Below are 144,179 nucleotides of genomic sequence, written 5' to 3'. Positions count from 1 at the left end.
TATTGCAAATGTAGATACATGACAAATCTAGCATAAAAGGGGACAGGAACTAGGGAAATGGACATATATGGTTGTAAGATTCTTATGTTTATGTGAAGTGATATAATATTTAGTCTTAAAATATTGAAAACAACTAAATATGTATTATTTTAATCACTAGAATGTCCACTAAAATATGCAAAGAGATATAGCTAAAGAGTTAAAAGAAGATGGAATTCTGAAAAAATAATGCAATCAAAGAAGGCATGGAAGAAGGAATAGAAGAACAAAAAACAGAAGAGAAACAAGGGAGGGGAGTTCACACTTAAAAATAAATGATAAAAATGGTTGACTTAAATCTACCATTTCAAAAATTATACTAAATGTAAATTGGAATAAATAATCCATCTGTTAAAGCTTAAAACATATACCCGCTATATGCTGTCTAAAATGACAAAACTTTACATTTAAAGATATAGGTTGGGAAAAAAAGATGAAAAGATATACCATGCAAACAGTAAGCATATGAAGACTAGAGTGGCTTTATTAATTTCAGATAAAGTAAACTTCAAGACTATGTTACCAGAGATAGAGACATTTTATAAGAGGGTCAAATTATAAGGAATACATTAATAATTATGAATGTTTGTGAATAATAACAGTTTCAAATTATGTTAAGTGAAACTGATAGAAATAAAAGGAGGTATAGGCAAATCCATAATCATAGTTGATGATTTTAAATCCAACCCTTTTGGTAATTTATAGAACAAGACAAAGTATCAACATAGAAGAATGCAAAAATACTATCAAACCTCTCCTAATGGACATTTATAAAACACTATACCCAATGACTTTAGAACAAATGCACTTGTCCAAATTTTCCATGGTATGTTCACCAAGATAAACCACATATTAAGCCAAAAACCAAGTCTCAAAAACTTCAAAACCATTCAATTGATAGAGAATATGTTCAATAACCATAATGAAAATTAGAAATCCATAAAATATCTTTAAAGAAAAAGAAATGGTGAAGGACATATATATTTGTATAGCTAATGAAACTCTATGATTTTTCACTGTTTTAAAGTTTCATCCTCACATGAAAGTGTAAGTCTGCAAAGAACTAAAATGCCAATTCCTGAATAATGGTTCTACAACTCAGGAAAAGATTTGGCAGAAATAAATATTTACTGTCATTAAAGGAAGGCATCTACCTAAAGCTAAGAAAACTCCAGTTATTAAAATATCATTGAAGAAAATACTTCAAGTTTGGGGGGGAAAAAAAAACAATGTTAGAACAAAGGCAATAATTTTGACTGAGAGTCACAATTCAAAACTATTGAGAATAAGATGGTGACTCAGGAGGCTCTTGAGTTTATCTCCTCTCTCAGAGAGACTGAATGTATAGCTACAGATTGAACAATTTCCTCTGAAAGAGATAAGAAACTAGCTGAGCTTCTAATTGGCAATCATCTAGGAGCTGGCTGCAATCTTCTACAGAAACCAAGGACATAGGTGGATACTTCTCACACCTTTTCTTTTACCCTACTCCAATAATAAAACCAAGTTTACCATTATTTCCCACATCTGGTGCCCCAGTTTTTGCAACACTTACCTGAGTGACATGCCCTAAGATCACCTGGCTTTAAGAGCCCAGAGGGCTTGCATTTACAAATTCCACAGGACTGTAGAAAACAAAGTAGTTCTTAAAGGGTTCAGGAGCATACTTCCATGGCTATACACCTAAGCCACAGGAGAAGCAGGCAAAAAAATCTAAATAATTTGTGGAACATAAGGAATAGCATGGGGGACATTAGGAGAAGGAAGGAAAAAAGGAAGGGGGGAAATCGGAGGGAGAGATGAACCATGAAAGACTATGGAGTCCGAGAAACAAACTGAGGGTTTTAGAGGAGAGGGGTGAGGGATGGGTTAGCTCAGTGATGGGTATTAAGGAGGACACATATCCCATGGAGCACTGGTTGTTATACAAAAACAATGAATCATGGATCACGACATCAAAAACTAATGATATATTGTATGGTGACTAACATAATAAAATAAAATTTTAAAAAATCCAAATCATGAAAAGATTTGGGGGGGGGGCGCCTGGGTGGCTCAGTCATTAGGCGTCTGCCTTCGGCTCAGGCCATGATCCCAGGGTCCTGGGATTGAGCCCCACATCGGGCTCTCTGCTCGGCGGAAAGCCTGCTTCTCCCTCTCCCACTCCCCGTTTGTGTTCCCTCTCGCTGTGTCTCCCTCTGTCAAATAAATAAATAAAATCTTTAAAAAAAGAAAAGATTTGGCTGCAATAAATATTTTTACTTATTTATGAACACACACACACACAGGTTCCCCCTGGAAGGGGTTTAACTATAAAGTTTCACACATGCTGCCTAAGGGGCAAGCTTCTAATCAGCCTGCATCTAGGTGCTGACTGATCCTCCCCTTTGGGAAACTTATAGGTCTTGGCACACTCTCAATTAATGAGATCCACAATGTACAAAGAAGGCATGGACAATCATGTTGATTGTCCTAGTTGAAAGACAACTAGGAACTCAGGATGAGTTGATCAGCGTGGTTCATCTCTTATAAGAGACCATTCTGTCTAATTAGTAAATCTAATTAGTCTTAAAAAATCTTAATAAAATGGAGATAAGTGATTTACCTGATCAAAATAATGCTCACAGATACGTTCACCAAGGTCAGGAAAGCAATGCATGAACAAAGTAAGAATTTCAACAGAGATGGAACATTTTTAAAAAGGTTTTATTTTTAAGTAATCTCTACACCCAACATGAGGCTCAAACCTACAACCCTGAGATCAAGAGTCACATATTCTCCTGACTGAGCCAGTGAGGTGTTCCTATAGCTTTTTTTTTTTCTAAATACCAAGCAAATGAATGGATAAAGGAGATGTGGCATACATATATACAAAAAATGTTACTCAGTTGTAAAAAAAAAAAAGAATGAAATCTTGTCATTTGCAGCAACACAGATATACCTAGAGGGTATTACAGTAAATATGTGAAAGGAGGAAAAATACCATATGATCTTACTTATATGCATGATCTAAAAACCAAAAGAACACACACACACAGAAAGAATCTCATAAATACAGAGAATAAACTGATGATTGCCAGAGGGAAGGGTACAGGGAGGAACAAAGTAGGTGAAGGAGATTAAGAAGTACAAACTTCCAGTTATAAAATAAGTCACTAATTAAAGTAGAGCATAGGGAATGTATACTCAATAACACTGCAGTAATTTTGTATAGTGACAGATGGTAACTACACTTACTGTGGTGAGCACTGCATAATGTACGGAATTGTCAAGTCACTCTGTTGTACACCTAAAATGAATGTAACACTGTATGTTAACTAAAGTCCAATAAAAAAGTGTAAAAAAAAGTAGCAAATATGAATCACAAAGGTAAAGAATACAATAAGTGAACCAAAAAATTCTATAGAGGGATCCAATAGTAGACTAAAACAAGTGACTCTGGATTAGCAGAATTGAGGAAAGGGTAATTTATTCAGGCAGATTAGCTAAAAGAAAAATAAATGAAAAAGTGAAGACAGTTTAAAGGACTTAGGAAACACCATCAATTTGACCAATATATACTATATTATAGAGGTCCCAGAAGAAGAAAACAGAGAAAAAGGGATTGGGAGACTTATTTGAAAAAATAATGGTGGAAAACTTCCTTAAATGGGGAAAGAAATAGATAACCAGATCCATAAATTCCAGACAATACCATAAAAGAAACCCAAAAAGCTTCACATGAAGACATATAATTACATTGTCAAAGACGAGGAAGAAAGTTTTAAAAGCAGCAAAAGAAAGCAACTTGTTACATACAAGGCAATCCCCATAAAACTATCAATAAATCTTTCAGCAGAAACCTTGCTGGCCAGAAGGGAGTATGAGTATATATTCAAACTGCTAAAAGAAAAAAAAAACAAAACAGGGGCGCCTGGGTGGCTCAGTCATTAAGCGTCTGCCTTTGGCTTAGGTCATGGTCCCAGGGTCCTGGGATTGAGCCCTGCGTCAGGCTCCCTGCTTGGAGGGAAGCCTGCTTCTCCCTCTCCCACTCCCACCCACTGCTTGTGTTCCCTCTCTTGCTGTCTCTCTCTCTGTCCAAAAAATAAGTAAAAATCTTAATAAAAAAATTTAAAAAAAAGAAAAAAACAAAAAACAATAAAAACTACCAACCAAGAATATTCTACCCAGCAAAGTGGTTCCTCAGAATTAAAAGAGATACAGAGTTTTCCAGGCAAACAAAAGATCAAAAAGTTCATCACTACTAGACAAGCCCTACAATAAATGTTAAAGGGTGTTCTTCAAGCAGAACTGAAGGGATGTTAATTAATAATAAGAAACCGTATTAAAGTATAAAAATTAATAGTAAAGTTAAATGTAGAGATAAATTCGGAATAATCTACCGTTGTAATAATAATGAGTAAATCATTTATAACTAGAATAAAGAGGGATGCCTGGGTGGCTCAGTTGGTTAAGTGTCTGTCTTTGGCTCAGGTCATGATCCCAGGGTCCTGGAATCGAGCCCCGCATCAGGCTCCCTGCTTCTTCCTCTGCCTGCTCTGCCTGCCACTCCCCCTGCTTGTGCTCTCTCTCTCTCTGACAAGTAAATAAATAAAATCTTTAAAAAAAGATTAAAAGAAAAAAATTAAATAACTATAGTAACAATTTATTGTGGATACGCAATGTAAACAAGATGTAAACAGTGACCTCAAAAATATAATAAGTTGTGTTAGGGCATATTTGTATACATTTGACGGTATTATCAGCTTAAAATAGACTGTTATAGGGCGCCTGGGTGGCTCAGTTGGTTAAGCAACTGCCTTCAGCTCAGGTCATGATCCCGGAGTCCTGGGATCAAGTCACACATCGGGCTCCTGGCTCAGCGGGGAGCCTGCTTCTCCCTCTGACCCTCTCCCCTCTCATGCTGTTTCTCTCTCTCTCTCTCTCTCTCAAATAAATAAATAAAATTTTAAAAAAATAGACTGTTATACATAAAAGATGTTTTATTTAATCCTCATGGTAACCACAAAGTATAAGCCTATACTAGATACACAAAAGATAAAAACAAAGGCATCAAAGCATACTAATATAAAAAATTATCAAATCACAAAGGAAGAGATTAAGAAAGGGAAAACAAAATAAAGGCATTACAAAACAATTTAGAAAACAAAATAGCAACAGTAAGTCCAAACCTTAATTAACAGTAAGTTAAATAACAGTAAGTCCAAATCAATAATTACTTTAAACGTAAATGGACCAAGGTCTCCAATCAATAGACAAAGTGGCTAGATAGATTATTTTTAACTGATAATTAAATAAACAAACAATACCCAACTATATATTGCCTATAAGACCCAACTATATATTACCTACAAGAGACTCAAGTAAACATTAAGGACATACATAGAAATAAAGTGAATGGATGGAAAGAGATATTCCATGCAAATAGAAACCAAAATAATGCAGGGGTAGCAATACTTATATCAGAAAAAAATAGACTTTAAGCCAAAGACTGTAAGAAGAGACATAAAAGTCATTATACAATGATAATGGGATCAATTAAGAGGATATGACAACTGTGAATATTTATACACCCAACATTAACACCTAAATACATAAAGCAAATACTGACAGATTGAGAAGGAGGAATATATGACAATACAATATTAACAGGGAACTTCAATAATCTATTTTCAACAACAGATAGATCATCCAGTTGGAAAATCAATAAGAAAACACTGAATTTAAAATACTTATTAGACCATATGTACTTAAGACATATACAGAACATTCTAACTAAAAGCAGCAAAATGCAAATTGTTCTCAAGTGAACATGGAACATTTTCTAGGACAGATATCAGACTACAAAATAAGTCTGAATATATTTAAGAAGACTGTTTATAGCAGCAATGTCAACAATAGCCAAAATATAGAAAGAGCCCAGATGTCCATCAACAGATGAATAAAGAAGTGGTATGTATATACAATGGAATAATATTCAGCCAACAAAAAGAATGAAATCTTGCCATTTGCAAAGATGTGGATGGAACTAGAAAGTATTATGCTAAGTGAAATAAGTCAGTCAAAGAAAAAAATCATATGATTTCACACATGTGGAATTTAAGAAACAAAACAGATGAACATAGGAAAAATAAAATAAGATATGAAGGAAAAAATAAAATAAGATGAAAACAGAGAGGAGGTCAAACCATGAGAATACTAACTATAGGAAACAAACTGAGGGTTGCTTGAGGGGAGGTGGGGGATGGGGTAATTGGGTGATGGGCACTAACAAGAGCACTTAAAGTAATAAGCACAGGGTGTTATATGCAACTGATGATTCACTAAATTTTACCTCTGAAATAATACAGTATATGTTAACTAAATTGAATTCAAATTGAAAAAAAATTAAAGTAAAAAGAAGATTGAAACCATATTAAACAGCTTTTCTCACCACAGTGGTATGAAATGAGAATCAATTACAAGAAAACTGAAAAATACACAAATATATAGAGATTAAACAATATGTTCCAGAAAAAATCAGTATCTCAAAGAAAAAATAAAAAACATGTAAAAACTTAAATATGCAGCAAAATCAGTTTTAAGAGGGCAGTTTATTGTGATAAACACCTACATTAAGAAAAAAAAGATCTCAAATAAGTGAACTTCACACCTCAAGCAACAAGAAAAAGAACCAACTAAGCCAAAAGTTAACAAAAGGAAAGAAATAACAAAGATTAGAGCGGAAATCAATAGAGACTACAAAAACAATAGAAAATCTCAATGAAACTAAGATCTAGTTTTTGCGAAAAGATAACCAAATAACCAAAATAGAAAAAACAAACAAACAAAAAACCTTTGGCTAGATTTACCAAGAAAAAAGAGAAAAGACTCAAAATTATAAATGAAAGAGGAGACGTAATTGCTGATACACAGAAATAAAAAGAATCACAAGAGACTACTTTAACAATGTATACCAACAAACTGGATAATGCATTAGAAATGGACAAATTCCTAAAAACATAATACCTATGAAAACTGAATAATGAAGAAATAGAAAATCTGAACAGATTAACTACCAGTAAGGAGGCTGAATCAGTAATCAAAAATATCCCAACAAAGAAAAGCCCAGGACCAGATGGTTTCATTAGTAAAATTCTAACAAACATTTAAGTAAGAACTAATCAATGCTTAAAATATTCCAAAAAAATAGAAGATAAGGGAACACTCCCAAACTCATTTTATGAAGCCAGCATCACCCTAAAACCAAAACCAGACAAAGACACACATGAAAAGAAAATTACAGGTTGATATCCCTGATCAACACAGATGTAAAAATTCTCAACAAAATATTAGCAAACCAATTCAACAATACATTAAAATGATTTTTAAACCATAGATCATAGACCATCAAATGGATTTATTCCAGAGATGCAACGTCGTTCAGCATCTGCAAATCAATAAATATGAAATACACCACATAAACAAAAGAATAAAAATCATAGAATCATTATTTAAATCATTTTAAAAATCAACATCTGTTCATGATAAAAACTCTCAACAAGGTGATTTTAGAGGAAATATATCTCAACATAATAAAAGCCATGTATGACACACCCACAGCTAACATCATACTCAAAAGTAAAAAAAAGCAGAAAGCTTTTCCTCTAAGATCAGAAACAAAATAAGGATGCCCACTCTTGCCACTTTTATTCAACACTACTGGAAGTCCCAAACAATGCAATTAGGCAAGAAAAAGAAATAAAAGGAATCCAGATCAGAAAGGAAAAAAATAAAACTGCCACTATTTGCAGAAGACATGTTATATATAGAAAACTCCAAAGACTCCCAACAAAGAACGATTAGAATTAATAAACAATTTCAGTAAAGTTACAGTACACAAAAATCAATACATAAAAATCACTTTTGTTTCTGTACACTGACAATAAACTTTTGAAAAGAGAAGTTAAGAAAATAATAGAATTTATAATAGCATCAAAAATAATAAAATACTTAGGAATAAATTTAAGCAAGGAGGTGAAGGATCTGTTCACCGAAACCTATAAGACATTAGTGAAAGAAATTAATGAAAGAAATATTCTGTCTTTATGGATTGGAAGAATTAATAGTTAAAATGGTCATACTACAAGCAATCCACAGATAAAATTCAATCTCTCTAAAAATTCCAATGGAATTTTTTACAAAAGTAGGAAAAATTTCTGAAATTTTTATGAGACCAGAAGAGACCCTGGTCAGTCAAAGCCATCTTGAGAAAGAAGAACAAAGCCAGAGGTACCACACTTCCTGATTTCAAACTATATTACAAAGATATACTAATCAAAAGAGTATAGTATAAAAACAGATACATAGATCAATAGAACAACATAGAGAGACCAGACATAAATCCATTCAGCTTTGGTCAATTAATTTTCAACAAAGAAGCCAAGAATACACAAGAAGGAAAGAATAGTATCTTCAGTAAATTGTATTGAAACCCTGGACAGCCACATGTAAGAAAATAAAATGAAATAAAACTAGACCCCTATTGTACACAATACACACAAAATATTAACTCAAGATGGATTAACAACTTGAATATAAGACCTGAAATCATAAAACTCCATAGGGACAGGTCCTTGACATTGGTCTTGGCAATAATTTTTTGGATTTCACCTGAGGTTACATCAAACTAAATAGCTCCTGCTCAGCAAAGGAAGTCATCAACAAAATGAAAAGGCAACCTATATAATGGGAGGAAATATTTGCAAACCACATATCTGATAAGGGGTTAATAGCCAAAATACACAAGGAATTCATAGAACTCAATAACAAAACAAATAACCCAATTTAATAATGGGCAAGGACCTATGTCTTCCAAAGACATACAAATGTTCAACAGGCACATATAAAGGTGTTCAATATCACTAATCATGAGGGAAATGCAAATCAAAACCACAATGTGATATTACCTGGCACCTGTTAGGAATTCTATTGTTAATAAGACACCAGTGGCACTTGGGTGACTCAGTTGATTAAGCTTCTGACTCTTGATTTCGGCTCAAGTCATGATCTCATGTGTTATGAGGTAGAGCCCCAAGTCAGGCTCTATGCTCAGCAAGGAGTCTGCTTGAAGATTATCCCCCTCTATCCCTCTCCCCACTGTCACAGGTATGTATGCTTCCTCTCTATCTTTCTAAAGTAAATAAATTTTTAAATTAAATAAGACATGAGGTAAATGCTGGTGACAATGTAGAGAACAGGGAACTCTTGTACACTACTAGTGGGAATATAAATTGATACACCCACTTGGAAGACAGTATGCAAATTTCTCAAGAAATTAAAGTGGAACTACTACATCAACCAGCAATCCCACTTTTGGGTTTACATACAAAGGACATAAAAGTATCTTGAAGAGGTAGCTGTACTCCCATTTTCACAGAAGCATTATTCATAGTAGCCAATGTATGGAAACAACCTATGTGTCCATTAACAAATGAGTCAATAAGGAAAAATGGTATGTATATATAAGATAGATAAATATAGATAACATGGATTAAATTATAATTATATATAATTTATAATATGTAATTGTGATTATGTAATATTTTATTATAATATAATGGACTGTCATTAACCCTTAAAAACAAAGAAATCTTCTCTTCTGTGACAACACGGATGAACCTGGAGGTCATTATGCTAAGTGAAATAAGCCAGCTAGAAAGACAAATCAAATACTGCATGGAATCAATTACATGAGAAATCTTTTTACAAAAAAAAAAGTCAACCTCATAAGCAAAGTAGAAAAGCAGTTTCCCCGGGCTTGGGGATGTGGTAAATAGGGAGAAGTTGGGAAAGGGTACAGAGTTTCAATTATAAGATGAAGGACATCTGAGGATCTAATATAAAATATGGTGACTATAATTTATAACATTGCATTTGTTAAGAGAGTAGAATTTAAATATTCTCACCAAAAAAAAAAGCAAATATGTGAGGTGATAGATGTTTTAATGAACTTGATAGGGAAAATTCTTTCACATTGTGTGTATGTGTATATACTATATATATATACACATTAATTAAAACATCCATATACACATATACACATATGTGTATGTTTGTTATATATCATACACATACATGTGTATATATATGTGTGTATTATATATATCAAATCATCTCTAATTATCACTTTATAGATCTTACAATTTCATATACTTTAAAGATCTTACAATTATATACGTCAGTTATAGCTCAATAAAACTGAAAAATTTAGGAAGATTTTTTAAGCAGTAGCAACTGACACAACTAAGCCCTTATATTTCCATAGGCAACAAAGACAGCATTTCCCTTGCATCACAACAAACCTGAAGACAGACCCAAAGTGGTATCAGTGGTGGCCCTCTCCCTTCCCTGCATAAATTCAAGAGTTAGCCAAGTGCCAATGCTAAAATAGAATTATACAACATGCACACCGAACATACTTAGAAGGGAGGCCCAAAGAATAATCCTGTTCTCATGTAGTAAATTCAGACATGTTTAATGGGTTTTACCCACTATTTTTAAATACAGACATCCCTGACTTATGATGGTTTGATGTACGAGTTTTTGACTTTATATTGCTTAAAAGTGGTACATACTCAGTAGAACTGAATTTAAAATATTGAATTGTAATCTTTTCCACGGCTAGTGACATACAGTATGATACTCTCTTGTGATTGTAGGCAGAGGGAGCAAGTAGCAGCTCATAGTCATCCAGAGGATCATTAGGGTAAACAACTGATGAACTTATAACCACTCTATACCTATACAACATCCTGTTTTTCACTTTCAGTAACCAACAAATTACATCAGTCAACATTTTATTATAAATTAGGCTTTGTGTTAGATGATTTTGACCAATTGAGGCTAATGTAAATGCTCTGAGCATGTTTAAGATAGGGTAGGCTAAGCTATGATGGTTAGTATGTTGGGTGTATTAAACGCATTTTCAACTTATAACATTTTCAAATTATGATGGGTTTATCAGTACATAACCCCACTGCATATTGAGAAAGATCTGTAAGCCATTTTATTCTCAGAGTTAATATCTACATGTCTACGTCTCAGAAAAAAAATAATCATTAAATTTTATGTTCTTCTCTTTCAACATTGTCAAACATGAGGTTCTCAAATTACTCAAATAATATCACTTGTCTCTCTGAATCACACTCTCATTCCTTTGTTATATTCTCTGTCATTATTTATGACCTCTCACTCATTCTTTCACAAATTTATTTCCCGAACTTTAATGAAATTCTTACTTTCAGATATTGCAGCATAAGACAATAGGAAAAAATCCCTGTCAAGTAGGAGCTCATTTTATATATGTATGTGCATATATATATATAATATTAAATGTATATAATATACATAAATATATATATGGGGGAGACAGAACACCAGGCATAAAATTAATCAAAATTGGTGTGTGCATTGATAAGGATATAAACACAACACTTAACTGTTGGAAGTAGGGAGCCAAAGCAAATAGGATTCAATGAATGCAGCTATTTACATTAAGGCATATTGACCAATACTGAGACACTTCAGATCTGGGTGCCATTCAACAATGGTCTCATCTCAAATTTACCATTTTATTAATGGATCCATTCAGATGCACTCTCCAAACCAGCACTTTTTCCACTAATGGAAGGGAGGTATGGGTGTGGGTGTCCAAGTTGGACAAAATATTTCTAGACTTGGGGCTCCTGCTGGCTCAGTCATTATAGCATATGACTCTTGATCTCAGAGTCATGAGTTCAAGCCACATGTTGAGCATAAGAGATTACTTAGAAAAAGTATTTCTAAACCATTAGTTAGGGAATGACAAAGCACAATAGTATTATGAATGATGATAACCATGAATCAATGACACAATTTAACAAGGCATTGGTTGGATCTATCACTCCTCCAAATTGAACACATAGCAGTACTTTTCTAAAGGTACTGAAGGTAAGAAATCTAAAGGTAATGTAGTCAGAAGATATCTTAAACTTACTTGGAACAGCTGATTAAAAGCCAGAAGGAAAGCAAGGAATACAGATCCTATTTACCTATTGCTTCATTGTCTTTCTAGAAATCAACAATTTCTGACAACTTGGTTAGCCCTTACTAAAAAGGCAGTTTTCACCTCTTCACTGTCTCCACAAAGGTGATTGTTCTTACTCTTCTGGACTTTCCAACCTAAGAGTAACGAGAAAGGTTCATATATAATTCCTTCTTTTCCTTATTGTTTCTTCTGGACTACCATTTAAAACACATATATATCATCCCCATTCATCATTAGTCGGTAGACTTCTCTTCAGCACTCCTTGAATCTTAATACTAAACAAATGAACTGAATCAGATAAATTGTTATAACTAACATACTGTTTTGGGAAATACCCATCATACTTAGCATGGTAGAATGGCATATAGATACACAAAAGAATAATTTTTAAAAAGTTAGAAAATTCAAAGACAGCAATATTAATACAATATTATAGGGACACTGAATGGTCTCACTGAAATCAGTCATATAGACTGTACTACATTGTTCCTTTCCATGATTGCGTGCCATCAGTGACTATATTGTACAACTTAATGTGTTATCATTAAATTGACCCGTCCACAGTCTTTCCCCAAGAACAATTCTTCGCTTTCAAGGTAATTTTATTTTTTCCGAGGTAATTTTAAAAGTAGAGAAGTGTATAATACATAGAAAATAAATGTATTCTAGGGACAGATTACACATAAAAAGATAAATACTACAAAACATGTTCATTCTATCCAGAGGAAAAAGTCTATCATCCATAAGCCTTCCTATCTGGATTATTTTTGTATGAGGGAACACCATAGAAAAGAAGGACACCAATGGCACATGCCATATAAGCAGGAAAGAAAACAAGGGCCACATTCTACTCCTCCACAATTATCAATGGGAATTTATAACTCAACCCATAACGTTCAACACAAAAAGTCTAATCCAGCAGATACTCAATTTCCCTATACTATAATCTACATTTGCAATTTCCAACACAGCAGAGTCTAAAGAATCTATGATTTCCTCAGTCATGGCCAAAACATTCCCCAAAAATATCCTCAAGGAGCTGCCTCATATTGGGTCTCTATAAATTTTCATTTCTTAGCCTTTTAAGTGAAAAATTCATCAAAATCTTACTCATCCACACACTAAACAAGATGTTAATGAACACAATTATAAAATTACATTATCTGCTACATACTAGGCTCTGTAAGGTAATGGAAAGTTAAATATGAATAGGAAAACATCCCTGTCAAAAGGAGCTCATTATTTCTAGTCTGTTAAGACACATAAATAAAACAAAATTTGGTAACTGAAATGTTAGAGGCATAAGAATTATATAAATTAAATGGTGATAATTCAGACTGGTTGGATAAAAAATTTCTAGACTCATTGTTAAAACATTAAGGAATGAAAATGTATAATAAATTTATGGAACTATTCCAGATTCAATTTAAAAAGATCACCTTCCACATTCTTATCTTCTCCTTGACCTTAGAGATGTTATTTACATTTATTGTCATATAGAACTAGTATTTAAAAGGTACCTTCAGCACACTTTGACCTTGTTCTTATAGTTCTTTCCTTCGAAATTCTGCCTTCTGTACATTTTGTCTTGCTTCTCTCACTTGATTTGTAGCACCATCCTTTCTTCATGCCTTTTTCACTTGTTCATGATTAGGCTGTTAATTTTTTTTTCACTTGGCTCCTCACCTGTTCCTTTCTTCAACAGTCTTTGCTCAACATCTCACAAAAACAAGATCTCTGGAACTAGCAAGCAATTTTACCTTAATGAAATATTCTACTGTGTTCAATAGATGTAGGAGCCGATCAACACAATGCAAGTGGGAATTCAATGGATAAAGTCACACAAAGATTATTTTTGGAAGACTGAGTAGTTGTAATGAAGACCACCAGTTCTATCCCATTCGCATATAATGTGCAATACTGAAAAGGATCTCAAATTGTACAACTGAGATGTATCTTCATTTTATTATGATTCATGCAAGCAACTCACAAGACATCAGCATCTATCTGTGCCAGGTTGACACTGCTAACAATACTACAGAGCAAATTGTGGACTCAGAGGGCTCCTTTGATTAAAAGCACTACCTACCCTCCCCACCACACAGCAATTTTACTTAAAATCAGTGACATTCTCTTTATTTCGAAAATTAACTGTGCCTTTCACTGTCATGTAAAAGCCAACTGCTAACCCATTATTTTTTTTTAATTCATTCACTTCCCTTCAGGAACAATGAAATCCTTTAATTTTCATTCAGTGACTCTAGCCACACTTGACAATCTCTTTTAATGAATTTTCCTCATTTACTCAATATATAAATTCTAGAGGTGTCACAGTCTTAAGGTGAATATATTCTTACTCCCATGTATACACCATCTCAAGATGTCAATCTTTCACATGGCCGTAAGTAACAGCCTGTACTGACTCATCCAAAGTAATATCCCAGGCCCTAATCTACATCCTGTGCTTCTGTCTGAGTCCTATTTCTACATTAAAATTCAACATCTTAACCCATAGGTTTAATATGAATATGAAACTGGCAAAACAGATGAATTTCTTACCATGCATTTTGAGGAAATCAGCATTGCCTAGCATAGTAAATGGTATTACCATTTACTCAGTTGCTGAGGTCCTGATTATACTATCCTATTTGAATCTTGTTTCACCCAGTACCATTCAATACTTTATCAAGTAGGACTGACAATACTTTCAAAATACATGTTAAATCCCATTACTTCTCAATACTTCCATAGCATCAACCCAGTACAATACCTTTCACATGACTTTTGAAATAACTATGTACCTTGCCTTCTTACTTCAAGTCTTGCTATCTCATTAGTATTTTATTCACAGTGATCTTTATCTTATGTAACTTGTTTATATAAAAATATAGAAAACATAAGAGTGATAAAAGTCAAAATTTGGAAATTTTAAAAAAATGAAGGAAGTTGGCATGTTAATTATAAATAAAATACAGCCATTGAACAGGACAATAATTCTTGTCCCAAGCACTAAATGAGAACACTCTACCTTAGAAAATGTTGAATGAGAAATTATGGGAGGGACTCTTAGGCCTAAAATTTTTGAAGAAAAATGACATTATCAATTTTAGAATTTATTTTGTGGTAAAATGAAAATAAAGATTACATGATTGTTACATAATCTCATAGGATGAACTATATAGAACAATATAGCAGAGAATTATTTCAGACTGTCATAACTGTAGTATTTTTAACCAATCGCATAGTTTTTCCTTGGAACTAACTTAATGTCCTATCCTATTAAACCAATTACCAGAAAAGCCACAGGCCTGCATTTTTGTGCAAATGATCTATCAAAGTAACAAAACTCAAGAGACAAGGAGAGAAAAGAAGCTACAATCTTCTCCTTAAATTTTTTTTCTTAGTCACTTCACACTGCTTCCTCTGGGAGAAAAAGGATTCACTGTGATTGGAGAAACTTTACAGTAATTACCAGACCTCTCTTTAAGGGGTCTTCAGTGTTGTGAGGTCAGCCTTGTGTTTATTCTCATTTGCATTCTTATTTCAAATTCAAGAGCTGCTACCTTGAAAGTGCCTTGCTTGATGAAAAGACCCAGCTATACTGCCCCCTTGCCTTCTCCAGAGTAAGGCCATTAAGTAAGGCCATACTGATTCCATTCAGATTTGAAATTTGAGAGGCTATTTTCTTCGGGACTACTCTACTACTACTCTACTCTTCCTGTATCAAAAAATTTTTGGCAGCACAGTTTCTATTATCATCTCAGAGAATAATTAAATAGTAACATGGTCTCCAGTTGTGATCTATTTATTTTTTTAAAACTCCCTTTACATCATCGAAAACTATAAGGGTTTGAGGCTCAATTTATGAATCTGGTAGTAAAACTGGTCTTAATCACATCAACACCAAAACAATAATCTCATACATTCGGCCTCATAAAAGAGAGGAGGATGTGTTGTAGCCAGGCAGATTTCAAATTTTCCAAGATACCCTTATTATGTTATATATGAAAGTAACAATATTTATATTAATACAATAACAGACTTCTCTTGGACTCTGGCTGCCTTCTTAAACTGTTTTGCCTTCTTTACATGACAGCTTTCATCACTGGTTATTTATTTACCTATTTGCATATTCATTTAGTTGATACTTCATTTGTTTACAATCAGTAATTTTTGCCTTACTTCTGTTTTCTCCTCTATGCATTTAATGATAACGTTTGCTGAGCCTCTGCTAACAAGCTTGTCACTAAAGACAGTACAAAGTTAGATATGGGAAGCAGGGAGTATTCAGATTACCATTTTGATCCAAAGCCTTGGACCATATCCATGCCTCTGTAAATATACTGCCTTAGTTTACAATTTATAAATTAGTATGACATTTCTATTCACATCAGGTGGCCTGCACTTCAGCAACACTGAGCTAGACTTTGAAAATCATATTCAGATGACTAAAAACATTTCATCGATTCAACCAAGTCATTTTTGGACGCTTAAAACCTCTTCATTCTGGAAACCTTCCTTAAATAGCATGAAATTTGTGATTGTGAGTAGATTTCTTAAAATTCCCTGGTTACAGAGAACATAGAACAGAATTTATGGGTATATAGGTTTTTGCCAACATAACCACTGCCACAATCTGTATCATCGGCACAGACAGCACCACAGAGAGCTGGAGAAACAGTGAAAGTTAAAACATGAATAAAAGCTCAGAAAGCAGGGCACCTGGGTGGCTCAGATCGTTAAGTGTCTGCCTTCAGCTCAGGTCATGAGCCCAGGGTCCTGAGATCGAGTCCTGTATCGGACTCCCGGAACCTTGGGGAGCCTGCTTCTCCCTCTTCCTCTCTCTCTCTCTCTGTGTCTTTCATGAATAAATAAAAATTTTAAAAAAATACTCAGAAAGCTGAGTGTTCATCTTTAGATAGCACCTCAAATAAAGTTCCTTCACCATCAGTCTCAAACTCTGTATAGGGTTATGGAAACTTAAAGCAATGAAGAAGAAAAAGAGGAACATTGTTGATTTACCATCTACATAGAATATTAGGTGCATCTGAACCTGGACACCACTGCCATGCCTCACAGTTCAAAAAAAATTTAAAAACCACTGTTGAACACCTTGCCAATAATGATGGCACCATCATATTCCCTTGCTGGAACTTATTGCTAAAAACATGCTCTTCTCAAGTGCCTGGGTGGTTAAGCGACTGCCTTCGGCTCAGGCCATGATTCTGGGGTCCTGGGATCAAGTCCCACATCAGGGTCCCCCTGCTCTGAAGAGAGTCTGCTTCTCCTTCTCCCTCTGCCTGCCACTCTCCCTGCTCATGCACTCTCTCTCTCTGTGTGTGTCAAATAAATAAATAAAATCTTTAAAAAACAACAACAACAAAAACAACATGCTCTTCTGCCATGTGAATGCCTTTAATCAACCAGCTCTAAAAAAGTTCTACCCGCCACCTCCATTTCACTCCATAGTTAGACATAAACTTCATTAAACCCTTTAACTCTTCCCTGCTTTGTCCACCATCTCATTTTTTCGCTATTTTCAGTAAACACTTTGTTGAACATTTCCCACAAGCCATTATGCACAAATTCCTCCTACGAGAATACCAACTAATATGTAGCAACTAACACCAGTAACAGATTTTGAAAAATCACCAATGATTCTCCCTAAGAATCATCTGTAATTGCTAAAACTACTAGCATAAAAGTTTGATGAGAAATAGGAAATTTACATAGTTTCAAATGATTTCCCTACAGAATATTTACTAATTAAAAAAGAATGTTAACTTTAAAGTGGATAAATCTAGTGGATATCAACTGAACCAAGTGATCAAAATTAATGCCATTAATAATAGGATAAAATGATATTTTCCACCTGTTGTGAATCACTGAGGTAGACAGACATAAGTTATGAAATATTCTTGCCAAATTTGCATATCCTAAACCTATTCAGGAGGAAGCTGAAAAAAATTCAAATTTGAGAGATCCTTCAAAAACTATTAGCCAATACTTTTTCAAGAATTACTGATGTCATCAGAAGACAAAAATGAATGAGAAACTGCTCCAGATTAAATGAGACTAGAGAAACATGACACTTGAATACAATACAGAATCTTTTTCCAGGTCCTGAAGGATGAAAGAAATGGCCATAAAGAACAGTATTAGAACTGGTGAAATCTAATAATAGACTGTATATTAATATAATATGTTAGTACTGTTAATAAATTTCCTGATTTAAAAAACTGTACCAGAGTTAAGATAAGAGGATTTGCAGGCTCTCAGGAAGTGAATGCTAAGGTATTTTGGGTTACAGTGACATAATATCTCTACCTTATTCACAAATATTTAATAAAGTAAGAACAACATAAGGTGGGGGAGAGAGAGAGAGAAGAGATAGAAAAAGAGAGGGAAGGAGGGATGAAGGAGGAAGAGCAGGAAAATAAGAAAAAAAGAAAAAACAATGTAGAGAAAAAGTCTGGGTAAGAGTGTCTGAGGGGGTCTCTATATGTTTCTTGCCACTCTAAATTTAAAATTGTTTCAAACATAAAAATAAAACAAAAACAAAAACAAAAAACACACTGTTATAAGGTATGCTTAAGAACTTTATGTACAGGGGCACCTGGATGGCTCAGTTGGTTAAGCATCTGCCTTCTGCTCAGGTCATGAGTCTGAGTCTTAAACTTGAGCACTTAGGAAAACATCAACTCTGGTCAGGATCCTGGGATTGATCCAGCCCAGCATAGGGCTCCCTGCTCAATGGGGAGCCTGCTTCTCCCTCTCCTTCTGCTTGCTGCTCCCCCTGCTTGTGTTCTCTCCCTCTCTCTGACAAATATATAAAATCTTAAAAAAAAAAGAAGTGTATGTACCTCCAAGAAGCACTGCACAGAGAAAAGGTCAATGGTTTCTACCTCTAAACAAACAGGATGACCCTTGTGATTGGAGGGAATGTGTACTATTGTTTTATTTTTCTTTCTTAAATTAATAATATACCCATTTTGGTCTTTTTTTTTTAATCCATGGCCATTTACTGTTTAAATTATACTTAAGTTAAAAATATGGTTTTCACCTATTAGATTGGTTAAAAATTTAAAGGATTGATAATATATACCCTGTACAGGTTTTTATGAATATTATGCACTGCCATTACACCACAGCTGTGTGCTGGCAATTTCACAGTATCTACTGAAATCAAAAGTATGCAGAACTGATGATCCAACAATGCCACAACTAAAAATCTATCTTACAGAAATAGAATCCCAAGTGCTTTAATATAATATTATATATATTATAATGTATATATATAAAACAATTATATACATTAAAACACTTTATGCAGCAACAAAAATAAACATTTAATCTGCATTTCCCAAGATAGAGAAATGGATAAACCCATTATGATATCTACTTTACATCCAATGAAAAGTTTGTAGGTAAGCTACATTTACTGGTTTAGCAATATGTCCACAATATAATAAAGAAAAAATACAGTTGTAAAACCATAATGATGTCATATATATAAAATAAATTCCAGATAACTTATATAAGCTTAGAAATGTTATAGACCACTAGCACAACTGATTAACTCTTGACACACTTAGGAAGTAGGAATGAAAGATGGGAGAATGAATGACCACATTTTGCTCTAAATTGTTTAATAACCCATTCATTCCTTATGGCCCTGATTCAATGTACTAGGGGTCAAACTTGTCTACTGAGACAGGTTGGACAATGCACTTCATAGTTCTCTGATGCGAGTGCAGTTTATGTTCCAGAATGGTCAATTAAAACTTCCAATAAACACAGCCGTCTATACTAAGCCCATTTAGGTTAAACAGAAAATGAATGAAAATCAAGATAATGTGAATGAAAGTGAAATACCTTTGTTGCTTGTGTTTTTTGGTCCAATTCCAGTAACAGCAATAAAATGATAAAACCGTGTGTTCTACAGGATGGCATCACCATGCCTGAAAATGTCAGTGCAAGAGTCTGGCTCTTCCTTACATAACCAGAATTGTGGTAGCATCTGAGTCTTAAATTTGAACACTAAGGAAATCGTCAACTATGGTCAGGCTCAGATCCTGTTCTAGAGGAAGACCTACTAGGTTCCATAAAAAGGAAAACTACAAATGGTCTATTTTCAGGTAACACAAATGTTTGAAGAGGATCTTGTTTGGGACCTCTCTGAAAACTGTGGGCTCATGATTCAAATGAGGAACAAAGTATTTTACAAATGGTATCCAACTGGCATGTGGGAGGTACTCGGCTTGTGAGAAAGCCTGGTTATAATGCTTTAGTGTGACCAAGGTGTCCATGGGATTGCATTAACTACATTTAACACATACAAATCTTACTCCCACTTCTAAAGTAAAACATAGAGGAAAAAAAATCAATGAGGTAAATAACAATAGAGGAAAGCATAAGATATACTCAGAGAACAAAGAAGTACTTAACACGCTGGGCAATTACTTGCCAAAAAGCAGACCACTTCTATTCCTGGTGATACATATATAAAACTTGTGCCTTTTGAGATATAAAGATGCAATGAGCTTCAAAAAGGGGAAATAAATGACAGCAATTGAGTCATTATTCTGTGCATGGTACCACCGCAGAAGGTATTGATGATCCTCTTGTACACATGTTCACCACCTGGAATAGCACAAAGGGATAGATGCAAATGGAAATAAACAAGTTATCACAAAGCCATGCATTGGGACAAGCGGATATCATCTTCAAGTCAAGTATTCTACTGGTATCCATGAAAAACAATTCTCATGATCCAGACACCAAGTATCTCCAATCTACAAAAACCAGGTATATTTACAGTAGGAAAACAAAACCATAATTTTACTTCCTCAGACCATTTACTGTGATTTGAGTACCAATCTTATATTCCAAATTATTTTCATGTCATTTAACCATCCATACATGCGTTCTTTGAACAACCATTTCTTGTGTAACTTCTTAGTGTTAATTTATATACCAGTCTAAGGTTAAAAAATAAATGCCAATGATACAAGGAAATACTAATAATGTGCTCTGTAAATTTCATAGTGTTTCATAGAAGTCTTTCCAAAAACCAAAACCCATTATCACAGTACCCACATATCTATTCTCCCTGCTTTCCCAGAAGCTTCTTGTGCAGCTTTTGACAGCCCTAACTAGAAGAAAACTTCTATACCATTAAGTGTTGCTTACAAACAAGTGACAACACTAAAACTCTAGATTAAACTATAACCTCAAAATAATCATGTAGGCCTTATAAGAGGTTTGATGAAAAAGAAATTTAGTGTCAAATAACTCAAATAAAAGTCTAAACCATCAATATAGACAAAAAAAGATCTCTTAAAAATCAGAATATACGCCTTAATGTCCTTACCTGTAGACAAAGTCTCTTTGGTCCTTGCTTATGAAACATGCTTGTAAAAGAAAAAGAAAGAAAGAGGGAGGGGGAGGAAGGGAGAGGGTAGGAGGGAGGAAGGAACAAAGGAAGGAAGGAAAGAAAGAGAGAGAGAGGAAGGGAGGAAAGAGGGAAAGAAGGGAGAGAGAAGCTTGAAAATATCTGAAAAAAAAATCTTCATTCATCAAATGAAAGGGTGTTAAGGATCTACTTCATTACATTAATACTGGAATATTCCACAACTCCTGTATATCCAACTTACCCACCCACTGATAATATTAGCAATACCCTAAATCAGGCATCTGGAAAAAAATTCAACGTTCTGCTATCATTAAGACCCATATTATTTGCAGCAAATTATACTTCCTAGTGGCTTTTCTTTCTAGTGCCCTTTTATCCTCCTTTCACTTTTTTCCCCACCTGCCTGACTTTGTCTCCCTTTATCCATCCATCACTAATGCATGTGCTTCACGGTATTTAACATTTAGGGGCCCCTGGGTGGCTCAGTTGGTAAGGCGACTGCCTTCGGCTCAGGTCATGATCCTGGAGTCCCAGGATCGAGTCCCGCATCAGGTTCCCCGCTCAGTCGGGAGTCTGCTTCTTCCTCTGACCCTACCCCCTCTCATGCACTCTCTCTCTCTCTCTCAAATAAATAAAATCTTTTTTATTTTATTTTTTTATTTTTTTTTAAAGATTTTATTTATTTATTTGACAGAGAGAGAGAGAGAGAGAGAGAGAGAGAGAGAGCACGAGAGCAGGAACACAAGTAGGGGGAGTGGAAGAGGGAGAAGCAGGCTTCCTGCCGAGCAGGGAGCCCGATATGGGACTCGATCCCAGGACCCTGGGATCATGACCTGAGCTGAAGGCAGACGCTTAACGACTGAGCCACCCAGGCACCCAAATAAAATCTTTTTTAAAAAAGCATTCAATATTTAAATAAATTTAACATTTCTGGAGTGTGCTGACAGAGATTACAGTCTGCACAACATCACATTTTATGGTAAGAGTATATAAAAGTAGTAAATGAAAATCTACACAATCTATCAACACTGCATCAAAATTTAATAGCTTTTTAAAATCTATTCTATTCCATCTAATTGGCAATCACTCCACAATTTGATAATACTGTTGTTTTTTAATTCATATATGTCTTGGAATCTTAAAATATTACAAATTGATTCCACATCAAACTGGTCAAAAAATAAACAAATAGTACACCGGTGTTACTGATTCTTACCAGTACTTTTGAAGAACGAAGTCCACAGAAATGAGAAACAAGCACAAGAATTTGGATTGATATAGAAATGTCAGGTATTGAAGCATTTAATATGTCTCACTTCTTAAGCTGGTAACACCTCAGTTAAAACTGTGGAAAATATGGGAAAATTGTCATATATACCATTACCAACATAAAATACTGAAGGTAAAGTTGACTCTTTGATCAACCTCTTAAGAGTCTCCGAATTATTAAAATATAAAACAGTATCAGACGAGATCGGGCGCGTTCAGGGTGGTATGGCCGTAGACAAAATATAAAACAGTATCATAGAAAACTACTCTCATAATCTCACTATATTTGGTTTTTGGTTTCTTTTTGTTGTTGTTGTTCTGTTTTGTCCCACGCCCTTTTTTTAAATTTACTATCAGAACACTTTGAGACAGCAATCATTAATTTTTTTTCTAATTTTATAAATAACAAATTGTCCTATATCCTTCAACAGTCCCTTTTTTTCATTCAACTTTACATATGTGATTTTATTTTATTAGTCTATTCTTCCAATAATAAAATTCCTGTACCATCCCTTCTTGAATTAAACCATCTATGCATCAGTATATCTATTAAGCCACCTTGAAACCATCAATGATGCTATCACACTCACACAAACCATTTATGCATGCATTGATCCCTACATTCACCACTACTCTAGCCAGCCATATTTGCATCTATTAATCTAAAAACCCATTTATCTGTTGATGACGCATGCATCCAACAATCCATTCTGGAATCCACTCAAATTCTAACATCTAGGTATCTAATGAACTATACCTTCACTGAACATTACACCAATCCATACATACCTCCAATGTTTTTTTCAAAACATTAATTCTTGATCCTTGCATCTAGCAATACACTTAATATTCTAGTTTTCATCCATTCTTTCACTCACCCAATTCTGCATTAATTCATCCACTGTTGTACCCTCAATTACATGAAGCAGTAGTTCCTTATATCCACCTTTACAGCTGACTTTTAAAATACCCCATCTGCATTCTTTCATCCACTAATTTTTAAACCCATGTAAGCTCATATTATGCAGAAATTTCATCTACCATCCTTAAATTCTTTCTTATATCTATCCACCGCTATAAACAAGTTTTAAACCATCAATCCAACCCTCCATTCTGTGCATCCGTCCACCAATCCTTGAATTCTTACATGTAATTTTTCCATTTATATTAGTGAGTTTGAAATCACAGCAGCTTCAAAATATCACTGGCTTAACAAAACAAACATTTATTTCTCACTCATGAAAAGACTTCTGTGGATCTGATTCAACGGATACCCAAAATAGCATTGCTACATATGACACTTTGTTATTCCAGGCTATTCTCTTTCTGGAACCTCTGACTCAAAACATTGTTCTATGATCACCACTGGTAAGAGATTAAGGAGAATCACATATGGGCTACTCAGGTCTTCTGCTCATGGCATAATTTGACTGAGTTTTACTGCCCAAGGAACTAAAAAATGTGTGATTATTTAAGACTTAAAATGAACTTTAGGCCCCCACTCTCTATGAATAGAAAAGTTCTGTAGCTCCCTTGGAGGATATATCCTACACTGCATATTGTAAAATTAATTAAGCAGGATAATAGGAATGGAACAATACATCAGAAGGCTGAGTTAGGGTTAGGAAGAACACAGGACAAGTAAGCATCTCCCAAGTCCTAGTAAAACATTCTCCACCCCAAAGGTATCACAATAGATAATATATTCCCAGTGTATATGTATTTCTCATTGTACACTTTATGTTTTGTAGCTTTTATTATGGTTTCCTTGTCCTTGCTCCATAATTACACACTGGGAAGTGAGTTACAAATAACTTCTTTTGTAAAGTTCCTATGTCTCCTTTCTGATGAATACCACCATTTGCATCGACATGGATGGAACTGGAGGGGATTATGCTCAGTGAAATCAGAGAAAGACAATTATCATATGGTTTCACTCATATGTGGAACATAAGGAATAGCGTGGAGGACCATAAGGGAAGGGAGGGAAAGCTGAATAGGAAGAAATCAGAGAGGGAGACAAAGCATGAGAGACTCTGGACTCTGGGAAACAAACAGGGTTACAGAAGGGAGGGACTACCTGAGTGATGGGTATTAGGGAGAGTACATGATGTGATGAGCACTGGAAGTTATATGCAACTAATAAATCGCTGAACACTGCATCAAAAATGAATGATGTACTGTATGTTGGCTAATTTAACATAATAATAAAAAATAATAAATAAATTTCCTATGTCTTGGGATGCTTGGGTGACTCAGTCAGTTATGCATCTGCCTTTGGCTCAGGTCATGATCCTGGGGTCCTGGGATCGAGTCCTGCATCAGGCTCCTTGATCAGCAGGGCCCTGCTTCTCCCTCTGCCTCTGCTGCTCCCCCTATTTGTGCTGTCTCTCACTCTTTCTGACAAATAAATAAAATCTTTAAAAAAATAAAAATAAATACTTAAGAAAATGAAGTTCCTATGTCTCTGTATCAAGAGTAGGCAAAGTGAGACCTGACACACAAATCAGTGCAAATCACGTACTGATAACAGTGCACAACTGAGAAATACTGGATTTCTAGCTAGGTGAGTCTTTTTTGTTTGTTTTCACTGAGAAGGGCACACAATTTAATGTGTAAGTAGAAAGCAAACTCAGTATTTGAAGGCAGAGAGGTATCCTATGGTAAACATTACTATTGCTTAGTATGTTCTTTCTACTCTCCCTTTGAGGGTATGGAAGAAATACACTTTGTAAACCCTCTAAGTTTACAGATATTTATATGATTGATTTGTTTTGCCCAAGACAAAACTTCTAAAAAATTATTTCTCAAGTTATTGTGCAATTTTCCATGTTCTCTCCCCATGAATAAACTGTAAAATCTTCTGTTGTGATGGTAGTGACGTGATAATCATGGTCTTTCTAATATTTGGCCTATTAGTGACCGCCATGAACCCAGGACCCCTAACAAATTCCTGTTGAATAGTTTCTGTAAGAAATACATCTTTGTAATTTCAAGTAACTTAGATTTAGGAATTAACCCTTCCTGGATCCACCTACCTACATATTCTTTGAGGCCTATATTCATCAAATCATTCATCCTTATGTCTATCTATTAATCTTTTCATTTTGCATTATCAATGTATGTCCACACATCTGTTTCTTATCCACACTCACTTCCACTTCCACATCAACAGAGACATGAGTACTAAATAGGTCTTAAATTATTGGCTTAAGTGAACTTATGTTTCACTAATGGGCATCAAATCACCCTGACCTACAGGATTAACCTCAAATAACCTCTCTACTTTAAAATCTTTGTATAGTCGTGATGAGCACTGGGTGTTGTATTTAAGTGTTCAATCATTATATTGTATACCTGAAACTAATATTACACTGTATGTAAACTGAAATTTAAGTAAAAATCAAAATAAATAATAAAATGAAATCTTCCCATAGAATCTCAGGTATCTCTGTTATGAGTTTGCAATATTGACCAAATCCTTCAAGAGCTACCTTAAATCAGTCTGAGAGAAAATGAAAGGAGAGAAGAGCTCAGGATTTTGGAAATGTTCATTATTTCTACTACAAAAAAAAAATACTGCCTTTACACTTACACAACTTCTTTAAAGGAGTACCTATCCTTTTCTCTAGGATACTAAGAAAACCACGAATCCCTTGAATTCCTACCTAAATCAAAATTTATCCCTTCCTTTTATTTCTAACTTATTCCATAAAAACACCATTTATTACTTAGGACATTGAATGTGAGAATTAGCTATTTATCAAAATTCTGTTGAACGCCCTGTACTATTTTTAGACACCACCCAGGCAACAGAAACAAAGACCATTTACATATTTGTGATGATAAAAACATCATTTTGGGGCACCCGGGTGGCTCAGTCAGTTAAATATCTGCCTTTAGCTCAGGTCATGATCCTGGAGCCCCAGGATGGAGGAGGCTCCTGGCTCAACCCTGGAGTCTGGCAAAGTCCCTCTGCCCCTCCCCTTGCTCATGTGTGCACATGCACGCACTCTCTCTCAATCAATAAAACGTAAAAAAAAAAAAAACATCATTTTAGGGGCACCTGGTGGCTCAGTCGTTAAGCGTCTGCCTTCTGCTCAGGTCATGATCCCAGGGTCCTGGAATTGAGACCCACATCGAGCTCCCTGCTCAGCAGGCCTGCTTCTCCCTCTCCCACTCCCCCTGCTTGTGTTCCCTCTCTCACTGTCTCTGTCAAATAATTAAATCTTTAAAAAAAATTTTTTTTGCTATCATCACTTCCTATAACTTGACACTATCTTATTTATACTTATATCTCAAAAATTATTCCATAATAAATTTCATGTATTCACCAATCATTATAAGGTTACATATTACTATATGTATTATGAATTTGCCACAGATTAATTCACTAAACACTTAATTCCTATCCATAGAAATTTTACATTTTACACTACCACCATCATATGATGTTGCCAGATTCCTCTCCCCTCAGCTGCTGAAAGTGAATGTTGTCAAATGTCAGGACTTACTGCAAATCTAATAGTTGAGACGTTTATTATATCCTGTTTGTATTGTTAATTGTAATTATACTTAGTATAAACAAATCCAAGGATACTTCCATATGATTAATAGCAATTTCCATTTCTTCTGTGATATCTATTTAAATGAGTTTTCCTTAGATTTTATTGGTAGTTTTCTTCCCGATTATTAGGATCTGTCTATATTAGGGGATTTCAGCATTCTTATATTACAAGTATCTTTCCTGAATTATGATTTGGTGTTTGCTTTGCCCATTAAGTTATTTTAACATTATCAAATTTATCACTTTCTTTCTTAACAATTCTAGAATTTAAATAATCAGGAATAAAATTTTCCTCACTCAGGATAAAGAGAAAATCACCATGTTCTATAATTCTGTAATTTCTTCAGTTTTAATTTAAACCTCTGATTCACGTAAAATCCTTCCTGTTCTATACCCGAAGAAATGGGTTAGGGTGCCTGGATGGCTCAGTTGTTAAGCGCCTGCCTTCAGCTCAGGTCATTGTCCCAGGGTCCTGGGATCAAGCCCCACATCAGGCTCCCTGCTTTGGCAGGAAGCCTGCTTCTCCCTCTTTTACTCCCCTTGCTTGTGTTCCCTCTCTCGCTGTCTCTCTCTGTCAAATAAATAAATAAAATCTTAAAAAAAAAGAAATGGGTCAAACTTCATTTTTCTGCATTTGGCTAACAACTTCCTCCAATGATTGCAGATAATTCTCTTGCATTTTCTATTTGCTAATGCACCTATAAAGTTCTTGATTTTCTGTACTATTGCATTGCTGTGCATTCATGTGTAATAAATTACTTCTTTTTGATTTTCAATCTTAAGATAAACTTTGTGTTAATTATCATTGCCAATTTTAAAACCTCAACTCTGAAAAGTATTAGGTACATCCTACCTTTGCAGTGATAGATATGAGGAATAGATCTATTGAGAACAAGATTTTTGTGTGACCTATTTACTACAAATATAAATATCTGAGTCACCCTAGAGGAACCAGATAGCCTGTATTTACACACGTTCTCATAATAATAATGCTGTCTTTATCCTGGAAAAGAGCCTTTTATTTGACATACTGGGCTATACTGAACTTCATTAATACTTCTGTCTTCTCTGTCTTAATATCAAAAAATATTGCTTTGGTGATTATCAGACAAGTGATATAACTAGAGCAGAAGGTGAAGAAGAAGAGAATAGGAAACAATAATCAAAGAAATGGTATTGTTATTTTTTTTAAAAGCTAACCTAATGTCATTATTATTTCACTCATGTGGAATTTAAGAAACAAAACAAAGGAAGAGACAAAGAGAAAAAAAAAGTCTTTATATGAGAACTGATGGTTACCAGAGGGAAGGTGGGTAGGGGGATGCTGAAACAGCTGAAAGGGATTAAGATTGCACTTAGTGGAATGAGCACTGAGTAATGTATAGAATTGTTGAATCACTATATTGTGCACCTGAAACTGATACAATAACATTGTTAACTATACTTGAATAAAAAAATTACATTTAAAAGCTAACCAAAGGAAACTTATGGCTATACCTCCAGATTCTTTGCTGTCCACTGTTCATCACTTACCTACGTTAGAAATTGTTTCTCTATCATTTTCCATGAAGAAGTGACTAAGTCTTCTTCCACTTTTTCCTAATCAAAATCTTTCATGCATTTTCTACCCATGAAGACAAAGAAAGGGGTCAGATATGTGAGATGAAATGCAAACAGACTAAAGATGGCAGGGGAAGGCACTACACATTCAGTGTAGAATATTATGTGACTTCTACTCTGAAACAAACCTGAGAAAGTACTATCATCCATAACTAAAAGAAATTAAACACTCCTTTCTGGGTGCCACTTGCTAAAACTTATAGACCATAGAAAAAGAAAAAATTACAAAATAAGATCCTCCACTGTTCTTATGAACTAGTTTAGGGGTGCCTGGGTGGCTCAGTCATTAAGCGTCTGCCTTCGGCTCAGGTTATGATCCCAGGATCAATCCCTGCATGGGGCTCCCTGCTCTGTGGGAAGCCTGCTTCTCCCTCTCCCACTACCCCTGCTGTGTTCCCTCTCTTGCTGTCTCTCTCTGTCAAAAAATAAATAAAAATCTTTTTAAAAAAAGAAAAAGAACTAGTTTTCAAAGAATAATTCAACAAATTGCCACTGCAAAATGGCACAGAATCACTAACAGCAAACTCATTTACTCAATTCTGATACATTTTATATTAATTTTTATTTGCTAATCTAATGCACTCCCTCTTCTTAAATATATGAAAATTAATATTCATGCAACCTACAGTCTTCAAGTAACATATGATGTATTACCCTTTATACTGAGTTTGTTTTATGATGGAAGTTGCATACAAATTTTAAAAACATACAACTAATTGATAATGAGCCTTTCTATCTTTTATAAAGCAGACAATAAGTACATTGGGATAGAATTTCAGCTGACCTTTGGGGGATACATTCTTCTACTTTTAGAATACAACCATATAGAGGCGCCTGGGTGGCTCAGTTGGTTGAGTATCTGACTCTTGGAGTATCTGACTCTTGATTTTAGATTAGGTCAGGATCTCAGGGTCCTGGGATCAAGTCCATGCTGGGCTCTGCTCTCAGTGGAGAGTTGGCTTGAGTTTCTCTCTCTCCCATTCCCTCTGACCCTTTTCCTGCATGCACTCTCTCTCTCTAAAATTGTATATATATATATACATACACACACACACACACACACACACACACACACACACACACACACACACCAGGTAGAGTTTTGGACCTAGTAACTGACCTCTAAAATAATGAATCTTTGGTCATAAAATAAGAAGCTAACACTTTACTTGCTACATATGGAACTACTTCTTAACTGGGCTTTTGTTACCAAAAAATCTGACTGTATAATAAATTAATTTATAAAGTAACTTAATGAAAATGAATATACTAAATATATATTCAGTGGCAGCAACCAAGTATTATTCATGAGTATATGGGATTACAGCATTAAAGTTATGGACCAAGGACTTAAAATGAGATAAACCAGATCCTACCTGAATAACCTACACCACAAGTATTAATACAGCCAGGAAAAAGAGCACTGGGATAGCCAAGACCTCTTCTTAGCTATTTGTGTATAATAATCAATTACATATTCATGAATTTTTTGAGATAAACACATTATTTGTCCATACTTTAATGGTGAATAAACTAAGACATATCTATGGATGGAATAAAAGTAAAGTACCTATCTCATAAGAGACTTGCAAAGCTATAAAACAAAGTAGGTAAAAATAATAGAGTGACAGTTAAATTTGGTTGCTGAGGGGAGGTGGATGGGAGGATGGGGTAACTGGGTGATGGGCATTAAGGATGGCCCTTGATGTAATGAGCATGGGGTATTATATGCAACTAATGAATCACAAAATTCTACCTCTGAAACTAATGATGCTAATTAAATTGAATTTAAATAAAAAATTAAAAAAACAATGTTCATGGTTACAGTCCTATTCTTTGGGTACTAATATTTAGAATGAAATATGGGAACGTTATTATTTTCAACCTTCAAAAAATGTCAAAAATGACGTATTTGCAAATTTTTCAAAAGCTCACTCATGCTCTTTCTCTCTATGTACACGTGGAAAAAAACTGAATTTTATAAAGCTTGAGAAAAAACATAACTACAAGCTGTAAAATAAATTACAAAAATTGAATACATATTTGAATAAATTGGAAAAAATTAAAATGTGTATTATTTTTCTATATGTGTGTTTATTGATTTCAATAACTATACATTTAATACGGTCATTACCTTTGCAATATAACTTAAATATTCAAATTGCTTTGTAGTTCTATCTTTACACTACAGCACATATACAAATCATCTAGTGACTGATGGGACATCAAATTAATCACTCTAATTTCTAAGTAAAGGAAAAGGATCTAATATACATCCTACATTTTCTTTTAAATTAAGAATTTAAAATAGTTGATTTAGAAAACTCTTATTTAAAAGAAATTCCATATTAAGAGTAATTTTACTTAATTAGAGCAAAAGTTCACCTACTGATAAAATAATGGCTCGAGGCCATGATTTTTAGATTTAGATGGAGAAATTAAACACTGAATGATTTTCAACACTATAGAAAGACAAAACATTATAATGTGATACAATAAGGAGTGTTCTTGTAAGAGTGATATGGTGTTATAGGAGGACTGTAACCTTACCCCATGCCACATTTACACCAAGGTATCACATCACTCACATCCAACTTAATAAACTGGAGAACGATCCGAAGATTACAGAACAAACTCCACAACTAAATGCTGAGAAATTGCATCAGAGAGGTTGACACCACAGAGAGTAGGCATAATCCACAACAGGCAGAAAATTCTGTGCAGACATTTGGACTAAAAGTGAAAGCTACTCAGTACAACAGCACAATGCAAGCAAAACCGATAAGAGACTCCCCTAAATGCAAGGTTCTGGTGAACCAGGGACATGGCACTACAAGAACTCTTCTTCATAAAGTCATTGCATTCAAGAGCTGAGGATGTAACTGACTTTCCTAACACACAGAAACAGACACAGACAAAAGTAGGAGACAGAGGAATTTGTCAAAATGAGAGACCACTATAAAATCACAGGAGAACAACAAGAAATATAAATAAGTATGTGCCTGATAGAGAATTTAAAGTAATAATAATAGAGATACACACCGGACTTGAGAAAAGAATAGAGGACATCAGTGAGACCCTTAACAAAGAGAACTCAATAAATGAAATTAAAAACACAGTACATGGAATAAACAGTATGTTACAGGAAGCAGAGGAACATATCAGTGACCTGGAGGATAGAGTAATGGAAAGGAATCAAGCTGAATAGATTAAGTAAAAAACAAAACAAAACACTGCATAATGAGACTAGATTTATGAGAACTCATTGACTATCAAGCATAGTCACATTCGCATTATAGGGATCTGAGGAGAGAAAAACTGGGGTAGAAAATATATTTGAAGAAAGAGTTAAAAATGCCCTTTATCCAGGGAGGGAAACAGAAATCCAAATTTGGGAAGCACAGAGATTTCCCATGAAATTCTTCAATCAGGTCCACACCAAAAGACATAGTACTTAAAATGGCAAAAAAAAAAAAAGTTATAAAGGGATCTTAAAGTTTGAAAGAAAAATGAAGACATTTACATACAAAGAAAACCCCAAAAAGCTATCAGCTCACCTTTCAGCAGAACCTTGGCAGGCTAGAAGACAGTGGCATGATACATTCAAAGTGCTGAAAGGTAAAAATCTGCAGCCCAAAATATTCTATTCAACAAGACTATCATTCAGAATAGAAGACTACATAAAGAGTTTCGCAGAAAAACAAAAACTAAAGTTCATGACTACTAAGCCAGCTCTACTAGAAATACTAAAGGTGACTGAGTGAAAAGGAAAGACCAGGGGACCCTGGGTGGCTCAGCAGGTTGAGTGACCAACTCTTGGTTTCAGCTCAGGTCATGATCTCAGGGGTCAAGAGATCCAACGCCATGTTGAATAAATTTTTTATTTAAACAAAAAGGAAAGGCCATATGTAAGAGCATAAAAAGTAAAAAACATAAGAGCAGTAAAAATAACTATTTCTGGCAATGCCTAGGTGGCTCAGTTGGTTAAGCGTCTGCCTTAGGCACAGGTCATGATCCTGGGGTCCTAGCTCAGCAAGGAATCTGCTTCTCGCTCTCCCTCTGCTATTCTGTCTTTCTCTCTGTGTCAAATAAATAAATAAAATATTTAAAAAATAACTATTTCTATAAAAATCAGTCATGGTATTCATAAAATGAAAGGATGTAAAATATGATACCAAGTATCTCAAAACTGTAGGGGACAGGAGTAAACAATGAGTTCAACAATAAGCGACCATGAGCTTAATGTAGACTGCTATATGCAAAAGATGGAGTATATAAACCAAATGGTAATCAATTAAAAATATATTAATAGATACGAAACACATAAAGAGTAAAGAACCCAAGTATATAGTAAAGAAAACAAAAACCTGGGGGTACATGGGTGGCTCAGTAGGTTAAACATCTGCCTTTGGCTCAGGTCATGATCCCAGGGTCCTGTGATCGAGCCCCACATTGGGCTCCCTGCTCAGTGGGCAGTCAGCTTCTCCCTCTCTCTGCCTGCCACTCCCCCTGCTTGTGCTGTCAAATGAATAAATAAAATCTTAAAAAATAAATTGAAAGAGAAAGATCAGAAAAAAACCTACAGAAACTATTAAAACCCTAGAGGAGAATACAAGCAGTAACCTTTGTGACATTGGCCATAGTAATTTCTTACTAGATAGATAGGTCACCTGAAGTAAGGGAAACAAAAGCAAAAATAAATTATTGGTACTGCGTCACAGAGAAGGAAAAAAAAATCAAGAAAACTGAAGGACAACCAACAGAATGGGAGAACATATTTGCAAACGACATATCTGATAAAAGGCTAATATCCAAAATACATAAAGAACTTATAAAACTCAACAACCAAAAACTGAATAATCTAATTAAAATACATTTTTCCCAGGAAGATAGGCAGATGGCTAACAGACACATGAAAAGATGCTCAACATCACTCGAAATCAAGGAAACACAAATCAAAACTACAATGAGATACCACCTCACACCAATCAGAATGGCTAATAATACAAAACAAGCAACTTGGCAAGGATGGCAAGTATAAGGGGAACCCTCTTATACTGTTGGTTGGAATACAAACTGGTATAGCCATTCTGGAAGACAGTATGGAGGTTCCTCAGAAAGTTAAAAAAAAAAAATAGAACTTCGTTACAATCTAGCAATTGCACTACTGGGTACTGACCTGAGAATACAAAAATACTAATTCAAAGGGATAAACACACCCCAATTTTTATATCAGCATTATCTAAAATAGCCAAAATATGGAAACAGCACAAGTGTCCATTGATGGATGGATAAAGGAGAAGTGGTATATATATACAACAGAATACTACTCAACCCTGAAAAAGAAAATCTTGGCATTTGCAACATGGATAGAGCTAGAGAGTATTATACTAAGTGAAATAAGTCAGAGACATACCGTATGATTTCACATATATGTGGAATTTAAGAAAAAAAACGAGCATATGGAAAAAAAAGAGAGAAGCAAACAAAGAAACAGACTCCTAACTACAGATAACAAATTGATGGTTACCAGAGGGGAGGTGGATGGGATGATGGGTAAATAGGTGATGGAGATTAAGGAGAGTACTTGAGATGAGTACTAGGTGTTGTATGCAAGTGTTAAATTAGTAAATTGTACACCTGAAACTAATATTAAGACAGTATGTTAACTAACAGGAATTTATTTGAAACCTCAAAAAAAAAACAATCACAAAATAAGTAACAAAATGCAATAAATACATATCACTAAGTACTTTGAATGGAAATGGACAATATGCTCCAAAAGACATAGCGTATAAGATTAGATGAAAAATCAAGACCCAGCATTCCCTGACTGGCTCAGAGGGTAGAGCATATGACTCTTCATCTTGGGGTCACGAGTTCAAGTCCCATGCTGGGCATAGACTTTACTTAAAAATATATAAAATATTAAAAAAAAAACAACAACAAGGACCCATCTATATGGTACCTACAAGAGATTCATTTCAGACTGAAGTCATCCACAGAGTGAAAGTGAGATGGTGGAGAAACATTTATCATGCAAACTGGCTTAGCCAGAATAGCAATACTCGTAATGGACAAAACGGACTTTAAAACAAAGTCTGTAAAAGGAGACAAACATTTGGTCCCAGATGGCTGAGGAGTATGAAACCTTAGATTTTTCTGCTCCCAGGAATTCAGCTAGATAGCTATCAAATCATTCTGAACACCTGCAAATTCAACCTGAGATCTAAGAACAGAATAGCTTCAACTCTACAATAAAAAAGTAATCACTTTCTTCAAGGTGGAAGGTGTGGAGAAGTGAATCCCACTAGATATATGGGAAGTTAAATCATGGGGGGAGGGAGCCTCCATAAGCTGGCTGCAAGAAAGTGACAGAGCAGCAGAGCACAAAATTAGAACTTTTAGAAGTCTACTCCTATGAGGGAAGTCACTGCCTGAAAGGCACTCAGCTGGCAAAACCAAGTGAAATCCTAGGCGGGGCAGTGTGGACTCAGGACGCAGGGGTCACAAGAAGACAGGGAGTGCCTAAGTGAGACAGTTTCCAGGCATCTGAAGAGGGGAGCCAGCTACAATCAGGGACCCCAGGACTGGGCTTTCAGCTCAGGGTTGCCATATACATTGAACCACAGCACAGTTTGGGGACTGCTCCCTGAGCAGGGGCCCAGCAAGGGCAAAATTAGCAAGACCCCCTTCTTCCCCAGGAAGAAGCAGTGCATATATATAAAGTTTTTCTTTCTTTACAATTTTAGGATGCAGTTTCTTCTAACAGACCAAAATACTCCCAGAATCTAGTTTATGGCTCTGTTCTCTTCACCTGTCTGATCATATTTTATTTTTCTTCTTTTGTTTTGTTAAAGCCTTTATTAATTTTCATTTTTAGTTACATTCTGTCCTTTCAATTTATTTTATTTTTGTATATATTTTTTTTCTTTATAATTTGAGATGTAGTTTTTTCTAACAAATTGACCAAAATACACTGAGGATATAATATATTGCTCTGTTCTGTTCACCTGTCTATACTCCTTTTCTCTTTGAATTTTCATTTTTACAGTAAATTCTATCCTTTCATTGTATTTTATTTTTGTAATACACTAATCAGAAGAGAACCAAAACCAAAAAACTAATCAATAAAAAATTTTTAAAAAAGAGAATATAATCAGACAGGTGAACACAGTAGAGCAATACACCAGATCCTGTGTATATTTTGGTTTGTTTGTTAGAAAACTAGATCCCAAAATTGTAAAGAAAGAAGAATGGAATAATATAGTCTTGGTTTCAGGTCTCTTCTGATTTATTTAGTGTATATTTTCCTGGGGTTATTGTTACCATTTTACATTTTGTTCTCTCGTTCATCTACTCTTCTCTGGACAGAATGACAAGATGTAAAAACTCTCCTCGAAAAACAGAACAAGAGGTAGTACTGACTCCAATGGACCCAATCACTTTGGATAAGTAAGATATCGAAACTAGAGTTAAGAATAATGATTATGAAGATAGTAGCTGGGCTTGAGAAAAGCACATAAGACACTAGAGAATCCTTTTCTGGAGAAATAAAAGAACTAAAATCTAATCAGGTCAAAATCAAAAAGGCTATTAATGAGATGGAATAAAAAATGGAGGCTCTAAAGCCTAGCATAAATGGGGCAGAAGAGAGAATTAGTAATATAGAAGACAAAATGATGGAGAATAAAGAAGCTGAGAAAAAGAGAAACAACTACTAGATCACAAGGGGAGAATTTGAGAGATAAGTGATGCCATAAAGAGAAACAATGTTAGAATAAATGGGATCCCAGAAGAAGAAGAAGGGTGAGGGGCAGAAGGTATAATGGAGCAAATTAGAGAACTTCTCTAACCTGGGGAAGGAAAAAAAAAATTCACGTCCAGAATCACAGAGAAACCCCTCAAAATCAATAAAAATAGGTTAACACCTTGACATGTAATAGTGACACTTGCAAATCTCAGAGACAAAGAGAAAATCCTGAAAGCAGCTTGGGACATGAGGTCTGTAACACAGAAGGATAGAAACCTTAGACTGGCAACAGGCTTATCCAGAGACTGGCAGGCCAGAAAGGACTGGTATGATATAATCAAGGTGCTAAATGAGAAAAATTATGTGGCCAAGAATACATTATCAACCTGGAATATCATTCAAAATAGAAGGAGAGATAAAAAGCTTCCAGGACAAACAGAAACTAAAAGAATATGTGATCACTAAACAAGCCCTACAAGAAATATTAAAAGGGATCCTTTAAGCGAAGAGCCCAAAGTTAACATAGACTAGAAAGGAACAGAGAAAATATACAGAAATGGTGACTGTATAAGTAATATAATGGCAGAAATTCGTATCTTTCAGTAGTTACTCAATGTAAATGGGCTAACTGCCCAAACCAAAACACACAAGGTATCAGATTGGATAAAAAAGCAAGACCCCAATGATATGCTCTCTACAACAGACTCATTTTAGACCCAAAGACATGTCCAGTTGAAAGTCAGGGGGTGGAAAACATTTATCATGCTAACTGACATCAAAAGGAAGCTGGGGTAGAAATCCTTGTATCAGACAAATTAAATTTTAAACCAAACAATGTAATAAGAGATGAGGAAGGACACAATACCATAATAAAGGAATCTATAAAACAAGAAGATCTAGGGGCGCCTGGGTGGCTCAGTGGGGCGCCTGGGTGGCTCAGTTGGTTAAGCGACTGCCTTCGGCTCAGGTCATGATCCCGGAGTCCCGGGATCGAGTCCCACATCCGGCTCCCTGCTCAGTAAGGGAGCCTGCTTCTCCCTCTGACCCTCCCCCCTCTCATGTACTCTCTCTCTCTCTCTCATTCTCTCTCTCTCAAATAAATAAATAAATCTTAAAAAAAAAAAAGAAGATCTAATAATTGTAAATATTTATGCCCTAACATGGGAGCAACCAAATACAGAAACCAACTAATAACAAAATTAAAGAAACGCATGGATAATGCAATAAAATGACGGATCATCCACGCAGAAGATCAACAAGGAAACAAAGGCTTTGAATGACACGTTGGACCAGAGGACCTTCACAGATATATTCAGAGCATTCCATCCTAAAGCAGCAGAACATATTCTTCTCAAGTGCACATGGAACATTCTCCAGAATAGATCACATACTGGGTCACATATCAGGTCTCAACAGGTACCAAAAGATTGGGATCATCCCTTGCATATTTTCAGACCACAATGCTTTGAACCTAGAACTCAATCACAAGAGAAAATTTGGAAAGAACTCAAATACATGGAGGTTAAAGAGCATCCTACCAGGAAATGGATGGGTCAACCAGGAAATTAAAGAAGAATTTAAAAAAATCATGGAAACAAATGAAAATGAAAACACAACTGTTCAAAACCTTAGGATGCAGCAAAGGCAGTCCTAAGCGGGAAGAATATAACAAAGAAGGATTTCTCAAGAAACAAGAAAGGAGACGTCTCAAATACACAACCTAACCTTACACCTAAAGGAGCTGTAGAAAGTACAGCAAATAAAGCCTAAACCTAGCAGGAGAAGAGAATTTAAAAAGATTAGAGCAGAAATCAATGAAATAGAAACCAAAAGAACAGTAGAACAGATCAAAAAACTAGGAACTGGTTCTTTGAAAGAATTAGTAAGATCAATAATCCCCTGGCCAGACTCATCAAAAGAAAAAGAGAAACGACCCAGATAAAAAAAATAATGAAAGAGGAGAGATCACAACCAACACCACAGAAATACAAACAATAGGAACATATTATGAGCAACTATATGCCAACAAATTAAGCAATGTGGAAGAAATGGATGCATTCCTAGAAATGTATAAACTACCAAAACTGAAACAGGAAGAAATAGAAAACCTGAACAGACCTATACCCAGCAAAACAACTGAAGTAATCAAAAATCTCCCAACAAACAAGAGTCCAAGGCCAGATGACTTCCCAGGGGAATTTTACCAGACATTTAAAAAAGAAATAATACCTATTCTTCTGTAGCTGTTTCAAAAAATTGAAATGGAGGGAAATCTTCCAAACCCATCCTATGAGGCCAGCATTACCTTGAATCCAAAATCAAACAAAGACCCCAACAAAAAGGAGAATTATAGACCAATACCCCTGATAACATGGATGCAAAAATTCTCACCAAAATACTAGCCAGTAGGACCCAACAGTACATTAAAAAGATCATTCACCATGAACAAGTGGGATTTATTCCTGGGCTGTAAGGGAAGGTTCAACATCAGCAAAATCAATGTGATACAATACATAAATAAAAAAATATGATCCTCTCAACAAATGCAGAAAAAGCATTTGAGGGCACCTGTGTGGCTCAGTCATTAAGCGTCTGCCTTCGGCTCAGGTCATGATCACAGGGTCCTGGGATTGAGCATTGGGCTCCCTGCCCAGCGGGAAGCCAGCTTCTCCCTCTCCCACTCCCCCTGCTTGTGTTCCCTCTCTCGCGCTCTCTCTCTCTGTCAAATAAATAAAATCTTAAAAAAAAAAAAACATTTGACAAATACAGCGTGCTTTCATGATTTAACTCTCCACAGGTTAGGGACAGAGGGAACATACCTCAGTATCATAAAAGCCATATAGAAAAAGCCCACAGCAAATATCATTCTCAATGTGGTTTTTGAAAAACTGAGAGCTTTTCCCCTTAGGTCAGGAACACAGTGGCTATCACCACTCTTGTTCCAACACAGTGCTTGAAGTCCTAGCCTCAGCAATCAGACAACAAAAAGAAATAGAAGGCATCCAAATGAGCACAAAAGACTCATCTCATTCTTCGCAGATGACATGACCCTCTAGTGGAAAACCCAAAAGACCCCATCCCAGAATTGCTAAAACTCATACATGAATCCAGCAAAGTTGCAAGATACAAAATCAATGCACATGTATCAGTTGCATTTCTATACACGAACAAGACTGAAGAAAGAAATTAAGGAATTGATCCCATTTACAAATTGCACCAAAACCCATAAGATACCTAGGAATAAACATAAACCAAAGAGGTAAATGGTCTATACTCTAAGAAAATACAGAAGTTATAAAAGAAATTGAGGAAGACACAAGAAAATGGAAAAATGTTCCATGCACATGGATTGGAAGAACAAATATTGTTAAAATGTCTATGCTACCTAGAGCAATCTAAACATTCAATGCAATTCCTATTACAATACCATCAAGTTTTTTCACAGACCTGGAACAAACAATCCTAAAATTTGTATGGAACCAGAAAAGACCACAGATAACCAAAGGAATATTGAATAAGAAAACCAAAGCTAGTGGCATCACAATTCCAGCCTTCAAGCTCTATTACAAAGCTGTCATCATCAAGACAGTATGGTAGGGGCACAGAAACAGACACATAATTCAAGTAAGACAAAATCATGGTGGGAGACAATCCGTAAGAGACTCTTAACTCTAGACAACAAGTTGCTGGAGGGGAGTTGGGTGGGGGGATGGGGTAACTGGGTGATGGGCATTAAGGAGGACACATGATGTAATGAGAGCACTGGGTGTTACATGCAACTGATGAATCACTAGCTCTACTTCTGAAACTAAGAAAAAAGTCTTTTGTCAAAAAAATTACAATTTGTGAAACACCGTGTATTAATTATTGCAGGCAACAATACAGTCTAAAATTTACAGATAAAAGTATTAACAGTATTTGTAGTATCTTCCCCTAAGAATACTTATTATATAGCACTATGTAATCAAAGTAACATTGCTAGTCACAAGGTACATCAACAGTATGTGATCTCTAGTGATGAATTCAGAAGGGAGTACCATTTCTGTAGTAATCTTATGCACAACCGAAATTTCAATGACAAAAATCACACAAACCCATAAGGAGTAATATCAATAGTTAGATATTTTGTAGATTCTTCAAAAACATCAAAATTATGAAAAATCAAAGAACACTGGGCAAGTGCCCCAAGAAAAGGGACATTAAGGAGACTATGACAACTAGATGCAATGTGGGATTCCACTTTCAATCATGGATTATAAAAAGATCAGTTAACAGGAGTATACCAATTTCCTGGCTTAGATAACTGTGTAATACAAATGAACGATGTTAATATAAGAAGGTAGAGAACAATATACATTTTTGTAATCCAAAAGTTATTTGAAAATAAAAATTAAAAAATTATTGTTAGTACTTCTTGTTTCCAGGCTATAAAAAGTAACACTCCAAACATTTTGGTAGAGCAGGTACACCAAATACAAAAACCTGACAAAAACAGAATAGAAGCTGTTTATTTAGGGTATTTTCAGAAATTGCAAATAAAATTTTAACAATTATAATAGGGAAATGTTTATGAATATACATACACAAACAAATAGAAACGCACATTCACACATACAAAAAAATATAGTTCAAGAATGTTCATTTTTAGGAAAAGTTAGTTTTTAGCCTAACCAATAATTATAATGGCAACTAAGATCACCTATAATACATGACAAATACAAATCATTTTATTAAACTGTCAACAAATTTTGCCAAAAATGCCCAGTAAAGATAGGAAAGTTACCTAAAATGACCCTTAACTAAACGAAACTTAAACTAATAGGATTAATATTCACTGTCAAATAAGCAAGGGCCATTTCTTCTTCCATAAATTCTGTAAGAACCATTAATTAAAAAAGAAAAGCAAAATTTTGGAATTTTAATGAAATGTAACTAGAAAAGTAAACAAAAATATCTCATATATAAGTAAGAAAATAAAGTAGTTGTACAATCCCCATCACTACATTAACAAAACTATGAAATGACTGGGACTGAATAAAAAAATTACACCAGCAGTTTTCCAACATAACAATTTGATTAAAAATAGAATGACGTACCTTGCAGTTGGATAAGATGACTCAATTTTAAAGAGATCTATTCTCTCCTAATTAATCTATTAAATTTGGTGCAAATGAAAGTAAAATTGCATTTTTTTCCAACTTGCAAAATAATTTTAAGCATCAATTGAGAGAAAAAAATGTGACTATAGACAGGGGATATTCTGAAAAAAAGAAGAGAAATGAGATAGATCTCAATGGAATAGGCTAAAAATCATCAATAATTTTAAAGTATCAATAGACAGTAAGGAAAACAGAGAAATGCAGTTGATTATATGCAGGAATTCCTAAATAACCTTAAGTCAAGGTAAATCATTTGAGTAGATAATGCTTTAAAACCACAGTAATGATTAATGGAAAAAATAAAATGACAGAATTAACTGACCAAAAAATGGAAGAAAATACAAAGAATGCATGAGTGATGTACACGTTTTTGAATAAAAACACAAAACTCAAAAGGCATAAAGCAGAACATTATTATATTTGAATACACAACTTCTGTACAACCAAAAAGTAAAACATCACAGTAAACGGTGATGAGAACCACATGGTATTTCATTAGCAATGCATGGCAAATGTTTAACATCCTTAGTCATATATGATATTTTAGAAACCAGTACCAAAAATACTAATATTCTGAGGGAAATGAAAAAAAAAAAAAAACCCACAGAGGAAAACGAAGTAAGTGACTAGTAAGGTTTAAGGACATATGAAGATGACTGAACTGAACAGTAAGGGAAGGAAAGCAATTTTTTTGTAATACCACATTTTCAAAGATTAAAATATTGAAATATGTTTCTACTGTTCAAGAAAACAGAAGTCTCATAAACAAATAGTGGGAGACAAGATTGATGAGGACAATTTATACCATTTGGGGAAAATTTCTACTGTTGACTCAGAATATAAATTTTGGATATACTTAATTCCAATAAGGTGGAAATGCTAAGACTGTTTTCAACAAATTAGCCAGAGAAATTAAAAATTATTTCTATATAAAGCATGTAACTGCCTAGAAAATTTGTAGCTAATATATGTATCCAAAAGACTACTAGCGTAACCATTTGTTCATCAATATACCCCAAAAGCATATGCACAAAACTCCATTAACAGTAGATAATGTTGGGAAGTAGAATTAGGAGGGGAAAAAAGCATTTAAGTAAAAAATACTATCCTTCACAAATTTCTGTGCCTTTTGAAATATGGAAAAAGGTAATTTTTTTATCAATTTTAAATTTACCCTGTAGTAAGTGAAAATTATAAATATATGCACTTTATACTTATGGGAACACTCAAATGAAGCCTTGCAATCACACCATCCTGAGCATTTCTGTATAATAACATCTCCCACATTCAAGCTCCTGAGATTTAGTCCAGTGTCAATAATGAAAACATTCAACATGCCTGGTTACAATTCCCTCCAATGACACTCTTTAGGACTTTCAAACTTGAGCTTTCTCAGTCCAGTTTTTCTGATCTGTGAGGAATAGCCACTTCAACACATGAAACAGAAGTCTCCATACATTATGAAGACTGTCTTTTGGATTTGAAGATGGTGACAGAAGCAATAGCATCAGTTTTCTGTTAAGTCATCACCTGAGAGAACACATTAGGAAATGGCTAAAAGTTAGAAACAACACTTTTACACAATTATCAGTAGGAGCTAATAAAATTAGGTATAATGAAATGCAACAGCCATTTAATTGTGAAAAAATAATAGATGGATCAGATTTTGAATTTCTAATAAGGCTAGAGATAGTAACTACACTTATTGTGTTGACCATTGCGATTCACCATCACTATTCACTACTGATACACCTGAAGCTAATGTAACATAGCATGTCAACTTTAAAAAAAGCCAGTTCTTTCTTCTCATACCCTGATAATTCTCATGTTATGTCTCTGTTCAACTATGTATTTGAATGGTTGCTTGTATCTCTAGATTGCTTATTCACATATAGAATTATTTCATGTAATCTATACGCATTTCTGTACAAGAAACAGGACAGCAATGCCAAAAAGTTCCAAAAAAAATAAGAAAGAGACCTCAGTCCATTTGATGAGAAAAAATGGTAACTATACTAAAGATATAGATGCTACAATGGAACTTCAGAATAGATTTAGATCTTAACCCATTATTCCAGCTGGCTACCACAAAACTGTTGAGTAGGCACTTCCCCCAAGAAGTCCTTAATCTTCTATTTAGTCATGATTAATCCTAAGGAATAAAGTCTTCACCTTTAAGGTTATTCTGGGATCAACAGGTAGGCAGCCAAGGCTCTCTGAAAAACAATGTCTAAGGAATTCGTCTGCATTCACGCTTGGCCTCATATCCCGTGAATTAACCTTCTAGAGGGGCACAGTGGGAAAAGAAAGAAAAATGAGAATCCTAAAACTCTTGATCCATCAGGAGCTGGGATACACTATTTGCTATAACATCAATGGTTTCCTTAACAACTGCTCCCTTTCACACTTCCTATAGTTCACTGTTTTAGTTACTTCTAAGATTACATATTTCAGCATCAGCTTAGCGCACCTGGGCTCTTCCCTCTTTTGCATTCCTCTAACTCACTTAATCCCAAAAATGTAATTTTTTTTCTCCAATTTATCTTTTGCGTAATTTATTCCCAAAGTCACAAAACAATTCAGTAAAACTTTACTCTATGCCAGACAATGTGTAAGATATTTGTTGAAAAATATCCGCAATTCAAAATGTGTGAGAAGTGAGATTCTCAAAATTAATTGAACTCATAAAGATAGATATATGATTTGATAGGAATATTGTGAATGGATCCCAAAATTTAAAAAAAAATAAAATTCTAAAGTTCCACAGCTGTAGGTCTTAACTACTGTGCCTTCTTTTATCTGGTCTTATATGAAACTACAGGTCAGCAGTTACCTTGGCCCTACCCCACCATGAGATGGGATCTCTACTAGAATTCTGGGTGGTCATATAACAATGTTAGCCAACAAAATATGGCAGAATTGGTACTACATGACTTCTAATTTTCGTTCACAAAGGCCACATGCCACTTTCCCAAGGTTCTCTTCTAATACTCATTTTTATGATACTTCCTCTGGGTAAACTCATGTAAAGGTGCTCTAATCTAAGCCCAGCCTTCCAAGTCATCCCAAACCAAGCACAAAACATATGTGTGAAGGAGGGTCCAGATGATTCCAGCCCTTAGCTGTTTGAATCATTGTTAACACTGGTTCTTCCCACCTGATTCCACATTCTGGCACTGTCAGAAATCTTCACACACAGAATTCATTAAATAACAACACAATAGAAGCTTTATGCCACCAAGTTTGAGGATTATTTATTACTCAGCAATATGTAACCTGAACAGATCTCATTCCCCACTAGCTGCCACCAAAAATTCATTAATCTTAAAGAGTCATAAAATTAACTCCTGTCTAACCACAGTGTCCCTCCCTGAATCAAATGAGCACTTATCTGTTCTTACAATAATTTCGCCAAGGGGTATTCCTGGGACCGGATATCGGAGGTGAAGAACACATGAATGAATAATACTGTCAATGAGAGGTCTGGTGATACCAATTCTTGCAATTATGAACAAAGAGGGCAGAAGTGTGTATTCATGGAACTATCATCTCCTGATAGGAAGAAAAAAGAAACATTGTAAGGTAAGATATACACCAATGTCATAGAATATCTAAAGCAGCAGATAAGTGGAAGCTCATCTTGAACTTTGTTATAAATTTCTCTTAATGCTTAGAAACAATACCTCATCAATCAATCCCACAGCTGATGTAACTCTCCAACATCAGCCATTACTTTACCAATATTTTTAAGTTTTTATTTAAATTCCAGTTAGTAGCATACAGTGTACTACTAGTTTCAGATGTACCGTTTAGTGATTCAACCCTTCCATACAACACCACTTGCTCATCACAACTGCCCTCCATAATCCCCATCGCCTATTTCATCCATTCCTCTTACCTACTTCCCCCTGGTGACCATCAGTTTGTTCGCTTTACTTAAGACTCTGTTTCTTGGTTTGCCTCTGTCTCTTTCTTCCCTTTGCTAGTTTGTTTTGTTTCTTAAATTCCCCATGAGTGAGATCATATGGCATTTGTCTTTCCTTATTGACAAATATATGACTGCAATCTACCTCACTGCAAATGGCAAGGTCTCATTCTTATTTTATGGCTGATTAACATTCCATTGTTTATTTACCACTTCTTCCTTATCCATTCATCAGTTGATGGACACTTGGGCTATTTTCATAGTTTGGCAATTGTAGATAATGCTGCTATAAACACTGGGGTGCAGGTATCCCTCTGGATTAGTATTTTTGTATTCTCTACATAAATGCCTCATGGTTCAATTGCTGAACCATATTTTTAACTTTTTGAGGAATCTCCACACACTTTTCCACAGTGGCTGCACCAGTTTGCATTCCCACCAACAGTCCAACCCACCAACAGTCCAAGAGTGTTCCCCTTTTTCTTTCAATTTCCATGAACTTCTCCCTTTAACACACTATGAAATTTACTTGCAAAAATTCTTTCTGCCCAGCTAATGAACAATTGATCACTTTCTTTATAACATTACTTATGTTACTGTATTTGATTATAAATAAGGTAATTAATTGAAAGAATACACAAATAATCTCCTACATTCCACATATCCTCCACATCTCTATTTCAGTAAAATTATCTTTGGAAAGAATTAATTTTCTAATTCTCAGACATGGTTGAATATTCCAAAGTCTGCACCCGTGATATTTTCCTGAGCCTAGACAAAGCCTTGTCCTAAAACAGCACTTCTTTATCCAGTACCTTCTTACCTGTGGTTCCCAGATAAGACTTTTAAATTGAGGAAGTCCATAGCATGAGGAATGTTCCTGATGTCAGCTGTCCTCAGGTTATTATAAATCTCTTCTTTTCATCATGTACATCTGATAATTAAGTATACAATGTAGCCAGTTACAAATGGGACACCAGGACACACAAGTTAGGATGACTTCAGAATTATCAGGAATAGCGAATGGAGATAAACAAGCAGTTAATAGCACAGTAACTTTTAAAAATTTTTCTTACCTTATCAGTGAATATTTAACACAAATTTATTGAAATGTTTCTCATGTTTATTCTGAATATATTAAAAAATGTAAGGACCTACTTGAAATCCTGACAGACTCAACTACCATATAAGAAAGTAAAGAATCCATTCTCCAATTACTCCCATTAAGAGTAACTTACTCCAATACTCTCCCTCAAACAACGCGATCTAGTCAGTAACCAGAAATATGACAATGCATTATGAAAATTTACCCTTTACAGAAAGTTTCAATGACTTATTTTAATCATTCATGTGATTGTAAACTCAAATCTAATTGTTTAGCACCTACCTCAAATCCCATCTTCTCCCATACTCTCTTCTTGGATCCCACAATACTGTTTCAGTGTGTATAACTCTCTGCTGTACTAGAGTTTCTAAATTACACGTTCTTCGTGATCACTCACAAACTATTCAGAATGGCCACTGGGAATACAAAATTGGATATAACAGCCCAATACTCCCAAGATGTCAACAGGCAAGGATACAGAGAGGCACAACTTGGTTGTATCTTTAAAATTCCCTTTTGTTGTTTTAATGTTCCTTTTGAAATATCTTTAAAATTTCAATGCAGAAAGCAGATGCAGTTCTTCCATTCCCAACTCTCTACACAGTAATGTTAAATTTTTGCCATATGATCTTCCAGACAACTTTCAACAATTCATATATTTATTTCAGATTGTCAGGTAGCAATATACAGATAACTAACAATGTTTTACCATTTAACTTACACATGTAGAAAAATCTTAAGAATGCTAAAATAATCGCCAATATAATAACACTGATGAGTAAGCATTACTTAACTCTATAATCATGTCAGGATAATTACATTCCTCAGGAATAGTAAATATTACCATTTCCATTAGAACAATGAGAGGCATATGGACACACCTCTGTAAACACACTATTAGTTGATATTTGTTCAAAAAATGAAATAATTTAAAATATCCACTTAAAACACCCTTTCACATGAGAATATCTTCCAGTGTTTAAATTATATTCATATGATGAAAGATACAACCATTGTGATCTTATATTTCAGATGCTCAATTATTTGATCAGGAATCAATATTATTTGATACTCAATATATAACATACTTTCTTCATTGTAAATTTGAGACTTGGAATAGATAAAATCCCAGCAGCAAGTTATACCACTTCAAATATTTACACACTTGAATTTCAACTATTATTGTCAAATTGCTGTTCAAAAAATAAACGAATTTATATCTTCGTTTATACTTTTTCTTTCTAAGCAATTTTCATAATTTATTACAGGCTACTAAGATGGAACACTTTTGACATTTATTTGACTATTGCATAACATACAAATATAATTACACACTGGACATTTTCAAAAAGCTCTTAGAATAATAAATATTCAAAATCACAGAAATTCTATTTTCATTTAGATGTATATATACATAGTAACAGAAGAGGAAACACACATGGAGCTACTTAACAATTTTATATTAAAAATAACATACACTTAGATATACCATGAAGTGGGATTATAAAATGTTTAAGCTTAGATTCGAAATACTATGTCCATAATTTTCAAAAAAATAAAATGCAAAGCACTAAGCTAATGAATGAGAATGAGAATACCATCAGATTTATACTCCTAAAACTAATTTTACTGTATACAGGTGCTTAACATTTATATTATATATGTATATGCACATACACATACAAATTTGTGATAAGTCGATCTTTATAACATAGTAAAATAATTACCTAGCAATACAAGTCCTTTTTTTAAATAAGTTTTTATTTTATCCATGATGACTATTTAAATTCTTCTTTTGAAAATTCAAATAGCAGATTTCTAAAACATTTTTTCTCATTTTTATTTTTTTGATCTTTTTTTAAAAATTTTATTATGTTATTCACCATACAATACATCATTAGTTTTTGATGGGGTGATCCACAATCGTTTTCGTGTAACACCCAGTGCTCCATGCAGTACGTGCCCTCCTTAATACCCATCACCAGGCTAACCAATCCCCCCTCCCCCCTCCCCCCTCCCCTCTAAAACCCTGTTTGTTTCTCAGAGTCCATAGTCTCTCATGGTTCATCTCTCCCTCTGATTTCCCCCCTTCATTTTTCCCTTCCTTCTCCTAATGTCCTCCCTGCTATTCCTTATGTTCCACAAATAAGTGAAACCATAGGATAATGGACTTTCTCTGATTGACTTATTTCACTTAGCATAATCTCCTCCAGTCCCATCCATGTGGATGTAAAAGTTGGGTATTCATCCTTTCTGATGGCTGAGTGATATTCCATTGTATATATGGACCACAACTTCTTTATCCATTCATCTGTTGAAGGGCATCTCGGCTCTTGCCACAGTTTGGCTATTGTGGACGTTGCTGCTATGAACGTTGGGGTGCATATGGCCCTTCTTTTCACTATATCTGTGTCTTTGGGGTAAATACCCAGTAATACAAGTATCTTTTAACAATTAACATATCTGTGATTTTAAACCACAATTCCCTTTCTCATGTCTTCCTTCTTCTTTCTAAGGATAAAGTACATCCTGGGTATTTTCACTCATTTTGTAAGTATAAAATCTAATCCTTTCTTCTACATGAGAACGGAACAATCTGTAGAAAAAGTAAGCAATCTGTCTATCCCTCTGCCCAAAAACCCACCAACAAACATCAAAATGTTACATAACACTAAAAGAACAATTATTAATTACTTATTACACTGACAAAGTATTTAGAAAAAAACAATTTATGGTATTTGACAATGAAATATTTATAAATGTATATGATGTGAAACTCATGCATCTGGAAAAATTAGGTATTTATAAATATATTCATCTGTTATTTACAAAGTTGTCTTGAATGTTGTCATACAGTCCAGTTAAATACGAAACTGAATAGCTTGAAGAGAGAGAATAAAATTTCTTACATAACATATTTCCTATAATTAAAACACATAATGCCCTTTCAGCAATACAGCTATAAAATAACTGACTTAGGATTTTTAATGTATAATAGTGTATGATAAATACAAGGACTAAGCAGTGATTAAAATGTAAAATTTTCTTTTAGAGTACGCAAGAGTGGAAGTACACCCTTTTAACGTTCTCCCCCTAACTCAATAAATAGATACCAAAATATGTATAGTTCAAGAAACCTAAAATTGTTATCAATTGCAATGCTATTACAATACTTGATAACAATGACTATGAAAGTTTACAATGAATTATTTACAAAATTATACCTTGTGAGACTCTACACATCTAGAAAGACTAGATGTTAAAAATTAAAAAAATTCTATCTGCCTATTATTTACAAAGTTGTCTTGAATATTGTCATGCAACCAAAGGAACACATACAGAACTGTATATTGTTCCAAGAGGTAGTATAAAATCTCTTTAAGAAAGTCATTTATATCTCCAATGTAAACAACAACCATAAAAATAAATATGAGGGAGGGATGAATAGGTAGAGCACAGAGAATTTTTAGACAATTAAAATAGTCTGTATAATACCATGATGGATACAGGTCATTATACATCCGTCCAAACTTAACAAAATGTACAACACCAAGAGTTAACCAAAACAAACCATGGACTTTGGGTTATAATGACATGTCGATGAAAATTCGTCAGTAGTAACAAATATACCAGTCTGATGAGGGATACTGATAATGGTGGTGATTATGCATGTACGGAGTGGATAATGATGGGGATTATATATGTGTTGCTCAGGGGCTATATGGCAAATCTCTGTACCTTGCCCTCAATTTTGCTGTGAACCTAAATATGCTTTAAAAAATAGTCTTAACATAAAAATAAAAGATATACACACACACACATATATACATAAATGTATCACGAAGCTCCTAATGAAATACATTATGATACATTCAGAAACATCAAATGAATTTACATGGTACAAGTTTTTTAATATATAATTTGTACTTATACAATGGCATACTATTATACTATGAGGATGGGATAATGCACAATCTTTTCTATTTCTCCTCTTAACAACCAAATTGATATAAATGTTGCACAGCTCCAAGAGCCTGCATATCAATGATCCATTTCTCTGCCAAGCTGATTTTGAAATACAATAATCCTAACACATTTACAATGAAAACATTTACATTATACTGTGACACTCAGTACATCTAGAAATATTAAATGTTTAAAAATAAATATTTCACTTGCCCATTATTTACAAAGTTGTCATACTGCCACATAACAGATGAACACAGAATTTTGTAATTTAGATTCTATAAAATGTTCTTTAGAAAAATGAATTTCATCAACCTAAGTACATCTGAGAAAATAAGATATACCTACATGTCCCTTAAGCAGAAATGTTCATATAAAATGGGTACAATTTAATTATCGCAGTCTAATTTTTCTTCTAAATGAAATTGCGAGACAAAACTTTTAACCACTCTGTTCTCCCTGACTATATACATGTGTGTGCGTGTGTATAAACACACACAAATGTTAACAAAAATATAGCTCAGAATCTTTTAACTCAATTTTCAAGTCATTTGTCTTTAACAACTCCAGCAATCCATATAATCCTATACAAAGGTGAACTGTATCAAAAGAATACTGTTTCTACCCTCTATCATGTTCAACAATTCTATATATTTCCTAAGTCAAAAGTTATAATTACAAATACCACTGTTTAACAAACCACAAAGAGCCACCCATATAGAATTCTTAGAATAATTTGCAAATGTTAAACATGTCAAACTTATAGTTTCTCAAAAGCATGACTGCAACATATACATGATGTTCACACTTTCTTTAAACCAAAAAGAATAGTTAAGAAGCAAAAGAATCATACATTATAGATGAAATTGGAAAACATCCACCACTCCCTCCATCCATAGCCCTCACAACACACCACTGAACATGCAGAGAAACTAATTACTATATTGATTTTAAAAAGTATATTTAAAAGTATGTTTGTCAGCAATGGATATATATCTAGAAATAACAAATGTTTTATAAATAATTACATACACAGCATTCTAGAAATCATACTTAACAATAGAACCTTATTTTACCATTTCACATCTACAAGCATTAAAAAAAGTTTATGTGTTCTAATTTTAGGTGAAATATATTCAAATACATAACAGAAATGTCTGCACATCTATCAAGTTATGTATAAAAAAAAGATCTGATCACATGTGCACAACTACCTAATAACAACCCCACACACACCAAGTGAAAACATAGGAGTGGTCTTGTAACACTTCTATTTGTAATATATTAATTTTTGCCGTAGTTGTCCAATGTTAATAGATTTACTGTGTGTATGCATGCTGTGTGTGTGTGTGTGTGTGTGTGTGTGTGTGTGTGTGTGTGTGTAGGGGTTATTTGTACATACCTAGGAAATTAAGATGTTATATAAGCCAGTGAACGGTTTCCCTGCTCTGTTCTCAACATTTAACATCAAAATTTTATATTGAAGTAAGATATTATTCGTTTCATATTTAAAAATATGAATGGCAATAATTTCTGTACTTTAACAAAAATGTCTAACTAAAAAAATCTCAATAACACAAAGGGAGAGAAAGAGAGAGGCAAACCAAGAAACAGACTCTTAACTATAAAAGAAACCCAGGGTTACCAGAGGGGAGGTGGATGGGGGCATAGATTAACCAAGTGATGGATATTAAGGAGTGCTCTTGTGATGAGTACTATGTGTTGTATGGAAGTGCTGAACCACGATATTGTACACCTGAAATTATTATTACACTGTATGTTAACTAACTGAAATTTAAATAAAACCTTAAAAAAGACACAAAAATTTAAAAAAAAATCAAAATCAAGCCTAACTCATGAAGATGCTCACTCTATCTATACTCAATGTTTCTACCTTTAACGTTTCAATGAAAATATATTTCCAAAATTGACAGAAATTATATATCCAAGTGTTTTCTAAAATGACAGTTCTAGATCCAAAAAAATGATAATAATCTCCATCACCAAATACATCCCATATAAACATGGTATAGTGATTCAGCTTGCCAAAATAAAATGCTTTTACATTGTCTCTCAGATTGGTTTTCAAAAAATACGTGCCTATGAGCAAATCCTATGCAGATGTTCTGAAACAAAAACTAACATCGGTCTATAACTTAAGTAGCAATCTAACAATATCTTCAGCAACTAAAGCTCAAACTGAAACTCCCTGTATCATGAACCACAAAAGGACACAAGGAACAAACTAAACTGAGTGATACTTAACTTGCCAACAGTGTTTCTTTGCTATGAACTTTAATAAACACTTATTTTATAGACATGTATACAATACACCTGCATGTATATATACAGGTGTACATGAAAGTAACCCCTATAAAATCAAGGATTAAAAGTTTAAAGCAAACATTATTATATATCCTATTTTACACAGAACAATCTAATCTGGTTTCTCCTCAGATCGCATAAATCTTTCTCTCCTTTTACACAGAACAATCTAACAAAATACCCTGAACTTCAGCAGCCCAATTATTTACTAAGAGATAATCCGACAACTGTTTTGGTAATTTTTCACTCTATATATAATTAATATATTTACAAAACATGCTGATATAATAGTTCCTTGGCTTTAAGAAAACATAGTAACTGTGTCTATTATATACACATTATATAAAACATTTCTTGGATTAGCCCATTCTTTAATAACCATAGGTTTGACAAACAATTTTGAACATCCTCCATAAAAACTTATAGTCACCTACACCTATATAACTAGATGTAAGTATTTTAAAACAAGAACAATTCAGTTATCATTAAATGTCAAATTCCACTGACATGAAAACTTTTCTAACCTGTTATGTTTAACCACATGTAAAATTTATCTAGTAACTGTATTTTCTGTTTGTATACAAACATCTGAAAACCATGATAAGAGGCAGACCAACAGTTACAATGACATTTCCACCATGATGAATCTTATGTAAAACAATGAGGTATTATACTGAACACTACATATTTACCACAACCTAAAAATTGAGCCTAGAGATCTGATGAACACACAGAGAGGATAGATATATTATCACTTTTGGGAAATAAAAATATCTATCCTAATAAGGTGATACATATTTACAGTGATGCCTATCTATGTAGAGAATGTGATGTTAAACAAAAACAACAAAAAAACTTACATTATATATAACATTGTAACAATATCTACTGAAAAGGAATTAATCTTCAGAGGCAATTCAACAATTCCACTGATTAAAACTTTAACAAAAACCCACACCTCTTTAACATTACATTAATAAAATATAGGTAGATTCCCAACATCTGAACATGGAGTAAAGCCTGGCTGTTTAAGAACTATCTCTGTACATATGCATACACATATAGTCCTCAAAAATTTCCTATTCTCCAACTTCTAAATTCTGCTTTTATCTGTCTAATACAAACAAGGCAGTCTAGAAACTCCTCCCAGTAACCAACAAAATTATATTCTGATATTAAAATGCCCTAAATGTCGGCCATCACCGTGCTTTATAAGATGTTTTAACACAGTACTTTTTTCTATTATATGCAGAGAAATAAAAAAGCCCATCAAATCCTAGCCCAAACATGCACAGAGGCTGGCCTCTTATGCAGCAATTCCATGAGAATTAAATCTCATACCATACAAATATTAACATAAAGAACGTTTACAGAGTAACATCTACATCCACATATAGCAGCCTTAATGAAATTTCTTATGTGACAACTGCACACAGAACAATCTCCAACCCCCCCCAAAAAGCCATAGCAATAATCCAATCAAATGATTTTAAATGTGCATCATTCAGAGGTAACTTCTATTTCTATAGTCATGTATTAAAAATATTTCTTCTGCATATGTTAGCAACCGCTTTCTTAGCAATCACAATGCCTTATGGTCACAAAGCAGTTATATTTGGTTATTTCGTATACAATATTCTCAAAATGCACATAAATAACTAGTGTCTTACATTTTTTTCCTGATTAATATAGTAAACACTCCCCATGCCCATTTCCTCTTTACTATCCATAAGCACTCAAACAATAAATACAGAATTGAGGATATCTTTGCAAAATGGCCCATTCTTTTCTAAAATATTTTCCAGAAGGCAGTTTTACCAAACATGTTTTTAGAAACTTCCCTACAAAACCAGCTCTATTATCACAGAAACCATTTTTAAAAGTATCTAAAAACAATAGATTTGTTTATAAATGTAGGCCTCTCTGCTTGAGCATTAGATTCCCAAAAAGATTAAGAATAAAATACAATAAAAAACTATTACATGTTGAATTTCATTCTCTTCACCTCCAAACATCCAATGAACAGTCCATGCATAGTCATCATTTACTGAGTATTTTATATTTCCATTTCAGTATCATTACCCAATCACAATTTTCTTAAGTATTTAAATAAATTCTTAAGCTATATATGTCCAGTAAATTAGTTAATAGATTAGGTTCCTAGCTGTTTTAAAATGGCAGGTAGGGGAAGAAAAAAAAAGAAAACTAATATTTGTGTTTACCACATAGGCAATAAATATCACATATGCAGGGCTCCTACTGGTAAATATTTTGATGGCAAGTTGATAACTATACAAAGAAAAATATTGAGATATTTTTTCCAAATGCAAAGACTGCCAATGAAATATAAATATTTGAAAGGGAGATGAATTTCAGGACAGTATATATCTCTGTTTATTTTGTCTGTGATTTTTTGTAGTTGGTGAAGCTTCTAGCTGAATTCAGGATGTGTTGTCCTTCCCCTTCTTTCCACATATTTCTAGAAGGCTGGCTTATATTTACTTGAGATTGTCCACACTAGACCAATACTACAAGTGCCATCCACTTGAAATAATTTTCAGTTCAGTAGATATCTTCACACACTTGCATTTTTGGGAATAATTTGGAATGAGGGATGCTGTGCTGATCATGTTGGACCACGAAATAAATAGGGTATAAGAGCTAGAGTGTCTCTACAGGAGGGTCCTGGTCAATGACCCCTTAAATCAGCGTCAGGTTTAGACTTCCACAGCAGTCCATAAGTAAAATTGCAAAGGATTCTCCAGAAGAATTTGAAAACTACAATTTTATCAATGCAGAGGGAATCAGGCTATCCTTTCCTGTTCATGTTAATGGAAAAAAGGTTTGCACATTATCCTATATCATCCTGGATTTTAATCACATTTTTTCTTGCTGTACAAATTTCTCCAGGTTCTTATCAGGAGCATCTTATTCAGGAGATAAAAGTAAAGGAATGTCACAAAATTTATGAATCCAAATGTTCAGTGACTAAAAGTGGAAAACTTCCAGTTTTGTCAGTGGCAAAGATGCTCTAAATATTATCAATCTATATAATCTTTGTCCTCTTCTCTGATTATTGCTTATTTCTAACGCTCTTGAAACATGTCAACTGCAGATTTTGAAGCAACGTGACGAGGTTTTTCATATCTTTCCAAAAGACTGCTCTGGCAGACAGATGAAACAGAGAATCTGAAGCTAGAAGTAAGGGGACCAGTTAGAAGTTTTAATACAGTTAAAAGACAACAATAACAACAAAACTAATCTAGAAAGGCAGCTCCAGAACAACCATCTAACGGAGTTTGTTGTACAGAATCTACTGTCCAATAAATTTTCTAAGTGTCTGGATGAAATACTTGTCCATGTTTCTTAGGCTCCATTCATGTCCATGAATGACAGCCACTTCCTGACTGAGCTGGCATAGCCTTTTTACATCTATGTAAAACTGATAAACAAATGTATCAATGATTTTTAAGGATGTTTGTAAGTTATTTTTAGATATTTCATTTTACTTGGCTGTATTTTCTTCTTTGAATTATCTGTACATGTTTTTGTCATTTTGAATACAATTGTTCCAAGTCTTTTCTTTTAGAGTTGTACAGATGTTTATGTACATTACAAAAAACAAGAGAATAAATAACCAATATATTTTGCCAACCTAAATAATGACACATTTTCACATCTTTTTATGTGACCAAGTACTCTATTACCTACTGACAAGTAAACTGTCATAAATCCTAAACAATGTCTCTAGATTTCTAAGAGATTTACACAAAGGGTTAAGTTCAACTGAACACGTGCTTTTTAAAATATTTAAACATGGAAGATTTATTCTCCTGTGAGCTATCCTGAAACAGACAGAAATATCCAATAAGGGTAGACAACCTTAAGGGACACCCTTTTCCCTTTCCATCAAGTCCCCAAATTAAAATTTGGCACTCTCTAAATGACAGAATGGGCAAGTTGACTTCAAGACAGTATCACTTAATTTTGTACCCCCAGCAATGTGGCACAATAAAATGTCCATGTTTCATGACTCAAGAAATTACAAAGAATGAGAAATTTGAGCTTTAAACTGAAGCCAAGCTTTGCCTATACCATAAGGAAATTTGTTATGCCTTTTGTTCAGTTATGTATTGATTCCACCAATAACTGTGTTTTTTTAAGATTTTTTATTTATTATTTATTTGAGAGAGAGAATGAGAGAGAGAGAGCGAGCATGAGAGGGGAGAGGGTCAGAGGGAGAAGCAGACTCCCTGCTGAGCAGGGAGCCCGATGTGGGACTCGATCCCGGGACTCCAGGATCATGACCTGAGCCGAAGGCAGTTGCTTAACCAACTGAGCCACCCAGGCGCCCATCCACCAATAACTCTGTTAACAATATACCAATATAACAAAAATTGCTAACTATTCAAACTCCTCCTAGATTCCAATTATTAATGTTTTGTTCTCCCTATAAAGGAAGAATTAAGTCTATGCCTTTTTGTAACCACTTTTACAAATCTTTCATGTTATAATCATGAAAGATTATTAGAGGAAGCCAATATTTCTATTGTTACTTTGATATCACTTAGGGCCATGATTCACTCAATTGAGAAAACACCCTATCTGGGACACCTGGATGGCTCAGTCAGTTAAGTGTCTGCATTTGGCTCCCCTCATGATCCCAGTGTTCTGGGACTGAGTCCTGCATCGGGCTCTTTGCTCAGCAGGAAGCCTGCTTCTCCTTCTGCCTGTTTCTCTCCCTGCTTGTGCTCATTATCTCTCTCTCTCTCTGACAAATAAATAGACAAAATCTTAAAAAAAAGAGAAAACACCCCATCTATCTAAAATACAAAGCCATTGTCCAGAAAAGCTCACTAGAGAAGGTAATAAAATGTAAATTAAGAAAAATACAATGCCCCAAATGTTGTGTCATCCTTCAAAAATAAGAACACCAGTTTCACTTCAATACCTTATTTTCAGAAATCATAAGTTACAGTATTAAAAAGTCCTCTGTAATTTATTTTACTCACTCGAAGCCACAGGAAAAAAGTCCCCTCATTTCAATTGTGGGTTCCTTATTTGCTACAGCATGGGTGTGTGACTCTGATTTCAACTATATCTATATTCTTCAGCACTTTCAATCCTGGAGAAATCCTAGGCTGATTTTTGTTGTTTATAAGTAGAAGTAGACAGTGCATTGTAAGACTATTCCCATAAAGAAGCATCATTAAAAAACAGCACTAGATTTCAATAACCAAATAGAGCCACCACAGTATTCATAGCCAAACTGTAACACAGTGGTTGAAATTTCCCCAGAAAACAGACTCAATCCCAAATTCAACACCCAGAAATCCATTGCTATTGCCAGTTTCTGGCCTAATACTTAAAATGATCCAGAAGTGGATGCTTAAAATAAAACAAAATAAGGCCACCTGGCTGTCTTAATCACTAGAGCGTGTAACTCTTGATCTCTGTGATAATTATAAGTTTGAGCTTCATACTGGGTGTAGAGATTACTTAAAAATCAAATCTTAAAAAACACAAACATATGCTCAAATGCAAAGTAATTCAAGTAATGTTGTTTTGTGACTAATAGAACAAAACCAGATAAACCTTGCCCCAAACGTAGAATCGTTATACAGAAATTACCATGTCCTGGAAATCACACTATTCACTGAGATCACATCTACTTTAAAAAAAAAAAAAACATTATGTTTTTTTATAAATTTTTGTTTATTGGTCATTTTACTGAATGTGAACTTGGTGAAAATTTGTGTAGTTGATTCATTATCAAAAATAAATTGAAGTACATAATTTAAATATATGCTGGCATTTTGTTCTCTGAATAAAACCCAGTTTTTTTCAACATATGGTGCTGAAATCAGCATCTGTCAACTTCTCAGACCTAGACCTACTGTTGATCCAAAAACTCACACTCAAACTGCACAAGCCCTCCTGGTGACTCTTTTATTTTTTTAAATTATTTATTTATTTATTTGAGAGAGAGTGAGTGAGAGAGAGAGAGAGAGCCCACGCTGGGGGGGAGAGGGAGAAGAAGCAGCAGACTCTCTGCTGAACAGAGGGCCTGACATGGGGCTTGACCCCAGGACCCTGGGATGATGTCTTGAGCAGAAGGCAGACACCTAAACAACTGAGCTGCCCAGGTGCCCCAACTTCCTGGTGACTCTTAAAGTGTACTAAAGTTGGAGAAAGTTTGATTTAATCTAAGTTGCCTAGAAATATACAACTCTACCCATTCCAGTAAATTGTATAATGAACAGATATTTGATCAGCACATCTTACTAATCAATGTAATTTTAACAGAGGACATAATACTGCCTAGTCATCTCAAGAAAAGGCACATAGAATCTAACATTCCAAAGCTGGCTGACACCCATACACTCAAGTTAACGACAAAGGAGATGGTAAATGGTAGTTAATTCTGACTCCTAACCTACCCCGACTGGTAAAATATTCAAACAGGGGAGCTTTCCTATTTCCAACAATTGAAAGAATCCTAACACTGCTCTCAATTTACAGGTCTCCATCACACTTCTACAACACTAAGGACATGCTATAATCACCTAAACCTTGTCTTTTTTCCTTCTTACCTTCCTTTCATTCAACAATGCTCTCACCACCTACTGCTAACTCATTCCTTCTAATACTCTCTCAACAAAGCACTCCTATCATAAATTAGCTTGGCTGAACCCCACATTCTCTTTTAGGAATGAACACTGTTATCAGGTTCAAGAAACAATGAATCTGATCATCAAGCCACCCGCCCCAAAAGAAAATAAAAACTGAAAAACTAATCATCCTCCAGGGATTCCTATTATAGGGGATTTTCTTTAGATCACTTATAAAGAAGCAGCACCCCAAGAATGGGGTTATCTGGGGGCACCCAGGTGACACAATCCACTAAGAAGCCTACTCTTGATTTCGGCTCAGGTCCTAAACTCAGGGTTGTAGGATTGAGCCCCACATCGGGCTCTGCACTCAGTGTGGAGTCTGCTTCAGATTCTCCCTCTCTCCCTCCTGCTTGTGCTTGCTCGCTCTCTCTCCAATAGAAAAGAAAAGAAAGAAAAGAAAAGAAAAGAAAAGAAAAGAAAAAGAAAAGAAAAAGAAAGAAAAGAAAGAATGAGGTTATTTGGACAGGGCTGAGCCAGCAAATACCACTGCATGCTTTCTCACAGTAATAATAACTGACGACCCCATGCTGTACCAAACATCCAAGATCAAATGACCAAGTCAACACTACTCCTCAACAGACTCCAATGTATATTTCCTTCCTTCCTTATCCAAAATGTTATGTTTCTAATCTAAATCAGTTAGTAGAAAGGGTAGCTCATTTCTCTCAATTCATCCAGCATATCCCTATTTGTGCAGAATCAGGAACACTGAGAGAGGTCAAACAAATATGAGGTTATAAATATCCTAAAATTTATTTAAGGAACAGAGACTTAATAAGGGAAATACCTGTGAAAAGACTTACTCCCCTTGCTCCTTAAAAAAAAAAAAAAAGGGAGAGTAATTTTTCTGAACCTCAAAAGCTTTTCTCTATAAACTATCACTTGTCATAGTATCAATACCCACATTATATACACACACACCACACATACTCCTTAACAAATTAAGATAACTTTTTAAGAATAAGATCCTGGTGTATTCAACTATCCATGGTACATTTCTATAGGTTTTTCCCTTATTACCTGTTTAATTACTATTCAACTCCCTCATAATTAAAATAAGCAAATCCAAAGGACCTAATCATAGAATGCCAATCACAGATAACAAAAGGTCCATTACTCATTCAAGTAAAGATAAATAATAAAGAATAATGGGAGATTAAAGTCCTGATTCAAAAGAAAATGCACGGTACTTAGCAAATTAGTTCCTCTCTAGGGCTCAATATTAACAACTGCAAAATGCCATTTTCATCCCCTTGAATCAGTCAAAACTTCTACATCTCCATCTATGAATTGCTAAGAAATTCATACAGAAAACAGTACCTTATTAACAGAATTATAGTAATCCATCTGATGTAATTTTAACACTCTGCTTAAGGTATAACTCTCATTTCAGACCAAAGCAATATCTCAACAATAAACTAGCTATTTCTTTTTTTTTTTTTAAAGATTTATTTATTTATTTATTCATGAGAGACAGAGAGAGAGAGAGAGACAGAGGCAGAGGGAGAAGCAGGCTCCCAAGGAGCAGGGAGCCCGATGCGGGACTTGATCCCAGGACCCTGGGATCATGACCTGAGCCGAAGGCAGACGCTTAACCATCTGAGCCACCCAGGCGCCCCTAAACTAGCTATTTCTTAATTCATATGGGAATTGGAGCTGCCTCATAGTTTGGGGACATGCTCTTGGGAAACAGGTATAAGGTTAGACCTGAATGATGACAGTTAATATAAAAAAAAAAAAAGCATAGTAGCTACCAAGTCTTTACTCTCTTGAAATTATTACTTGAAATGCATAATGAAAAAGACAGGTGAGATATACAAATGTTACAAACATAGAAGATACTCTACATGGAAACTGCAGTAGTGGAATTTAGAGTTCACTTCCCTTTATCTCACTGGAAAAACCCGCACTTCTATTCTCCCTAATCTGCACAATATTGCTCCAAATAACATGAAATTTACAGGCCAAGAACTTATGTCCAGAATATGTGTGTCCCAAGTACTTAGACTGACTCTTAGGATGGACTTCCGAGTACTGAGCTTCACTTCTTCATGCTCTGTAATTATAACTCATCATAAACCTAGTTAATGTCTTTCCCAACAACTACTACTGTAGTTGTAAAGAAATTAATACCTGCAGACAATACATCTCTACTAATGCAAAGTCTTTTATCTTGGGAAAATGAATGATCATCTTCATTTAACAATGTAAGTTAAATGGCAACAGTATCATTCAACTGACACAGAATTAAGGTAACAATATGGGAAAAAATTAAAGACAGTAAAACCCCAGCAATGTGACAGAATAACATTAAGATCTTTGGTGTCTTAGAACTAAATATAATTGTTTATAATCTACTTCTACAAGTAAATCATCCAACAAATTTAAAAATGAAATATTCAAGTATCTTAAGGAAGATACATTTAAAACATCCACCAAAATATTCCAGAGCTAAGTGAGAATCATTGTGAATGGTCAAATAAAATTAAGGAAAATCAAATAGATAAAACACAAAGTCCACTCCAGGAACCCTCAGTTTGTTTCCTGAGATTAAGAATTTCTGCTGGAGTGGTGGGGGGTGGGAGGAATGGGGTGGCTGGGTGATAGACACTGGGGAGGGTATGTGCTATGGTGAGCGCTGTGAATTGTGCAAGACTGCTGAATCACAGATCTGTGCGTCTGAAACAAATAATACAATATATGTTAAAAAAAAAAAGAAGATAGCAGGAGGGGAAGAATGAAGGGGGAAAATCGGAGGGAGAGACAAACCATGAGAGGTGATGGACTCTGAAAAACAAACTGAGGGTTCTAGAGGGGAGGGGGGTGGGGGGATGGGTTAGCCTGGTGATGGGTATTAAAGAGGGCACATACTGAATGGAGCACTGGGTGTTATACACAAACAATGAATCATGGAACATTACATCAAAAACTAATGATGTACTGTATGGTGATTAACATAACAATAAATTTTTTTTAAAAAACCCACAAAGTCCAACAAGTCCACTGATAGACAGTGTTGAGGATTCTGAAGGAGGTCTAACATCTCTAATACAAAGAACCAAAGTGATATGGTAATATAATCCAAATTATCATGGAAAGAATAGAGCACACACTACTTTTCCTGATATAGATCTCCTAATACACAATAAATTACTCCTATCAGGAACTGTACTTTTTAACTTTCTTTCTGTTAATAATAGCACAAATAAGGGGAGGTGGGGGGGGATGGGTGCACTTGTGATGCACCAGGTATTGTATGGAAATGTTGAATCACAATATTGTATACTGGAATCTAAATTACATTATATGTTAACCAAATATAATTTTTTTTAAAGATTTTATTCATTCATGAGAGACAGAGGCGGGGGGACAGAGAGAGAGAAGCAGAGGGAGAAGCAGGCTCCCAAGGAGCAGGGAGCCCGATGCGGGACTCGATCCCAGGACTCTGGGATCATGACCTGAGCCGAAGGCAGACGCTTAACCATCTGAGCCACCCAGGCGCCCCCAAATATAATTTAAATAAAAACTTTTTTAAAGATTTTATTTATTTATTTGACAGAGAGAGACACAGCGAAAGAGGGAATAGAAGCAGGGGGAGAGGGAGAAGCATGCTTCCTGCTGAGCAGGGAGACTGATGTGGGGCTAAATCCCAGGACCCTGGGATTATGACCTGAGCCCAAGGCAGATGCTTAACAACTGAGCCACCAAGGCACCCCTAAATTTTTTTTTAAAAAAAGGGGAAAAAAGAACCTATATGGGGTAAAAATAAATTTTATTTAATATGGCAACAGATATTACCACTTACATCGATGTCGATGGAATTGGAGGGTACTATGCTGAGTGAAATAAATCAGAGAAAAACCATTATCATTTGGTTTCACTCATATGTGGAATATAAGGAACAGTGCAGAGGATCATAGGGGAAAGGAGGGAAACTGACTGGGAAGTTATCAAACAAGGAGAAAAACCATGAGACTCATAGGTAATTAACTACAGGAAACAAATTGGGGGTTGCTGGAGGGGAGGTGGGTGGGGGGATGGGGTGATGGGCATTAAGGAGGGCATGTGATGTGATGAGCACTAGGTATTATATGAAACTGATGAATTACTGAACTCTACATCTGAAACTAATGATGTACCTTAGGTTGTCTAATTGAATTTAAATTTAAAAATATGGGAACAGAAACCCCAATGATTTCAGATGTACAAATATCTAACCTCTCTGGGTCATTGTGTTCTCCTCATCAACTGTAAATCTAAGACAAATGATTCAAAATCACCAAACATCTGGCTGATCTGTTTGCTCACCAAAGGAAATTAACCCAGTCAAGTCTTCTCCTACTATTACTGTTCCACATTAGAACTTCCTAAATTATAGGCAAAAAACATGAGTTAACAACATGGATTCTGGAGCAAAACTGAGGTGATACTGAATGCAGAAGAAAAACTGGGACTATTTCTTCCAGTCTGCATCCTTGCCACCAGAAGATACCAGGGCCCCAAAGGCACATTCCTTTTAGTACACAGAAAGTCCCTTGAGGTTTCCTCATCTATTATTTGAGAAGTTAAATGAGGTATACTGTAGCCAACACCCAGCTGCTCCCCTTCATGGTCTACTCACTTTTGGCACAGATGGATTTGCTGCGTTAATACCTGAAGCCGTTAATCAACATTCACATCTAGAACAAACACATCCTTGGAACTGGATTTCAAATACTGCTCTCTTATTGGGCCTTCATCATCTCACTTAAGAGAGATCCTCTCACCCCTGTAAAATCCAACAGAACTTTATTTCTACTTTTTGACCAAAAATGACTAAAAAGTATCCCCACAAACACATTGTCAACTTCATAACACGGTACCTAGCTTCACTACAACAAGTACAGATAAACACCAAATAGTTCTGACTGGCTCCTATTTAGGAAGAGCTGACCACTTCTGTGTTAAGAGTGTAGAGCTAGATTATTAGATAGGCATAGATTCTAATCAGACATTCCACTACATGGGAGGAACTATAATAAATCTAAAAACTTGCACCCTAACATTTAAAAAAAATTAGCAATGCTGACACATTTCTTAAACATCTACTGTGTGATAGGTTCTATGCCCATTGATCACTGCAGACAACTGAAGAAAAACAAAACCAAAAAATTGTCCTCAAACACCAATGGTGTCCATGTAAAGACACTTACCATACTCACTGTATTTCATAATACATGTTCCACAAATATTAGTTCCCCTTTTTCCTGAACATCATCAGACACCTCCAACTCTGGCATTCAATGTTTGATCAAAGAGGTAGTCTCCTTTTACATGTCCTTGCTTCCATCTCAGCATATGTGTGTGCCTTCCGGGATCTAAGGAGGAGTTTCCTTTTTTGCTTTCAACAGCATATATGTTTAAAAAAAAAAAGGGGGGGGGAAATAATGAGCTCAGAATATCTTATGAAAATTTAAAAAAGAAGAATTGGCAATGTATACGGCTACACCTGCCATTTCTAAGTATTCAAAGTTTTCACAGTAAGTCAAATTTTCTGTTGAAAATAATGTTCCCCGAAAAGTCTATTGAGGCACATTGACTGGATTTCAGAGTGTCATTTAAGCTCAAATTTAGAAATCATTATGTTCAGACAAGGTCCTTTGTCATCATGAACCTAGCCAAGGCCTCTATAATACACTATTACTTTTTTTACAAGGTTATTTTACCTGGAGTGGTTTATGTTTGTCCTAAATGCAGCTAACACCGTTTTCAGCTTCCTTGTAACACTACTGGGTGGGATCCACAGTGACATGTCAGAAAACTGAGTTGTCAAATTCTCTCCTCCTTTCACAGTCATCAACTATGTGGACAAAAAAGACCTTCATAAGACTAAAAAAACTGCAACACAACAAAAATTATAAAATATCTTGCTTTACTTATGTACTATAATTCAAATATTGAGCTTTATTATATGAATGGCCAGTCCCAAGGGAACTAGAATGCAAAGATGATAATACATTGCCAAAGTCTTACTCAACTGGATAACATGTATTTGAAAACTTCATATAATCTCACAGAGGCTGTAACTACTTGCTGAAATCAATTAAGTTTTATTGGAAATAAACACAAATTGGTTTCCTTATCTCTGAAATCAGATTACGAAAATTCTAGACAAGCATTACAATTATCACATAATTCCATAAGTTGCTTTCTACTACATTATTATTTTACTACAAGTTAAGACCTACAAGAAATAAAACATCAGTTCAGTTTACAAAAATTACAAGACTTTTGGGCAACTCCCTCGGGTTCCCTCCCTCCTTGGGAGCTTTGTACTACCACTTTGCTATCGCTCAATAAATCTTGCACTGGGTGTTATACAAAAACAATGAATCTTGGATCACTACATCAAAAACTAATGATATATTGTATGGTGACTAACATAACATAATAAAATAAAATTAAATTAAATTAAATTAAATTAAAAAAAACCTTGCTTTGCTGCCCACGAAAAAAGAAAGAAAGAAAAGAAAAAGACTTCTGGTTATCACCTGCATGGGAATCCTGAAAAAGTTACTCACTGAAACAGACTATAATGGTGCTTGCCTTGGGCTGACGGGGTGTGGAAAATGGGGAGATGCTGATCAAAGGGTATAGAGTTTTTTTTATTATGCTATGTTAATCACTATACATTACATCATTAGTTTTTTATGTAGTGTTTCATGATTCATTTTTTGTGTATAACACCCAGTGCTCCATGCAATAGGTGCCCTCTTTAATACCCATCACCAGGCTAACCCATCCTCCCACCCCCCCTCCCCTCTAGAACCCTCAGTTTGTTTTTCAGAGTCCATCATCTGTCATGGTTCATCTCCCCCTCCGATTTCCCCCCTTCATTCTTCCAAAGGGTATAGACAATTAATTATAAGATGAGTAAGTTCAAGGGATCTAATATACAGCATGGTGATTACAGTTAACAATATTGTATTATAATATTTGAAATTTGCCAAGAGTAGATCTTAAATGTTCTCACCACAAAAAAAAGGTAACTATATAAGCTGCTGGAGTGTTAACTGACCTTGTTGTAGTAATCTTTCCACAATATAGATGTACAGTAAATCATCATGTAACACATCTTAAAATTATAATTATTTATCAATTATATATTGATAAAGCTGAAAAATTACAGGACTTCTAAAATTTTACATGATTGAAGAGTAGTGAGTTTATGAAGGCAGAAGCTACATCACTTTTGACACACTTTTATACTAAGTCCCAGTTTACCTATCAGATCATATAAACACAAAATACCACAAAAAACTCAAAACCATAAAGATTTAAGGTAACATAACTATTAAATCCCAGAATTCTATTTGAAACTGTTATTTGAACCACAATGAGAAACCTATATTGGTGTGCAAATTCATGAAGTTACTGTTAATAAATGTGACCAGGAAATCAAGATGTCATTGCCCAACTGTGCTTTACATATAATGTGTAACTCATGTGAATGCAGAATGGGAAAAATCCTATGGGAAAAGTATTTACTGCCATGAATGTTTGAAAACTCTTATGTTATTATGTGTTCACAATGGAACTCTGTAGAAGCTTATATCTAGCAATCTATAACAAAAGATCCACATTCAACTTACACTCCACATGCAATTATAGGAGTATCTGTGCCAAGTATTTTTTCAATATATGTTCCCACAATCAAGGTTATCAAACAATTCAAGGAAGTTCTAGGCAGAGAATATTACCACCAAATCAAAACACCCATTAGAAGTAAGCATCTTGCAGAATCTATTCTTGTCATGTGCGAAAATGGCGTTCAACTTTACACTTTACTTAAGGAAATATGAGAGAATAGGTTTTCTTTGAATATGATGCACAATTGGGGTGCCTGGGTGGCTCAGTTGTTACGCCTTTGGCTCAGGTCATGATCCCAGGATCCTGGGATCGAGCCCACCATCGGGGCCCCTGCTCAGTGGGAAGCCTACTTCTCCCTCTCCCATTCCCCCTGCTTATGTTCCCTCTCAATGTCTCTCTCTCTCTCTGTCAAATAAATACATAAAATCTTAAAAAAAATGATGCACAATCACTCATGCCAAAATCTGAGGACCATCCACATCAGCAGATCTATGCAAGTAGGAAAGTTTTCCTTTAAAAACAGGAAAAAGCAAAAAAAAAAAAGAGAAAAGAAAAACGGGAAAAAGTACCATAAATTATTCAAAAGTTGGTCCAGAGAGCCAACTGCATATAAAACAAGGCTCTTTGCATACCACCCACAAAATTTAGAGCAGAAGTTCTAAGTCATATATATCAGAGTCAATTTTATCTTAACAGAAATGCTTTGCCTTCAGAGATCCTGATAAAGTACTTTGCTTAGGGCTCTAGTAACCAAGAAGTTCCATTGTAACATTCACAGTCTCTAAAATAAGTATCACATCTGTCTTATACAAACCCACTAAACCAAGGAGGACCTGGCTACTTTATGTTCCCTTCCTGATAGTGGCCACCAAGACTAGAAACTACTTTGGGAGAGACCATATAAATTTGGTGACAACTGCAGTAATTTTGAGGGTCCCTTTTCCTTTGGAGACTATTAGTTGAAAGGTCATGATTTAAAAGATGGAAATTGAAGGAGTACCTAGCTGGCTCACTCGGTAGAGCATATGACTCTTAGTCTCAGGGCTGTGATATGGATCTCCACTTTGGATATAGAGATTATTTAAAAATAAAATCTCTAAAAAATAAAAAAATAAAAAATAAAAGATGGACATGGTGATATACACACAACCTTTTTTTGGTAAAATCAAAGAAGGCGGCACAATCTACTAGTCTGAATTTACTAAGGAGTTAAAACCAATCTTTAACTCCTATTTTATAAACTACTCTTACAATCAATAAAGATTGATTCATTGCCCAGTTGAAAGCTTAGCAGTGAAATCTAAAAAAACTCTTCCCCCTTCCTTTTAAAAGTGAGTTCATCACTATTGCATAACCAACTCAAACTGGACCTAGATATTTGGGCATCTGGAAGATACCGTCCACTCCTCTAAACACTTTCAGTACATCACTAAGTGATGCAATTGGATAATTCGTACTCAAGAGTATCAACTACATTTTAGGGTATAAGTTATCTGTATTTTAAGTAACACAACTTACCCAAATATAAAATCTCCCTGGCTCCCAGTACCCAGGTTCTTCCATTAATTTAAAAATTTATAAGGAAATACTTACTGGTAGGTAGTGATGATTATTCCAGGATCATATCATCTATTCTGATCACACAAGTCACAAGGGCACTGTAGAAGCTCATCAACTGAGATAATCTTCCATGAAAAGGAGTATCTCCAATTCCAAATGCTTTGATTTAATGAGCAAAGTCTGATTCAGTACCACAGTTTCCTTCCATAGGTGGCCTTACAAGGCCTTTCATCCCATCCCTTCTTCCCTTCAGGTATGTATGAAAGAGGAAGATGCCATTATGTGAGGCTTAGCCTAGCCACTTAACCCCCTGGTTAAGGGTTTTCTTTTGTGTCAAGGTTATGGACTGATACCACTCAATGCACAAAGTGAAAGTTAGGAAGCTTAATCAGGTATCACAACCATTTTATCTTAAGAATTAAAGAGAAAATTATTTAAATGCATTGTTTAACAGAATTCACCTAGTCCATAATAACTTCAAGACCAGAAAATCCCAGTCTTCACTTTGATCTCAATAAAATCAACAGGCAAAAAATTGTACAACATACAACAGTACCTCGCAGTTTAATTGCTCTGTGCATTTATTAGCTAATATTAATGCAGCAAGGAGGAAACAATAGCTCACAAACACTCTACACAATTTCACAAGACACATTGCAGGGAAAAGGGTGACTTAGGAAGGATCAACAGTATCCTAGGGTCTTGGTGGACGCATTCCTGGGGGAGGTGGACCTGGGGGGAAAAAAAAAAAGCAAAATTCCATGGGACCATTAGAAAAACATCACGTAAGTATTAAGGGGCCCAGCTGGCACCACTGCACAAAAGTGTAGCCACTCACCTCTAATTCCTGGTGGAGGGGGTCTCATTCCTGGAGGGGGCATGCCTATTGGCGTCCCTCGAGCAGGGGGAAGCCCAATTGGTGGGCCCATGGGTGGTCTCATACCAGGTGGAGGAGCCATAATGCCTGGAGAAGAAAAATGGCAGAGATAAAGTCCTCATAAATAAGCTCAGCTAAGATGACAGAATAAAATACAAGATATTATTTAAAGAAATGGGCCCAGATACTAAGTAAAAGGTTGAACAATTTCTCCTGGACCATTACCATGTAAGCCATACCCAACAATAGAGTCCATATCTTTTCATTAAAAACTACTGTTTAAAAGTGGGAAACATAATCTAAGCAACTAGTTAGGTACTTAGGCTATTCCTTAGTTCAGTGTCTTCTTAAGAGTATTTTTAGTCCTCACTTCCTCCAGATAATATATTTTTCCACATAACTATATATATATACATATATATATATATATATATATATATATATATATGCGCCCAATTCTCTTACTTCTGTATCATTTCCTTACCGGGAGGTGGTGTTGCTCGGCCCACAGGAGTGGGTGGGGTCCCCCGTCCTGGTGGGTACTGAGTTGGGGCTCCAGCAATGCTGGCAGTGGCAGCAACTGCAGCAGCCGCTACAGTGCCTCTTCCCTGTGGAGTCATTACCTGAGAAGGCATGGTCAGATACAGTCAAGGTAAGGCACATTCTCACATTATTCAAACACAAAATAATTGGTGGATACCACAGCCTATTAAATATGAAATAATTATAGCGATTTTGTATTTCTCCCATTATTTTCATTTTAAAAATCTTGGCACACTAATACATCCTCTTAAAACCCTACATTCCCTGTTTTAACCTATTAAGTCCTTTCACATTTTCTCAACTCTGGTTTACCCATCTGTATTTCTCCTTACTCACCAATTGTGGTGAGTTCCTCTTATCACGATGGCTTTAATCCTTTCCCCTCCTAATGTGTATTTGTCTTTCAGCACCCTCTATAACATATATGCTGCTTACATAGTATAGGATGTGCTTTTAAACCTATTCAGCCTCTAGGCACCTTCTCTCAGTAATATAAAACCTTCTCCTAGTTCCTCACCTGTTGGGATGGCCCCCCAACCCCTCGGACAGGGCCTGCTAATCCCGCAGGAGCTTGGGGAATTGGAACACCAGCTGGCACTCCTCTGCCAGCTGCCCTGCCAACCCCAGGACCTCCTGCAGCTCCAGCAAGTGGTACCCGAGCAATGCCAGTCTGAAACAAGAAAAATTATTTGAAATCAAATGACTCACCAATGTTATGAATAGTCTTATTCCTAAAAGATCACTCTTCCCACTATCTTCCCACACCACCTAGCTTGTATTAATTCTATATTCAGAGGAATAAACAAGTACACTATGGAGGCATTCGATTAAATGTACATTATGTCAAATTTTGAGTACATATAAATAAGCCACTTCCACCCTTATCTAGGGAGTCCCCAGCACATAGAATAATTCATCAGAAAGTCCTTAATCACCAAATATGGACAAGTTAGCACTGACCTTAAGTGCTGGGCACATTGTACTTGACAAATGTATACTATTGCTGTGCCTCTTTGTACCCTCATTTAGCAAACATCTCAAATACTGTGATGTCCTTCCACATAATATTCTGCCCTATCCTACAGCTCCCTTACATCTTTGGGGGGTGGTCCTTCCACAGTCATGGAAACCAAGTTCTCCCCACGTAGTAACACCAGACCCAAAACCCGCTTTTCTTCACGCTCTGGCTGCTTCGCATTCTTTGGCCTATAAATCAAAAGTAAACTTTGTTAAGCTAAGTTAGAGATCACTCACTAAAATTTACAGTTAAGTATCAACTAAGACAATAATTGATGGAAGACAATAATTGATGGAAGATATTCATGCTAAACTATGACAAAACACAAAAACACTAGACTCACTGACATATAAGGGTAAATGGTAAAGCCCTTTTCCTATCAAAATTTTCCAGAATGTTCCCGCAGTGTTATATTTCAGCAAGATTAATTTCTTCTTTGTTAAACAGAGATGCAAATTATGTGGCTAAAACTTTTAAGACAAGTAAACTGAAATGTGTTTTCATGTTAACATGGGAAGTTAATTTTTTAAAATTATTTTTTTAAGTAAATCTGGATGACAGCTAAAATAGTAACAATAACAGGCAATGATGTCATACCAAATGATAAAGAAAAAAGTAAGGTTTTGAGTAAGAGATGCCTATGCATTTCTGGCCTTACCACTTACTATATAACCATGGGGAATTAAAAACAAATTAAAAAGAGAGAAACCTTGTGTAGAGTCACAACTGTCAGCAGCAAAAATCATACATTCATGAGGCATATACTACATAATACAGGTAAAAGCAATTGACAGTGCCATTCAACAATCCTCACTAAGTATTATCAGAGAATAATGCACACCTTAAAGCATTATGCATGTGAAATTATCCCTATAACTTAGTGAGAAAAGGGAAACAGAAATTAATATGCCTAAAACTCTCAAATACCTTTAGAATTTTCAATATCATAGGGATTCTTGTATTTTAGGGGAAAATTTTGGATTATTTACACTTACAAAAAAACTAACACTGAAACATCCACCATCCTAGAATATCTGATATAATCCTACTTGGTGTGTGGGGAGGAGACTGAGAATACATGAAAAGGGAAAGATGAGGAATATGTTTTTTGCCTGAGAGGAACAGACTTAAGAGTACAGCAGACAACTGGTGCTGAGCATAGCCTTTTTCTTCAGATTTAATAAAACCTATGTGAAGTAGGCAAATTAAACATCTGTACGGTTTATCACGGACTGTGGAAATAAAGTAAATCAAGCCAGGTCTCCAGGGTGATGCCTCTCAAGTTCGGCCCCATGATAAAAGCCTGAAACAAAGCCATCTTGCATGTCCAGAGATGATATTAAAAGCACCAACTCAACTGCTCTGAATAGTAAGTCAACTGGGTGGAAGTAGGATGCCACTAAAATCCACCAATTTCTGTGATCTTATTGCAGATGGTCAATAGTGCCCTGAGAAAGGAAGCTCCTTGGTCACAGGTATAAACCGGGTAGCCTAATGTGGTAAGGCACAAACACAAAGGTTATTCCTGAAGAAATGAAATGGACAAATCACAAATACAATAAGGAAAGAGGGTTAAGAATGGACACCAAATCAACACTGCACATGATGATTTAGACAAAACAAGGACCATACAAAGAGGCTAGCAGAACAAATGTTAAAACTAGCCTGGCATATTCTAATATCCCAACTCCTCAACCATTAAGAACAAATTGTTATTCTTATGATTCCTTCAGTCTGAAGAAATGCTACAGAACCTATCAATAACATTTTATAACTTTTTAAATATATATAACTTGATACTCTGCTCATACTGTGAGTTCTTTCCAAATTAAGTTCATGAATACGTTTGCAAACTTAAAACAGTAAGTACACTGACTTTAAGACAGGGGACTCTGATTCAATTCAGTGATGGTTTAGGAGGTTAGGCAATAGATTAGCCCTGCCACATTTCCCCTCCCTCCTTAAGTTACCCTCTATCATCTGTCTCTCACTATCCAAACCCAAAGTTGTCTTACTTGATCTTTCTGAATTCATCACAATCACAGAGGATCAAGTTCATATGCTTGTCAAAAGCCTTAAAGGTGCCAATGAAGATTCGGCCATCTTGCAAGATACATCTCATTCTATAATCAATGTGCTGCAGCATCTTGCTGCTCTTTCCCACAGTCTGAAAGGAGTAAGAAAAGTTGTCACTCATCAGCTTGTCTCCCCACCATGTCTTCCCTATTCCTATTATCAATCTAAACTTGGTTTCCTTAACCCATCTTCCCTCCCATGTTTTTTCCAAAAATCCCTTCAGTCTCAAGATGCTGGACCAAATTTAGGCCCAGGACCACTATACCCCTCTGTGGAACCCTCTACTTCTCAGAATGTCTCCCTATGCAGTTTCCCATCATCCTAACTATATTCCCTAACTGTATATTTCCCCAACAGATTCACAAACCTAGTTTCATGTTAGTATTTTCTATCATTCTAATTCCTCTCCTTTCCCAATTTTAATCCCAAATCCCACCATCTTTTAGAACACTTGACCCCATGGACTATTTCTTTTCCCTAGACACATACCCAAACAGCAGGAAATTCCTACCTCCATCAGAAACTTCCCAATTCCCATCAACCCAATGCAAACTGTTTAGTTCCCCCAAAGACCTTTATCCTAGTTATATCACACCCCACATCTCCTCCCATTCAGAACTTGGATCAGTGTTTCTCAAACTTCCTTCAGTTTCATTTATCCTACTAAGTCACCTTTTAAAAAATATTTTTATCCTAAATCACCCACTCCACTGAAATTTTAATATGCTGATAAATCTGTATCTCTATTTATATACTGTAGTCCTTAGGAAGACCACAAGCTATTGTAAAATCTAATATTCCTTCCACTTCTCCAAATCAATTTTTGCTGCTTTGAGGTATCTTTCCTGTTGGGAATACATGCTGTAAGTTATTTAAACTTTAACAGAACCACAAAACTGATTAGTGTATTTTATCTCTACAGACTGTTTATTATTGTATACTTCTCATGCTGTGAATTGCTAGACCCCTCCTTTTTAATGTAGACTTTATGTCTATTATAACCTGAGTCTTCCATCTACTAGATTGCTCCTTACTATTGTAAATCATAATGAAAATTCTCTTCTGTATTTTCTCACATATAAGATCCCTCTTAAGATGTTTTCATCTTTCACTACAATAGAACAACAGACACGGCTTTCCTTCAGTTGATAAATCATACAATGAGATACCATCTCTGAAGATTTATTCCTTATTTCTAACATTAAGAACCCAAAGACAACCCACACTCTGGTAAACCAAAGCCTTCCAGTTGCTTTTCACCCTTCTGTCTTAATATACATCTTACCATGGTTGCTGTTCCACCAAATCCAATGTCCACAGTAAGGTTTCAGGATCCTTAAGACCTAAGGGAAGGCTACAGATAAAGGTATGACGCAGGTTCTCCTACAAACAATGCAAGCTTGGGGCAGAAGCTTCAAACAGTAGATGGAGCCTGCAGAGGAAAGCATGATCTAGCTGCACTGCAATCTACCATGTTTAAAAACAGGCAGACAATTTTTTATGAAAATCATTTTAACAGACATGTTCAAAAGACTTCCCATGTTCTTATACCCACCAAGTGAACACCACATTTCACTATTCCCTCACCTTAACTCCCCCATTTTATGTACTTAAAATTGACAAAGTTTATTAAATTTTTGCTTTATGCAGAAATTTTTAAATGTTTCAAAAATTGCTTTTATTTCCCATTCCAAAAATTGTGATTTCTTTTCTTTCCATTCTTATTTTAGGTAGTGCTTCATTCTCTGGTCCCAAGTTAACACCGTTTCATCTCTATTTCAACATTTTGATATCCTTATGTTTAGCCATCTGAATTACTGTCCTGAGTTGGGTTAAAACCTTTGCTTCCTAGTTAAACCACCTAAATGTTTTCAAATTCAATCTCCCCCCACTCCTCAACCCTGCCAAAAGCACTTCAAAATAATGCTAGATTATCTTTCTTTGCCAAGAACCAAATGCATTATCATGTACCTGCTTATGACTTCCTACATTAAAATAGGATACAACTGAAGTATGTTTATTAGGATATATGGGCAACTTTCTTAGCAATAAAAAAAATGCATTATTACAACAGTGTTATTTTTCCCAATATACTAATGAAAATGTTCTTGAGTCTGGAAACCAAATATAGTCAAAACTGGAAAAGGGTCTCAAGCTACCAATTATACTTATTTGAAAAGTAAACACACAAATTAGACTTGAATGGGAATTTGGCTTTATGCAGAAATGTAGCCCCATATCATAAACAAAATCTAATATAATTTTACTTTTAACAATACAGACATTAAAATTGTTGTTTTCAACAGAGACACTTTTCAAACAGCTATGTACACTGGTTAAGTATATTATGAATTATTTATTTCAGGATGTGAAAATAAAATCATTTAAAGTGTGGGTGTGAACTATAACATCAAAACAATACTGTAAAAGAATGTTTTGAGGATACAGTTTTCCATGTGGAACTATAGGACACTAGATAAGAAGGAAACAGAATAGTAGGAAAGAAAAAATTCAGTTATGGGTGGTAAGATGTAGATGTTGCCCCATAATTATAAAAATCTGATGGTTGTTAAATGCATTTTATGAGAATTTGGAGTAACAGATTATCTAAAAAAATAAATTCATCATTACTCAGAATATCTCTTAACCTTTTTTCTCCAAATGCAAACTGCCATGCACCATTTGTGCCTTTTTTCTGAAAGACAATCTACCTATATACTCAACATCGTCCATATTTCTCTAACATTTATCTTTTTTAAAAAAAGATTTTATTTATTTATTTGAGAGAGATCGCACAAGCAGGGGGGTGGGAGTGGGGCAAAGAGAGAATAAGACTCCCCACTGAGCAGGAAGCCTGATGTGGGGCTGAACCAAAGTCAGATGCTCAACAGACTGAGCCACCCAGGAGTCCATCCAAAATTTATCTTAACTAACTATAATATCTATACACTATACTAATATCTATACACTATTTCTTCTTCCATCTACCTAATTTACGTCTTTAAAGATAAATGACATCAGGGGTACCCCCCTTTTGTAGCATCCAATATTTGTACATGAATTAATGTTTTGCATAAAACTGACATGTAAAGATCTCAAAAGATCTATTCAAATCAGCAGACTAATGTACCCAACCCTCCCCAAATAAATGTAGTTTTTTTTATTTGAATGCAATTAGCCAACATATGTAGTTTAAGGCCTATAGTACAGATGTTCTTCATCCTGACAGGATTATCTATGAAGCTGTTTAAATCCTATACTTGTTTATTTTTAAAGTAGCAATTTTCATTTTTTAGCAATTTTCATAATATTGTATCTATTAAGATATAAAGTCTTCAGCAATCCATTATTAACAGAAAGTAAATTATCTACAGAAATAGAAAAAATACACATAGAAACAGAAAGTAAATTAAATGGTAACCTGAAGTTGGGAGTGGAAACAGGGAATGTATGTAAATAAGCATGAAGGATCTTACTTTGGTAATGCAGCATCCTAAAAGTACCTGACAATGGTTGCAAAAGTCAGTGTATTTATGAAAAATTTAGGTGCATTTTATGGTATATAAACTATAAATCAAAAGAGCTTTTTTAAAATGTAAAATGTCAACAAGACTTTCACATAATGTACAAAGTTTGTAACATTACTTTTTATATCATCCTTAGTGAAAAAAAATAAAAACAAAAACAAAAATGCTAACCGTTCAACAAGACACTATTACTGGAGTACACACCCTCTACCATCAACAATGGAGACGTACTACCAGACACTGCACCGCAAGACTGTGATTATTAGAACAAAAGGAAAAAACAGTAGGGCTAGATTTCAAGAGTTCATTTAAGGGAAAAAAAATGTAATCACTGAAAAGTTTCTTACATAAGGATGTAATGGAACCCAGCATCAAATGTGCATTTAAGGTGAATTTATAGTCAGTCACCTTTCCAATAAAACTTTAAAATTCAGAAACAAAATTTTACCTTCAGATACCAAAAAGATTCAAGTACAGATTTCCCTATCAGCTTCAGTTTAAATATTCTGTCCCAACTGGCATTTCAGTGAACACATAACTATCAGGCTTAATTCATAGTTTAACTTAACCAACAAATTCAAACATTTCCTTTGCATAGTCGAAGAGTAAAAAGGAAAGGCCAGTCGCAGTCCTGTTTCTGTCCATCACCTAACCTGCTGAGTTTATAAACCCCTTCCACATCTACTAGATGTTAACCAGTTATCAAGTATAAAAATGTACCTGGAGATGTGAGTCATAAACTAAAGAACTGGAGACCTAAAGAACTGGGAACACAGATGTGTAATATAATATAAAATATTCTATATAAATAAGAGATATACATTTTACTCACAACTCAGAATAGGGGTTGAATGAAGTGGTTAAGAAAAGACTCTCCTTAACAAATAGGACCTAAGATTTAGAAAGTTATCTCTTATTCCTAAATTTAGTATACCATAATCATAAACACTTATAAGGGAAAGGATGTTTCACTTTGGAGACTGATCAAATTTATCTCCATAGCAAATGACAGCAATATGCCTCATGAAGAACAGCGTAAGAACAGCAACATCACCTTGCACTGATGAATTAACAGTTATGATAAGTCTCCTTACATCAAAAAGCATAAGCAAATAAATGGCCCCCTGAGATTCCTCACAGAAGAAGTTCTTAAACTTTTGGAAAGTCTGGACTTTCAAATGATTAAACTTTATACAAATTTAAGTGAAAAGATAAGATGGTCAAACTTGTCCAAGATACATACAACAAATGAGAAATCATATAATAATGGTAATGCATTAATGCTCACTCAAATCTGGTAAAATATCACACCCTTCACAGAAAATGTGTAGAATTTAACAAGTAAAAGGAGAAAACACAATAGATGGAAAAAAGTATTCATCCACAAAGCAATGCCAATTAAAACCACACACACACACACACACACACACACACACACACAAAGAAAACAATTTTCCATTTTTGGAACTGTTTATTTATCAAAGAAAAAGACACACAAAGATGGTACTGAGAAACTAGCACTAGTAGTAATTATTCTTGATGGCAAACAACGCTTATGATGCTGTCAGAAAGCAATATAACAAAACATTTAAGAGTCGTACTAATGTGTATACCCTACAGTCCACAATTGGATACTTATCCTAATAAATTCAAGATACCAAATATATCTTTAAAATATAGAATATTTATAAAAGCATAGCAAACAAGTACAAGGAAAAGTAAATCATGAATGAACTATCATTTATTCATTAGAAATGATAATTATGACTATAATAAAATGAGGAAACAGTGATATACATGTAAGTGAAATAAATACAAAATAAATTCATTTAAAAGCATGATTCCAACTAAAAAAAAGCAAATGGGGAAAATGAAAGAAAATTCAACCTTAGGCTGTGCCTGAAACATGGGTTTTAAAATCTTTGGTTTACCTCCCCATTTTTCTTGTCTATCACTTGGAAGCTTTAGATTTTTATTGTAAAAAAGAAAACATACCAATTGTTAAAATGTATTTAAAAACTACCCATCTACATTTATTCTTTAGACATGATTCTTAGACTTGAGCCTTAACCCAGAAATTTATCTGGTTCCCTACCCTGTAATGTTCACTTTCATATAACTTCCTTTATAACCCCTTTCTCTCCACCACCTTCTATAGTATCACCAGTCCCCCACTGTCCCAACTTGGTGTTTTCATCTTTAAATGTGATTCTCTAAGAAAGATGCCAGAGAACTTTCTTTCAAGGAAGAAGATAGTATTTCAAGCTTTACCTGCCATTCAATCTGTCACAACTACTCCAATCTGCTGCTGTAGTGACAAATACAGCAACACACCATACACAAATGAAAGGACATGGCTGTGTGCCAATAAAATGTCCTTTAGGAAAACAGTGAGTGGGTCAGATACTATTACTAAAATAATCCCAGTAACAAGTGCTGTTTAACTAGCACTTGAAACTAAAATGAAACAGAGTATCAGAAAACCAGATGATCCTATATGAAGATCATAATGTATGACTTAATTATTATATGGGTGCTTGGCTGGCTCAGTTGGTAGAGCATGTTGACTTTTGATCATAAGCCCCAGGTAAATAAATAAATAATTATACTTAGGAACTTACAAGAGTATATGAACAGCACTGAAGAGCCAAAAAACTCCTGGTTTTAAAAAAAAATCTGCTTTTCTCACTTAATCATTTAAAAATGGCCTTACTCTGGGGAACAGCTGGGGACAATGATCAGATTCCACTGTCTGAAATCAATGCCACTGCCCTGCAATCGGCTCCAGGTAATTACTGGAGAATGCTGAGTAAAGGATGCAGCAGGGGAGAATTCTCAGAAAATCTGTTTTACATCTTTTAATTTAAAACTCAAAATAGTGGCTATAAACAGGCCTAATTAATGTGAGTTGAGAGGTAATACACCAAAACAGAAATAAAGAAAATCTAGAACAAAACTCATCAATAGGCTCCTGTCTCCTAGTTTGTAAAAAGTATATTAAACCCTTTGGATTACAGGCATTCAAATATTAAAATTTTAAAAAGGTCACATAAAACATAAAAAGACAGACTGTAAATAAATCTATATCACATTGAAAAAAATCATGGATAATATTTTTATTACACTGTCAGCTGAATCAAATACATTGATACATTTTCAGCTGATTCAAATACGTTGTTGAAAACAAAAAAGTGAAAAAAGACAAAACAAAAAAAGGAATAATTAGTAAATATGCATGGAAAATTATTTAGCTTATCTGATTATGATGTGATGTGTATTTATAATTCAGTAGGCACAAATGATATGTAATTAAAACAACCAATGCAGGTGAAAGTGTATCGTAACTGGCATTCCATTTTTTTCCATTATTTATTCAGGGTAACAGAGACTAATACTTTGAAATACAATTTAGAAAATGTACCTAAGCTAATACTTCTGATTCAGTTTATTTTCACATCTGCATAGCTGAGTAAATGATCCTATCTAATATGTTATGCTTAGCAGTTCACTGAAGCTTTATTGAAACTACCAGGAAAAAGATGAAGTTTCTCACAAAAGGTAATTACAAAACATTCATTAGCAGGATATTCAGCATCCATTTATAATGCAGTATGTTTATATAATATTAACTGGAAAACCAATAGAAATTAGATACAAATAAACTACCTAAAAAGCATGCACTAGAATGACTGGGAAATTAAGTGTTGGGTTAAGAAGACCAAGGTCCTACTGCTTGCTTTTACTTCTTTAATCTTTCTGCAATGTGATTATATGGATTTTTTTATTCAAATTCAATTATGAAATTTTTAATAAAAAATGTATTTTAACACATCCCAAGTAATTAAGTGACCTCCAAACACATTATTTGTTTATTCCTAACCATGACTCAATCAGTTCTAACCTGTTTTTTCACTTGGAAATCAGCTACCTGGATGTTCCAATACTGCTTTAACCACCTCTTGGTGTCTCAGCTAAGAATGCCTGTCTCAGTTCCGCCTGGAAATCCACCACAGGTATTTGCTGCTGCTGAGATCGCCTTGGGTACAGCTGACACCTATGACAAGAGCACAATATATAAAATGAATATAAACGAAAAGAGATTTTCCTATATGGGTAACAACATGAAAGAAAATATGTAGACCCTTACATTTAAGGAGAGACTCAATTAGGGTCAGAGCTTCCCATTACCTTGTGAAGAGACTATAAAGAAGAAATAGGAGTCTCTCTGTACATAGAATGTGCAAGGAACAGAAAGATACTACTTTAGAGATACTACCCAAGAAACTTTAAAATAAAAAAAAAAGTTCTTTTGTTTTAAAAAGCCCTGTGGAAAAACCATCAAACCATATACATTACTCACTTTCCAATCCTATCTGGAAACAATTCTTTAACCCTCAGCAACAACAAGAGGGAGGCATTTGCTAAGGCCATTTCCAGCAAGATATTAAGGCTGTTATCCATACTAAATACTCCAAGAAGTAAGCACCTGAAACAAGGAACTACCAGAGCCCAGAATTTTAGGCTCTCAAACTATATAAACTGACTACTTATTAGTTGCAAGGGAATTCCAGACAAAAGTCCTCAGTATATCCCTATGAATCAGTAATCTGGCTGTGAATCTGATTCTGTAAATTATGATGTAGAAGTGTTACTGGCTAACAAGACAAGCATTAAAAAAAAATCACCAGCAATTCAGCCCTTGTTAAGTGTGTGTACACTTACATGTGTGCATATATATGCATGTGTCTATTTATCAAACTACTCAATAGCAGATTTGGAAATGGGCCTGAAAAAAAGATATTCCACTATTTTTCTACAGTTTTAAAATGGCATTTTTAACATTCTGTTAAATAATAAAGAATTAGGTTGGAATTTCTCCATGGCTCATGGAAGGTAACCTCTAAATTCTCAAATTTACCAAGTGATAGAAGTATCTTCATTATTCTTGGTGGCGCCTTGGATCATACCTGAGTTAATGCTAATTAGATTATTCAGGACAGGGGCTGGCCAAGCCACAAAGACCAACTATGTGATTAGAGTGTGGGGCCCATGGGCAACCACATGGTCAATGATTCAGTCATGTTTAAATAATGAAACTCTAATAAAAACTCTAGAAGGCAGGGTGCCTGGGTGGCTCAGTTGTTAAAGCATCTGCCTTCAGCTGAGGTCATGATCCCGGGGTCCTGGGATCTAGCCATGTTGGGCTCCCAGCTCAGCAGGGAATCTGCTTCTCCCTCTGCCTCTCCCTACCCCCTGCTCATGCTCTCTCAAATAAATAAAATATTAAAAAAAAAACCTCTAGAAAGCACCCACAGTTCTGGTGAGCTTCCTGTTTGGCAATATACATACATTGATGAGCTGAGAGTATTACAACCTAAGGACATGAAGTTATGGCTCTTGTCCTATGAGTCTCTACATTTGGCTTATCCTGATCTGTATCCCCTAGAGTAAACTTAATAGTAAGTGTAGTGCTTTTCTTGAGTGCTGTGAAAATCATGGAATCTGAGGAAATAGTGGAAACCCTGAATCTCTATCCAGATGCTGAGAAGTGCAGGTGGACTAGAAACTCTGGGGCTTGCAGTTGGTATCTGTTTGGAGGGTAAACTTAGGAGGGACTGTACCCTTAACGAGTCAAAACTGCACTAACTCCATTAAGAGTCTTCATTACATTGCTCATGCTTTTTAAATTGTCCCATTTTTATTTGGGTATTCTTAGTTCCAATCCTTTATTACCAAATGGCAACTAAGAGTCTGACCTAATATGGTTCTGAAAGTGTTTCAGAGAAAACAAAAATATATTCCTTGGCCCTCTTAAACTCCTATCAGAGTGTTCCTCTTGGGTTTAACCTGAAATTCAGCTGCAGACTGAACTAAAACCAAGAAAATAAAATGCAGTACACGTAACATTCAGTTCATAAATGCAGAATATAATTTAGAAAGACATATAAAAGGGTGCATAAAATAGATTATCCAGAAGAGTCTCCAGCCCCAATCTCCAAATTCTCTCAAATTTACAATACATCAAGAAACAGGAAAGACATTCACCAGCCCCAAAAATCAAAAACTGATTTACTTGACAGATCTATCAGAAGATGGTATAATCATCAATTCCAAGAATAAAAACCAATGAGCTTCTATTAACAATTACTGTTGGTCTGTGAGAGGTTTCATCTGCATCGTTTTGGTTTTTATTCAATTTGGTTTTGTATCTTGGATGGAACATGAAGAGCAAATCTTTATTAGCATTAGAACCAGTACCACACAATTTCTCAGGAATACTGACTTTTAGCACTTATGGTTTGGGAAAATGTGGGATATTGATGGATTATTATCAAAATAAACAGACTGTTAACTATCCCAATCCTGAGAGAATTCTGAGCATGTATTATGCAAGGCTTAACGAGTATCAATACTGCTTACCCATTTTATAATCCACTTACTCTCAAAATGGAGATAAATGACTGGAGAAATTACACTATTTCCCTAACTCAAAACTCCCCTGCCCATTTAGCACCCTGTAGTATTTATATGTAATATAAACAGCAGAGGTCAGGAATGAACTTATTTCTTCTTTGAAAGCAACAAAATGTTTCCACAGATTTGAACAAGAAAATGACACCTAAAGAGGTCTTAAAGAAAATGAGATTACCTGTTATGCTGGTTCACAATGGTCCTGCATAAGATAAGAGCTATAACAAAATTTAACTATGACAGAACCATTACCCACTAACAAAATATCCTCCCCTCAAGAGAATCCCCCATACCTCAACCACAATCTCTAAACAAACTCAAGATACTTCCAGAGATTCTGGGTAAAAATACCACTTTTAAAAGCTTTTAAGTTACAAAAGACATTACCATACAAGAGAAAATTAATATGGCAAAAAGTTTATTATAAATGATGAATTATAGGGCAACTGGGTGGCTCAGTTAGTTAAGTGGCCAAACTCCTGATTTTGGTTCAGGTCATCATCTCAGGGTTGTGGGGTTGAGCTCTGCTAGAGCTCCATGCTCAGCAGGGAGTCTGCTTGAGATTCTCTCTTGCTCTTCCCTTCTCCCCCCCTCACTTACACATGGCAGGCATTCTCTGCCTCTCTCAAATAAATAAATCTTTTTTAAAAAAGAACAAATTACATAGAATATCCATTCGCAAAATACTTCCTTTAAAGAAATTCCCAAAATAAAAATGTAATAAAATAGTGAGCTCAGAAGAATAAATAAACAGGGAAAATGGGGAAATTGTTGGCCTCACCAGTAATTTGAAATGTGCAAATGAATATATTGCAACTTTACCACATAAAATGAGCAAATAACAAAAATAGAAGACAAAATTCTACCCCCACTTTATAACATCTTTGTTTTTTTATTTTAAAGACTTCATTTATTTGACAAAGAGAGATCACAAGTAGGCAGAAACAAGCAGAGAGAGAGGGGAAGCAGGCTCCCTGATGAGCAGAGAGCCAGATGCACAGTTGGATCCCAGGACCCTGAGATCATGACCTGAGCCAAAGGCAGATGCTTAACCAACTGAGCCACCCAGGCTCCACTATAACAGTTTTTTAAGAAAGTTTTATATTTGAGGAACTGAAATAAAATGTAAATAATTAATATAGATAAAGAATATTAACTTTCAAATTGCCCTTATCTTTGTTGATGATAGCAAAGAAATGCAAATCTATCAGTAAGCTACTGATAAATGAAATTGTTATTAAACCACCCATATTCTACAATCTGTAAAATAAATGAGGTATTTATATGCATTGAAATAGAAAGATCCCCAAAGACATACTGTTGCAGAACAATAAATCTCGCATATGTAGAGATCACAAGTTGGGGCGCCTGGGTGGCTCAGTTTTAAGCCTTGATCCCCAGGTCCTGGGAGGGTCCTGGGATCAAGCCCTGCATTGGGCTCCTTGCTCCACGAGCCCCACGGGAAGCCTGCTTCTCCCTCTCCCACTCCCCCTGCTTGTGTTCCCTCTTCGCTGTGTCTCTCTCTGTCAAATAAATAAAAATCTTTTAAAAATATAAAAATAAAAAAAAGAGATCACAAGTATGCCTCTCCTTCTCCCTGCTTCCATGTGTGCATACACATGAATGAACAGGAAAAGGTCTGACAATATAGACATCTACATACCTGTGGATTATCTCTAGGGAGGGAAGGGCAATGGTAAGTTGAAGTAGATACTTTCTATCTAAGTTAAGTGTTTTATAAAGAAACGATATTCATGTATTTTTAATATTTGTAATTTTGGAAAATAACCAAATAAAACAGCTTTGGGAAAGGGAAAAAATGCTACCCACTGATTCTGTCAAGATTTGTGATAATAACAAAATGCAAGATCTAATAAATACTGTGTATGTATCATGTCATTAAAAATGTTAGTATATTTTGTATTAAAATCACCCTTCTGGAAACCTAAATTTAAAAGTGCGTGGGGGTGCCTGGGTGGCTCAGTTGGTTAGGTGTCTGACTCTTGATTTTGGCTTTGATCAGGATCTGGGGTCCTGGGATGGAGCCCTGCATCAGGCTCCATGCTTGGTGGGGAATCTGCTGGAGATTCTCCCTCTTTCTCCCCCTCTGCCCCTCCCCCAGCTTGATCTCACACTCTCTTTCCCTAAAAGGAATAATTAAATCTTTTAAAAAAATAAAAGTGTACCTCTGTGTAGATATCCTATGTAAAGAGAGGAACAAATGTATACATTTCAAGGTTTTTTTAAGATTTTATTTATTTATTTGAGAGAGAGAGCATGAGGGAGAGAGTAGAAGCAGGAACAGCAGAGGGAGAGGGAGAAGCAGGCTCCCTGCTAAGCAGGGAGCCTGATGCGGAGCTAGATCCTAGGACTCTGGGATCATGAACAGAGCGGAAGGCAGTCGCTTAACCAACTGAGCCACCCAGGTGCCCCACATTTCAAGTTTTTAATTGGATAAATGTACTAACCAAAAATAAAAATCTGAATAATGCAGTATATGTATGAATACATAAAGTAGCCTTCGGTCAATGAATAAAAAATTTTGCAAACATATAAGTGATTTAATAACATAAATAAAACAGAAATCTGTAAATATCAAATTTGAAGGATGTAGAATTTTATTGATAAAACTCACCTACACATTTGGGAAAAAATGCATTTTACTAAAATTTAACCTAAGTTAGTACTACCTGATTAAGGTTGACTCAACCATTTTGCCTTATCTTCTATATTATAAGCATAGGTTTCTTTCATTAATTAAATTCATTTCAGTACCCCTCATTGCATGATACTCTATTCAACTTTGAACAAGAATTCTAAACTAAATTGATTCTCAACCCAGACTATACTCACTCTTGGTTGCTCAGTGAGGCTGTCCTTCTACGTTTGACTTGGACTTCCACCTCTGGTACGTGCTGTTCCGTAGTCCGTCTCAGGTGTAAGCGGTCCCTGAAGCAGAAAGAGGAATTTATTTTGTAAGACTTCATCAACCTTAAAATAACCACTTATTTAAAGGTTGTATTTATTTTTAAATATTTTATTTATTTATTTGCGAGAGAGAGCAAGTGAGAGAGTATAAGCAGGGTGAAGGGCAGAGGGAGAAGCAGACTCCTCACTGAGCATGGAGCCCGATGTGGGATTTGATCCCTGGACTCCAGGACCATGACCTGAGCTGAAGCCTCGGCTTAAATGACTGAGCCACCAAGGCACCCCTAAAGGCTGTATTTAGAACTATATTTTATATAATGGAGTTTTTAAAGTGCTTATAATATAATTAAAACAAGGTACAGTAGTAATGTACGTCAATTGTTATCAATAAAAATGGTGGAAAAGTAACATGGCAAAATTTTAATGAAAATATCCTCTAATAGTCAGGATCTATCCTAAAACCACTTTCTCCCTTTAGAAGCCCCTTAACATCAGGGTCACTTGGGTGTCTCAGTCATTTGAGCGTCTGACTCTTAGTGTGGGCTCAGGTCATGATCTCAGGTTGGTGAGATGGAGCCCCATGTCAGGCTCTGTGCTCAGCAGGCAGTTGGCTTGAGTTTCTCTCCCTCCGCCCCCCCCCCCATAAACACCCTCTCTCTTTCTCTCCCTCCCTCTCTCTCAAATGAATTTGTAAAAAAAAAAAAAAAGAAGAAGAAGAAGAAGAAAGAAGCCCCGTGGGGTGCCTGGATGCCTCAGTTGGTTGGGTGTCTGCCATCGGCTCAAGTCATGGGCTTGGGCCCCACATCAGGCTCCATGTTCAGCAGGGAACCTGCTTCTCCCTCTGCTGCTCCCCCTTCTTGTTCTCTCTCTCTCTGTGCCAAATAAATAAATAAAATCTTAAAAAAAGAAAAGGTCCCCTAACATCAGAAAACTGGGGGGGGGGGATATATCCAAGAATTAAGCAAAAAGAAAATATTTCCACTTATTTTTATATTATGCAGAAATAAAGCTATATATTTACAGAGACATACTTATATGCACTAACCTACTACCCATACCTACATACCCTCAAAAAATAGCAATGTTGATTCCAAAACTGGTTTGAAAACATTTTTAAAGATATTTTTAATTTATTTATTTGAGAGACAGAGCGAGGAGGAGCGGGGGGGTGGGCAGGGGAGGGAGGTAGGCAGAGGGAGAGAGAGAAGCAGATTCCGTCTGAGAAGGGAGTCTGACCAGGGACTTGATCCCAGGACCCTGAGATCATGACCTGAGTCAAAGGCAAAGGCTTAACTGACTGAGCCACCCACGTGTCCCTGGTTTGAAAATATTTTATTAGGACGGATCTTTTAGTATAATGGAAAAAAGCATAAAGTTTAAATTATAAAATTTCTACTTAAGCAACCTCCTGTGCAAATGTTGTTTTCCTAGGATTTGTAAAACAATAAATAAAAGGGATGCTTAAACAAAAAATAAATACATAAAACCAACATAGCTACCACCATCTTATGATCTCCAAAGCAGCTCAGAAAATGGCTGCTCAAGGGATCTGAGCATGTTATCTCCCACCTGGGTCATCCATGTTAGAAACTATAGGAACCACTCTTACAACTGCAATTTAACAATGCTAATCAGAGAGGATAGAGGAAAAGCATTTTACAAAAGTCATGCAATGTAATATTTCCCGGGCAGAATTCATTTTTTAAAATATTTTATTTATTTGACAGAGAGAGAGCAAGCACAAGTAGGCAGAGCGGTGGACAGAGGGAGAGGGAAAAGCAGGCTCCCCACTGAGCAGAGAGCCCAACATGGGGCTCGATCCCAGAACCTTGAGATCACAACCTGAGCTAAAGGCAGCCACTTCACTAACTTCACTTCACCAGGCTCCCCTCCCTCCAGGGCAAAATTCAAAGAAGCATCGCCAAAACTAATTCTTTGAACCCTTGCTATTTTCAAATTCATGTTAGATTATGCAAAATAACCCAAATAGTTTTTCAATAAACCCAAGTTGTTTTACTGCTTCAAAAACTTTAGTGTTTCAGTCAAGCATTAGAAATCATGGGCGCCTGGGTGGCTCAGATGGTTAGCATCTGCCTCCAGCTCAGGTCATGATCCCAGGGTCCCAGGATTGAGCCCCGCACTGGGCTCCTTGCTCAGAGGGAAGCCTGCTTCTCCCTCTCCTTCTACTGCTCCCCCTGCCTGTGCTCTCTCACTCTCTCTGTCAAATAAATAAATAAAATCTTTAAAAAAATCATTTAAAAATCACAAATGTACATATCAGATTTTTAAATGATAAAAGTATGTAATTTGCTAGTCTGCTTGACCTTTGATTAGGCAATGGTTTCTTAGATACCTGAAGTACCAGAGAAAGGAATCCATAAATTGGATTTCATCAAAAGTAAAATACGTATTTGCTTCAAAGGACACTATTAAGAAAGTGAAAATGTACCTGGACAAATGGGAGAAAATATTTGCAATTCACACAGCTCAAGAATGCTTACAACTCAATAATAAAATGAAAAAACTCCACTTAAAAATGGGTGAAAGATTGGAACAGATTGCTTTCCACAGACATAAAAATTTGTATCAGCACAAAAAAAGATATTTAATATCAGTATAGTTATTAGGGAAATGCAAATAAAAACCACAAACATACTACTTCATACCTCCGGAGTGGAGGAGGAGGTAGAGAAACTGGTAGTGGGAATGTGAAATGGTGTAGCCTCTGACACTTCCTAAAAATGTGAACCACGTAGTTTAGCATTTGACACTAATTCAACTCCTAGAGAGAGCAAAATATATGTGCTGCCAAAGTGAACACAAGAGGGAGTAAAAAAAAAACAAAATCATATAAACTTGAGTGTGAATTTTCCTAGCAGCTTTAATTGTAAGAGCCAAAAAGTGGAAACAACCCAAAGTACAACCACTAAAAGATGGATAAACCAAATATGGTGTAGTATGGTATATTCAATACAATGGACTGTCATTCAGTGCCAAAAGGGAATGAAGTATTTATTGATGAACTTCACAAATATATTTGTTAATATTATATTAAAATTATATAATAAAAAGAACTATCATAGACCTCTACGTCATAGACCATCAATTATGATTAATCTAATAGTATAACTGAAAATACCCCATTACCAAAAAATTTAAAAAAATAAAAATCTTCAGTTCCTTTATCCCTTCATAGCAGTTGCTCAGTATGAAAAAGTCTGAGTTCATGGAAGAAATGAAACAGTACACAAAATTATTCAATTTTCTAAATCCATTTTTAAAGCTACATGTATGGGGCATCTAGGTGGCTCAGTCGTTAAGCATCTGCCTTCGGCTCAGGTCATGATCCCAGGGTCCCGGGATCGAGCCCCACATTGGGCTCCCCGCTCTGTGGGAAGCCTTCTCCCTCTCCCACTCCCCATGCTTGTGCTCCCCCTCTCTCTGTGTCTCTGTCAAATAAACAAATAAAATCTTTAAAAAAAATTAAAGCTACATGTAAAATCATCAAGGAGCAGCACTGTTTTCACAATATAGGAAGTTTGTATACATACATGTGGGTGCATTTATAATCTTCCTACTGCATTCACAATCTAGAAACCAGCTTTTGGAAAATAAGCATTTAAAGGAAAAATAGAGAGGTGCCTGGCTGACTCATTCCATGAAGCATGCAACTCTTGATCTCAGGGTTGTGGGTTCAAGCCCCACATGGGTGTAGAGATTACTTAAAAATAAAATCTTAAATAAATCAGTAAACAATAAAGGAAAAAAATGGGGTTTGTTGGCTCAGTCAGTGGAGCATGTGACTCGATTTCAGGGTTGTGAGTTCAAGCCCCACATTGGGCATAGAACATACTTTAAAAAGTTAATCAAAAAAACATGGAAAATGTTGTATGTGCACAATGTTAATTTTTTGCTCCAAAATTACTTTCATTAAAAAAATAATACTAATTTGGAAATACAATGAGAAGCAACAAGTGATGAGATCACACAATGTTTTTCCAAATAGCCTAACATTTTGTCAAATATATAATATGCCTTACATCTGCCCCCCCCAAAAAAACTAATAAAAATTCAACTACTAAGATCTCAAGAATGAAAAATAAAAAAAGAAAATGTGAGGTAATCTCAGTCTACAGATCTTCCCATAATCATGAGAAAAATCAGTGCCTCTAAACCAAAACCTGTGGAACCATCAAAAAGAAAATTCTAAGCCAGCCAGCATTCAGGAACTAGAAGGCAAAAGAAATGACTCCCTTACACAACCTTTGTTAGTGAGAGAGACAACCTTAACCATCAACAACTCTTAAGCTTTCTGGCTCTGGGCCACAAAAGTGGAAGGGGCAAGGGAGACCAGCAATAAAATCCTAATGTACACTAAGAAAGATAAAAAAATCTCATTGTCCCTGTCATGTTGAGTCAATACTCATACCCTGCTTAATTCAAGGATTCTTTCTAAATATAGCTAAGTAGCAGAGTACAATGTCAAAGTAAGATTAAACTCAAAATGGATTAAAGACCTGAATGTGAGACCTGAAACCATAAAACTCCCTAAAGAAAATATAAGCAGTAATTTATTAGATGTTGGCCTTAGCAAAATTTTCCTATAGAGGTCTCCTCTGGCAAGAGAAACAAAAACAATTAAACTATAGGGTCTACATGAAAATAAAAATCTTTTGCACAGCAATGGACAACATCAACAAAAAACAGGCAATCTACTGAATGGGAGAAGATATTTGCAAATGATATATCTGATAAGGGGTTAACGTAATGTAACGTATCTGATAATGTTATGTATCTGATAAGGGCTTAATATATAAATAACATAAAACCCAACACACACGTGCGCATACATGCCCACACACACACACAAATAAAAAAATCCCATTAAAAATGGGCAGAGGAACTGAATAGACAGTTTTTTCAAAGATATATAGAGGGTCAACAGATACATGAGATGCTCAACATCACTAATCATCAGGAAAATGCAAATCAATACCACAATGAGATATTACCTCATACCAGTCAAAATGGCTAGTATCAAAAAGACAAGAAATAACTCTTTGTAAGGATGTGGAAAAAAGAAACTCATGCACTCTTCGTAGGAATGTAAACTGGTTCAATCACTGTGGAAAACAGTATATAGGTTCCTCAAAAAATTAAAAATAGAAATAGCACATGATCCAGTAATTCCACTTCTGATTATTTACCCAAGGAAAACAAAAGCACTAATTCAAAAACATACATGCACTCCTCGGTTGACTGTAGCATTATGTATAATAGCCAAGATAGTAAAGCAACCATCTAAGTGTCTGTCAATAGATGAATGGATAAAGATGCAGTATATAAATACAGTATTACTCAGCTATAAAAATTTTTTTTGCCATTTTTGACAAGATGGATGGACCTAAAGGATATTATGCTAAGTGAAATAAGTCAGAGAAATTCAAGTACCTTATTATTTCACTTATATGTGGAATCAAAAAAAAAAGAACAAAAAAACAGAGACACCCAAAAGAACAGAGATGAAACTGGTGGTTACCAGAGGGGAGAATGGTGGGGAGGGGCAAAATAGGTGAAGGGGAGTGGGAGGTACAAGCTTCCAGATATGGACTGAGTAAGTCAGGGGAATGCAATAGGGAATATAGTCAATGGTATATATTTTAACAGCACTGTATGGTGACAGAGGGTAACAACACTTATGAACACTGCACAACATAGAGAGTTGTTGAATCACTACGTTGTGCACTTGGAACTAATGAAGCATTGTGTGTCAACAAAACTCCAATTAAAAAAAAAAAGTAACTTTGAGGCCTTGACATCTTAAATGTGGAATTTTTAAAAAAACAAATCTAACAACATTCAGAGGAAAGGGCAGGAATAAAGATGTAGCATCACCACATATGGGGAAAGTATTTCAGTAATGAAACATGTGACAGATGCACTGGGCAAACCAATATAATACAAAATAATCTGAATAAACCCAAACCAGACAGTACCTTGCCTTAGATAGCAATACAACAATCCCTGGACTGTTTCCTTGCCCTAAACCACAGAAAGGGTTCACACTGCCTCGTCATTTTCAAAAAGCCCTGATACTAAGCCAAATATTCAGTGGGCAAGGCAGAGACCTTGAAACCTCAGAGGTCTTCCCAAAAGGATCCACCATATTGAGATCCTGAGTCTGCGTGAAAAACTACAAAATGGCTGATCAGGATAATCCACGCTCATTTTGCAAATAGCCAAAACGATCAGAAGTTAAAGCAAATTATAATTATTTGAAACAGTATGTGTCTACAAGTAGGAAAAAATGAGCAAACCGTAAGTATCACAGATTCCAGCCTCCTGCTATTTCTAAAACTACTCAAAAAAATTCCACAACAAAGCTTTCCAAGTCTTCTAGGTTTATGTTTTCCTTAATTACATTGCAACTTAGCACAACCATATTGTTTGTGATAGAGGGAAAAAAAAAAGCAAGCCCATCAACATTCCGCAAAGAAAAACAAAGTCCTTGAAAATGGTCCCCTTCAAAAGTGGTATACAGAACACTGGAATAGTTACTTTCTTAATTATATATTCTCACCAAATTTCATAGTAGGTCCAACTTCAAAATGATGGGTCAAAAGCATCACTTTAAAAACCTGACTAGGGCAAGAATTCCCTAATCCAACGTATACTTACAGCCGTGTAGCATTCCACTTTTCTGATTCTTTGCTCTGTTCCTCTTCAGCAAAGAAAACTTACAGGTCTCAGCTCCTAAAAACCCTGGAGGAGCCCTGATCCCCGATTTAAGGAAACGGTATATAAAGGCCGCATCACAAAAAGAACATCCACAGATTAAGAAATATGACACTCTTAAAGGTGATGCAGTTGTGCAAGTATCGAATCTGTAAAGTGGAAATCAAATGTAATTAGGGGTTTTCTAAAGGGTTACTGAATCCCCTTTGAATATTAAGAGACTGCTCATAATACAACCTAGGGAATCTATAAAAATGAAAAGGTGGACCCCTATAAGTCAGAAAACATTTAAAATCAGCACCATTGATAGGGGCTGCCTTAAGTAATAGCACTGTGGATCACGGGATGACTTCGCCTTTCTTGCCCTGCCAGCAGGCCCCCATCTCTCCCTTCTCCGGCGCAACAGAAAAGTAGGGGCACAGCATGGCTGCCAGTCTAGGCAGGCATAGAATGTACAAATCCATTGCCCCATTGCCCCCTCCACTCCAACGTGGCCTTAGGGAAGGGGCGGCCCAAGGTACAAGCTCAGCAATTCCATGCCTTCCTTCCCTCCACGCACTGCAGCACAAGAAGGCAGGAGCAGCCGTTACAGCAGACAGGTGAAGGGGTAGCTGCCAGCCCCACCAAGCGGACGCTGTGCAAACCCCCTCCCCCGGTGCCCGCCCCATTGACGGGCGGAGACAGTGTCTTCCCAGTTGCGCCTGCGCACCCAAAATCCCGCATCCTTCCCCACTGCGGCAGTTTGGGGAAGGGGCAGCTTGCCCACGTTGCCAGCCTCCTCCCCTCAGCAGTGCGCTGTGAAGGTGCCGCCGCAATTGCTGCCTGGGAGAAGGTGCATAGACTACCCTTCCCCCACTGCGGCACTGGGGGAGGGGTAGGCTGCCCCCCACCCTGTCACGCCTGCGCAGATCCGCACATCTGCAGCGGCAGCCATCTTTGGCGAGCCGCACAATGGTCGTGACGCGGCAGCGGACCCCTGAAACCCTTATTCCGAAACAGGAAAAATCAGTGCAAATAAGACACGCCTCTGCAGTGTTACATCCCAGAACGTGGTACAACTCTCACAAGTTCATAAAGCAAACTCTGCACACCATATCCCTAATCTTACACCAAAACCACAAAAGCAAGGAATTATGAAGGAGTAAAATATCTAAAGCAAACATTTGTGCAGCTATCCCTTCGGGTGAGTAATGGATAGCAGGTTCGCCCTAATATAAACTCTTTAGACTGCCTCAGATTAGAGAACAATTGAACGGTCTCCCCTTTCCCTCAAACTAAGGGTTGTGGACCACTCGCTGCCTTTTCCGTCAGCCCACCACCAGACTACAGATCCACTGCCCTCACCGCCTTTTACTGCGTTCATTCAACCACCACCATGGCGGCCACTCTCCAAGGTTCCCACACACCACGACTGCCCCCAACACCACCCGATCGCCCCTCCCGTCACCACCATCATGGCTGCCTCACCACCCCCACACATACCATACCCAAGGTGGGTCACCCCTTTCACCGTGCTGCCCTCTTTGTATCACCCTCACGGTGGCCTCCCTGCCACCCCCCTCCCAAACACCACCATGGCAGCCACCCCCACTGCCCCTTACCACCTCCGCCCCTCCCTACCACCACCACGACGGTCACTTCGCTGCCTCCCCCCCAACCACGGCCACCATGATCACCTTGTTAGTCACCCTGCCACCTCTTCCATATCACTGCCACAGTGGCCACCTTGTTGACCCCCAATCCACCTGCACAGCCATCGTTGCTACCCCCTCATTACCATCACAACCAAGAACAGCCTACCTTCTACTCCCTCCCACCACCACCATGGCGGACACCATTGCTACAACCACGATCACATCATAGTGGACACCTCACCCTAAAGACCCATCCTTATCACCACTGCAGCCACCCTGCTACCCCCAGATACCACTGTCACCAATACCCGATGCCCTACCCTGTCACCCCCTCCTTGGTAGTGTGGATTCCCCACTGATCCCATCCCGTCGTACCTTCCCCTGCCTTTTGCACCACAGCCATCACAATATACCCTCCTCAACCACAGTCATGGCCTCATATCTCAAGGACAAAGGGCCACTCTAGAAAGGATCTGATGGGACACGATACAGTGGCATATACCAATTGCAATAGGACACAGCATGGTCAGAGTATCATCCAGGGAGGTCCAACCAATCCCCAAACCTTCAAAAATGTACCATTCAATTCACCAGGACAAAGAACTTTAGAGCCAGATTCCCACTATATACAATAATACTTTAAGTTCTACAAACTTGGAACACTTGAACAAACAAAAATGATTATTCCCCAGGCTGTCTCTAAGGGAAGAGATCCACACGGCTAACCTGGCCCGCTCCATCGCGCTGCTAGCCGCTCCTCAGTACAGACCGTCAGGCATCTCCGGCGACCGCTCCACTGTGCGCTTGAGTCACTGCAGCAACACCAACTAATCGCACCAGTTCCATATGCGCATGCGTAGCAAAGCTCCACTCCGGCTTTGGCTGCGCAACCGCAACAGTTTGCCGCAGTGCTGAGGTCCTGCCGCAGTGCAGGGGTGCCAGCGCCCCTGCTAACTGGAATTACCGGGGCGTGATGTCTACTGGACTCCAAATAGCCAAGGCATTAGCGCCTTAAGAGAGGGACTTCAGGGACACCACCACCACCCTGGGGTTCAATGGCAAGGTCTTTTTTTAAATGTCTGTAAAATGTTGAGGAAATAATTCAAATCTTTGCAGGCACCATGGGCCAGGCAATCCTGATTTACAATCATCTTCATGTTTTCCTACACCATGTCTGAAATGCTGATTTGGAAAAGTTAAATTGATGCAAAACCACAGTCAATGCAATATTGCTAGATGATCGAAGCTAGAAGAAAATCTCTTTTAAAAGATACTACATTATTTGAATTTGGTGTGATTTCTTTCCTTCTTTTAATGCTTTCTACAGTTTTTTTTTTCAAATTGTCAAAATTATGCCAAAACAATCAATGTAATTAAACTCTCCAGTACAGAATGGATAAGTATTTAAATTGGAAAAGTTGTCTACTCAATTTGTATAAAATGAAAAATGAATTTGGATTCCTACATAAAACAAAACCTTTACATAGGTATATTGAAATTTTTACCAATAATCAGTGATAGCTGGAGTATATTGAAATTTTTACCAATAATCAGTGATAGCTGGAGTGGGGAAAATAACACTTTCATACAATAGGAATGAGCAAGTAGATACAATGATTTTTTTTTCCAAATAATACCCTCTACAGATTTAAGAGACACTTTGGTAACTCCAAAATTGTTACATATGGGTAACATGGAAAAAGACAATGCTGAGGAGAGAAAGCTAAGGAAATAATCCTGAAGTTGTATTTGCATAGAATTTTACATAGCTTTGCTATTTTCTCAATTCTCCATGTCAAAGAACTGAGGGTGAGGGTGGTCTAATGGTGACTAAATGGCTAAAATTCCCCCCATCCCCCTAAGCTAGTGCTCTGTTCCCAATCATCTTACACTATATAAACAAGTGTGAAGAGACATGTCAATGCAGACATCTATCATAATAAAATCTTGGAAAACTAGGTAATGTGCCTCATGAAAGATATATAGGCTAAGTAAATTTTTACCTATGTATATAAACAATAATAGGCTGATCTATAGAAATATAATAGTTATATATATACTACTCATATAAAGAATGAATCATTTGAAATAATCAATATTAAACAGATTTGATCTACAAAATTGCACTAATAGTTCATTTTTACACATTCTTGTGAAGTAAAAATGAAGGAGTTCATAATATACTACCCCAAAATACGCCACTCTGTCATATTGACTATTTTTAGTTACCCCCCTAGAAATAGAAAGTCAACTCTGATCATGGGAGTGAATAGCAAAATATTATGTAAAATTAATGCAATGTGAATATTTTATGTAAATATATGTTTACATGCACATTAAAAAAATGTATGAACGGATACATACCACTTATAGTGTTGAAAACCATCCTTGGACTCAGACTCATTTGATTCAAATTCTAGTTGTGAAACTTGACAGCAATGTTACTTTAGGCAATTATCTAACTTTCTATGCCTTTTTTTCAATCTGTAATAAAATATGGAGGAATTGTACTTATCTTACACAATGATTTGACAGCTAAATGAGTGATTATGCATATATAGAATAGGGTTTGATTCAGACCAAAAACTCTATAAATGTGTTAGCTCTTTGAACAGCCCCAATTATTACAGTGGTAACTTCCACTGGGAAATAAAAATTGGGTATATATGTTATTGTTGTTAATTAAAATCTGTATCTTACTCATATTTCCTCAGATTTTTCTTCATGTCATTTTCTTGTTGCAAGATACCATACACATGTTCACTAGTCATGTCCCTTTAGGCTCATGTTGGCTGTAACAATTTGGGTATTTGTGTTGTTTTTTTTAATGTTTTTACCATGTTTATACTTTACACAGTGTTAATTACCTTTAGAATTAAAAAATAAATCTTAAGTTAAAACAAAATTATATTTAATTCTCAACTCTAACATACTTGATTGTCTAGTTTATTGACCCATCTTCCAAATCCTTTTCCAGCCTGCTTTTTTTTGACAACTCTGACCACACTCCTGATAATTTTCTGGCTGCTCTACCACCATAAGAAGCTGGCTTTAGATGCCAAAGAAGACACGATAAGCTCCCTGAGCCTTACACACAATCCAAAGAGAGCTGCCATATTGGATCACTCATATACTTAAAGAATATAATTTATATCAGTTTACAAGCCTGATTGAGAATGCCCTGCAAATGGGAAGAAATATACAAAAAAAAAAAGGGGGGGACTTTACCAATATGCTTTGTTGTAAGGACTGTGTTGCTAGACAGATATGTCTTCCAACAATTCCATTTTTTCCAAAGTCTAGACCTATCCCCAAGTCATACACTCAAAGGTATAAACTTAAGGGACAACAAATCTGGAGTAAAACTATTCTCAAAATTAAAACAAAATAAAAAGAACTTTTCTCTATACAGCTGAAGCTACAGAATCTGAAAACTGATCAGAACTCCTACATCATATATAAAAATTACATCAAAATGGATTAAAGACTTAATGTAAGAGTTTAAAATATAAAACTCTTAGATGAAAACATGGGTGTAAATCTGTGTGATGTTGACTTAAGTAAGCAACGTTTTCTTAGATAGGATACCTAATGCACAAGCAGCCAAAAAAATAAAGTGGACTTTATCACAGTTACATAAAAGTTTTTGCTTCAAAGGACACTATTAAGAAAATAAAATGACAACCAGCAGAATGGTGGAAAATATTTGCAAATATCATATTAAAGGAAGTCTCACAACTCAACAATAAAAAGATAAATTAAAATGCAAAAGATTTGAATTCACCCCAAAAAACGATAAACAAATGGCTAATCAGCACATGAAAAGATGTTCAACATCATTAGTCATTAGGGAAATGCAAAAGATTAGCTCAATGAGGTGCCACTTCACACTCAGTGGGAGGGCTATCATCAAAAAGACAATAACAAGTGTTATGGAGGATGTGGACAAATTGGAACCTTCATACTTTGCTGATAGGAATGTAAATTAGTGCAGCCACTGTAGAAAAAAGTTTGGTAATACCTAAAATTTAACCACAAAGTTATCCTGTGACCCACAACTCTACTTTTAATATAAAACCCAAAAGAAATGAAAACACACATCTATGCAAAAATTTGTACAGGAATTTTCATAGCAGTCATTATAACAGAGAGAGGAAATAACTCAGATGTCTATCAACTGATAAGTGGATAAACAAAATATGTGGTATAGCATATCTATACTATATCATTTAGCCATAAAAAGGAATGAAGTATTGATTCATGCTGTAAAATGGATGAACCCTGAAAAATGTTATGCTAAGTGAAAAAATCCAAACACAAAAGGCCACATTTTGTATGAGTGACTTATATGAAATATTCAAAATAGTCAAATCCTAGAGACAGAAAGCCAAGCAGTGATGGTCAGAGAATGGGGGAAGGATGAGTACGGAGTGATTGCTAGTGGTTATCGGGTTTCTTTACAGGATGATAAAATGTTCTGGAATTAAATTGTAGGGATGTTTGTAAAACATTGTGAATATACTAAAAATCTCTGAATTGTACAATTTTAAAAAGGAGGATATTATGGTGTGTACATTATATATATTTTTTTAATTCCATTTGAGGGAAATTATACAAAATACCTGAATAGTAATCCAAAAACTGTCAAAAACAAAGAAAGTCTGAGAAGCTTTTTGGGTTTTGTTACAACCAAGAAGAGTCTTGAGAGAGGAGTATTAAATGTAATATCCTGGATGAGATCTGGGAACAGAGAAAGGACATTATGAAGAGACTGAAAACATCTGAATAAAGTATGAACTTCAGTGTTGGTTCATTAACTGCAACCAATGCACCATACTAATGTAAGATGTTGATAACAGAGGAATATATGTGTGAGATATAGAATAACCGCACTATCTTTGAAAGAATTATGTAAATATAAAGCTGTTCTGAAACAAAAAGTTAATTAAGAGAATAAACTGATCAGAAATTATATACAAAAGTGTCCTAACATAGTCACCTACAAAGGAGAAAGTTGGTGGACAGGATAGAAAGATGTACCACTGAAGCATCTCTGTAAGCCTATTTTTTTAGTTGTCATTTGAATTTATGAACTGTACCATATAAAAAGCAAACAATCAAATGATACAGAAAAAGTTGTTTAAGGACCCTTGTCTGGTAAAAGTATATAATAAAGAAGGTTAAAAGAGACAGGAGAATCCATTTGCAGTATACTTAATATATACTATATCAAGAACTCATAGAAATCAATAAGGAAAAGAGAATTTCAAAGAAAAAAGTGCAAGGATGTTCAGTCATTATGAAGTACTTGCTCTTTGTGATCTCTCTATCTAGGTGGTCCTTCTCACCTTCTGCTTTTGCCACAGTCAAACCTACACAGCGCACAGACTCCCTACTCTGGCCCTTCTAATTCCTCTGAGAGGTGAAGAACAAAGAATACCAGGCTCCCTCCCTAGCAGTGGAGCCCACCCCCCAGCCACTACAAAACCCAAGCATACCATCAGGAGGAGTAGGAGGCAAGCAGGTAAATAGAAGAGATCGAGAAGAGGCAGCCAGCCAAAAGAAAATGGTTAGATTCTAACCATGAGGTCTTCCAATCTACACACATTCTGGTCCTTAGAAAATCTGCTGCTTGGGCAAGGGCTGCATAAATCCCAACAGCATTATTTTGAATTGTCTTGCTTTTTGAAATAATCCAAATAGACAGTGATAAGTTCAAATATACAAACTTAACATTTTCTGAAGTAACTCAGTCAATGTTAGGGGAAAAGCTTGAGGACAGGAAGAAGCAAAGAAAAAGTTTGTTTTGAAAGTGGATTTCCGTTTTGAGTTTGTTATATTGTGAAATTATTATATGCTGAAATGTATATAATTAATACATTAATAAATTTTCATTGAAAAGTAAGTGATAGATTGTGATGATCTTGACTCATATAAATTGTTTTGTATTTCCTGAATGTGAGGGAAGTATAAAAATCCTGCCCTGGTTTGAAAATAAGATGTCCTGCTTCTTGGATAAAATCCCCTGTTTTAATCTTGCAGAGTAGTTTATATGTTGCTCTGAGAGTGAAACATTTTCTAATAAAATATCTATACTTATGTCTTCTGATCTTTATTATTAAAGATATGTTGACTGGGACATACACACATTGATCATTCATGTACACACATTTATTGAGTATCTGCTGTGTGAATGCCCTGGACATCCAGAAACAAATAAATAGTCCCTGCCTTTGAAGGAGCTTGCAGATAATTCAAACAAAAATAACATAACTCCTTCCAAAAAGCATAATTTTTTAGAGATTTAAGTGGTTCTTAATACATAACTTTTAATTTTTCAGTATAAGTTCATAATTTTCAATGTAGTTTTAAGCACTATAGTTAATATCATTTATTAAATGATATATGGTTATGTTTGAGGAAGGGAAAAGGCAAATGAATAATAGGCTTGAGTTTCTTATTTTAATACAATATATTTTCTTTTTTTGGTAAAAAAATCCTTTAAAATAAAATAAATACAATTATATATATAACAGAACAAGGTATAAAATTTTTAAATATAAAATAAGATAATATGAAATTTTGTTTGTGGGACCACTAGACAATCTCCAGTCTATCTTTTCTACCATTAGGAGGACTTTTGTGAAAGAGCCTTTAAAATACGACATTAGGGGGCGCCTGGGTGGCTGAGTTGGTTAAGCAACTGCCTTCGGCTCAGGTCATGATCCTGGAGTCCCTGGATTGAGTCCCGCATTGGGCTCCCTGCTTGGCAGGGAGTCTGCTTCTCCCGCTGATCCTCCCCCCTCTCATGTGCTTTCTCTCCATCTCTCATTCTCACTCTCTCAAATAAATAAATTAATTAAATCTTTAAAAAAAATACATTAGTCTTTTTTATTTAAAAACATTTTGGCTAGTATGAAAATGAAAGTCATCCCCTAAAACAACTTTTTTAAAATTTTTATTCCAACGTATCAGAACTAAAACAAATACAAAAGTTAAAATTATAAAATAAGATACAATTTGAGACACAGGTAAAATGATTTCGTATCTTAAATATTTGCGGAATGTGGACAGTATTTGAAATGATACTGCAGACAGGCTAAAGTCTTTTTTTTTTTTTGACAAAATTTAAAATTCAGAAGCAGAAATTCAAGGGAATAAAGACTGCATGGTTTGAAGTCTGCACTCTATGTAAACAACCATTTTTCCTTATTGATTTATTTATTTTACAGACACATATTCTGCTTACTGTGTATCAGGTGATTTTCCAGATACTTTATCATTAATCCAAATGACAACCGTATGAGTTGCTTTCTATTTCCATCCCTCTTACGTATTAGGAAACAGGCCCAGAAAGGTCCAGAACCACACGCGAAGTCACACAGTCGACAAGCTGTTTAACCCATATTCAAGCCCAGCACTCTGGTTACTTTGTCCCTGCTCTTAGCCACTACCCTACACTGGAGTGACTCTTAGCGGCAATGACTCTCATTATAATTCCTCTTCCACAAACCTAAAGCCCAAGCGGATAGCTGGGTCAAAAGACAAAACAGAACACGCACTTTGAGCACAGAAGCCCAAGAGAGTGCCTACAGGCACTTTGCTCAAGGCACTGGGCGGCAGCGTTTCCCTACAGGCACAACCCATTCACAGGAAAACTAGGAGAGATTTTTGCTATAGGCTCCCTTCCCCCAGTCTGGGGAACAGCATTCTTGAAAATCCCAAGACCAGCTCCAGAAGAGGCTGAGCCGGGGAAGGAAGTGCCCCTCCTCTTGAGAATACTCCTGCAGGTCACAAGTAACAAAAAAGACACTCTTCTACCCATGGCTTTTGCACACATTCTCACTGTATCCAGGCTTCAGACAAGAACACCCCAGATGGTCAGCAAATGACACCAAATCTCACCTACTGCCTCTCCATTTTTTAAGTAGTTGGGAGGGAATCAACAGAAAGGGAATTTTGGGACACATGAAAATTACACAAAGTTCAAATTTCAGTTGATTTAACTCAACTCTGATACTGTCCCACCTGGAAATAGTGTCAGATCCTACAGTTAAGCCTCAGTCCCAGAAGATTGCTCCCACCCACTTCAGAGGCCAATTGCAAGTAGCAGGTCCAGAGGTTCCCCACAACGTCTGTGTGGTGTGGCTACAAATCAGAGGTTTCTGTGATCTCCTGTGCCTTTTGGTTTAATTAATGTGCTAGAGTGGCTCACAAAACTCAGTGGAACATTTACAGTTGACCCTTGAACAACACAAATTTGAACTGCATGTGTCCACTTTATAGGTCAATTTTTTTCAATAAATAAATTGGAAAGATTTTCAGAGATTTGTGACAATTTGAAAAAAACTTGCAGGTGAACCATGTAGCCTAGAAATACTGAAAAAATTAAGAAACAAACTGAGGGTTACAGAAGGGGAGGGGGGTGGGGGGCTGGGGTAACCGGGCAATGGGTATCAAGGAGGGCACATGTGTGTTGAACACTGGGTGTTATACACAACTAATGAATCTCTGAACACTACATCAAAAACCAATGATGTACTATATGTTGGCTAATTGAACATAATAATAAAAAAATAATAATAAATAAATAATAAATACATACCAATGCTTTCTAATCCAAAAAAAAAGAAAAATTATTGTTGTAAGAATATAGTATATAATATGTGTAACATACAAAATAGGTGTTAATCCACTATTTGTTATCAGTAAGGCTTCTGGTCAATAGTAGGCTATCAGTAGTTAATTTGCAGGGGGAGGAGTCAAAACTTATACATAGATTTTCAACTGTGTGGGAATCGACACCCCTAGTCCCCACATTGTTCAAAGGTCAACTGTACTTACATTGACCAGTTTAATTAAGGATATGATAAAAGGATACAGATGAACAATCATATGAGGAGATACACAGGCTGAAGTCTGAAAGGTTCCTAAGAGCAGGAGCATTTGTCCCATGGAGTTGGGGTGCCATGCATTGGGGATTTTTGTAGAGACTTCATTAGGGAGGCAGGATCAATCATTAGCTCCATTTCTAGCCCTTCTCCCCTCTCTACAGAAGTGAGGGGTGGGGCTGAAAAATTCTAAGGTTCTAATCATGACTTCTTCTTTCTGGTGGTCAGCTCCCATCCAGGAGCCATCCAGGAACCCACCCAGAGTTGCCTCCTCAGAACAAAATATGCTCCTAGGGTTCTTACCACTAAGGAATTTACAAGGGTTTCAGGAGCTCTGTGTCAGGGATGGGGTCAAAGACCAAATATTAAAACAAAAGTTGCTCTCAGTGTTCTTATCAATCAAAAAATCACAAGGGTTTTAGGAACTCTGTGTCAGAACTGTGAGTGTGTATGTGTGTGTGTGTATATATATTTTTCTTTTATTAAAATATAGCTGATATATATTTTTTCTATTATCTCACACAGCCAAGCCCATTTGTTTTTATATTTATCTATGGCTACAACTTCACAGTTGAATAGTTACAACTGATGTGGTTTAGACCACACTACCCCAGAATATGGCACCTTGGCATATTGAATAATTTAAGCTAATGGAGTTTGAGAAAATTGCAGAAGAATAAAAGTTCACTTTGGTGGCACCTGGGTGGCTCAGTGGTTAAACGCCCCTCTTGATTTCAGCTCAGGTCATGATCTCAGAGTTGTGAGATATAGTCCTGCATTGAGCTCTTTCTCAAACTAATAAATAAAATGAAATTGGCTGATTATAGGTTCCTTATGATCATATGATAGAGGAAGAGAAAACTCAGGCCTGCAGGATATGCAGACACCACTCAAAAGTACACAGCTGCAGCACTACGTCCCTTTTCTGGGATAGTCCTGAAGTAACACAAGAAAGTGGTAAAGGGAAGTCCTTCCAGTGGGCAGAACTTCCAGCAGTGCACCTAGTTGTTTACTTTGCTTAAGAGAAATGGCCAGACATGCGATTATATGTTGATTGCAGTGCTACAGCCAATGGCTTGGCTGAATGGCCAGGGATTTGGAAAGAACATGATTGGGCAATTGGCAATAAGGAGGTCCGGGCAAGAGGTATACAGATAGACTATTCTGAATGGGCAAATAATTGAAGATATTTGAGTCCTGTGTGAATGTTTACCAAAGGGTGAACTCAGAAGAGAAGGATTTTAATAATCAAGTGAACAGTATGACCTATTCTGTGGACACCAGTCAGCCCATTTCCCCAGCTACCCATCATCACTCAACAGACCCATGAACAGAGAGATAATGGTGGCAAGGACAGAGGTTATGCATGGGCTCGGCAACATGGACTTCCACTCACCATGGCTAACCTGGATGAAGCCACTGCTGAGAACCCAATCTGGCAGCAGCAGATATCAACACTGAGTCTCTGATATGGCACCATTCCCTGGGGTGGTCAGCTAGGTGCTTGGTGGGAGGCTGATTACATTGGACCCCTTCCATCATAGAAAAGGCAACACTTCACTCTTACTGAAATAAACACTTACTCTGGATATGGATCTGCCTTCCCTGTGTGCAGTGTTTCTGCCCAAACTGTCAAGCCACCATCTATGGACTTGTAGAATATCATATTCACTGACATGCGTTGCTTCTGATCAAGGAACTCACTTCATAGTGATGGGGTTCAGGACCTGCTACCCCCAAGTATGTCACCTTAGCATACTGAATATTTGAAAATGAAGGAGTTTGAGAAAAAACAGAATCAGGAAGTTCACTCATACTCTACCCCCCACCTCACCCTTCTTCCCTAAAACAGTCCATAAAACCCACATGTGAAAGTATCCAGTATCCATAAAAAATAAACATCCTTATCTCAGAACACAAAGGGATACTGAGAAAAAGCTGAACAAACAAGACCTTTTATGTTTCCCCATGTTTACTACAATTACCTCATATTCCTTAATGTATTCTTCCATGACTGCCCACTTTTCAACAAATCTATCATCAATATACTCAGGTCTGTTTCTTTGGGTCTTCATTTCTTTATTAAGGCTCCCATGTTACATACAATTTATATTCAATAAATTTGCATGATTTTCCCATTAATCTACTTTAGAATATTCAGATCCAGGGACATCTGGGTGGCTCAGTCTGCTTTCAGCTCGGGTCATGATCCCAGGGTCCTGAGATTGAGCCTCACATTGGGCTCCCTGCTGCTCCACCCACCCTTGCTTGTGCTTGCTCACTCTTTCTCTCTCTCAAATAATAAATAAATAAATAAATAAATAAATAAATAAATAAATAAAATCTTTTTTTAAAGATTTTATTTATTTGACAGAGAGAGACACAGCGAGAGAGGGAACACAAGCAGGGGGAGTGGGAGGGGAAGAAGCAGGCTTCCTACGGAGCAGGGAGCCCGATGTGGGGTTCGATCCCAGGACCCTGGGATCATGACCTGAGCCGAAGGCAGATGCTTAACGACTGAGCCACCCAGGTGCCCCAAATAAATAAAATCTTTAAAAAATATTCAGATCCAGCCAAAGACCATAGAAGGGTAAAGAAAACTTTTCCCTCCCCAACAACAGAAAATGAAGTACAGCAATGGTTGGAACTCACTCATCTTACCATGTTTCCTGCCATCCTAAAGCTGCTGGCTTGATCGAATGGTATAATGGCCTTTGAAATACTCAGAAGCGGTGCCAGCTAGTGGCGATATCTTGCAGGGCTCAGCATGGATTTTCCAGGTGGATGTATATACCATGAATCTACATTCAATATGGTACAGTTTCTCAGACAGTCAAGATTCATGGGTCCAGTAATTAAAGGGTAGAAATGGGAGCAGCACCATTCCTTATTAATCCTAGTGACCTACTAGCAAAGTTTTACTTCCTGTCCCTATGACCTATGCTTTTCTGGCCTAGAGATTTTTGTTCCAAAGGGAAGGATACTGTGGTCTCTGGGTGGCTTAGTTGGTTAAGCATCTGCCTTCAGCTCAGGTCATGATCCTAGGGTCCTGGGATCGAGTCCTGCATCAGTGAGGAGCCTGCTTCTCCATCTCCCTCTGCTTCTCCCCCAACTTGTGTTCTCCCTTGCTCACTCTCAAATAAATAAATAAAATCTTAAAAAAAAGAAGAAGAAGGAAGACAGATACTTTAAAAAGAAGACAAAGAGTGATTCTACTGAACTGGAAGTTAAGACTGCTATCCAGCCACTTTGGGATCCTTATGTCTCCAAAACAACAAATAAAGGAGCCACTGTGTTGGCCTAGGTGACTGCTCCTAATTACCATTGGAAAATTGGACTACTAACCACAAGAGAATTAAGGAAGAGGATGTTTGGACTATAGAATATCCCTTAGGACATCACTTAGTATTACTATATCCTATAATTAAAGCCAATAAAAACCTACAACAACAAGGAAAGACTACTCATGTTCCAGACTCTTTAGAAATGAAGGTTTGGTTACACCACCAGGTAAAGAACCACAACCAGCTGAGGTGCTTGCTGAAGGCAAAGGGGATACAGAATGGGTAGTAGAAGACGGTAGTTATAAATAACAGCTGAAACCAAAGGAAGGAGGACTGTAAGAGTAATATGTATTTCTCTTCATTTTGTTATATGTTTGGGTAGTTGTGTAGGTTTATGTTTTATTTAGGTATCATTAACTTTACATCATAGTATTTCAGTTACAGGATAGCAAGGAAAAAAGTTAAGATCCCCCAAAGACTTTGTATCCTTTTCTGGGGAAAGAGTTAGTGAGTTTTTACTTTTACTCAAAATAGTTGTATCATGTTAGGCAAAAGTAGGACATTGTTAATATCTTTATGTGGAAATTAAGTATGTTTGTTTTTTGGGGGGAGGGAGGGGCAGAGGGAGAGAGAGACTCTTTTTCTCTTAAGATTATTTACTTGATTTTTTAAAAAGATTTTATTTACTTATTTGAGAGAGAGAGAGAGAGAACACAAACAGGGTGGAGGGGCAGAGGGAGAGAGAGAAGCAGACTCCCCACTGCCCACTGAGCAGGGAGTCTGATGCAGGACTTGATCCCAGGACCCTGAGATCATGACCTGAGCCGAAGGCACCCCAAGAGTATTTGAGAGAGTGAGAACATGAGTCAGGGGGATGGGTAGAGGGAGAGGGAAAAGCAGAATCCCTGCTGAGCAGGGAGCCCCCCGATGGGGGACTCAATCCCAGGACCGGGAGATCATGACCTGAGCCAAAAACAGACACTTAACTGACTGAGCCACCCAGGCACCCCTGGAGATTAGTACGGTTTAAGGAAAATATATATGAGTGCCAAGTTGACAAGAGATGAATTTATGATGGTAATTTTATATGTCAACTTGCCTGGGCCACAGCACCCATATATTTGGTCAAACATCAGCCTGGATACAATTGCAAAGGTGTTTTTTTAGAGGAGATCAACATCTAAATACACCTTTAGTAAAGTGGATTAACCCCCTTAATGTGGGTGGGTCTTATCCAATTAGTTGAAGGTCTTGAGAGAGAACAGACTGAGGTTTCCTAAGAGGAAATTTTGTCTCCAGCCTGGTTTTGGATTTATGTATGCAAATCTTCTGTGTCTCCAGTCTACCACGCCACCCTTGCAGATTTTGGACTTGTCAGCCTCCATAATTACATGAGTCAATTTCTAAAAGTAAATCTCTCTGTCCTTAATAAACTGGCCCTTTAGAAAAAAGGTTTGCTGATCTGTATCCTTGTCACATAGCCTATATCACAAAAGTCGTCAGAGATTCCTAGTCAGAATACTGTGATTTAAAATTTTCCTCAGGGGTGCCTGGGTGGCTCAGGCGTTAAACATCTGCCTTCAACTCAGGTCATGATCCCAGCATCCTGGGATCAAGCCCCACATCTGGCTCCATGCTCCGTGGGAAGCCTGCTTCTCCCTCTCCCACTTCCCCTGCTTGTGTTCCCTCTCTCGCTGTGTCTCTCTCTGTCAAGTAAATAAATAAAATCTTTAAAAACAAACAAAACAAAAACAGTGCTCTAGAGATAACTTTAAAATAAATAAATAAAATAAAATCTTCCTCATTGTATTTATCCTTAAAAGCTCTACTAGGAATGCTAACTTTGAAATGTAAAGCCTAAAAAATATTTTTAAAAAAATGCAAAACACATAGACCAATGGAATAGAGCCCAGAAATAAACTTTTGCCTATAGGTCAAATGATTTTAACAAGAGTACAAAGACCATTCAGTGGGGGAAAAAACAGTCTGTTCAACACAGAGTGCTCAGAAAGTTGAATATCCACATGTAAAACAATGAATTTGGATCAAAGACCTAAACTTAAGAGCTAAAATTATAAATCTCATAGAGAAATGCTTCATGACAATAGATTTGTCAATGATTTCTTTGATGACACCAAAAGCACAGGAAACAAATAAAAAATAGATTAAATGGGAGTATACCAAAATTTAAAACCTCTGTGTATCAGTCGTGTGGAAAAAAAACAAGCTGCAGAATGGGAGAAAATATTTGCAAATCATATATCTGATAAGTGGATAATATCCACAATATATAAGAATTCCTACAACTCAACCACCACCACCACCACCACCACCAAAATAACCTGGTTAAGAAATGGGCAAAGAACTGGAATAAACATTTCTCCAAAGAACATAAACCAATCAGTAAAAAATCAGTATACAATGAGATACCACTTTATACCCATTAGAGTGGCTATTACATTAAACAAAATAACAAAAACAGAATAACAAGTATTGGCAAGGATATAGAGAAATTAGAACCCTTGTGCTTTGCTGTTAGAAATGTAAAATGGTACATCTGCTATGGGAAACAGTGTTTCCTAAACACAAAAAAACAAAATTACGTATGTGGCACATATATGTAGTATACACATGCAACAGAATATTATTCAGTTTTAGAAAGGAAGAAAATTCTGACTCATGCTACATGGATGAATCTTGAAGACCTTATGTCAGTGAAATATGCCAGACAGCAAAGGACAAATATTTTATGATTCCACTTATATGAAGTATCTAGACTAGTCAAATTCATAGAGACAGAAAATAGAATAGTCATCCCCAGGGGCTGGGGATAGGGAAGAATGGGGAATTGTTATTTAATGGGTGCAGAGTTTCAGTTTTACAAGATGAAAAGAGTTCTGAAGATATATGGTTGATGATTGCAAAGTAATGTGACACACTGAATGCCACTGAGTTGTACACTTAAATATGGTTAAGATGGTAAATTTTATGTAATATGCATTTGAACACACACACACACACACACACACAGGTAATGCAAAGTATTATAACAAATAAGCAAATACTAGATTCCTGAAAATCAAGTCCAGATGCAAATTTTAAAGTACTAAAAAATGCCAGTATATTATACATGTCCAGGGAAACTGTTTTGGTTTTACTAATTACTTTTTAAGTTACTGGTAAAACATTTATTTTTTATCAACTATTATTTTTAATAATCAATTAATTCTGTTGATTATTAAAAATAAATAAAAAATTTTTTTGGTCCCCACTCCCCTGGCCTCAACCATCATTAGTCCATTGATCTATACCTATGCTATGCTCAACTCTGACTCCCCTACCACTGAGATTCTGGTTCCCAACCCCACACCACTCTTACCAGATATCAGGAATCTGGGCTCCCGGAAAGTTAATATGACATCAGACTTGGCCTCCCAACTCTTGATGATAAAGGGCATGTTAAGCTATCCCTGATTCTTAGAGACAAGTTTTAAGCAAAATCAAGGAATATAAATAAGTATATGTTTTAACAAAGATTCATTATTACACAGTTCACAAGATACCCATGATAATTTTCAGTGGGAAGGAACAGGAAGGGTGCAAAATGGAGAAATAATATAAACAATGCAAAGAATGAACACCTACAGTTCACTTTTCCCAAAAGCAGGAATGACCTTTTGATACTTAACCTTATTTGTGGGCAACTTTTCAGATTCCCATGGTCTGAAAGATCTCTTGTTTGAAATTTCCCTTGATTTCATTTGCTCCAAACAGACAACACATGCCACATACATACAGGTAGCAGTCTGGATTTGGCCATAAATTGTACTTTACTGACCAATGATATAAATTAATAGAGTTTAAGTCAGTTCCAGATGGGTGTCTATGATCCCATTCTTTGTTTTTCCAGTTATCCTACAGACTTCTCCATGCATTCCCAGGGGACTACCCCAGTGGAAATCCTTCAGTGCGTGTCATGTGCCCTCCCTCCATTCTATGGGGCCTGTAAAACCATTAAAACCCATATCCTGCCTCTCCAATCTCACTCCATGTTTGTGAGGCAGATCATTTTCCTTTTTGGCCGTATCTCCAAGTGATTAGTTTCCTGCTCTGTGAACTTCCATCAAATCCAACCCTTCCTATACCCTGGAACCTAACTCAATCATTGTCTTCCCTAAGAATCCCTACCTGGCTACCCTCTGCTAGGGTCCCAAACTCTACATTAACAAACACGGCTATACTTTGCTCACTGTCCTGTCATGGACAGCAGGCTGATTGCTTTTCTGATCTCTTTTCTGATTCAGCTCCGCACAAGAGCCATAGATATTGTACCAACAATTCTACAAATGGGCTGGCAAAAAGTGAATTTTCAATCACTATTATATAACCAATGACTGTCACTGCTGGGAAACACATTATACATAAAAAAGAAGAAGAAAACTGAAATAAAATGGAAATCATTTGGTATATGTGACATCACTGCTAATAAGACAGGGACTAAGTTTAGTATGGTACACTTAGGAGAGGGGTGTCTCTAGGCAAAACTAAGGAATCCAAGTAGCAGTGGCTCAGTGGTGCTAACAGATGTGCTAGGGAGAGTGCCATAATGATTGAAACTTGCAAGCATCCTGGCTCACAGAATATGGAGCTCCAGCCCCAAAGGTGAGAGCCTTTTCTCTGGAACTAGCTACCTATGATACTGTGATTTAGAATAAGAAATATATAGTTGGGGTGCTTGGGTGACTTAGTTGGTTAAGCATCTGCCTTTAGCTCAGGTCATGATTCCAGGGTCCTGGGATGTAGCCCCGCATCGGGCTCCCTGCTCATTGGGGAGCCTGCTTCTCCCTCTGTCCCTGCTTATGCTCTCTCTGTCAAATGAGTAAATAAATAAATAAAATCTTAAAACATTGGGCGCCTGGGTGGCTCAGTCGTTAAGCGTCTGCCTTCGGCTCGGGTCATGATCCTGGGGTCCTGGGATCGAGTCCCGCATCGGGCTCCCTGCTCAGCGGGAGGCCTGCTTCTCCCTCTCCCACTCCCCCTGCTTGTGTTCCTGCTCTCGCTGTCTCTCTCTGTCAAATAAATAAATAAAATCTTTATAAAAAAAAATCTTAAAACATAAGGAAATATATGGGGCACCTGGGTGGCTCAGTCATTAAGTCTGCCTTCGGCTCAGGTCATGATCCCGGGGTCCTGGGATCAAGCCCTGCATCGGGCTCCCTGCTCAGCGGGAAGCCTGCTTCTCCCTCTCCCACTCCCCCTGCTTGTGTTCCCTCTCTCGCTGTGTCTCTCTGTCAAATAAATAAATAAAAATCTTTAAAAAAAACAAAACAAAAAACACAAAGAAATATATAGTTGGTTTTCATCCCCCTTTCTGGAAGAGAGCTCCTAAAATTCTTGAAATTTCCTGCGATAAGATTGATAAACTACCTTCTGTGATGTTAATGAGGTAACATTGGAAGGCCCGGAAGGATGGGGGCTGGTTTGGATGCCAGGAGGATCATGTGATTAGGAGGTTGGAATCTGGGGCACCTGGGTGGCTCAGTCATTAAGCATCTGCCTAAGGCTCGGGTCATGATCCCAGGGTACTGGGATCGAGCCCTACATCGGGCTCCCTGCTCTGAAGGAAGCCTACTTCTCCCTCTCCCACTCCCCCACTTGTGTTCCCTCTCTCGCTGTGTCTCTCTCTGCCAAATGAATAAAATCTTTTTTTTTTTAAGGTTGGAATTTTCAGTCCCATCTCCTTAATTTTGGGGGAGGGGAGACAGGCTGAAGATGGAACCAATTTCCAATAGCCAATGATTTAATCAATCACTCCTATGTAATTAAAGCTCCATAAAACCCCACAAGGATAGGGTTAGGAGAGCCTCGAGGCTGTTGGAACAATTCTTCCATGTGCCATTGTGCTGGGCCCAAACTCCATGGATAAACAAGTTCCTTTGTTTGGAACCTCACAATATGTATCTTTTCATCTGGCTGTTGATTCATATACTTTATATCCTTTGTAATAAACTGGCAATCTAGTGAATAAACTAGAGTCCTGTGAGTCAATCTAGCAAATGAATCCAACCCAAGGAGGAGGTCATAGGAATCTGTGATATATAGCCAGTTGGTCAGAAGCACAGGGGACAAGCTGGAGTTGGCAACTGGCATATGAATTAGGGGGCAGTCTTTTGGGTCTGAATCCTTAACCTGTGGAATCTGATGCTGTCTCTGGGGAGATGGTGACAAAATGGAGTTGAATAATATGTCACTAGGCTGGTGCCCGTGAGTTGCTTGATGATGTGGGAAAAAACTCCCCACACATTGTAACTGAGTGCTGGAGAATATAATACCCAACATTCAGTCCCCGTGAATACCACTCTCCTTCATCTCCCACACCAACACCAGCTTCAGAACTCCACTGGTTAGGAGAGAAAGTCAAAGGGGTGGGGAACTGAAAGAACTGGTTAACTTGTGGGCTTCCCTTCAAGTACTCCAAACAAGGAATTTTGTCTGAGCTTATTTTCTAGCACATTCTCTGAAAAAAGTAAGGAAACCGATACACAGGCAATTTAAGTGACTTGCCTATGTTCCCACACCTTTCCCCCCCCATTATTATCATAAGGCTAAGAAAATCAGAAGTACATGCCAGTGAATCAGCAAGAATTAGACCAGACAGTACTACAGATGTGGAAGATGTTAAGATGCTTAAGAAGCATATTAAAGATGTGAAGAGGGGTGCCTGGCTAGCTCAGTTGGTGGAGCACATGACTCTTGATCTCAGGGTTGTGGTTTGAGCCCCATGTTGGGTGTAGAGATTACTTAAAAAACAAAAGGAATATGAAAGAACATGAAATGATAGGAAGGAATATTAGAATAAATTATCACTTTTTTATAGAGAGGGTCACTGATTCAAAGGCTCAATCACCATTATTAGTTATACAGGTGAAATGTCTGACCACTGAACTCAGTTAATGACAGGAACTCCTGAAATAATTCCACTGAATAAAGATGTTCTGGTAACATAAGAAAGAGTTCCAAAAATTAAGACATGATCTTGAAAGGTACTGTCTAGGGCGCCTGGGTGGCTCAGTTGGTTAAGCGACTGCCTTCGGCTCAGGTCATGATCCTGGAGTCCCGGGATCGAGTCCCACATCGGGCTCCCTGCTCAGCAGGGTGTCTGCTTCTCCCTTGGACCCTTCCCCATCTCATGCTCTCTCTCTTTATCTCATTCTCTCTCTCAAATAAATAAATAAAAAATCTTTAAAAAAAAAAAAAGGTACTGTCTACCATTTAGTCAAAGAATGAAAAAGGAAGACTTAGAAAGAAAACAAAGGGTTGGATAAATAGCAACAGATAATGCAATCTCTTAATGTACTACACAATGAATTGAAGCATCACATCACATTTTCTGAATTGAGAACTTTCAATAAGCCGAAAATAAAAAATATTTAAAAGAGGGGCATCTGACTGGCTTAGTCAGTAGAGCATGTGACTATTAATTTCAGGGTCACAAGTTCAAGTCCCTTGTTGGGCATACAGCCTACTTTAAAAAAATGATTAAAAGAGTAGGAGAAATTCTTGATTACTTTGGGTATCCAGAAGACCATTTTTCTCCACCTGACACAAATGTTAAAGAGAAAAAAAATTCAAGAATCAACTGCATAGGAGCACCTGGCTGATCAAATGGAAGAGTATGCAACTCTTGATCTTGGAGTCAGGGGTTCAAGTCCCATGGTGGGTGTAGAGATTATTAAAAAATAAGTAAACAAACTTAAAAAAATCAACCGCATAACTGACAGCACTGCGTGAAATGTTACAGATTCATATAAATAGATTAGATGCTCCACATGGTCCTGTGTCAGAATTAGTGATTCCTTTTAGCCACCTTCTATTGAGCTGCTGTTACTTAATGGAATTGCCTGGAGACATCCAGAAGATCCTACCCAGATAAGATTGAAAACATTCCACCAGTGAAAGGATTGTCTCTTTTTCACAATGTACTTAAAGAATCTTGTCATTCCAGGATAATGGAAGCACTGAGGACTACTTGGACAAAGAACATATTTGCAAATCAAAGCACATACCCCATCTTCCTTTTAGCATTAAAATGCAAGGTGCCACAGGGGCACCTGGCTAGCTGACTCAGTAGACCATATGACTCTTGATCTCTGGGTTGTAAACTCAAGCCCATGCTGGGTGTAGACATCACTTAAAAAAATGAAATCTTAGGGGTGTCTGGGTGGCTAAGCTGGTTAAACATCCTCCCTCTCAGGTCATGATCCCAGAGTCCTGGGAGCGAGTCCCACATTGGGGTCCCTGCTCAGCAGAGAACCTGCTTCTCCCTCGCCCTCTGCTGCTTCCCCAGCTTGTGTGTGCTCTCTTTCTCTGTCAAATAAATAAAAATAAATAAATAAAATCTTAAATAAAAGGCATATGCCACAATCTATTATTTATTTTAAATTATTTTAAAATGATCTCTCATTCAGTCAGTGCTTTAGAGTTTTAAACTGTATAGACAAGAATGCAAGTAAAAATATTCTACGCTTGGGGCGCCTGGGTGTCTCAGTCCTTAAGCGCCTGCCTTCGGCTCAGGTCCTGATCCCGGGGTCCTAGGATTGAGCCCCTCCTGGGGGCCTAGGATCGAGCCCCGCATCGGGCTCCCTGCTCAGCGGGAAGCCTGCTTCTCCCTCTCCCACTCCCTCTGCTTATGTTCCCTCTCTGTGTCACTCTGTCAAATAAATAAATAAAATCTTTAAAAAAATATTCTAGCCTTAATCATTATAAAATACTTAATATACTTCATGCAATATTCTTTGGAAAATTATTATTTATGATGTTGCTAATGTAATATTTTCCATTTAAATTTCAGCAGGTTTTAATGCATTTAAGTTCCATTTATGGCTCAACTCTTTTATATTTAGGAATTATAATACTACATATATTTGTATATACGTACATATATATTTATCTCCAACAGATCAAAAGATGCTCAACATTACTCATCATGAGGAAAAAGCACATGAAAACTACAAAGAGCTATCACCTCATACCTGTCGGAATGGCTAAAATAAAAAACAAGAAACAACAGGTGTTGGCGAGGATTCAGAGAGAGGGGAACTGTCTTGTACTATTTGTTCCTGGGAATGCAAACTGATTATAGCCACTCAGGAAAACAGTACAGAGATTTCTCAAAAAGCTAAAAATAGAGCTACCCTATAATCCAGCAATTGCACTACTAGGTATTTATCCAAAGGATACAAACATACTAATTCAAAGGGATACATGTACCCCCTGTTGTAATGAGCACCAGGTGTTGTATGGAAGCATTGAATCACTATATTGTACACCTAAAACTAATATTACACTGTGTTAACTGGAATTTAAATAGAAACTTTAAGAAAAAAATTCATTTCTGGAGCACCTGGGTAGCACAGTCCGTTGGTTTCAGCTCAGGTCCTGATCTCAAGATCATGAGATCAAGCCCTGTGTCAGGCTCCACACTCAGAGCAGAGTCCGCTTAGGATTCTCTCTCCTTCTCCTTCTGCCCCTCTGCTTGTGATCTCTCTCTCTCAAAATAAATAAATCTTTAAAAAAATTTTCATTTCTGGGACACCTGGGTGGCTTAGTCAGTTAAGTGGCTGCCTCAGGCTCAGGTCATGATCTTGGGGTCCTGGGATCAAGCTCCAAGTCCTTCCAGCTCCTTGCTCAGCAGGGAGTCGGCTTCTCCCTCTCCCTCTACCCCTCCCCCACACTGTGCTTGTGCTAATAAATAAAATCTTAAAAAAATAAAAAATTAAAAGAAACCTTCATTTCTGATAATGTATAGATGGAACAGGACAACTCAGAAATTTCTGGAGATGGTGATCTATCTTCTGAGAATTTAAACTAAGGACATAGGGCACCTGGGTGGCTCAGCTGGGAGAGCCTGCTTCTCCTTCTGCCTGCCACTCTCCCTGCTTGTATTCTGTCAAATAAATAAATAAATAAAATCTTTTTTTTTTGAGACTTTATTTATTTGACAGAGAGACACAGCGAGAGGGAACACAAGCAGGGGGAATGGGAGAGGGAAAAGCAGGCTTTCCGCTGAACAGGGAGCCCGATGCAGGGCTCGATCCCAGGACCACAAGATCATGACCTGAGCCAAAGGCAGACGCTTAAGGACTGAGCCACCCAGGCACCCCAATAAATAAAATCTTAAAAAGAAAAATAATCTATTTAAAAACAAAGGACATAGGCAGAATGAAAGAAAAATATTTATAAAATATCCTTTGCCCTCTTAAATAAAACAATATAACATTGTTATTACCTCCATGTTACCTCCTTTATTCATTTAACTTGAAAAACATGTATTTTGGGGCGCCTGGGTGACTCAGTCGTTAAGTGTCTGCCTTCGGCTCAGGTCATAGTCCCAGGGTCCTGGGATTGAGCCCTGCATCGGGCTCCCGGCTCGGCGGGAAGCCTGCTTCTCCCTCCTTCATTCCCCCTGCTTGTGTTCCTGCTCTTGCTATCTCTCTGTCAAATAAATAAAATCTTAAATAAAAAGAAAAGAAAAGAAAAACATGTATTTTTTCTCCTGTTGCAGAGACTGGTTGTTGACAGAAAAAGTATCGCATGGACTCTGACCTCATGTTCACTATTCCACAGGAAAAGAAATGTTGGATCCAGCTTGGAAAAAAATGCACATAGGCCTTTTATGGGAAACTGTGTGGCAGCCCCATGGAACGTTGTCGGGGCCTTGGTACGGGGCTCTGGGCTTCTTCTGTCACCCAAGGCTCAGGCAGACAAGCTACCACCCTCATGAAGGGACTCTCACCTGACAGGGTTCCTGCAGCTTCCCTGAGCCAAGGTCACTTCAGACCCTGGGTGCTTGCAAGTGTTCTTCATACCCCTAAACCAAACCCCTTTCACTTTCCAGAAAACTGCATTTTCTGTGACATTTTTTAAAGTTTGATATTAAAACTATGATGCCTGCATTATGCACCTCTGGTCTTTCAACCAATGGGAAGGAAGAGCAACAGGAGATGAAAAGGGAGGGGAAAAAAGAGGAGAGAAGCCAAAACAGGGAAGAGGATTCTGGGAAAGAGGGCTCTCCGTGTGGAAAAAGGCAATGTAAATAGGGAATGGAGGAAGGCAAACCAAACCTGTGTGACTAGACTGGGATTGAAAGTATCATTATAAATACATGGAAAAATACATGCACACACGCATGTTTATATATCTATATATCTATACACAGATCTTCCTCAACTTATATTGGGGTTATGTCCTGATAAAGCTGACCTGAAAATATTGTAATGTTTAAGACACCTAACCTAACAAACATCATAGCTTAACCTAGCTTACCTTAAACATGTCCAGAACACTTACATTAGCCAACAGTTGGGAAAAATCACCTAATGCAAAGCCTGTTTTACAACAAAGTGTTGAATATCCCATGTAATATTGAGTCCTGTACAGAAAGTGAAAAACAGAATGGTTGCATGGGTCCAGACTGCATGGCTGACTGGTAGCTATGGCTCCCAGCCACTGTCCTGAATCATGAGAGAATATCATGCCTTGTATCACTAGACTGGGAAAAGATCAAAAATAAAATTTGAAGTTCTGCTTTCTGGTTCTTGCTTCCAGGATGCCCACGGAAAGAAGAAACCATGATCGTGCCAAAAAGGGCCACTTGCAGCCCACTCTCTGCACCATCTGCAACCATTGTACGCCCAAGGATAAGGCCATTGAGAAGTTCGTTATTGGGAACAGAGTAGAGGCCACCGCCATCAGGAACATTTCCAAAGCGAGGGTCTTTGATGCCTATGTGTTTCCCAAGCTGTGTGTGAAAGTCCATTACTGTGTGAGCTGTGCCATTCATAGCAAGGTGGTTAGGAGTTGCTCTGGTGAAACATGGAAGGACTGAACACCACCACCCCAATTTAGATCCATGGGTGCTGCCCCACCACCTCCACCAAAACCCATTTAAGGAGCTAAGTTCTTAAAGACTGAAGGAAAACTGTTCCAGGAAAAAAAATAAAATGGAAATTGTACTATAAAAAATTTTGAAGTATGATTTCTACTAAATGAGTATTGCATTCACAGCATTGTAAAGCTGAAAAATAATGTCAAACCATTGTAAATTGGGGACTATCATATTTATATACAACTACATATAATTATATATATAGTTATATACATAGCTATATCTATATATCTTTTTAAAAATATTTTATTTATTTGACAGAGAGAGACACAGTGAGAGAGGGAATACAAGCAGGGGGAGTGGGAGAGGGAGAAGCAGGCTTCCCACAGAGCAGGGAGCCCAATGCGGGACTCGATCCCAGGATCCTGGGATCATGACCTGAGCCAAAGGCAGACGCTTAACGACTGATCCACCCAGGTGCCCCTATATCTATGTATTTTTATTTGAAAGGACATAAAAGCAATATTAGTAGCACTGAGACCTTATTTTCTAAACACCTTTCCCCTATGCCTACTTTTTTATTTATGAATTTGAATGGCTAATATAGTCACATGTTGAAAGATCAAAATGTACAAAATGACATACCATGTAAAGTCTGCCTTCCATGCCCGATGACCATATATCCCCATTTTCCTGCTGAGGCTCATTTTACAGCTGCTGTCCTGGCATAATAATGAATAGTTCCTTCTTTCTCTCAGGAGTGTGCTATTTTGGATGATAATTATACAGACACTCTACTTGGAGCCCTCTTCCTTCACCATGCTGTTACCTCAAGACATAAGAGTCACTTGTGTTATCAGTGTCTGTGTATACTTCTGGAGGAATTCTATGCATATATAAGTAAATACATAGTTTTTTTGTTTTGTTTTAACCGATTGAGCCACACAGGTATCCCCCCACTTTTTTTCAAGATTTTATTTGTGAGAGAGAGAACAAGAGCACAAGCAGGGGGAGCGGCAGGCAGAGAGAGAGGGAGAAGCAGGCTCCCTGCTGAGCTGGGAGCCCGATCCTGGACTCGATCCCAGGACCCTGCGATTATGACCTGAGCTGAAGGCAGACGCTTAACCGACTGAGCCACCCAGGTGTCCCATTTTTTTTTTAATTTTAAAGAAATGGGTATATTCATGCTATTTTTAAGTTTATTTTGAAGCAAACTTACCTATATAGAAATTGCAAGAATATTAAAAAGAATTCACATTAACCCTTTACCTAGACTTACTAATTCTAAATATTTTGCCACATTTGGTTTGTCATGTTTTGAGCCACCATCACTTTCACCTGGATTGCAATTTCCAGCCCCCTCCCTCTCTCAGCCCTCCTTCTAAATAATTTGGGAAAATTAATACACAAAGGAAGACTCCAAGAGGACAATATTGAAAACTTCATGGAATAGAACACTGGCAGAAAATGATAGCAGAGAAAGGGGAGTGTTGAGGCGGTAGAGAGTGAGGGGTACATAAGGAAGCTTTATAATCCTAATTTTGAGAATCAAAGAATTACACAATCAGTAGGTATATAGATGCTTTACCTGTGATTGATATCAAGCACTGAAAATGTCCTTTCTCCCAGGAGCCCTTATAAACTTAATAACACATGTACGATGCACTACGTGGCACAGGCAAAAAAAAAAAAAAAAGCTGAAATTTTAGCTTTTCCTGCCTCAGCTCTGAATAACTTCAGTACAAGCCTTCATATGCAATTCTATTTAAGTCAACAAAGAAAATAATCATGTGGGATTTTGCCTTATTGTGTTCACAGTCCAATAAAGAATTAGAATTAGTTAATGAAATTTGAATTTAAATAGTAAGAAAATACAGCTAAACCGCAGGTATCTGTCCCTCAGTCTGCACCCAAACCTCCTGCTAGATATGCACAAATCTATTGACAATAGTCATTTATCAGTTTTCACATTGCTGAGTGTAAAGGTCTTGTCTAGTCTTACTTTTAAGTGTAAGGGTCTGAGGATACACACATTTAGAAGTTCATGGCAGCAATGTTGGTGATAACTGTACACTACACAAGACCCAAAAAATCATCAGGTACAGAAGGGTCCCATGTACTTTGGGATTTATTTATATATCATATAAAATGGCACCATTCATACATATATAGATATATTTAATATCAGTATGTACACAGATATACATAATTCTTGGTATTAGATATATAGTGGTGATAGATACTGATAATGATAGAATACGGTCTAGAGATGAAAATGAAAAATTGGAGCTACATACAACATAGATAAATACTGAAAACTTAACAGCCTTACTTTGGAGATATTGTGGGTTTAGTTCCAGACTACTGCAACAAAGTAACTACCACAATAAAGTGAGTCAAATGAATTTTTTGGTTTTCCAGTACATATAAAAGTTATGTTTACACTATACTGTAGTTTAAGCGTGCAATAGCATTATGTCTATAAAAAGGTATATACCTTAATTTAAAAATATTGCTAAAAAATGCTAACCATCATCTTAGCTTTTGGTGAGTCATAATCACTGTCATAGATCATCGTAACAAAAAATTTAAAGTTTTTAAATTTTATGGATGTGACACAGAGACATGGAGTAAGCAAGTGCTGTTGGAAAAATGGCACGGGTACAGTTGCTTGATGCAAGGTTGTCACAAATCTTTGTATTGTAAAAAATGCAATGTTTGGGGCTCCTGGCTGGCTCAGTGGGAAGAGCATGAAACTCTTGAGCTTGGGGTTGTGAGTTCGAGCCCCATGTTGGATGTAGAGATTACTAAAAATAAAATAAACTTAAAAAATGCAATGTCTGTGAAGCACAATAAAATGAGGTATGCCTATAAGTAAGTGGGAAAAAAACAAAAATATGCATTTAAGAGTGAGTAAACTATAAACTCTATAACTTAAATATGTAATCTCAAGGGATAAAACTGTAAAGACCACATGGGCAAATTCATCTCCATTGGAAGAAGATATCAAGATTGGGAAGGGATGGAAAAAGAAGGTGATAAATCTTTTTACGGGGGAAAAATTTACCCTCCCTGGATCACAGTTGTTAATCCTTTAACAAATGTGTCCTAAGTAGGCTTGAAAATTTTTCAGTCCTCAAAATAAGAAATATCAGAGAAGTTTTGCTGAAAAGTCTTCCTTCGCATTTATTTCACTTTTTTTCTGTTTAATAGTATATGAAGATCTTCAATAAATGCTGTAATTTCTCTTCCCCACCCTGCAAAAAACCAAAAGATTGAGAAGGGATACCCAGTGGTTATGAGAAACCCAGGGATCTTCCTAAGATTCTACATTACTGTTATTTCCATTCTCTTACCTGGAAAATTAGTTGGGATCTCCTTAGACTCACAGAAGACTCATTCTTGAGTGCAAATAGACATGATTCCCAGCTTACTCTGCAGCAATACAGTCTGGAAGTGGCTACAACTACCCTAGGATCCCTGTTTTTCAAGCCTATAAAAGCATGCACCTGCTTCCCTATTAATTCCCTCAAATAAGCCTCAGGGCAAGTCTGTTCACCTGCTAGTGTCAATCTTCTTAAACATGGCGGCGTCAGAAACCTTCACAAAGCTGAACTTGGATTTCCAGTTCCATTGACTTTGGATCCCATCCAGTCTTGCACTAAGGCAATCCTGTCAGAAGAGCATTACAGTTGGAATATTTTAACTGTCTTTGGATCTATGCTAATCCCAGAATTTGTGAGTGTCCACACTAGGCAACTTGTGGATATCTCTGCGCCGTCACTTAGAAGCTCTTCTGAGATGGAAAGGTTTATAATGTACTTCTAGGGCATGCTCATTAAATCCCTAGTTGGAAGGGTGCCACATCTGGGTAACTCTCCCAAACAAATCTTAAAACAGCAACTGACTTACAACATAACCACAAAGCATTAGCTATCTAAATGCTCTCTGAGCTGAGCTCAGCTTCAGGGATTTGAGACTTGGAGGAGAGCCTAGTCCAGTGCTTTTCAAAGTATAAGGAGCTTTGGAATCACTGGAGACGATATGGATTCTGATTCAGTAGATCCGGGGTGAGAGCTGAGATTTGCGATTTGCATTTCTAACAAGACTCCAGGTGATGCCAATGATGCTTGTTCGCAAACAGAGTAACAAGGATTTAGCATGCTACTTAAGGTTGTACTTGTCAGGGAGACATATCTAGATAGAATCCGAATTTTAACTAGACTGCTGTGGGATCTTGAACAAGTCCTTTCCCTCCAGAGTTGAGTTTATGATTAACGCCCCTCCCCCATCTGCCTTAATGGAGTTTGAGTATGTAAAGCACTCATTTCAATATTAAACTAAGCTTCAGTTCTGTACTCTCAGACTTGGTACATTTCAGTGATTTTCTCTATCCCTGTCAGTGAACCCCAGTCTCACTTACTGGTTGCACTATTACTTCTCTCAGAGTGTGGTCCTCAGATCAACCCTGGCACTTGTTAAAAACAAATTCTCAGGCCCCAAACCAGACCTAGTGAATTAGAAATCTGGGTGGGGGGGTTTCACTCTATGTCTTAATAAGCCTTCAGATTATGCTGATACACACTTAAGTGGGAGGACAATTGCCTTTGCCAGAGGGATATAGCAGAGTCAAGCAGAACCACTGGAAAAAATAAAATATCCAAATGTTATATTTATAATTGCACAATATTATAATTGAAATGATAATTACTTTGATATTAAAAACGTTTCTTTTTTTTAAAGATCCATTTATTTACTTGAGAGAGAGAGAGAGAGAGAGAGCATGAGTGGGAGGAGCAGAGGGAGAAGGAGAGAGAAACTCAAACACACTTCATACTGAGTACAGAGCCCCACATGGGGCTTGGACTTATGACCCTGAGATCACAACATGAGCAGAAATCAAGAGTTGGCCGCTTAACCGACTGTGTCACCCAGGCGCCCCAAAAATGTTTCTGAAATTAAGTTAAGAAAATTTTTCTAAGCATCTCTAACAGAGGAGATGGTGAACTTGACAGGGCATATATGTAAGTAGAGGGTAAGTTTATAAAAAACTTGATTTCCATGGTGCCTGGCTGGCTCAGACTAGACTGTGCAACTCTTGATCTCTGGGCTGTGAAATTAAGCCTCATGTTGAGCATAGAGATTATTAAACAACAACAACATACTTGATTTCCTGCGTGCACACACACACACAAAACTGAAATAAACAACAGTATACTGATACATTGTACAAAACCCACATAATCTTTTAAGATAAAGTAAGTGGCACTGTGGCAAATTTGCTCTAAGAAGCCCTTGACTCTGCCCTATGTGAGCAGACAGACTTCAGAGAAAAGTGATAGAGTGATGGAATTAAAAAAAAAACGGAATTTTTTTAATAATAGGAGTCTCATTAAAATAAAAACAAAATTAACTCTACCATCACTTACTGAAAAATATCTCAAACGTTTTGACAAATATATTAGAAACAACACAAAATAATTGTTTTGAAAGGAAGGGACACAAGTAAATTTGCTCACAGATGATTTCTGTAGCCACAGAATTAATGCAAAAATATTTTCATATTGTTCTGTATAAAATCCAAATCTCTCTTCGGGACACATTTGTAAAGCCAGAACTAAAGGAAGAAGGTAAAAGATAAATGGGGAAAATTAGATCATTTAAAGTGTGTATTATATAGGGTACATTTCTAAGACTGTAGCTGCAAATTCATGTTTTAAAAACCTAAATCCTAAACATGATAACGAAAGCACCGAAAAACTCAAATATGAAACTGATAGGTTTCCCGGAACCGCAGAAACGAAAACAGGCAGGGGAAGAACACAGAAGCAGGCGGGATTGACCCCTGCGGGCCTCCGTCAGCTAAGTCACCTTCCACAGTGCTGCAGGATGGGGGCGGAGCCATGCCGAAGGACCAGGCTCACTTCCTCCCGGATATGGTCCTGCGATGGTTTGCAGAAAACAGGGTGCGCGCAGGGCAAGGGCTTAGTAGGCGAGGAACCTCTAGAGAAACTTTATCTTATAATATAATAATTTTAAATAATAATTATAGCTTTTTAATGATTTTAGTTTTCAAGATAGGCAACATTGGTCTGAAAAAAATACTTCGAAATTACTTAAGTTCATGCCTTCAGGATGCTCCAAAATTACGAGTTTTAAATAATTAGGACAGTGTAATCTCACGATAAAACACATGTCCGTTTAAAAAGTGATTCAAAGGAATTGAATCAGTGGAAAAAAAATAGAACACCATATTATTTCAAAGGAAGTTTTCCTTTATTTCATTATTTCCCATTTTTCAGAAATTTGGGACCTTCAAAAATTCGTTCTTAATTAAAATTTCAATCTTGGTGTATATTACATACTGAACAAATAAATGCTGCTCCTGGCTAAACTTAGTATTAACATGATCTATATAATACATATACATGTATACAATGAAACACATATAGAAGCATACAATGGTGGTATTTCTTAAGTGGATATCTGAATAGAAAGAAACCAAAACGCGACTCAGAAGGATGTCGCGTTTAACCGCACAACTCAGAAGGATGAGGTGGATTTTATTCCCTAATTTTTTATTATTCTTTCAACTACGTTAGCACACATTCCTCCTTAAGAAAAAAAGTCAAAATGGTGAAATTTTGACTTTATTTTTTCAATTTTTTAAATAATAAAAATTTGATTAAATTAATTAATAAAAATCAATAATCAAAAATTGATTATTAAAAAAGACTGGACATAGTTGAGGAGTTATGTTGGAATTATTCTCTGCCCCCTTTAGCTTTTCTTTTTTTTTTTTTAGATTTTATTTATTTGACAGAGACAGAGAGACAGTGAGAGAGGGAACATAAGCAGGGGAAGTGGGAGAGGGAGAAGCAGGCTTCCCGCGGAGCAGGGAGCCCAATGCAGGGCTGGATCCCAGGACCCCGGGATCATGACCTGAGCCTAAGGCAGACGCTTAACGACTGAGCCACCCAGGTGCCCCTCCCCTTAGCTTTTCTATAGCCCTAATATTTTCTACCATTACATTAAAAAGTACATAATAAAAAATTAATAGAATTATAAAATATAAGTCAACTTCCAAATAAGAATAAAGGAAGTAAAGAATCCAATTTTTTGGAGTAGTTTGGATTATTGACTTGTTAAATTGTGGAATGCAACAGACAAACGTTTATGCTACATTTTTGTAATATACATTGAAATCTGAAAGTGGAGACCAGCGGGAAATGGGTCCATTGGACAATAAAGTTGAGGCAGAAAAGTGAGCCCCAGTGCAAGCTGGTGAGAGGAAAGAAAGGGAGCAACGATGGATTCAGTAGGGGTGAAAATAATAAAGTTCACTAGCTACTTTGAAAATAATTTTGAGTTACTTATTTCAAAACTTTGCAGAACACGCAAAAAACTGTCAACATACGAACAGTTTTAAAAGTCAAAATTTCGTTATTTTTAACATAAATCTTGAAACTCGGCTGAAATTTTGTCCCAATCAAGCAAATGTTCCTCAGGTAATTTGATTTTTTTAAAAGGAAGCTGCCAAAGAATGCAAGACAAAACCTAAAATTTCACTTTATTAAAATGGCATTCCCATTTACATAAACGAATGAAGCATAATAGCTTGCATAGAATTTTAAAAGTATTTGAAAATTCAGACCAATGAAATTAAAGAGAAATAAAAACATTATAAATGCTTATGCGACATTTTACAAACAATTATAAAACAAAAAGTCTATGGACATAAAAACACCACATTATTTTTCTGAGTAAATGCTAATTACTCTATATGCATAAATTCTAAAATCAAAGCACAGGAATATCTCCCTACTTTCCCCCACCTCCCTAGGTGGTCTTTTTCTCCGTGGAGCAAACTACTGATGGAAATTCCCCTAACGGAAGAATCCTACAGAAGCCAGGAAGACAGAGGCCAGGAGCCGGAAGGAAATCACATGGGGCCCCACAGCCCCATGCAGTGCAGAAGCTCACCGGATCATCCCATGTGGGCCACTGTCCTTTCTGCCATTCACTTGACCTTCCCTGGTGCACCAGGGAGACACAACAGGGTGGAACAGCTGTGTGTTTTCTGCTGGACATAGTGCCAGGCCTGGCATGATGATGGAACCTGGAGTGACAAACTCCCAGCCTCTAGGCTTCAGGACAACAGCTGCATTGTTTCCGGTTTCCTGCTACCCTGCAGATGATCCAGAAGTAAGATTTTCAGATTAATGCAGAAAATTAAAAATTGATTTAACATAAAATTCAATCTTCCATAAGAGCATTATAAACCAAAACTCAATATGTACCAACATGTTATCAGGAAACCACAGATTTCAAGACCATTTTATCCTGTTTTAAAATGTGAAATGCTCTGGAAGTTAACAATTATATTGTTATATAATTTTGATTATATGACAATGATTTCAAAGAACTATAGAAAACAAATGGATGAAGTAAAGATATCAGGTACCTGAGGGGGAAAAATGCTAACAAAACTTAAGTTGTTAGAAGAATAGGAAAATTCAAAATTAGTAATTGGACTCCTTCAAATGAAAAATTAGCAAATCAAGGAAAGTGAGACTATGATTCCCTTAGAGAAACTCCAACAAGGTGGATATAAAGTGATAATTTTTTCTCAATCACATTGGAATACTTTTTTTTAAAAAAACCTACCAAGGATTTAGGCTGTGAGATTACATTTATCTTATGAACCACCTTGCAATTGAGGAAAAGGACACACACACACACGTTTAGGGAAGGATGAGTTTCACACAGGACAAACACAACTGTGAACAGGTTTTACAATAAAATACGAACTATATATGTGTCCATGGAAACAAACTCCTGAAGTCCATGTTTGTAAATGAAATCCATCAACCTAATAGGGCTTCACGCCAGCCTGAACAATAGTCAACTAGAGAAAGTGGTGTTAAAAAGTAGATATGGAGCCAGGCTTCCCTGTGTTTTTACTGCAAATAATTCTGAGTTGTGTTGTTTCCCTAGAGGCGAAACATACCATTATGTTTCAGTTTTGAAATAAGGATTTAAAAAACAGATTCCTACTCAAATGAATGCAGTTATCTTTGGTGTTTGGGCTCATCTTTTCCTTGTTCGGACTTTTTCTCCTTTTAGCCTTTTGAGACTTGATCCCTCCCATCACAGCTCTGCATCATCCCCAGCAGCTGCTGATAACAACATACTGTGAGCTTTTCAATGAGAGGGACTTTGTTCTCTCATTGTCTTGATGCCAGATGGCGCTGCAATCCTGCATCCTATATATGAAACAAAGTTTCTATTCCTGAAACATGAGCAATAAAGACATGCAAATTACTTGTACATGGAATACTCACGGACTGATTTGGGATCTCACACAGGAAAGTCTAAGTGGATGAAGAGAATGGTGCGAGTCATAAACCATAATTCCTCATGAGCTTCTCCTTGGACTTCAGGATTTTTCTCTCTCTGCCAAACCCTTTATCCTTTTCCCTGCACAGACTCTCTTTCTGAAACCAAGGATGTGAATTAGTAAATTTTCAGATAATAAGTAACCAAAATTTTCAATTTATAGGCACACCAGCACCATTCCTATTGAGAATATGTCAAATGTAGCTAATGAATATAAGAACAGCATACAATGATGATAGAAGTGTCATTAAACATTTTCAAAACTTAGCCCCTGCATGTATGTTCCTCTTGATTCAGGTTAGATGAAATATTTTCTACTTGTGGTACCTCAAATATTTTGTCATCTGTTCATACCCTATTTCCTACCCAGAACGGAAATCCTATTTTTGACTTCCCTGTTCTATTTTCCTTGAGTTTCTACTACCTACATTTTATGTCTCTAGTCATCATTTGCTTCCTCTGGGGAGCCTTCCCTGACCACTTAAATCTAAACTACAGGCTCATATATCCTCTGAAGTCCTCCAGTACTGGGCACAACCCAAATCAGCTTTTCTACTATAGGAGAGGGAAAAAAAAGTTTTTCTTTTTACCGTTCTAGATTCCTCACTGGGACTGTAACAAAAGCCAGATTAACAAGAGAAAAGTGTACACATTAATTTAAGTTTTACATGATATGGGAGCCTTCATAATGAAATGAGAGGACCCACAGGAACATTAAACATGAATGTTTTTACGCAAGGTTTGGTAAGAGCAGAAAGTCATAGGAAAATGTGATAGGCCAAAAGGGTAAGGGTTAAGTATAGTAAACTGGAGGAAATTTAACAAGACCTATTCATTCAGATTCCTCATGGTGTCTCTCTGTCTTAGGAGTTAAGGATGCTCCTTTCCTCCTTTCCTCCAAGTATGGATGGGGAGGGCACCTCACACTGAAGTGTCTTAGCACTTGCTTCAGGGAAGAAGGTTAGCAAACCCTTTCAGTAACTGCTTCTCAAATTCCTTCAGCTTAAAATAATATTCCAAGGTGCCATATTTTGGGGTAGTATCCCCAGCCCTGTCACTATTCACAACTTAATTGCCTATTAATTTATCTGAATTCCCATTCCACTGATGTTAAATACCCAAGGAAATCTATGTTTTTCATTCAGCTGTTCATCCACTACAGATAACAAAGTGGATGCCATGTGGTTGCCACTCAAAATTTGTTTGCATACATGCAGCAGTTTCCTTATATCCATCTACCTTTCTACAAATTAAGCACAATTTAGCACTGAAATAGTACCACCCTAAAGCCCAAAGATATTATTAGAGCTTTTCCCACATGACAATTTCTCAGTTTCTTCTAAGTGCACAGAGGTAAAAATGACAGTCCTCCCTGCCTGTTCTGTCTCATATCTTTCTCCAAACCTTCATTTGTAACTCTCGGAACAGGTCATTCTGGTTTTTGTTTTGTGTTTTTTGTTTTGTTTTGTTTTGTTTTGTAATTTGTCAGTGTGCCACTCTTCTTCTTGCCTCCTTACACTTGCAAATTTTCTGTTCTGCTTATGTGTCCTTTTCTTTCTAAGTTCTGTGCACTTGAAATCTGTATTCACCCTCTAAGAATGAACTCACTCATTATTTTACTCCAGAAACCAATGTTCACATTTCATGTTATTTTAAGGTACAAGTTGATCCCCATTATTTGTGGATTCAGTATTTGCAAATCTACTTACTAAAATTTACTTACCAAAATCAATATTTGTGACACTTTCAAGGTCATTTGCAGACAAGGGAAGAGTGACAAAAAATTTGAGTCATTCTTTGAGAGCATGTCCCCAGCTAAGAACAAAGAAGGTGATATGACTTTTTATTTCTGCTTTGATACTGCTAAAAAAAAAAAGTGTTCCTTTTCATCGTGTATTTAATACCACTCTGAGTCTGTGATTGACTTAGGTTTGGAAGCTAGGTAGAAATCTGTTGTGGGGGTGCCTGGGTGGCTCCGTTGTTAAGCCTCTGCCTTCGGCTCAGGGCATGGTCCCAGGGTCCTGGGATCAAGTCCCACATCAGGCTCCCTGCTCAGCAGGAGGCCTGCTTCTCCCTCCCTGACTCCCCCTGCTTGTGTTCCCTCTCTCGCTGTGTCTCTGTCTGTCAAATAAATGAATAAAATCTTTAAAAAAATAAAATCTTAAAAAAAATAAATCTGTTGCATTTTTGGTTTTTCCTCTTATGTAGATCAAACAATACTCCAGTAGGTTTCCCATCTAATTCTAGAGACCCTCTGATCAGTTAGCTACTATCATAGATCCCCGTGTGCTAAAACATTCTGATTACTCGTATATCCCCACTTTATGGTAAATCATACACCAGGCCTCTGGGAGTTTCGCTCTCACAAGAGCAAACTTCAAGCCTTCACCAGCTGCATAAGACAACGTGATAAATCTTGAATCCTTGCACTGATATCATGAATTCAAACCAACCATGTGTTGTATTTTTCCCTCCTTGGTATGACAACCTTAGGCTCTACTTCCAAGCATGCAGTAGTTTCAGAGATGGCCTAGTATCCCTTTGAAAGGGTTCATCCGATCAGGTGATGTTCACAAAGGATAATCTCCATTTTAACTAATTAAAAGTCAATGATGAAGTATAGATTTGAAGACCTCTCAGGAGCTTTCCTGGTATAATCTGTACTCAGCATAGGTCAGGGAAAGACTGAAGAGGCAGGCCACTCTAGGTTGGTAGGTGGTAATTTTATTTTATTTTATTTTTTTGGTTGATGGGAATTTTAACAATAATAATAATGATAATAATATTATTATAATCACACCCACTCACCAAATCTTAAAAGTTTACAAAAAGGCCCTAACTGGACTCAGTCACCTTTTTTTTAAATTTAAATTTTAGTTAGTTAACATAGAGGGCAATATTGGTTTCTGGAGTAGAATTCAGTGATTTCTCACCTACATATAAAACCTAGTGCTCATCACAAGTGCCCTCTTTAATACTCACACCCCATTTAGCCCATTACCGACCTCCCTCCCTCCATCAACACTCAGTTTGTTCTCTCTCATTAAGATCTTTTATAGTTTGTTTCCCTCTCTCCTTTTTTTCTTTTCTCCCTTCCCATATGTTCATTTGTTTTCTTTCTTAAATTCCACATATGAAGGAGATGTAGTATTTGACTTTCTCTGACTGACTTATTTTACTTAGCATAATATACTCTAGCTCGATCTACCTTGTTGCAAATGGCAAGATATCACTTTTTTGATGCCTGAGTAATATTCCATTGTGTATATGTACTACATTTTATTTATTCACCAGTCAGTGGACATTTGGGCTCTCTCCATAGTTTGGCTATTGTTGACAATGGTGCTATAAACATCAGGGTGTATGTGCCCCTTTGAATCTGTATTTTTGTATTCTTTGGATAAATACCTAGTATTGTAATTGCTGAATCATAGGGTAGTTCTATTTTTAACTTTTTGAGGAACCTCCAAACTGTTCTCTAGAGTGACTACACGAGTTTGCTTTTCCACCAACACTGCAAGAGGGTTATCCTTTCTCTGCATGCTCACCAACACCTGTTGTTTCCTGTGTTGTTGATTTTAGCCATTCTGACAGGTGTGAGGTGGTATCTCATCATGGTTTTGATTTGTATTTCCCTGATGATGAGTGTTGTTGAGCATCTTTTTCATGTGTCAGTTTAGGCTCAGCCACTTTTAAGGTGAAGGTGTTTTCAACATTGTATCACTACCTTAAGGCTAATGTTCTTGGAGCAGCCCCTGGAGCAAAAAAGGCAAGTGGAACCCATATTCTGAGGATGGGGGAGAGAGGTGCGGGAGAGCCTCCAAGTTCCTGGGTCCAGCTCGTGGTTCAATCAGGAGTCATATCTTTTTGATCACATTCCCTAACATTCTACCCCTTGTGACTGGCTCTTACAATATCATGTGCCCCTCTTTTATTATTATTTTTTTAGATTTTATTTAATTATTTGACAGGAAGCACAAGCAGGGGGAGTGGCAGGCAGAGGGAGAAGCAGGCTCCTTGCTGAGCAGAGAGCCCGATGCAGGGCTTGATCCCAGGATCCTGGGACCATGACCTGAGTTGAAGGTAGATGCTTAATGATCTGAGCCATCCAGGCGCCCCTCATGTGCCTCTCATTTCTTCAGTGGGCCGGACTCATCAGCAAGGGGTTTCATTAGCATGGAGGTGGCTCTTCTGGTGGCTATCTGGCTGCGTTGGAAATAGATGTCACAACAACAAATAGGCATATGCAAGAGAAAATACAGATAAAGACAGTAATTTTTAAAATTAGTGAAAACTTTTTCTACCAAGAGCCCAAGATCCAAACCATTAATTTATTAAATCTCCTAGGCTGGGGGTTGGGTCACTCAGGACATTTACTTGTGTCCTCACATGATTTAATAAAAATGATATATTAGCAAGCTCATCAGGTACATCATTCTGTTTGGATAATGGTACAGGTGCCTTCTTGTGAGGCAGTAATAATGTCTAAGGTGATCCTATTTAGGAGGACAGTAGAATCAGTTCAGTGTTTAGTAGGATCTTGGCTTTGTTTGTTATCATACAGGGCTTGCTGAGTGAATTTAGTAAGGGCTTCTATGTGTGCTACGACATCTTCTAGGCCTATGGAGGAAACAAAGGCTGTGACCAAATGATCATACCAGTGAAAAACAATGTCTACATGGCCATGAGGAGAGGGAGTTTGGCAGCTTAAAAACTTGACTTGGTTGTAAATACCATACGTATTGGCTAGGGGAGGAAGCATTACCAGTCATGAGAAGATGAACTGGGGGTGGGCTGTGCCACAGCAGGACACCCAACTTCTCCACTCTCTCAAGGTGGATGTTCCATCTCAGGCATAGTGCATTTCTACAAATCCAGCTTTGCAGCAGGACAGTGGGATCCCAGTGGAGATTGAGTAGTACCCCCTTACACAGGAACTTGGTAAAGTAACTTCTCAACCTTGATGAGATGTCCCATTGCAAATTCCATTAAATAATGCCTTTATGAGATGTGATGGGGCTTGGAGTTCTCAGCAGCATAGCATGTTGATCCACAGTGACAGTGGGGCAATGCTGTTTCCTATGACTTCTTCACCTTTTCACTGTTGGGTGACATGGCAGTGGTCCCCAGACTGGGATATGGATCAACAGGCACTACTGGTTATTTGAATGTATGAAAGCCTGGGACAGTACTTTAATCTACCTGACCAAAGTGTGTTATTTTATTTTATTTACTTTAATTTTTATTTAAATTCAGTTTAGTTAACATATACTGTATTATTATTTTCAGGGATAGAATTTGGTGATTCATCAGTTGCATATAACACCCAGTGGTCACTACATCAAATACCCTCCTTAATGCCAATCACCCAATTACCTCATCCCTCCACTCAGCTCCCTGCCAGCAACCCTCATTTTGTTCCCTATAGTTAAGAGTCTCTTATGTTTGCCTACTTCTCTGTTTTCATCTTATTTTATTTTTCCTTCCTTTGCTCTGTGTTCATCTGTTTTGTTTCTTAAATTCCACCTATGAGTGAAATCACATGGTATTTCTCTTTCTCTGACTAATTTTGCTCAGCATAATACCCTCTAGTTCCATCCTCATCACTGAAAATGGCAAGATTTCATTCTTTTTGATGGCTGAGTAATATTCCATTGTGTATATACACCATGTCTTCTTTTTTTAATAATTTTTTATTGTTATGTTAACCACCATACATTACATCATTAGTTTTTGATGTAGTGTTCCATGATTCATTGTTTGTGCATAACACCCAGTACTCCATGCAGAATGTGCCCTCCTTAATACCCATCACCAGGCTAACCCATCCCCCCACCCCCCTCCCCTCTGGAACCCTCAGTTTGTTTTTTGAGAATCCATCGTCTCTCATGGTTTGTTTCCCCCTCCGACTTACTCCCCTTCATTCTTCCACTCCTGCTATCTTCTTCTTCTTCTATTTTTTTCTTAACATATATTGCATTATTTGTTTCAGAAGTACAGATCTTGTACAATTCACAGCGCTCACCATAACACATACCCTCCCCAATGTCTATCACCCAGCCACCCAATCCCTCCCAACCCCCGCTACTCCAGCAACCCTCAGTTTGATTCCTGAGATTAAGAATTCCTCAAAGCAGTGAGGTCACATGATACATGTCTTTCTCTGATTGACTTATTTCACTCAGCATAACACCCTCCAGTTCCATCCATGTGGTTGCAAATGGCAAGATCTCATTCCTTTTGATGGCTGCATAATATTCCATTGTGTATATATACCACTTCTTCTTTATCCATTCATCTGTCGATGGACATCTTGGCTCTTTCCACAGTTTGGCTATTGTGGACATCGCTGCTATAAATATTGGGGTGCATGTACCCCTTCGGATCCCTACATTTGTATCTTTGTGGTAAATACACAGTAGTGCAATTGCTGGATCGTATGGTAGCTCTATTTTCAACTGTTTGAGGAAAATTCATACTGTTTTCCAGAGTGGTTGCACCAGCTTGCATTCCCACCAACCGTTATACCATATCTTCTTTATCCATTCAACTGTTGATGGACATCTGGGCTTTTTCCATAGGTTGACTGTTGTGGACATTGCTGCTATAAACATTGGGGGTACATGTGTCCCTTTGAATCACTATGTTTGTATCCTTTGGATAAATACCTAGTAGAGCAATTGCTGGATTGTAGGGTAGCTCTATTTTTAACTTTTTGAGGAAAGTCCATACCATTCTCCAGAATGGTTGCACCAGTTTTCATTCCCACCAACAGTGTAAGAGGGTTCCCCTTTCACCACATCCTCACCAACAACTGTCATTTCCTAAGTTGTTAATTTTAGCCATTCTGACTGGTGTGAGGTGGTATTTCATTGTGGTTTTGAATTGAATTTCCCTGATGCCAAGTGATATTAAGCATTTTTTCATGTGTCTGTCAACCATTTATATGTCTTCTTTGGAGAAATGTCTGCTCATATCTTCTGCCCATTTCTTGACTAGATTTTGTGTTTCTTGGGTATTGAGTTTGATAAGTTGTTCATAGGTTTTGGATAATACCTCTTTTTTTATTTTATTATGTTATGTTAGTCACCATACAATACATCATTAGTTTTTCATTTGGTCATCCACGATCCATTGTTTTCGTATAACACCCAGTGCTCCATGCAGTACGTGCCCTCCTTAATACCCATCACCAGGCTAACCAATCCACCCCCACTCCTCCCCTCTAAAACCCTATTTGTTTCTCAGAGTCCATAGTCTCTCATGGTTCATCTCTCCCTCCAGTACCGCCCCTCATTTTTCCCTTTCTTCTCCAACGTCCTCCATGCTATTCCTTATGATCCACAAATAAGTGAAACCATATGATAATGGACTTTCTCTGCTTGACTTATTTCACTTAGCATAATCTCCTCCAGTCCCATCCATGTTGATGTAAAAGTTGGGTATTCATCCTTTCTGATGGCTGAGTAATATTCCATTGTATATATGGACCACATCTTCTTTATTCATTCATCTGTTGAAGGGCATCTCGGCTCTTTCAACAGTTTGGCTATTGCGGACATTGCTGCTATGAACATTGGGGTGCATATGGCCCTTATTTTCACTACATCTGTATCTTTGGGGTAAATACCCAGGAGTGCAATTGCTGGGTCATAGGGTAGCTCTATTTTTAACTTTTTGAGGAATCTCCACACTGTTTTCCAAAGTGGCTGTACCAACATGCATTCCCACCAACAGTGTAAGAGGGTTCCCCTTTCTCCACAACCTCTCCGACATTTGTTGTTACTTGCCTTGTCCATTTTTGCCATTCTAACTGGTATAAGGTGGTATCACAGTGTGATTTTGATTTCAATTTCCCTGATAGCTAATGATGATGAACATTTTTTCATGAGTCTGTTAGCCATTTGTATGTCTTCTTCAGAGAAGTATATTTTCATATCTTCTGCCCAGTTTTTGACTTGATTATTTGTTTTTTGGGTGTTGAGTTTAAGGAGTTCTTAATAGATCTTGGATACCAGCCCTTTAACTGTACTGTCATTTGCAAATATCTTCTCCCATTCTGTGGGTTGTCTTTTCTTTTGTGGACCATTTCCTTTGCTGTGCAGAAGCTTTTTATCTTGATGAAGTCCCAAAACTTCATTTTTACTTTTGTTTCGCTAGCTTTTGGAGATGTATCTTGAAAGAAGTTGCTGTGGGCGATGTCAAAGAGCTTACTGCCTATGGTCTCGCCTAGGATTGTGATGCATTCCTGTCTCACATTGAGGTCTTTCATCCATTTTGAGTTTATCTTTGTGAACAGTGTTAGAGAATGGTCGAGTTTCATTCTTCTGCATGTGTCTGTCCAATTTTACCAGCACCATTTATTGAAGAGACTGTCTTTTTTACATTGCATGTTTTTTCCTGCTTTGTCAAAGATTATTTGACTATAGAGCTGAGGGTCTATATCTGGGCTCTCCATTCTGGTCCATTGGTCTATATGTCTGTTTTTGTGCCAGTACCATTCTGTCTTGGTGATCACAGCTTTGTAATATAGCTCGAAATCGGGCAACATGATACATCCAGCTTTGTTTTTCTTTTTCAACATTTCCTTGGTGATTCGGGATCTTTTCTGATTCCATACAAATTTTAGGATTGTTTGTTCCAGCACTTTGAAAAATGTCATTGGAAGTTTGATTGGGATGGCATTGAGGGTATAGATTGCTGTGGGTAGCATAGGCATTTTAACAATGTTTGTTCTTCTGGTCCATAAGCATGGAATAGCTTTCCATCTTTTTGTGTCTTCTTCAATTTCTTTCATGAGTGTTCTGTAGTTCTTAGAGTATAGATCCTTTACCTCTTTGGTTAGGTTTATTCCGAGGTATCTTATGGTTTTTGGTGCTATTGTAAATGGAATCGTTTCTCTAATTTCTCTTTCTACACTTGCATTGTTAGTGTATAAGAAAGCAAGTGATTTCTGTGCATTGATTTTGTATCCTGCCACATTACTGAATTGCTGTATGAGTTCTAGTAATTTGGGGGTGGGTCTTTTGGGTTTTCCACATAAAATATCATGTCATCTGTGAAAAGAGAGAGTTTGACTTATTTGCCAATTTGAATACTTTTTATTTCTTTTTGTTGTCTTATTGCTGTTGCTAGGATTTCTACTACTATGTTGAACAATGGTGGCAAGAGTGGGCATCTTTTTTTAAATATTTTATTTATTTGACAGAGCGTACAAGCAAGGGAAGCTCACCTGATGTGGGGCTCGATCCCGGGACCCTAGGATCATGGCCTGAACTGAAGGCAGACGCTTACCCAAATGAGCCACCCAGGCGCCCCAAGAGTGGGCATCCTTGACGGGTTCCTGATCTTAAGGGAAAGGCTCTCAGCTTTTCTCCATTGAGGATGATATTCGCTGTGGGTTTTTCATAGATGGAATTTATGAACTTGAGGAATGTTCTCTCTATCCCTATACTCTGAAGAGTTTTAATCAGGAAAGGATGCTATATTTTGTCAAATGCTTTTTCTGCATCAATTGAGAGGACCATATGGTTCTTCTCTCTCCTCTTATTAATGTGTTCTATCACATTGATTGATTTGCAAATGTTGAACCACCCTTGCATCCTAGGGATAAATCCCACTTGGTCGCGGTGGATGATCCTTTTGATGTATTGTTGGATCCTATTAGCTAGGATTTTGTTGAGGATTTTGGAATCCATGTTCATCAGGGATATCGGTCTGAAATTCTCCTTTTTGATGGGGTCTTTGCCTGGGTTGGGGATTAAGGTAATGCTGGCCTCATAGAATGAGTTTGGAAGTTTTCCTTCTGTTTCAATTTTTTTGAAACAGCTTCAGGAGAATAGGTATTATTTCTTCTTTGAATGTTTGCTAGAATTCCCCAGGGAATCCATCAGGCCATGGACACTTGTTTTTTGTGAGCTTTTTGATCACTGATTCAATCTCATTACTGGTTATTTGCCTATTCAGGTTGTCAACTTCTTCCTGTTTCAGTCTTGGCAGCTTATAGGTTTCCAGGAAGGCATCCATTTCATCCAGATGGCTCAGTTTATTGACATATCGTTGTTGATAATAATTTCTAATAATTATTTCTATTTCCTTGGTGTTAGTTGTGATCTCTCCCCTTTCATTCATAATTTTATTAATTTGCATCCTTTCCTTTTCTTTTGGATAAGTCTCGCCAGTGGTTTATCGATCTTAGTAATTCTTTCAAGGAAACAACTTCTAGTTTCATTGATCTGATATATTGTGTTTCTGGTTTCTAATTCATTGTTCTCTCCTCTAACATTAATTATTTATCTTCTAATGCGTGTTTTAGGCATCATTTGTTGCTTTTTCTCCAGTTCTTTAAGGTATAGAGTTAGTTGGTGAGTTCGGGATTTTTTTACTTTTTTGAGTGAGGCTTGGATGGCTATGTATTTCCCCCTTATGACCACCTTAGCAGTATCCAATAAGTTTTGGGCCAATGTGTTTTCGTTCTCATTGATTTCCATGAGTTGTTTAAGTTCTTCTTTGATTTCCTGGTTGACCCAAACATTCTTGAGCAGAGTGGTCTTTAGGTTCCAAGTGTCTGAATTTCTGCCAATTTTTTTCTTGTGATTGAGATCCAGTTTTACTTTTTTATTTTTTTAATAATTTTTTATTCTTACGTTAATCACCATACATTGCATCATTAGTTCTTGATATAGTGTTCCATGATTCATTGTTTGTGCATAACACCCAGTGGTCCACGCAGAATGTGCCCTCTTTAATACCCATCACCAGGCTAACCCATCCCCCACCCCCCTCCCCTCTAGAACCCTCAGTTTGTTTTTCAGAGTCCATCGTCTCTAATGGTTCATCTCCCTCTCCGACTTACTCCCCTTCATTCTTCCCATATCTTCTTCTTTTTTTTTCTTAACATATATTGCATTATTTGTTTCAGAAGTACAGACGCGTGATTCATCAGTCTTGTACAATTCACAGTGCTCACCATAGCACATACCCTCCCCAATGTCTATCACCCAGCCACCCAATCCCTCCCACCCCCCACCACTCCAGCAACTCTCAGTTTGTTTCCTGAGATTAAGAATTCCTCAAATCAGTGAGGTCATATGATACATGTCTTTCTTTGATTGACTTATTTCAATCAGCATAACACCCTCCAGTTCCAACCACGTCACTGCAAATGGCAAGATCTCATTCCTTTTGATGGCTGCATAATACTCCATTGTGTATATATACCACTTCCGCTTTATCCATTCATCTGTCGATGGACATCTTGGCTCTTTCCACAGTTTGGCTATTGTGGACATTGCTGCTATAAACATGGGGGTGCACGTACCCGTTTGAATCCCTACATTTGTATCGGTGGGGTAAATACCCAGTAGTGAAATTACTGGATCGTATGGTAGCTCTATTATCAACTGCTTGAGGAACCTCCATACTGTTTTCCAGAGTGGTTGCACGAGCTTACATTCAAACCAACAGTGTAGGAGGGTTCCCCTTTCTCCACATCCCCACCAACATCTGTCGTTTCCCGACTTGTTAATTGTAGCCATTCTGACTGGTGTGTGGTGGTATCTCATTGAGGTTTTGATTTGGATTTCCCTGATGCCAAGCGATGTTGAGCACTTTTTCATGTCTGTTGGCCATTTGGATGTCTTCTTTGGAAAAATGTCTGTTCATGTCTTCTGCCCATTTCTTGATTGGAATATTTGTTCTTTGGGTGTTGAGTTTGATAAGTTCTTTAGAGATTTTGGATACTAGCCCTTTATCTGATATGTCATTTGCAAATATTTTCTCCCATTGTGTCGGTTGTCTTTTGGTTTTGTGGATTGTTGCTTTTGTTGTGCAAAAGCTTTTTATCTTGATGAAATCCCAATAGTTCATTTTTGCCCTGGTTTCCCTTGCTGTTGGCGATGTTTCTAAGAAGAAGTTGCTGCAGCTGAGATCGAAGAGGTTGCTGCCTGTGTTCTCCTTTAGGATTTTGATGGACTCATGTCTTACATTTAGGTCCTTCAACCATTTGGAGTCTATTTTTGTGTGTGGTGTAAGGAAAGGGTCCAGTTTCATTCTTCTGCATGTGGCTGTCCAATTTTCCAAACACCATTTGTTGAAGAGACTGTCTTTTTTCCATTGGACATTCTTTTCTGCTTTGTCAAAGATGAGTTGACCATAGAGTTGAGGGTCCATTTCTGGCTCTCAATTCTGTTCCATTGATCTATGTGTCTGTTTTTGTGCCAGTACCATACTGTCTTGATCATGACAGCTTTGTAATACAGCTGGAAGTCCGGAATTGTGATGCCGCCAGCTTTGCTTTTCTTTTTCAATATTCCTCTAGCTATTCAGGGTCTCTTCTGGTTCCATACAAATTTTAGGATTATTTATTCCATTACTTTGAAAAAGGTGCATGGTTTTTTGATGGGGATTGCAATGAATGTGTAGATTGCTCTAGGTAACACTGACATCTTCACAATGTTTTTTCTTCCAATCCATGAGCATGAAACGTTTTTCATTTCTTTGTGTCTTCAATTTCTTTCATGAGTATTTTATACTTTTCTGAGTACAGATCCTTTGCTTCTTTGGTTAAATTTATTCCTAAGTATCTTATGGTTTTGGGTGCAATTGTTAATGGGATTGACTCCTTGATTTGTCTCTCTTCTGTCTTGTTGTTGGTGTATAGGAATGCCACTGATTTCTGTGCATTGATTTTATATCCTGCTACTTTACTGGATTCCTGTATGAGTTCTAGCAGCTTTGGGGTGGAGTCTTTTGGGTTTTCCACATATAGCATCATATCATCTACAAAGAGTGAGAGTTTGACTTCCTCTTTGCGGATTCGGATGCCTTTGATTTCTTTTTGTTTTCTGATTGCTGTGGCTAGGACTTCTAATACTATGTTGAATAGCAGTGGTGAGAGTGGACATCCCTGCCGCGTTTCTGACCTTAGGGGAATATCATTGAGAATGATATTCGCTGTAGGTTCTTCATAGATGGCTTTTATGATATTGAGGTATGTACCGTCTATCCTTATACTCTGAAGAGTTTTGATCAAGAAAGGATGCTGTACTTTGTCCAATGCTTTTTCTGCATCTATTGAGAGGATCATATGATTCTTGTTCTTTCTTTTGTTAATGTATTGTATCACGTTGATTGATTTGCGGATGTTGAACCAGCCTTGCAGCCCAGGGATAAGTGCCACTTGGTCATGGTGAATAATCCTTTTAATGTACTGTTGGATCCTATTGGCTAGGATTTTGGTGAGAATTTTTGAATCCATGGTCATCAAGGATATTGGTCTGTAATTCTCCTTTTTGATGGGGTCTTTGTCTGGTTTTGGGATCAAGGTAATGGTGGCCTCATAAAATGAGTTTGGAAGTTTTCCTTTCATTTCTAATTTTTGGCACAGTTTCAGGAGAAAAGGTATTAATTCTTCTTTAAATGTCTGATAGAATTCCCCTGGGAAGTCATCTGGTCCTGGGCTTTTGTTTGTTGGGAGATTTTTGATGAATGCTTCAATTTCCTTAGTGGTTATAGGTCTGTTCAGGTTTTCTAATTCTTCCGGGTTCAATTTTGCTAGTTGATACATCTCTAAGAATGCACCCATTTCTTCCAGGTTATCTAATTTGCTGGCATAGAGTTGTCATAATATGTTCTTAGAATTGTTTGTATTTCTTTCGTGTTGGTTGTGATCTCTCCTCTTTCATTCATGATTTTGTTGATTTGGGTCATTTCTCTTTTCTTTTTGATAAGTCTGGCCAGGGGTTTTTCAATCTTGTTAATTCTTTCAAAGAATCAGCTCCTAGCTTCGTTGATCTGCTCTACTGTTCTTTTGGTTTCTATTTCATTGATTTCTGCTCTGATCTTTATTATTTCTCTTCTCCTGCTGGGTTTAGGCTATATTGGCTGTTCTTTCTCCAGCTCCTTTAAGTGTAGGATTAGGTTGTGTATTTGAGACCTTTCTTGTTTCTAGAGAAAGGCTTGTATTGCTATATACTTTCCTCTCAGGACTGCCTTTGCTGTATCTCAAAGATTTTGAAGAGTTGTGCTTTCATTTTCTTTGGTTTCCATGAATTTTTTTAAAATTTTTCTTTAATTTCCTGGTTGACCCATTCATTCTTTAGTAGGATGCTCTTTAGGCTCCAAGTATTTGAGTTCTTTGAGACTTTCCTCTTGTGATTGAGTTCTAGCTTCAAAGCACTGTGGTCTGAAAATATGCAGGGAATAATCCCAATCTTTTGGTACCGGTTGAGACCTGATTTGTGAGCTAGGATGTGATCAATTCTGGAGAATGTTCCAAGGGCACTAGAGAAGAATGTGTATTCTGTTGCTTTGGGATGGAATGTTCTGAATAAAGTCCATTTGTTCCAGTGTTTCATTTAAATCTTTATTTCCTTGTTGATCTTTTACTTAGATGATCTGTCCATTTCAGTTAGGGCAGTGTTAAAGTCCCCCACTATTATTGGATTGTTGTCAATGTTTTTCTTTGCTTTTGTTATTAATTGCCTTATATAATTGGCTGCTCCCACGTTAGGGCATAGATATTTACAATACTTAGATCTTCATGCTGGATAGACCCTTTAAGTAGGATATAGTGTCCTTCTTCATCTCTTATTACGGTCTTTGGTTTAAAATCTAATTTGTCTGATATAAGAATTGCCACCCCAGCTTTCTTTTGGTGTCCATTAGCATGGTAAATGGTTTTCCACCCCCTCACTTTCAATCTGGGGGTGTCTTTGGGTCTAAAATGAGTCTCTTGCAGACAGCATATTGATGGGTCTTGTTTTTTAATCCAATCTGATAGCCTGTGTCTTTTGATTGGGGCATTTAGCCCATTTATATTCAGAGTAACTATTGAAAGGTATGAATTTAGTGCCATTGTATTGCCTGTAAGGTGTCTGTTACTGTATATTGTCTGTGTTCCTTTCTGATCTATGCTGCTTTTAGGCTCTCTTTTTGCTTAGAGGACCTCTTTCAATATTTCTTGTAGGGCTGGTTTTGTGTTTGCAAATTCCTTTAGTTTTTGTTTGTCCTCGAAGCTTTTTATCTCTCCTTCTATTTTCAATGATAGCTTAGCTGGATATAGTATTCTTGGCTGCATATTTTCCTCGTTTGGTGCTCTAAAGATATCATGCCAGTTCTTTCTGGCCTGCCATGTCTCTGTGGATGGGTCTGTTGCCAATCTAATATTTCTACCATTGTAGGTTACATATCTCTTCTCCCGAGCTGCTTTCAGGATTTTCTCTTTTTCTCTGAGACTTGTAAGTTTTACTATTAGATGTCAGGATGTTGACCTATGTTTATTGATTTTGAGAGGGGTTCTCTGTGCCTCCTCGATTTTGATGCCTGTTTCCTTCCCCACATTAGGGAAGTTCTCTGCTATTATTTGCTCCAATATACCTTGTGCCCCTCTCTCTCTTTCTTCTTCTTCTGGGATCCCAATTATTCTAATGTTGTTTCATCTTATCGTATCGATTATCTCTCGAATTCTGCCTTCATAATCCTGTAGTTGTGTCTCTCTCTTTCTCAGCCTCTTTATTTTCCATCATTTGGTCTTCTATATCGCTGATTTTCTCTTCTGCCTCATTTATCCTAGCAGTTATTGCCCCCATTTTTGATTGCACCTCATTAATTGCCTTTTTGATTTCGCCTTGGTTAGATTTTAGTTATTTTATTTCTCCAGAAAGGGTTTCTCTAATAACTTCCACACTTTTTTCAAGCCCAGCTAGTATCTTTAAAGTCTTGATTCTGAACTCTAGGTCCGACATCGTACTAATGTCCGTATTGAGTAGGTCCCTGGCAGATGGTACTACCTCTTGTTCTTTTTGCTGAGGTGATTTTTTTCCTCTTGTCATTTT

The 144,179-nt window shown here is 36.7% G+C and overlaps 2 protein-coding genes, 3 non-coding genes and 2 pseudogenes across 8 annotated transcripts; 2 read left to right on the top strand and 5 right to left on the bottom strand.

Annotated features, from left to right (window-relative positions):
- Window positions 1-48,743: 48,743 nt before the first annotated feature.
- Window positions 48,744-81,154, bottom strand: SNRPN (small nuclear ribonucleoprotein polypeptide N). Of its 3 annotated transcripts, XM_073882543.1 has the most exons (11): window positions 81,016-81,154; window positions 74,873-74,941; window positions 73,527-73,678; window positions 71,588-71,699; window positions 71,011-71,163; window positions 70,435-70,573; window positions 69,912-70,037; window positions 69,107-69,805; window positions 65,077-65,723; window positions 64,506-64,652; window positions 48,744-56,405 (listed from the first exon to the last, which is right to left on the bottom strand). In XM_073882543.1, the coding sequence occupies exons 2-8, from the start codon at window positions 74,873-74,875 to the stop codon at window positions 69,768-69,770; spliced, it is 723 nt and encodes a 240-aa protein (XP_073738644.1). In that variant the 5' UTR covers window positions 74,876-74,941; window positions 81,016-81,154; the 3' UTR covers window positions 48,744-56,405; window positions 64,506-64,652; window positions 65,077-65,723; window positions 69,107-69,767. The 3 variants fall into 3 exon arrangements, with proteins under 3 accessions (XP_073738644.1, XP_073738646.1, XP_025749009.1); XM_073882545.1 differs by lacking the exon at window positions 74,873-74,941; XM_025893224.2 differs by lacking the exons at window positions 64,506-64,652; window positions 81,016-81,154 and having other exon boundaries at window positions 74,873-74,930.
- On the bottom strand, window positions 59,901-59,970 carry LOC112840118 (small nucleolar RNA SNORD108). The gene has a single exon (XR_003212396.1). It is a non-coding gene; the product is annotated as a small nucleolar RNA SNORD108 (small nucleolar RNA).
- LOC112840117 (small nucleolar RNA SNORD64) lies at window positions 61,906-61,966 on the bottom strand. Its single transcript, XR_003212395.1, has one exon. It is a non-coding gene; the product is annotated as a small nucleolar RNA SNORD64 (small nucleolar RNA).
- LOC112840119 (small nucleolar RNA SNORD107) lies at window positions 65,466-65,538 on the bottom strand. The gene has a single exon (XR_003212397.1). It is a non-coding gene; the product is annotated as a small nucleolar RNA SNORD107 (small nucleolar RNA).
- Window positions 80,216-95,661, bottom strand: SNURF (SNRPN upstream open reading frame). Of its 2 annotated transcripts, none has more exons than XM_025893225.2 (4): window positions 95,609-95,661; window positions 86,439-86,534; window positions 81,016-81,168; window positions 80,216-80,274 (listed from the first exon to the last, which is right to left on the bottom strand). In XM_025893225.2, exons 1-3 carry the CDS (start codon window positions 95,620-95,622, stop codon window positions 81,063-81,065), a joined length of 216 nt encoding a protein of 71 aa, XP_025749010.1. In that variant the 5' UTR covers window positions 95,623-95,661; the 3' UTR covers window positions 80,216-80,274; window positions 81,016-81,062. The 2 variants fall into 2 exon arrangements, with proteins under 2 accessions (XP_025749010.1, XP_025749011.1); XM_025893226.2 differs by having other exon boundaries at window positions 81,043-81,168.
- A 14,086-nt stretch (window positions 95,662-109,747) lies between these two features.
- Window positions 109,748-115,013, top strand: LOC112839969 (centromere protein K-like; annotated as a pseudogene).
- A 3,652-nt stretch (window positions 115,014-118,665) lies between these two features.
- Window positions 118,666-118,944, top strand: LOC112840057 (small ribosomal subunit protein eS26 pseudogene; annotated as a pseudogene).
- The last annotated feature ends 25,235 nt before the right edge of the window (window positions 118,945-144,179 follow it).

The sequence above is a fragment of the Callorhinus ursinus genome, unplaced genomic scaffold (assembly GCF_003265705.2).
Source record: "Callorhinus ursinus isolate GAN/ISIS: 27379988/994484 unplaced genomic scaffold, GSC_fseal_2.0 scaffold47, whole genome shotgun sequence".
NCBI lineage: Eukaryota > Metazoa > Chordata > Mammalia > Carnivora > Otariidae > Callorhinus > Callorhinus ursinus.
The sequence above is the reverse complement of the archived record's forward strand: the minus strand, read 5'-3'. Positions and strand labels throughout refer to the sequence as shown.

Bases quoted from the DNA above. Each gene is read 5' to 3' on its own strand.
- SNRPN (XM_073882543.1), bottom strand. The intron at 71,700-73,526 runs GTAAGACAACTT...TTTGATTTATAG, and splicing joins GATGAATTCAGAAAGATCAA to GCCAAAGAATGCGAAGCAGC. The intron at 70,574-71,010 runs GTGAGGAACTAG...ATGCCTTCTCAG, and splicing joins TTGGGGGGCCATCCCAACAG to GTAATGACTCCACAGGGAAG.
- SNURF (XM_025893225.2), bottom strand. The intron at 81,169-86,438 runs GTGAGTATAGTC...CTCTTGTCATAG, and splicing joins GCCTCACTGAGCAACCAAGA to GTGTCAGCTGTACCCAAGGC.